General features: G+C 40.0%; 1 protein-coding gene across 1 annotated transcript; it reads right to left on the bottom strand.

The window, feature by feature from the left end:
- Positions 1-39,257: 39,257 nt before the first annotated feature.
- On the bottom strand, positions 39,258-115,349 carry cep120 (centrosomal protein 120). The gene is made up of 21 exons (XM_080188950.1): positions 115,151-115,349; positions 110,724-110,880; positions 110,057-110,171; positions 108,575-108,716; positions 104,661-104,821; positions 103,885-104,082; positions 102,374-102,598; positions 98,824-99,046; positions 98,296-98,403; positions 94,554-94,728; positions 80,172-80,321; positions 78,851-79,033; positions 74,834-74,930; positions 70,568-70,729; positions 70,096-70,185; positions 65,217-65,309; positions 58,449-58,610; positions 56,050-56,172; positions 52,300-52,398; positions 47,508-47,653; positions 39,258-44,246 (listed from the first exon to the last, which is right to left on the bottom strand). Exons 1-21 carry the CDS (start codon positions 115,200-115,202, stop codon positions 44,009-44,011), a joined length of 3,099 nt encoding a protein of 1,032 aa, XP_080045076.1. The 5' UTR covers positions 115,203-115,349; the 3' UTR covers positions 39,258-44,008.
- Positions 115,350-144,179: the final 28,830 nt, after the last annotated feature.

The following is a 144,179-nucleotide window of genomic DNA, read 5'->3' as shown; positions in this document are numbered from 1 at the left end:
GACAAATTTCAATACGTAAGCAAATTGATGGATCTGAGTATCAGCCTTTATTTCCCCAACGTGATCACTTTGTTGTGAAACTATGTTGTTAGCTGTGATAACTGGTGGTACCCTCACTTAAAGTATAAACTTCCCTTGTCCTTCAAGGCAGAAGCAGCTGAAATCAAGGTAAAAATAAAAATAATTTTGAAGGGAAAGAATATTTCAAATCTTGTTTGGGGCTGGAAATGTCATATCCTCTAAGTGAACAAGCATGAGAACATGCCTCCGCTATTTAAACGTTAATCACAATGAAGGAAAGCGAGTGCATTGTGCAGTGCTGCAGGCTTTGATGAAGATGAAGAATCAAAACAGCAGAATCCAATGCGATAAAAGTACAATATAGGTTATCTTCTGCCATCCTAAAGTTTACAATCATTTTAAAGTGGTTTTGTAGAGTCTGACGTATGTTGTACTTAACAAAATAACTGAAACAAATAAATCAAACCATTTGGTCTGAATTCTCTCCAGGTCTGTGGATATTGAGACACATGTGTATATATTAGCAACAAGGCTTCCTTTGACAAATTGTTTAAAAACTAATCATTTAATTGCATATGCTTGGTCAGTATGAGGGAAGTAAAATATATGTACCTGAAACACTTTATCTTACTGGGCCATGGGATTCTTTTTTTGTTGGGGAGTAAGAGAGATTGTGGAAAGCCTATAATGTCTGCTGTAATGGAATTTAGCCATACAACAGAGTTTGAGAATCAAATGATTTACACCAATATTCCTCCTAGTTCCAGGGCCTATGTTAGTCTGTAAAACTAAATCTTTGTTCTGTTTATCAGAAGTAATTCCTCTGTTTGTCCTGCAAAAGATTTCTTATGTTCAGATGTAGGGAGGGCTTTAGTCTGCAGTTTATCTTGTAAACCAAATGGGACTGGAGGGATTAGATACATTAACTGTCAATGATCACCTCTATTACTGTAAACAGCCATTAAGTACCAGATATATTTGCAAGATAAAAAAACAATAATTTAAAATGCCTGGTTAGGGTTATAATACATAGCATGACAAAATGTTTTAATTAGGTAAATCACATTTATCTGAAATCTTGATATAAACGGTTGTATAGAGTAACATTGACACACTTAGATAGTGAGCTATGTACAATGGCCAGATGATACAGCAAAGTGGTTGTGTTTAAAACGTTTGGAAAAAATTACTCACATTAAGAACATTGTTAAATCCATAAGAAGGAGATTACCGTCTGCAACTAATGTGTTTTGTTGGGCTGTATTCAAGTCTTTTGTCTTGTGAAATATTGTTGGGATAGAAGAAACTACATTAACAAGCATGGCCATAATAGGAATGAAAACAAAGGAGATAAAGTATTGTTAGTCTAACTAAGTCATTGTCCCTCCACATGTTGAATAAACCTGTCTAGCCTGCCGTACATGCTTTAAAAGTAAAGCTATGCAACTTTTTAAGCACATGCAGTTCTTGAAAAACATCGAACAAAGAAAGATAGCCCACTTTAAAAGTATAAGATTTTTATTAGTTTTTGTTGGCTGTCCTACATAGATTACAAAATCTCTAAAGCAATAACTGTCTCAATTGCATCTAACTCTTTGCACTTTTGTGTCCTTTTCCTACATTTACTAGCACTGACTAATGTACGGCTACACATAAAGCTCCTAATTTAGTTATTAGCTGTATCTCAGGTCACAAAACTAAAACAAAGTCCAGGAGAAGAGAATACCTTTACAATGGAGGAGGTTTTCCACTGCGTTGTTGTTTGGTATTCAGGAAGTACCTGTGCAGCTATTAAAAATGATATTTCTTTTTAAAAGTGGGTTAAAAGAGATAAAGTGAATCAGTGACAAGTTCTTGCAGAGATGCATCGTTCCAGCACTGAAATTCCAGCCAACCGCGGCTTTGTGCAGTCGTTTGACAGTGCTGTGATTTGTCAGCTGATACAGAACATGCCATGGAATAGAACGGCTGCCAGGAGTGAATATTCTGGGTCTGTGGTCCAGCAGTCTCTCAGACTGTTTACATTGAGCTCCAGGTCAGTTAATGAAATTTATAGCTCGAGAGCTTGGTTTAAATGTGCTGATGCTTTCTGTATGTGTGTGGCTTTGAGGGAGTTGCGTTCTTTTTTCTTTTGAGCGTTTTTTTTGAACAATGAACAAAGTTGCCTGCAGGATCTAACAACTGTTTTTATTACTATTGCTTCAATCATTATTGCAGTTAAAAGCTGTAGCAAGCCATTTTAACAAGATACTATCAACTGCAAGTAACTGGAACCAAACCAGGCAGAGCAATTTACTAATTATGCTTTGTAAATCCATCAGTAAGTATATCATTATCATGTTTAACATATACCTGACCAAGATATTAAATCTGCTACTCTCTCAATATCTAACCTCTACAAAATCTTATACTGGATACGTTCCAACACAAGGATGAAATGCATCATTTAATTGTCTATTTTATACCTCTTAGATTCATTATGATTTTGACTTAGAACTTATACCTCTATTTTATGATCAAACAAATGAATCACCCATGTTCATGCATCATGGTGTTTTATAATAATTGTATCTCTTTCTTTCCCAATGGGAGAGATTTATGTTTTCCTGGATGCCCACAGTCTTTTAGTAGCTCTCTTAAATAGCTGCTCTCTGCAGATAACCCACACAGTGAGTGTCCTGCAAACACTTATTTATATGAAATATCTCAGGTAAGTTTGGCCCCATTCTGATCTGATGGCCACAGAAACATTTTCAATCATGGACAATGATCAGAACCTAAAACATTAACCACGTTTCGCATCTCCCTAGCACAAGGCAACACTATTTTCCCTACCTTTATACTGCCTGAATATGGTATCACGATGATGGAGAAAAAGCCTAAATTACCTACAGACGTATTGGACTTTTAATAAGATAAATGGACATGCAAGCAAAAAATGGCTAACAATGTAAATTCTCAGAATGTAAATGCTGTCATTGTATTTCTCTGGTGTGGGTGATACTAAGAAAGAGACCATGGGAAATCACACCCTTTGTCTCAGGCAGACATTTGAAAGGAAGAAGCCACACAAACATGAACTACCATCTCCTGTGGAGATAATAGAAGTTGGTTATCATCTCAGTAGGAATTATATCCTGTAAGTTTAGTCCTGGACTGGTTTGTGGATTTTTTCCCTTCAGTAATACATAAGAGACTGGGATGAAAGCCAGCTGCAAAACTTGGTCAGTGTCGACTAGTGCTGGGGGTGTCGAAGTGTGTGACACAGAATCAAAAAGACAGCAGAAAAGCCCCTGCTGTAGCAAATAAAAATACAAACCTCACTCCCTGATTGCTGAAGTAAGCTAAGTCAAAAAAGCTACAGCTGTAAAACAAGCAGGACAACTTCTCTACAGAACCCTGGAATCTCAAAACGAACTGCTCAGCCACTGAAGCCAGTGTGACTGGAATCACAAATCTCAAAAGGCCTCAACGTTTCACCATCTACTCCTTGTGGACAAGTCAAAGACTGATTGGAATTTTTAAAATCTTATTTCTGGACTCAATTTGATTTGATTTATTATTGTCACATATGTTAGTATATAATGAAAAGTATTGTTTTTTGCACACAATCCATATTATACATAGAGAAGGGAAGGAGAGAGTGCAGAATGTATTGTTACAGTCATAGCTAGAATGTGGAGAAAGTTCAACTTATTGCGAGTTTGGATCATTCAAAAGTCTGATGGCAGAAGAAAAGAAACCGTCCTTGTGTTGGTTGGTATATGTCCTCAAACTTCTGTCTCTTTTTCCCGACAGAAGAAGATGGAAGAGAGTACGTCCGGAGTGCACAAGGTCCATAATTATGCTGGCTGCTTTTCCGAGGAAGCATAGACTGGGTCAATGGATGGGAGGCTGGTTTGAATAATGGACTGGGCTTCTCTCACAACCCTTTGTGGTTCCTTGCAGTCTTGGGCAGCGCAGAGCCATACCAAGCTGTGATACAATTGGAAAGAATCGTTTCTATGATGCATCTGTAAAGTTGGTGAGAGTCATAGCTGACATGCCAAATTTCCTTAGTCTCCTGGCACACATATAATTCTCTAAATTTGCACCCCTTTATTGTGGAGTCCCTGAGATGTAGACAAAAGTCGTAGGTAGAAGGAGGATTGGAATGAGGTGCTCACTGAGTGTTAAAATGGGCAGCGCGGGCCTGTTTTTTGTTCTTTGTCCTGGGAAAGTAGAGATGTTGATGGGCTTTCTTAACAATAGTGTCAGTATGGGAGGACCAGGACAGGTTGGTGATCTGGACACGTAAAAACTTGAAGCTCTCGACCATTTCTATTTCATCCCCATTGATGTAGACAGAGGTATGTTCTCCACTACACTTCCTTGAGAGACAGATTATTGTCATTGCACCAGTTCATCAGATTCTCTATCTCTTTCCTGTACTCCATCTCGTCATTGTTTGATTCTCACTTTTATCAATAAGTATTTTTGAACTATCATCACTATTGTTCTGTTGGAAAGACAGCAACTAATTTGTGTACAGCAAGCTCCCACAAATATCAATGTGATAAATGACTAGGTGAGGTCTTGCGATGCAGTGGGTAGCATCTCTACCTCTGAGCCAATTTTTGTTCCACCTGGGATGGTTTTAGCACCTGCCTCCTTGTATTATCTATGGTGGAGATCACAGCATTGTGGGTCAATCTTCTCATTTCTAATCTGTGTGAATGTACACACATGTGTCATTACATTCCCTGTCTTCAGTGGCTAATAAATTCACTCCTTCACTCAGGAAAGCCTGGTTAAATTGACTGTTTTTTCTATTGGGGCTGGGAAAAGGTATCCACAAGGGAAGTGATCCTTCTTGAAGTAATCAGGTTGTGACCAACTGATGGGGGTTGAATAAAAAAGGGAGCCGGTTCATCCTTCTTCACATGGGGGTGTAACAATTTGGGGGTGTCACGTCCAGAATTTAACAAATTGGGTCTCATGCTGAGACCATTCCTGATGGATGAAGGATAACAAATTGGGGAACCTTGCCTGGGGACGGGTTGCAAAAACAGCTAACTCAGCACCAAGAAAAAAAAGAAAGAAAAATATGCTTGTATTTATATAGAGTCATTCACCATCCCAGGCACCCAAGGCACTTCTTATAAATAAGTACTTTTGAACTGTCATCACTGTTGTTCTATTGGAAATATAGCAATTAATTTGTATACAGTGAGTCACACAAATATCAATGTGATAAATGGCTAGATGATTCTTATGGTGCAGTGGGTAGCATTTTTACCTCTGGGCCAATTCCTATTCCACCTAGGATGGTTTTGGGACCTGCCTTCTTGTATTATCTGTGGTGGAGATGACAGCATTGTGGGTCAGATTGGGTGAAGAAGTGGCTAGATAGTCTGTTTTAAGGGTGCCAGTTGAGGGATAAATATTGATTGGATCAAAGGGAGAAGTCTGCACTCCTTCAAATAACGTCTTGAGATATTTTATGCCCATCTGAGAGAGCTGAAGGGATTGAGTTTTGATATCTCATCTGAAAGATGATATGAAAATAATTGGTTGCACACTGCAAAGAAAATAAAGAAGCACATTCAAAGTGAGAGCACAATTAATCTGGTACAGGTTAATTTGGACAAATATTAATTTGGATATTCAGCGTTGGTTGTGTCAGGCCTTCTGCTTGACTATGTCAAAGCCAGTAATGGGACTTCTCTAGCAGCTGGTCTGTTATTTGAGAATATGACTTGGCATCTACCAGATCGCTCAAGACCCTAAAAGGATATGGTTGTTTATTGTGTTGAATGCACTTTGGATGGATTCACAGTTTTAATTTTAAAACTAATACTGGTAGAACAATTGTTTATGAGTTCTAATGGAAAGAAAATTTAAATGTTAAATTTGCTTGCAGAACAGCTCAAGTTTCACTCGTGAGCAAAACAAGAAATACTAGTGCAAATACAACACATTGTGTATTACTGAAAAAAGAGACATGCTGTTGAAGTTTTTCATCTTGCATTTAACAGGACAGCTTCATAAGAATACCAAATCCCAAAGGGAACAAAAATTGATGCTGCGTGGGAAGAGGGTGCTAATTGTTTGGCAAGTAGATCCCAATTGGTGGAAGCATTGCCCTGAAAAACGCATTGACAACAGTTAACTGCCAAGCTTCTGTTAAAATTTAATCAAGTCAACTCTCATTGGCCAGGACATGGCCAGGGGAATGAATCAGGGAATGGTTGTCGCCAAGCTATTAGTTAGTTTAAAAAGTCACAATACCTGGCCATGTTCTGTTTGTAAAGGACAGGGCCCGTGTGTAGATTTTTGTAACTTCTATAATGCGCAAGTGAGCTACACTGTGAGCTCTACCAATAATCTTAAGTGGCAGTTAGTAAACAATTCTGATTGGGCTAAGAATTACACTAAGTGTTGTCCAATCATAGAATCATATCTAATGTCAACCACTATGTTTTGAGTTTTTAATGCACAGGTTGGTTGAGTATGGTCAATGCACTAGTCACTGGGACTAAACGTTTAGCATCACACTGACACTGAAATATATTTTTCCACACTACTCATTCGTGTGGCTGGTAGAACATCTTATATGGCTTGACGGCTGCATTCTGTTAGAGGAGGAAACCACTTGTATTGCTACTGAATAGTAGCAGCTTGAAGCAACTAGCTTTACCTGTTTCTCATACCTTTTGAGAACCTTAACCTTCCAGGGTAGAGTGGGCACCGAGAATGGTGGTGTTAGGCCTATTCATTAATTTGCACAACATACAGCAAGCAATGATCTGATCAGGGCAACCATAATCCCATAGGATAGCTTTGATGTATCCAGTTTTGGCATCAAGCTTGCACAGTGAGCAAATGGTTTGGGTCCGATTTATGAAACTGCCGACAAGGCCAGTATATAGCATGTGGAACTGCAGGAATCCCAATGCATAAATTAATAAAAGTCGGCTTGCAGTAGCCAGTAGTAAAGAACTCATTGACCATTCAGCCACCATTGTGTGAATCTGTATTAATCAAACTTATGAATTCTTCAACTTGTGCGGTTGAGTTTAATTTTAATGACCCCGTGTATACCCAAATAGATGATGTTGCAATGGGATCCCCCTGGGCCCAGCTTCTCATTAACATCTTTGTCACTTTCCAGGAGAAACACATTTTTAATGGGATGGTCCAAATCATCCAACTCTGGCATATTTCTGATATGCAAATGATACATTTGCTTTATTTAAATCTGCAACTGCATGAAAGAATTTTCTTAAACATCTTAATAGGCTGCATCCTGTGCTCATTTTCATTTTTAAAATGAAGCAGCCAGTTGAGCTCCCTTTCCTTGATATGCTAGATGAGAAATCTGTCAATGAGTTCTCAATGACTGGCCACAGTCACAGATCATTATACATGCTGAGATTTGATTCCACATGATATGAGAATGGCCTTATTAGCAATCTTGTAAATAGGGTCCAAGACAGTTGTTCACTATGCAAGCATGATACTGAGATCAGTCATATTGAAGCCATTCTGTGGAATAACAATAACCCTGATCAGATCAGTGTTGAGTGTATTTCGCACAAACTCATGAATGGGTCCAAGGCCATCAATTTCAGTCCTGAAAAGTGCCTCAGTCGACCTCAGATTATGCTGGAAGGGTAAGATGTCTCAAAAATTTAATCAACAGGTAAAGCTAGCTGTTTCACGCTACAACAATGCAGTAGCAACAGGAGTGGCATTTTACACTAACAGCATGCTACTATCAGGCCAAATAAACATTCTGTGCATCACAAATGAGTGAAGTGTTATTGAATTTCAGTGTTGGGTGGAAACGAGGTATGTAGGCACTACATCCCAACAACTACTGGATCTTACCAAACAGCACGTCCCTTCAGTTGTTCACAACAGGTAAAGTACTGACATACACAAAAAAAGCCAGAGTGGGGGAAAATTCAGAACATAGTGTCCAACATTAGATTTGATTCCGCAATTGGATAATACTTACAAAAACAATCCAAATTGTGCTAAGAATTACTCTGACAACCTATTTAAGAATATTGGTCAGACTTGCTCTATGCTCACTTATGCATGCGAGAACTACATATATTCACAGTTGTATCCCTTGGAAACAGAACATATTCACACATTTCATCATTCCTAACTAAACAAAAACTGGTGGCGGGTGGGGGGGTGGCGGTGACAGGATACTGACTCCCTATTTCATCCCCCTGTACAATGCATTGATCAGAGTTGATTTTCCTGGTTTGAATTTAAACAAAAACTTCACAGTTAACTGTTCCCTGGTGCATTCTCCTTGGCAATGTCTCCACCAGAGTCGACTTTTCAAACAATCAATAACCTCTTCTCATGAAGTATCAATTGTTGTTTCCTTTGAGATTTTGTATTCTTGCATTTCTGTTCTGATGAATGCAAGATGAAAAGTTTCAACAGCAATATTAAAGTTCTGTAGCAGGAAGTGGCCTTACAGAAAATGAGCTTCCAATTCATCAGAGCCAAGTTCAAATCAGAGCTTCAATTCACATTTAAATTTGCCGCCTAGCATGAAAGCTTTTGCTACTGTATACGCAGACCATTAAATTGGAATGCCTCATTAAGATATAGCACTTTTAGGAACAGAAAGAAAATCTTCCTAGAGAAAAAAATTCTCTTCTAAGTCTATCTTCTGGTGATTTATGGAAGTGTCTGATCATTTTAGATGTGGAAGGTGAAGAACCACCATGAAGTAGTTAATTGCTGGAATCATCCCACTTTTCCTCAGAGGTAAGAAATATGGAGTGTGAAAGGAACAGCTGTTTGGCTATATTGTTAAACTAAAATTACTTATTTGAAACTTGCCAGTTTATTGAATGCTATACAAGGGATGGTTAAGAGATGTTATAGTATGAGTATAAATGTTCAATATGTCAGATAAGAGCTCCTGTTTCCATATTGAAGGCAAGCTTTAATGCTCGATTTTGCAATTGGTTTTCTTAGTTAAGAAATTCACTAAAGTTCTGAACAGTGATATCAATGCAATCATAACATAACATAGCTCAAAACAACAGGCAATCTTTAAAGGGGAGTTATTTCAGAATGTTCTAACAAGTGAGAAAAGTAGAGGAACCAAAGCCAGGACTTCTTGGATAAGAAGAGAGAAAAAGGATATAATGTCGCAAAGGAAGGTGTGTGACACATGTCAGTGAATTCTTCAACTGAGGATCAGGTCGATTATAATAATTAGACAAGGAAGTGAAGAGGAAAATAAGACTGGCCAAGAAAGAATTTTAGAAAAAATGGCAGTCAGTGTAAAAGGGAAGTCAAAAGTCTTCTCCTGACATGTAAATAGTAAGTGGGGAGTGAGACACGGGCTAGATCCAAGAGAGTCAAAGAGGATGATATAAGCTTAGAGGTACAGGGCAAGGCAGTGAAGGGCAGATGGCAGAGATAATGGATGAAAATTAGTAGAAAGCATGTACTGGAATAGCTGGCTACACTTAGAATACATAAGTCATCTAGCCAGCTGCCCAGGAGTCTTGCACCTCAGATTGTGAAAGAAAGAGCATGGAGATAGAGAAAAGGCTTGCTATAAATATTCAAACATCTCTGGATAAGGAAGAGGATTGGAAAGTGGCAAATGTGACACCCTTATTCAAGAAAGGGAGGAAACAGAAAGCAAGAAACTAAAGACCTTACAGGTAGCCTTACATCTGTCTTTGGAAAATGTTGGAATCTATCATTATGGGAATAGTAGTACAATATTTGGGAAATCAAAATACAAGCAACTAGAGTCAACATGGTTTTATGAAAAGGAAATCATGCTTGACAAATTCATTAGAGTTCTTTGAGGATGTAACAAGCAGAATAGATAAAGGGAAACCAGCCGTTATGGATTTTTGGATTTTCAAAATACATTCAATAAGCTACCACATAAAAGGTAACTACAAAAGATCATGGTGTTGGGAATAATACATTAGTACAGATGGAGAATTGGCTAACTAACAGGAAACAGAGAATCAGGATAAATGGATCATTCTCCAATTGACAAACTGTAATTTGTGGAGCGTCATAGCGATTAGTGCTGATTCCTCAAGTGTTTACAATATATATTAATGACTTGGAGAGGTGGCTAGCAGTAGGATTTCTATCTCACACTCAGGAAGAAGTCTGACCTCAGACTTACTGGCTGAGCTGATTGGCAGCAGCTCTGCAGTTCCAGCAGTGTCACTGGACAAAGTGGCCAAGCAATCCCACCAGTTTAATGCTGGATCTCACAGGAAGGCCCAGCTGTGCTGGGGAAAGATGATAGGGGTCTTGATAGACAGGCTGGGAGAAGTGGGTTAGGATTCCCCTGTCTGGAAAGCGGGCTAGTGATTGAGGTGCATCTACCTTCTCCTGCTGGAGGCCTGAGTAAAAGGGTCAGATAATGCATGTGCATATTTTCATGGACTGTGCTCCCCAATAGAAAATGTAGGCGGTTCTCTTGATTATCACTACAAAATTAAAAAATCACTTTACCTTTAACAACGTTGGGAATTTTTTTTTTGTAAATACTATGGAATTCTAAGTGTATTTGTAATTCTAATGAATATATATTAAGATTCTTATCTTCAACTCCCTCTCATACAGAGGGCAGGATTTTCCAGCTGCACTCACCCCAAGACTGGAAGATCCCACCCAAGTCAACAGACCTTTGCATAGTCCATGTCCCTCTCACTGTGGTTCCTGTGGGGTTGGGATAGGAAAATCCTGCCCACAGTTTTCATTTTGCTTCCCAAAAGGAAGAGGTTTTGGGTCAATGCCATAGTGTTAAAAGAGTGAGAATTCCAACAGATCAACTTGTTTGTTTGCTGTTCCTAAGTGCTTCAGGAGGAATTAATAAACATGATATCAATTGCCATGAGCACAACTTAAGAAATTAGCCATCAAACTGAAAATTATTGCTGGACATGCCTAAAACCTGCAATTACTTGTGATTTTGTGATTTAAATTTTTCAAGACTTTTTGGCCACCATAAAGTTGAGCTAAAAAAAGTATGAACTCTAGAAATTTTATTAGAAGAATTGTTAAATAAGAAGCAGTCATATCTTGTATACTTCTGGTCAGCTGGCTAAGGAGCACCCATGAATTTGGACTGGGGACAGATATTTTGGTTATCTAACATTACTAATGTTGCACTACACTGAAACATTTAAAAATAGAGGAAAATGAAAAACAATGTGGCCAAAGCATGGCTGAAAGAATGAGTTTATAGTGGCACAGTGATGGAAACAGGTGTTATAACCAGGTCAAGAAGGATAAAAATGACTCCTCTGTTATACCACTCCATGTCTGACTGCAACAGTGTTCTTTTTGTGAATTTAGAGAGGATGTGCTTTGCCAATACGGCACGAGTCCCATAACAAATGTTTTAAGATCCTAAAGAATTAAACCTAGGTTTTCCGAGTTTAAACAAAAAACAAGATTAGTTTATTGACACTACTTCCCAAATTTAAAAAAAATTAAGTAAATTGCAACCACGATTCATACATCACACATATTCCCTGGGCACATACGTGCACACCCACCCACACACTTTCAAAGAAGATGGTAAACAAAGAAATGTAGTTAACTGTCCTTTAGTATCAAAGAGTCCTACAATGCAGAAAAGGCCCTTCGGCCCATCAAGTCTGCACTGACAATAACCACCACTAAAGTTACGCTAATCCCATTTTCCAGCACTTGTCCCTTGAATGTTATGATATTTTAAGTGCAGATCTTTTATGCTCCCTGGGGGAGATTTGTATATCTGTTCCTTTTTTCATTCCAGTTGGGTGCAATTTAATTTGTCATTGGGACTGGCTGGCAGTCCTCCATTGTCTTAACAGAATTACACTATGTTTCTTTTTAATCCAGCCAGAAAAAGCATTAGAAATTGTATCATTCTTTTTAAAAAAAGCACTTCCTCGTAATACTTCCACACCATGTTGGGTGAAATATGATTCGTTCTCATTTCATTGCAAGGAAAAAGAATAAATAATAACAAAAATAAACAAAACTGATCCACATATATTCATCTGCATCCTCATATCTTCCTTTTCACTATGTTGATTATGTTCTGTTGAGGCCTGAATTTTGGTCCTATGCTGGTTTTAAACTCTGGCCACAGCATCAGTGATTATATTATTTTTCCTATGATGTGGATAATTTTTTGACTAATAGATTTGGAGGAACAAACTCTAAAGAAATAATCTTGCATTTTTGGTTGTGAATTTTTCCAGAAATGTTAAGGGATTGTGATCTATATAAACTGTGGTCTCTATGTAGACATTTCTGACATATATCGCAAAGTGTTTGAGAACAAGTAATAATTCTAAGATTCCTTTTTCTATAGTGGAATAATGTTTCTGGTAAATGAGTTCAATTTCTTGGAATAATACCCCTTTGGACTCTTTATACCTGATTCATTCTCCTAGAGTAGGACAACTCCCACCCCAAGGTCATTAGCATCGATGGTTATTTTACATGTTTTGCAAAATCAGAAACTGCCAACACCAGTTCATTTGGCAGCTCCTGTCTTTACAAAACATGCTTTTCAAACACTGTTTGACATCTTTCTGTCCACACCACCTTTTCTTTTTCCTACAATAAGTCTGTTAGTGAGCAGCTATAGCACTGAAGTTAAGGACAAATTTGTGGTAGAAACCACACACCCCGAGAAATCTCATTATTTCCCATTTTGTTGCAGAGATGGGAAGGTTCGTTATTGCCTGTACCTGTGCAGGTCTGGACAGTACTTGCCCTTGACCCATCACTTGCCAGTAGGAGATGGGGGCCTTTCACGCGCCTCAGGAGTTCTGGGTCCCTGTTCCCTTCCCACCTGGATGGAATACAAGTTGAATATTGTGGCTGGTTGGCAGTCCTCCATTGTCTTAATAGGATCACAGCTTATTGTTTTAAAACAATCCAGACAGAAAAGGAAGATATAGGAGTTGTATATTTCCTTCAAAATAAAATATCCTCGTAACAAGGGCATCTGTGGGGCCTGATTGAACTATCTCTCTGACCAATAAGATTTAAGAATTGGGGAGTATACGCTGGAAGGATGGAGAATGAAAGTTAATGAAAGGGGGTGAATTCAATCTCATAGCAAATACAGAAAGGAACAAAAAGAAAGATTGGGTGAAGAGAGAGAGAACAAAGAAATAGATTGAAAAAATAAGACATACTCAAGTTTAAAATAACATTTTTGAAACCTCAAAAAAATTAGATTCCTGAAGGAATGAGATTACACACTTATGATAGTTAATCTTCAATGCCAGAAGAGGTTTATTGGTTACTAATTGTGATAATGTCCATGAGGTGCATGGGAAAAATCACTAATTGATCTCTTTGTGGGTTTCATTGAGAATAAGTTCCCCTGGTAACAGGCAGTAGTCTGCCCCAGCTGAAACTTATTACCTGAGCTTTTTATAAAGCAGGCCCAGGACTGAGCCTGCTGAATTGTAGTCCCTGGCAGGGACTAGTGTGTATATACACCATGGTACTCATTTTACTTTGCATTCTGTAATAAACTATCACTGGAATTCTACTACCCTGCCCGCCATTGAATCAGAGTGGGTGAGGGACAGACAACAGAAACGTCCATTAATCTTGGGCAGGATTTTCTGATCTTGGATCAAGTGAGGCCGTAAAATCCCACTCTGTTCCTTTCCAGTCGGGCTTCCTGCATCATTACGTTAATACTTAACATATTTTTAAAACATTTTTTAGACTTATAATTATAAGAATTGACATTTTGTGGCAAGTTTAATAGAAAATTAATGTGCAAATACATCACTTTACTAAAAGAAATGGAAAGGCTAAGGGCAAGCTGCTATTTTCATTAAGCTAAAAGCAAAGCTATGCAACTCAGACAGCAACTTGAACATTTACATTTAACCACGTATCTGCCCTTCGCCTAAGGTTGCTGTATCATTTACTCATACATACAAAAAGTCTTAGTTTACTATCACTTTGGCATCAAATTCTGATGCATAATTATTCACAGGGCTTTGAAACCATTTTTATTCCAATGATAAAACTCAATTTTTTCAGCACTCTATATTGGCTGTGAATTTATTTAGGAGTACACAACACAACACAGCAGAACAATAAGCACCAGCTAGATTCAATTAGCATGAATGCTTATAAACAGCCATATGATTTGGCTATCTTAAAGAGCCATTCCAATCAATAGAAATGTCTTCCTCGTTTACACTGTAAATGAGTTACCATGTGAACTACATGTCATTGAATAACTAATACAATGGAAAAAATTTTGATTTGAAAGACATTGGGCAAGATTTTAATGCAAAGAAAACCTATTCACTTATACAGAATCAAAATTGAACCTATTAATTCAGTTTGCACCCCTAAAATTCCTTTGAATTCACCAAGAGGCAAAATGATCTTTCAACGTGAAAATTAAAAACGGTTAAACTAGCAGAAAAGCAGATTTGCCACACGCAATATATTTGCCAATAAAATATCACCAACCCAATAAATTCCATCCTTGTAAAACAGTCTTCAGAATAATAAACAGTCCCTTCATTTTATTTTTACCCTGAATGCCAAGGTTCAGAGCCATTTCTGCTTGCAGAGCCTTCATATCTGGTAAGCAAACATCTGTAAAAATATTTCTAAAGAAAACAGTTCAGATATGGCATCTCAGGGAAATTAAAGCTATTTAATATAAATCCAAAAGCAATTCTTCATTCCAAACACAGTTATTGTACCATGAAACCATTTAATTGGCAAAACATGATAAATAAACTTATAAAATGAAATTTTCTATCTGTATGCTTAAATCCTAGGTGAAAGAAAGGATCAGGGTTGAAAGACTGTAATTCCCCGTGGTGATTTGTGTTTTTAATATCTCAACTCTGTTTAGTCTTAATATCCAAATGCAGTTTTTATTTAAAATAGCAAATATTACAGATATGGAGGATACTTAATCAGGTCAGGATACAAAAACTAAACAACTCACGTACACAATCATGCCAAAAAATTACAGACTCTATGTAGAGCGGACACACCTCAATATTTAATTTTAAAGTTAATAAAAGGTTTTGTGCGTTTTATTTGAATTTACATAAATGTATGTACAACAGGCGGCACAGTGGTTAGCACTGCTGCCTCACAGTGCCAGGGGCTCAGGTTCAATTCCCAGATTGGGTCATCGTCTATGCAGAGTACTCGTATTTTCCCACAGTCCAAAAGATGTGCTGATTAGGTGCGCTGGCCTTGCTAAATTCAGTGTACCCGAACAGGCACTGGAGTGGTGCCTAGGGGATTTTCACAGTAACTTCATTGCAGTGTTAATGTAAGCCTACTTGTGACACGAATAAATAAATTTTAAAAAGAACATAAATGGCATAAAATATGTTATTTAAAAGACAGAAAATAAAGTAGAATCACTGAGGACATCTGGTCGAGACAAACTATCTGCTGTCAGTACTGGGATGCCTTTAACTATGGTACTGTAGTGCTCATGCTTCTCAGCCCAAGAGCACATTTTCTTTCATAAATCATGGAGTAACAAGAATGAGCTGTGCCAACAGACTCTACAGCCAAATGAACACATTAAACCACTAAGAAAAAGGGAAGGAAATGTCTTGAAAATTAGAAATACCTAAAATATTTTAGGTAAAACTGCAATAATATATTTTAAAAAGACAAAGATCAGCCAGAAGGAGATTAAAAAAAAGTGAAAAATCCTTTTGTAGCCAAAGAGAAACAGGTGAAGAGAGACTAAGAGGCAGCCGATTGGTAATAATAGTGAAAGAAATTGGAAAACAATCTTTGAGAAGAAAGAAGCTAGAATTTCCAGTTTTGAGCAGGATAAGCCAGTGCTTGAAGGTCAATAAACAATGAAAACATTTCAATAATGTAAATAATGAACTTTGAGTAACCCCTTCTTTAAATTGTATTAATTTCATTTTTGCCAAAAAAATCTTGTTAACATTACACATTATTTCCAGCAGATATCTGTACTACAGACAAATCATACCTGTATTACTGAAAATATTTCTGGAGCCATTATCATTTACTGATTTGGCAGCATTTGATTTCGACTCTGGATAGATGATGAGAGGAAAGGAATAAAGAAAACCTGGATTTTGTGTTGAGAATAACACCGAAGCTAACAAACAACATTTACATTATTAAAGAGTAAATCAAACAGCAATGTATATGCATGTGCATTTAAACCCAGAAATCTGGAAATTGCTACCCAATTTTGCCTCCCCTTCCATAGGTTGCACTATAACAGAACCTCACCAATAGGCCCAGAAGTGAAATCAACGTCTGGGCAAAAGGTGTCTATACCTAATCAGCATTTACCCAATATACAGCAAAAGTTAGGCTGTTGCATTTGGGTGTAAATGAATTTTAAAAGGCATAGTCAAACACAGTCACTGCCGAGCAGCTGCTTTGGCTCTAAAAATGTAATTTTGTAAGTGTGCAGCCCCATCTCTTCAGTTTTGGAGATTTTAATTAGTGGTAGAGATTTAAAAAATAAAGGTTATAATAATCATTAACTTTTTCTGATAGAGGCAAAATACTGCAGATGTTGGAACCTGAAATAAAAGCAGAAAATGCTGGAGAAACTCAGCAGGTCTGAGAGCATCTGTGGAGAGAGAATAGAGATTCTCCCATCCCGACCCGCTAATGTTTTGGTAGGTCAGGCGGGAGAATTGCACGTGCACCAATTTGCACATGTGTTCCCTGCATGCACTCATCTCCAAGCGATGGATATCCAGCGCAATTGGGATCATACAGGAAATCAGTGGGAACCACAGATAAATTATTTTAATGTTATTTGAATGTGATTATCAGGCCCGAGACTGAATTCTCCAGGCCCAATACCATCTCTTACCCCACCAGTAAAATTTCACTAGCAGGGTTCAGAGTAGCTCTCCACTTTCAGGGAACTAGCGAGAGACTGTCCTGGAGTGAAGGGGGGGCAATCAGAGGCCTCCAGGGGCTTGGGTGGTGGAGGTGTGGTGTCCCTGGGCATGGGTGCCCTGGCAGTGCCAGCTTATGCTCCCTGGGACATCTTGGCACTGGGCATGGGCAGTGCGAAGGGGGCAGGGCCTAGGGGACCCGCTGCCACACTGCATGGGGATTGGTTGGGACTGGAGAGAGGCCAGCAATCAGGACAGGCTGGAGGGTGGTGGTCTGCTATGGCGGGGGGTGGGGGGGGGGGGGGGGGGGATGGCTGCTTGAGATTGGAGCGCTCTTGTAGGTGAGGGTTGGGTCAGGGCTGGCGCGGAAATGTTTGTGGGGGCCACAGTTAGGCCACTGGGGGAGGGGTCAGCATTACGGAGGTCACGGGCTGGCCAGTGATCAAGCTGGCCAGCAAACTGCAGGCTGACAGATTGGGACCACTGCGCATGTATCGAGGCCATTCAGACTCTAGAATGAATAGGACCCCCCTCTTCATCAAGCTTTTAATGATATTTACGATTGTGACCTCCACATTGCAGAGTCTGAGCTCCCACTGAAAAACAATTGTGATTTACACCAGTTTTCCCGCAAATTCAGCGCTTAGAACCTTTCTGGGAGAACTGCCCCAACAATTTTCACTTTTCCAATTGTATCATGCAATACCACAGGAAATCAACTAGTGTATACTGAAGTAAGAACAGCAGAGCAGAAAATATTGCTGCTGCACAGTTAATTCCCGATGGGTCAAACAGAGAGAGAGAGAGAGAGAGAGAGAGGGAGAGAGAGGGAGAGACAGCGTGTGTGTGTTGGAGTATTGCTGGCATGAAGTAGAATGATCTGCATTTACTCCATTTTTATTATTAACTGCAATTTAAGGGTAGACGCTCTAGTTCATGGAGAATAATAGTACTGTCTTGGATTAAAATCAAATTGCCTCCTTTTGTCATTATGTTAAACTGCAAATTATACTGCTATTTGCTTGTACCAGATTTAAGGCTACGAGAAAGAAATTTATATAGCTCCTTCCACAATCTCAGAAGGTTTCAATGTACTTCACAATCAATTAAACCCTCTTAAAATAGTCAGTCTTGCAATGCAGCCACATTGCACCCTGGGTGCCTCAAAGCAAAATGGCAACATAATTACTTTTTGCTGGTGTTGGTTGATGAATAAATGCTGAACTAAATACTTGGATAACCCTTGTTCTGCTTTAGATTGTGCACTAGGCTCTGTTACATTCATGCGAGGAAGGAGACAGAGGGCAGGACTTCCCTCTCCCAATGCAGGGCCAATACAAGTCAGGGCTGAAGTGGAGGGCGGAGGCTTTAGAAGTGGCAGGGAAACCAGATTCCAGAATTCCAGCATCATTTCTATCAGCAACAGTTTTGAGTAGTGTGGTGTCACCAGGTGGGTCCTAAGCCCAAATCCAGCCATCTAACATTGTTCACTCAAGTGCAAGAAGAAAGCACTTCAGCCACTAAATTTTCATAGAGTTAAGCCAGCTTTTGAACAGAATAGCCAGTGGTTCACACGAGCTCAGGAGCTGCCATAAAACATGGCAGAATCCTGGTATGAATAAGGAATGGTATGATAGGCAAATTTGAAATGTGTCATCAACTTTATGTGTCAAATTAAATGACACATTTATGATAAGTTACGTATGATTTTAAAAGAGTGATTGATGAAAGTGCTTTGGGACCATTAAATGGAACAATATTGTGAAATGGAAAAGTTTTACGTGGATTAGAATACATTGTCAATTGTCCCCTGTGCATTCATGGTAGTTTCAACATTTTGACAGATTTTTCTTGGCTTCAAAGGACTTCAAATATATTCAGCTGTGGCGGTTTTGTTGACACAGTTGTTCAATGGAATCTCAGTGGATGTTTGGCTGAGTTCCAAAGCCACTAATGAATTTAGTTCAGTAGGGATTAATGACACAGATGTCAAGGAGACTTTAAGCTTTGTATTGATTGATCCATGAGATTGAAGAGGATTATGTTTTTTAAAGTAAGTTTTCAGATTCTATTTGTTTATTTTGACACATTTATGAGCTTCTCAAAGACTTCTCACTCATAAGGTCTATGTAAAATGGACACAGGAGGGGTATAGAGGATGCAGGAGAGAAGAGGTTGATGGTTAGGGCCCCCATATTCATCTCCAGAACTGAGGTGATGTCCCAGCAAACAGAAGCAGGGTTTTTAATCTGGTCACAAAGAACAGTACAGCACAGGTACAGGCCCTTTGGCCCACCAAACCTGCATCAACACATAATGCCCTTCTAAACTAAAGACCTTTTACCTCTGTGTGGTCCATATCCCTCTGTCCTCTGATTATTCATATCTGCCAAGATGCCTGTTAAATGTTGCTATTATATCTGCTTCTATCACCTCCTCTGGTAGCACACTCCAGGCACTTACCACACTAAATGTAATAAAACTTGTCTCTAACACCTCCTTTAAACTTCCCCCTTCTAACTTAAATCTATGTCCCCTAGTAATTAAGATTTCTGCCCTGGGAAAAAGACTCCGACTATCCATTCTATCCATGCCTCTCATAACTCTGCAAACTTCTATCGGGACGCCACTAAGTCTTTGACATTCATGTGAAAACAAACCAAATTTGTCCACTCTTTCCCCATAGGTAATATCATCCAAACCAGGCAACATCCTGGTAAACCTTTTCTGTATCCTCTCCAAAGCCTCCATATCCTTCTGATAGTGTGGCAACCAGAACTGTACGCAATATTCCAAATGTGGCCTAACCAAAGTTCTATACAGCTGCAACATTACTTGCCAATTTTTATATTCTATGCCCTGACAGATGAAGGCAAGCATGCCATGCACATTTTTTACTGTCTTATCCCCTTGAATTGTCATTTTCAAGGAATGGCGGACCTGTATGCCTACATCTTTCTGTAGGTTAATGCTTTTTAAGGGTTCTGTCATTTACTGCATTGGACCTTCCAAAATGCATCACCAAAATTCCACCAGCCATTTCTCTGCCAAGTCTCCAGCCTATCTATACCCTGCTGTATCCTCTGTCAATCCTCCACAGTATCTACAGCTCTCTCAATCTTTGTGTCATCTTCAAACTTACTAACCAGACCAGCTACTTGTTCCTCCAAGTCATTGTATATATTACAAACAACAGGGATCCCAGCACTGATCCCTACAGAACACCACTGATCACAGATCTCCAGTCAGAAAAACACCCCACGGATACTCTGTCTTCTATCACCAATGATGTGGAGATGCCGGCGTTGGACTGAGATAACCACAGTAAGAAGTCTCACAACACCAGGTTAGAGTCCAACTCTTCACTCACCTGACGAAGGCGCAAACCCTGAAAGCTTGTGGGTTTACTATCAAATAAACTGGTTGGATTTTAATCTGGTGTTGCGACTTCTTACTGTGTTCTATCACCAAGCCAACTCTGTATCCATCTTACCAGCTCACCATGGATCCGATGTGACTTCACCTTTTGTATCACCGTGCCATGAGGATCATTATCAAAGGCCTTACCAAAGTCTATATAGGCAACATCCACCATTCCACACTCATCAATCATCTTTGTCACTTCCACAAAGAATACTCTCAGTTTGAGAGACACTGCCTTCCCTGCACAAGACCATGCTGCCTATCACTAATAAATCCATATCTTTGCAAATGTGGGTAAATTCTGTCCCTAAGAATCCTCTCCAATGATTTCCCTACCACCTCAGCATTCACTCACCTCAGGCCTGCTACTGGTTGCAAGAGCCTGATTCCAGCTTGTCCCTGACACTCCACCATGAAAATAACATGGACATGCACTGCTGGTCATGAGACCGGATCATAACATCAGGAGATGCCCTCAACTCCTGCCTCAAAGAGTCTCTTTTTAAATACTCCAACTGAAAGTTAGAGCATTCACTTGTGCAGCACTAGATTATGTCTTCCTTAAATGTTCAAATTAATGAGGGTGTAAAAAGAGCAGATCGGAAGCTGTTCCCATTCATGAAAACACTTTGGACAAAGGTCAACAGTTAAAGGTGATTGGCAAAAGACCATAAAACATGCTGGAAAACATTTTATACAGCATGTGGTTAAAATCTGGAATGCAATGCACAAGGGTGCGGTGGAGGCAGATTCAATAGTAGCCTTCAAAAGGGAATTGGATAATTATTTGAAGAAAAAAATCATTTCAGAGCTACACGACAGAGGTAGGGGAGTGGGCCTAGCTGAGTTAGTCTGATGGATGTGATGGTCAGTTGACTTCCTTCTATGTTGTAACTATTCTATGTGCTTAGCTGTTATACTGAGTTTTGCGTGACAAAGCTCATAATGACATTGACTAATATGGAGATCTGGAGCCAATTGGAAGAAAAACTGCCCAAATGCTCCATTTCTCAGGGTTTCATCACTGAGTCAGGGTGATTCTGACTGCACCTTAAAAGACTGTCCAATTTAGGTTTGCGTGAGTCAGTCTGACGTGGGTCCAATTTCCTATCACTAAATATTGCCAATAGTAACCCACCCTGGATCATGACTGGTTGGTCAGGAGACAAATGGCAGTTGTAGATATCCAGAAAGTATCTGGAACTGCATTTTAAGGAAACTGAGTAACAGAATTCACCACTAACTGTGCCAATATATTGCAAAAATTCTTCCAACTACATCATAGGTTCAACCCATACCTATGAAATTCTGATTCTATTGATATTCAGCAATATGAAAATCAACTAATAGCTTGCAATATCCTGAAATAATTAGCAGCTTAATGTTTTTTCCTTCCATTTTATTGATCTTTGTGACTTTTTTATATATAACTATACCATTTCTTTTAGTTTTAATTATTTTGCTCATTTTCAGTTGAACTATAGCTGCGTTAGCTTAACATGGATATCTTATTATTAGCAACTTATTTCAGGTTTTGTTTGGAATTTTATGCACTCTGCATTTACTGCACTTTTTCTCAAGATTGTATTTATTACTTTAATTTTGTTTTTGAGGTTTTATCGAATTATTGACATGCATTGTTTAATTAATACAATGGCTCAATTGCACAGATATGGTCAGTATTCCAGTACACTTGTCTAAGGGCATACATGAGTAAGGAACAAGAAAAACTTGTCTAGCCATCTTTCCAATAAATAAACTCTCTTCAAATTTACTGAAATCACTGGAGAATGGTGAATAACTGAATAAAAACATCTACAAGATATTTGTGCATATTTTTCTTTGGTTACTTACCAAAGCAAACACCATTCTTTCCAAGCCATGTCACAAGAGGTTACTTCCAAGTCAATGCATTTTAATGGAAAGAGAAAAATTTAATTTAATTGGGGAATGGACTCAGGAGACTGAATTATCTACTCTGTTCCTAAAAATAAATGATGGCTTCTGCAACCATGCTTTTCAATTTCTTAAACATCGACATTAATCTTAATGGAAAAATAAATTGTATTTCGTTAACTCATCCTTATAGCTTGCAACACTAATTTAACATTATATGGCTCATCTGACTTCTCTCTGAAGGCATAGTTCCCAAAATTGCAAATGATATTCTAAACATTGTCTTAAAATAAACTGTTCCAATTTAGGTCCTTTATAATACCTTTATAATACATATCAATAGTTGTGCTTTGTCAACCAACTTGATTTGAGTTCTTAAAGTTGTCAAGTGTTGAGAAGTTGTTGTGTAGATGGAATTGCAAAAGGCATTTGCTAACGTACTATAAAATAGACATTTGTGCAAATTTAAAGTCCAAGGGATTAAAGCAGTAATAGTTTTGTGGACATGAAATTGACATGAGAGAGTCAGAAGAAAAGTCATAATTGACTCAGAATGTTAACACTATTTCTCTCTCCACAGATGCTGCCAGAGTTAGAGTACTTCATAGAATCATAGAAACCCTACAGTGCAGAAAGAGGCCAGTTGGCTTATTGAGTCTGCACCAACCACAATCCCACCCAGGCCCTACCCCTACATATTTACCCACTAATCCCTCTAACCTACACATCTCAGGACACTGAAGGGCAATTTTTTTAACATGGCCAATCAATCTAACCTGCACATCTTTGGACTGTGGGAGGAAATCAGAGCATCCACAAGAAACCCAAGCAGACACGAGGAGAATGTGCAAACTCCACACAGACAGTGACCCAAACCAGGAATTGAACTAGGTTCCTGGAGCTGCGAAGCAGCAATGCTAATCGCTATGCTACCGTGCCACCCTATTTTCCAGCACTCTTTTTATTTCAGATTTCCAACATCCATAGTATTTCAGCTTTAGTTAAATCTTTCCTTAACCATGAAATGAAGTGCTAAGTAGAGTCCAGGAGAAATATATCACAAAAAAAGCAAGCAATGTATCCCACTATGACACATCATGGATGAATAAAGAAGGCAAAATTGAAAATGACGGGAAAGGTATCCTCACTGTGCAAAGCCAAGGACAGAAGGACAAAAGGGAATGAGAAACAGCGAAGCTTAAAATCTTAATCAAGATTTCTTTTTACATTGTAAAATATTTCACAGCTACACAATAAGAGAAATTAAAAATCAGGATAAAGATTAGGTCAGCAAGAGATGGACATGATATACTCATCGGTAGTGAAAGCAAAATAGCAGAAATATCAAATACTTTCCCTTTGTGATCAGTAGAGAGACTCATGTACTGGACATGACAACAGAAGAAATGAAAATGATATGGTGATATTTAAGATAGAAAGGAAGAAGGTAATTGATAAACTCATCAAACTTGAAGGCTAAACCCCTTGGTATTAATGGATCCACTCTTTTTAAAAGTCATGGAATTTATCAAATGGAGTATAATGTAGGAAAGTACGAAGTTGTCCAATTTGAAAAATAGAAAAGCAGAATATTTAAGTGGAGAAAGACTATAGAATGCTCTGGTACAGAGGGATCTAGGTGTCTTTGTGCATAAATTGCAAAAAGTTAACATGTAGATACAGCAATTAATTGGGAAGGCAAATGGAATTTTGGCCTTCATTGTAAGGGAGCTTCAGTATAAAAGCATGGAAGACTTGCAGGGCACTGGGGAGACCAAGCTAGAGTATTATGTAAAGTTTTTGTCTGCTTATTTAAAGAGGATTGGGTTTGCATTGAGGCAGTCACAGAAAGTTCATTAAGTTGATTCCTGGGATGAATTGGTTGTCTTATGAGGAAAGATTGAGCAGGTTAAAAACAAAACAGAAATCAAAGAGTAGGAGGTAAAACTAATCAGATTGTACCAATCTCACATACCTAGTCTCATGTGAGGCTGTAGAATAAATAATACGTCCTGCACTCATCTTGGCAGATGGCCTAAAGTCATTGGCCTTTGTGCAGCACTGAGACCAGGTTTAAATGATAACCCCACAGCTACAAATCTTCTCTCTGAATACTATTCAGACTTTCTTGGTTTGCTGGGATGGTCTCTTCCTTCCATCTGGTTTCTTGGGCCTCAGTAAGACTTGGTGCATCCAAATCATCCTTCAGCTATTCTGTACATTGCCATGTCCTTCAAAGTTTGAATGTGTGCTGCCTTTGTGGATGGATTAAGTTCACAGTGTGCTGGCAACTCTCTAAATATAGTATCGCTTCAAGGCTAAGTGGAGAACTTTTTTGCCTCCCAGCAACTTATTGGTCGGCTGTGATAGAATGAGAGATTTTATCACACCTCCTCCCACTTCTGGTCCCTGACACAGCACCTCAGGTCTTTCCTGGAAACTCAGCCCATCTACTTTTAAATTTAGCTACTAGCATTAAAGGATGAAAGAAACTGGAATATAACTTTAGTATGCCAACAAAGGGGCATACGGCTCAACTGAGGAACCTAATAGATGCAAGGAATTATGAAAAGCTAAATGCCAGATTAATTCACAAAATGAGGCAAACAAGAATCTTTAGATGAAGTCAACTAACAGATATTAATCTGTAGCCATTTTACCCTCTGTTGTGGAGCTTCAGAAAATTATCAAAACAAGAACAAATATCAATGAGATCTCCTTATTGCAGAGGGGTTGGCCAAGTGGGGGAAGAAAAAAGAAATTGCATGGTTTATCTCACTGGCAGCACATCAGCGACACATGTAAAATATCATAGATAAGGTGAACACAAGCAAAACTTCTGTATGCAAAGACTGCTGTCACATTCACTTATGTGAACTTGTAGGGAGTTTACTTGTTTATCTCATTATATTATTTGACTGCAGTTTATTTGTCAAAACATGGGGAAAATACTTAATAAGTTTTCAGAACCATACTGCTATTTCAAGAATTCCTGATAACTAAAATTATTGTGCACAGTTTGTAAACATTCAAGGGAGAAACATCTAATGTAGCCAACATCCCATTCTTTTGCCAGTTAATTGAATTACTTTTTCAAGCACCAATCCTATGTAATGCAGCCCACAAACAAGTGCTTAAACTTAATTGAACATGAAGCTTTTTGGACATCCAAAGAAACTACAAGTGTCATATAAATACAAGTTCAATCTTTCGTTTATTACCCATCTCTATTAATCTTTTTATGGTTAGAACATGGGATATTTGACCCAAACCTGCTCCGCCTTTCAAGTAGATCATGGTTGATCATCTACTTCAATGTTAGCTTCTAGAATTGCTCCTCATTTCAGTCCTAAATGGCCTACCAACGCCTCTACTTTTTCAGAGGACGAAAGAAATTTGGCATGTCAGTTACGACTCTCACCAACTTTTACAGATGCATCATAGAAAGCATTCTTTCTGATCTTTATTACACTTGGTATGGCTCCTGCTCTACCCAAGACTGCAAGGAACTACATGAATATAGTCATGAATGTAGCCCAATCCATCACGCAAACCAACCTCCCATCTATTGATTCTGTCTAAAATTCCCGCTGCTTCAGCAAAGCAGCCAGTGTAATTAAGGACTCCTTCGGGAGAAAGATACAAAGGTCTGAGGTCACTTACCAGTCGACTCAAGAACAGCTTCTACCCTCCTGCTGTCAGACTTTTAAATGGACTTATCTTGCATTAAGTTGATCTTTCTCTACACCCTAGCAATGACTGTAACACTACATTCTGCCCTCTCTCTTTTGTTCTCTATGAATGTATGTTTTGTCTGTATAGTGCAAGAAACAATACTTTTCACTATGTTAATACATGTGACAATAATAAATCAAATCAAATCAAATCAAACTCTTGTTCTGAGACTGCATCCTCTGGTTCTAGACCCCGAACACTGAGCCAAGTAGATCATTCTTCCTGCACCTACCCTGTTGAGCCCTGGAAGAATTTTGTGTGCTTCAATGAGATCTCCACTTAGTCTTATAAACTCAAGAGAATAGAGGCCAAGTCTCCTCAATCTCTCCTCACGGGACAATCCCATCATCCCAGGGATCAGTCCGATGAATTTTTGTTGCATTCCTTTGAAGGCAAGAATATCCTTCCTCAGGAAAGGAGATCAAAACTGTACACAATACTCAAGGTGCAGTTTCATCAAGGCTTTATACAATTTCAGCAAGACTTCTTTACTCATACTCAAATTCTCTTGCAATAAATGCCAACATACCACATGTCCTCCTATTTGCTTTCTGTACTTGCATGTTCGCTTTCAGTGACTTAAAGATAATAACACCACAATGCCCTTTGGACGCCAACACTTCTCAATCCCTCACCGTTTAAGAAAAACTTCACATTAATTTCTCCTACCAAAGTGGATAACTTCACATGTTTTTGTGTATGAAATTCCATCTGCCATATTCTTGCTCACTCTTACAACCCAAATCCGTTTGAAACCTTTTTTGTACCCTCAGCACGGTGGCACAATGGTTAGCACTGCTGCCTCACAGCGCCAGAAACCCAGGTTTGATTTCTGACTCAGATCACTGTCTGTGTGGAGTTTGCATGTTCTCCCCATGTATGTGTGGGTTTCTTCCCCATGCTCTGGTTTCTTCCCACAGTCCAAAGATGTACAGATTAGGTGAATTGGCTATGCCAAATTCTTCCTCAGTTACCTGAACAGGCACTGGAATGTGACGACTATGGGATTTTCATAGTAGCTTCATTGCAGTGTTAATAAAAGACTACTTGTGGCTAATAAGTAAACTAAACAAACTACTCCTCACTAATATTCCCACCTAGATTGGGGTTATTAGAAAATCTGGAACTGTTATATTTTGTCCCCATACGCAAGGATATTTTGGCCTTGGAGGGAGTGCAGAGGAGGTTTACTAGGCTGATGCCGGAGTTGAGGGGGTTGAGCTATGAGGAGAGGCTGAATAAACTAGGCTTGTACTCGTTAGAGTTTAGAAGAATGAGGGGAGATCTCATTGAGACGTATAAGATGATGAATGGGATGGATAGGATAGAGGTGGAGAGACTCTTCCCGCTCAGAAAGGATAGTAGGACTAGGGGGCACAGCCTCAAGATAAAGGGGGGGCGGTTTAGAACGGAGTTGAGGAGGAACTTCTTCACTCAAAGGGTGGTGAATCTCTGGAATTCTCTGCCCGTTGAAGTGGTGGAGGCTGCCTCGCTAAATATTTTTAAGACGCGGGTTGATGGGTTTTTGATAAGCGAGGGGACTAAGGGTTATGGGGAGAGGGTGGGAAAGTGGAACTGAGCCACGACAGATCAGCCATGATCTTATTGAATGGCGGGGCAGGCTCGAAGGGTTAGTTGGCCTACTCCTGCTCCTATTTCTTATGTTCTTACGTTCTTATGTTCAAATCATTGACATATATTGTGAAAAGATGGGCCCAAGTTCTGATCCTTGTGGTACCTCACCAACCTGAAAATGGCCCATTTGTTCCTACTCTTGGTTTTCAATCCATAAATCAATTCTCAGTCCATGCTAGTATATTACCCCTAATTCCATGTGCTCTAATTTTACTAAATAACCTCCCATGTTGGACCTTATCAAAAGCCTTTTGAAAATCCAAATATAATAAATCTTGCCATTCACATTCCTGCAAAACCTCAAAAATGGCGAAACTGCAAATGACAAATGTCCTTTACAATCAAAGCGAATTAAATAGACCTCAGCCATCCTAAAATTTTACATATATAAAAGGTCAAAGGTAATAAATATTATGTTTTTCATAAATTTGAAGAGAAGTTTACTGGAGGAATGTAATAAAACGATAAAACAAGAACAATCTAAAATTTGTCGCACTCAGAGTGGAGACAGGACAAGGAATATCTTTTCTTTATTTCAGCATTTTCTAAAAATGGCCTCTCTTTTTTAATTTTTAAAATTGTGGGTAATTGAATGCTTGAAGCCGCACTGGGTAAAGTGGTATACATAAATGTTTACACAGGTCAGCAAATTTGTGAAAGAGTAAGTCATGGGACTTTACTGTACACTGCACCCACTATTTTGCCCTCATCAAGTCTATAGTTACATCTCAAAAAATTTCCCAACTAGTTTGTCAAACATAATTCCACTTTCATAACTCCATACTGACTCTGCCGAATCCTACCATTACTTTGAGTATTTGCCAATGACACAAAGGTTGGAGGTGTTGTGGATATTGTGAAGGGATGTCAGAAGTTGCAACGAGACATAGATAGGATGCAAGACTGAGTGGAGAAGTGGCAGATGGAGTTTAACCCAAATAAGTGTGTGGTGATTCATTTTGGCAGGTCAAATAGGACAACAGAATATAATATTAAGGGTAAGACGCTTGGCAGTGTGGAAGATCAGAAGGATCTTGGGGTCCAAACTCATAGGACGCTCAAATCAGCTTTGCAGGTTGAGGATGCGGTTAAGAAGGCGTATGGTGTACTGGCTTCATCAATCGAGGAATTGAGTTTAGGAGTCAGGGGATAATGCTGCAGCTGTATAAGACCCTGGTCAGACCCCACTTTGAGTACTGTGCTCAGTTCTGGTCGCCTCATTACAGGAAGGATGTGGAAGCCATAGAAAGGGTGCAGTGGAGATGAACAAGGATGTTGCCTGGATTAGGTGGCATGCCTTATGAGGCTAGGTTGAGAGAGCTCGGTCTTTTCTCCTTGGAGAGACGAAGGAGAAGAGGTGACCTGATAGAGGTGTACAAGATGTTGAGAGGTATTGATTGAGGCTTTTTCCCAGGACTGAAATGGCTGCCACAAGAGGACACAGGTTTAGGGTACTGGGGAGTAGGTACAGAGGAGATGTCAGGAGTAAGTTTTTCACTCAGAGGGTGGTAGGTGCGTGGAATTGGCTGCCAGGAGTGATGATGGAGGCGGATTCAATAGGGTCTTTTAAGAGACTTTTAGATAAGTACATAGGACTTAGTAAGATAGAGGGTTATAGGTAAGTCTAGTAGGCAGGGACATGTTCGGTGCAACTTGTGGGCCAAACAGCCTGTTTCTGCTGTAGTTTTTCTATATTCTATGTTCTATCCAGTTATCACATTCTTTCTAATAGCTCCTAGCATTTTTCCATCTACTGATGAAAAGTTAACTGGTTCGTGGTTCCCCATTTCCTCGCTTCCTCTTTTGTTAAAGAGTGGGTTTATACTTGCTACTTTCCTATCTGCAGGAATCATTCTAGAATTTATGGAATTTTGGAAGATGACCAGCATCTATTATCTCTACAGGGACCTCTTTCAACACTCTGCAATGTAGATTACCAGGGCTAGGGGATTTATCAGTTTTCAGTCCTATTAATTTCTTTAGTACTACATTTTTATGAACACAACTTTCTTTCAATTCCTCATTCTCGCCAGTCCCTTTGTTCTCGAGGATTCCTTTTTTAAAAAAATCTTCCTCCGCGAAGACAGAAACAAAGTATTTGTTTAGTTTCTGTCATTTCCTGTAATAAATTCTCCTGTCTCTGCCTGTAATGGGCCCACATTTGTCTTTTTAAATCTTTTCCTTTTATACACATGCAGCAGCTTTTAACAGTCTATTAAAAAAATCCTTTGTTACTAGCTTACTTTCACATTTCACTTCTTTTATTTATCAATTCCTTAGGCCTCTTTTGTGGAATACTAAGATGCTCTCAATCCGCAGGTGTTTTTTTTTGGCAACTTTATAAGTCCCTTCCTTCTTAAAATAGTCCATTGTCGAGTTGGTTCCTTAACATACTGTTCTAGAAAACCATCTCGCATACATTGCGGAAATTCACCCTCCACAGCATTCGTGCTAATTAGGTATACCCAATCTTTATGTAGATTGATGTCCCCATGATTACTCATTATCCATCAAATGCACCTCAAATTTCCTGATTAATTTCATGCCATACGTTCACAGTACTTCTTTGTGGCCTATAAAGAATTGACAAGTGTTTGCTGCCTGTTGCTGTTCCTTAGCTCCACCCAAACTAATTCCACACCTTGATCTTCCAATTCAGGATCCTCTCTCACAATCTTTTATTAACACTGCCACCCCACTTCCTGTTCTTTTTTGCCTTTCAGCCCAAGTCACCCCTGCAGCCACATTTCTGTAATGGCAATTAGATCATACCCATTTACTTCTATTTGTGTGATCAATTCATCTACCTTGTTGCAAATGCTATGTGCATTCAGATAAGTGCATTCAATTCTGTCTTCTAATTATTTTCCCAACATCTAGCCATATCTGCTGGCATACTCTTAAATGTATACGCTTCCTGCTGCACTCTGATTATATTTTTTTCTTATTGATACATGGCATTCTTGCTTTGCCCTCTCTCTAATGTATCACATTGTCCCTCATTTCCATTATTTAGTTTTAAAACCCCTCCATAGCCCTAGATACACAACTTGCTAGAACATTGGTCCCAGCAGAGTTCAGGTAAAGATGATCCCAATGCAGCTCTCATTTACCCTTCACAGGTGTCAGTGCCCCATGAATCTAAACCTATTTCTCCCACACCAGTCTCTGAGCTATGTATTATCTCTCTAATCTTACATGCCATACTTCAATTTGCTCTTCACTCAGGTAGGGATTATTACCTTTGAGGTTCTGTTTTATTAATTTGGCCCCAGCTATTCATATTAGCTAAGCAGATACTCTTTCCTAGTACTACCTTTGTCATTGGTACCTAAATGAATGATGAAATTGGATTCTTTCCTTCCCAGTGCAAGTTTCCCTCCAACCTAAATCATACATCCAGAACCTTGGCACCAGGCAGACAACACAGCCTTCAAGACTTTTGCTCTTAACTGCAAACAACCATGTCTAACCCCCCGCCTATACTGCAACCTATACTGCGAGGGGGATTGAATATAAAAGTAGGGAGGTCTTGCTGCAGCTGTATAGGGCATTGGTGAGGCCGCAGCTGGAGTACTGTGTGCAGTTTTGGGCGCCGCACCTGCGCAAGGATATTTTGGCCCTGGAGGGAGTGCAGAGGAGGTTTACTAGGCTGATACCGGAGTTGAGGGGATTGAGCTATGAGGAGAGGCTGAATAAACTAGGCTTGTACTCGTTAGAGTTTAGAAGAATGAGGGGAGATCTCATTGAGATGTATAAGATGATGAATGGGATGGATAGGATAGAGGTGGAGAGACTCTTCCCGCTCAAAAAAGACAGTAGGACTAGGGGGCACAGCCTCAAGATAAAGGGGAGGCGGTTTAGAACAGAGTTGAGGAGGAACTTCTTCACTCAAAGGGTGGTGAATCTCTGGAATTCTCTGCCCGTTGAAGTGGTGGAGGCTGCCTCGCTAAATATTTTTAAGAAGCGGGTTGATGGGTTTTTGATGAGCGAGGGGATTAAGGGTTATGGAGAGAAGGCGGGAAAGTGGAACTGAGCCACGACAGATCAGCCATGATCTTACTGAATGGTGGGGCAGGCTCGAAGGGCTAGATGGCCTACTCCTGCTCCTATTTCTTATGTTCTTATGTTCTTAACCCCTCCCTGCCCCCCATCACTACATTCCTATTAACTGCCCACTGGAATGGCTTCCTATACCATAATGCAATAGTCAGTTCATACATCTTTCCTGCAGCACCCACTTTCATCCATACAAGTACATCAAACCATTGGATAACTGCAATGGCAGAAATTATTCTTGATCCTGATGCCTGCCTCACTCACAGGTACACTCTCTTGTCTTTGACCATAGCCCAAATCAGAAGATCCGATCCTGAGGGAAATAATCACCTCTTGGAACAAATATCACCAAATAACTTTCCACCTTCCTGATATGTTGCATTGCCTGCAGTTCAATCTCCAGCTTGATGACTTATAGAATCCCGACAGTGCAGAAGAGACCATTCAGCCGACAGGGTGTGCACTAGAGTATCTCACCTAGGCCCTCTGCCCTGCCCCATACCTATAAACCCACACATTGACCATGACTAATCCATCTAACCTATACATCTTGGAACATTAAGGCACAGTTTAACCATGGCCAATCCACCTAACCTGCAAACCTTTGGACTGTGGGAGGAAAGCAGAGCACCCAGCTGAAACATTCACCCACCCAAGACCAGAATTGAACACAGTAATCTGGTGCTTTGAGGCGATAGTGCTAACCACTGTGACACCCACAGACTCCAAGACAAAGCTCCTCAAGCAGCAGACACCAACTGCAGCTATATTTGGCATGGACCCCACTGGAGTGCGAAAGCAGCTTTGTGTTGCAGCTGCAACACATTATCTGCTCAGCCATCTTTATTACATTATTATTTCCTTAATTAAACTTTTAACTAATGTATCTAGTCTTGTTTGTGCTTATATTGTTATTTCAATAAATTTTACTTACCCCTTTTGAACATAATAACTTAGATAATAAAAAATATGAAATAATCACCTTCCTGCTTCCCTGTGAGATCATATCTTGATCATTTCCAAATTTGGGTTCTGAATCCACAAACTGGAAAGGCCAAGCTCCTCACTGTCCAAGGTCTTGCTGCATTTCATGGCTCCTCTTTCCTGAAATCTTGCTACTTTTTACGGCTCCTCAACGATACAGCAGCAAGGCCAAGTGTAAGGCTATTTGCTGAATAGCACATAAGCCATTGCAAAGCTTCATGGAATCAGAAACTGCAAATACAACAACAAGTGCATGTTTTAAAAAAACACAAAATTTTCTGTTTCGTGAACATTTCATAAAAAATGACATTTAAAAATTAGACTATAAATCAAAAACTCTCAGTATTTTCAATGCTGGGAGCAATATATTTTAAAAACCTAACAAGTGAATTCTATAACTGTGATAAAGGGCCCAATTTTATCATTGCATTCCACCCATTTTCAGACGCGAAAACTTGGTAAAGTCGGGTGTGAGGTAATTAGCGCAATCTGCACCTGCATCTGCGCAGATGCCCACTTTATCAAGGCCTGAAAATGGCCACAATCCAAACCATGCCCGAAATGGGCGCAGTGAGTTAAATGTATTTACATGCAGTTAAATTGAATTAATGGGCTGCCCGCCCAACTTTACCAGCATTTCTCCCTTTACCATCGTGTTTGCACATCCAGATTCGGTGCGAAACAGACAGGCTCGACAAAGGTCTGTTTTGGACCCCAGCTTCCAATGGCTCTCAGACTCAGATCGGGGGGCGGGGGCGGGATAAAGAGAGGCAGGCCAGAACATTCTCTGGAGGGGGATGGGGTGGGGGGGGTGGTGGTGGGCAGGCCAGATCATTCTCTGGTGGGAGGAGGGAGAGAGGCCAGATCATTCTGGGGTGGTAGGGAAGAGCAGGAGGGTTAGATCATTCTCTGGTGAGGGAGTTGTGGGGGGAGGGAGACCAGATCGTACTCTGATTGGTGTGTTGGTTGGGGGAGGGGGGGCGGTGGTGGAGGGGGTAGGAAGGAAGGCCTGATCATTCTTTGGTTGGGGGGGGCTGGAGGGGGGATGGGTGGAGTAGAAAGGAGGAGGGAGGCCAAATCATTGTTTCGTAGGGAGGAGGAAAGCCAGGTTGCTCTCTGCTGAGGAGGCAGGGGGGTCCATTGCTTCTCTGCGGTCAATCGGTGGGGGGGTGGAAAGAAGGGGCGTTCTGCCAATCTCCAGGCGATCGGTTGAGGGAGGGGGGAGGGGGCAAAGCGTCGCAATCAGTCTGGATAGCAGGGGGTTGAGTGGATAAGGGGGACAGTTATGTTGTGGGGGTGGGGCGATGTCTGAGAGGGCCAGGTTGTGTCTGTGGGGCCATCACTCTAGCTTTTTGCTCCCGGGCCGCTTCATCTGCTTTTTGCAGATGTCATGATGTGGGTATGCCGGCGTTGGACTGGCGTAAACACAGTAAAAAGTCTGACAACACCAGGTTTTAGTCCAACCTATTTATTTGATAATATACTCGCAAGCTTTCGGGTTAGCCCCTTCGTCAGGTGAATGGAGAGTTCTGGCCTCAGACAGAGCATATAAAGCACAGTGTGTGCTTTAAATAAATAGGTTGGACTAAAACCTGGTGTTGTCAGACTTTTTACTGTGTTTTGCAGATGTGACAGGGATACATTTTTCATTTTTTTTTCCACTGCTCATGTGCAGTTCAAAACTCAGATCAGAGCTGCAGCATTTTGGGCACGATAAGCCCACCTACAGCACAATTCAGACTCGCAATTTTTTTTTCAGACTAAGTGCGTATGGGGGCACCTGAAAGCAGGTTTCCAAGTCAGATCTGAATTGTGCCCAGATTCAGCACTTCGACTGAAAATGATAAAATTGGGCTCAAAGTCAGCACCATCAAACAGATTTAAAAGATAAAACCTTGGCATCAACAGAACTTTATATAAAGCAGTGGCAATCACCTTGCTGGAAAGCAGACGTGCTCCATTCTCTGCTATCTTCTTGCCCTTAACCAACTAACATTAATGGTGTTGTAAAGTTGCATTTGTGAAATGTGTTTTTGGGAAAATCATGCCTGTAACATAGCTGTGGATTAAAACGAACTAAGACTTCAGACTTTTGCAAAGTAGCTTAGACATCCATGATCTCCCAGATAGAGCTGAAAAATTACCATGGACCACACAGAGAGGCAACCCCTCTGTTTGTTTAACTCTATGTTGACCATGACATATAACATTTTAACAGAATGATGTCTTCCATGTATGCCCTCAAAATCACATCAGTTGATTTTCAAGATGCTTCAGCTCTTGTTGGTACGTAGTCTCAGAAATTAAAGGTACAGCAGCACCAGTATCAAGCTCATCGGTTCACTTAATTTTGGAATCACCCAGAGTCTATGTGATTCACCCTTTATGATAAGATGCTCAATGGGATCTCTTCACCATATTTCTGGATATTCTCTTCTTCACAGTCAAAATGATTCTCTTCCACGTTGCAACTTCTTTTTGTAGAATGCAATTTGTTCTTTTCCTTAAAAGGTACCCAGATTCTTCTGAATATTCTTCTCAGGGGAAGCTGGTCTAGCCTAACATGCTTTCATAATGTGACCCATTTTGCCACACTTCTTGCACTGACTATTGTTGCTCCAGTATTCACTCACTGAATGGCCAGTTTTGGCTCACCTGTGACATGCTTGCAGCTGTTGGCTTCTTATAGGCAGTTCCCAACTTGTAGAGCTTGATTCTGGCACCAAATCGTGAAGCCCCTTTAACAGCCAGTTCCATCAACTCTGATTTCTAATGATGTCTTCAAAATCAAGACTTACAAGCATTGATGAAGCAATCTTTTTGGATAACCTCATTTTGGAGACCACCAACTAGATGGTCTCAAAGAGTATCTTATAATGACTCAGCAAACTTTCAATTTTGTGCCAGCTTTTTTCACATTGCCACAAACTGAGCAAAGCTTTTGCCTTCCACTTGATCCCTTTGATGAAACCTGAACTGCTCTGCGATGATCAATGGTTTTGGAGAGAAATGCTTTTCAAGGATCTTTATCAAGTCATCATAAATTTTTGTTCCTAGCTTTGCTGGATGAACCAAGCTCCCAAGAAAATTGAAGATTCTATTTCCTATTGTACTGAGATCTGGTGTGAGCAATTTGCTTGTAAAAGTACTGAAAACGCTCTACATAGGAACTCCATGAGTCAGGTTCTTCATTGAAAGAACCTAATTGATCCTATTGCATGCACTAGCAACATGAGACTTCTCAGTATTTTTTTTTAAACTGCCTTCCAACTATACCCTTTTTTACCCTGGAAACTGTTGATTTTCAAGCAGCCCCAGCTGTACATCAGAGCATCGCTTCTTTTCAAATAAGACAGCTTCGGCCTTGAATCTCACCCTTTTCTGGTCGGAAAAAGCCCCTCTTTTTAAACCACACAGAACTTCCACTCCATGGTAATCTCCTGCTCTGCCACTACACACTGCAACACATGAACTTGCAGCTTAGAGGAATACAACAAATTTTTCAGTAGGAAACACAATTTTTTTACTTTCTTTTTCATACTTGTTCTCCCTTCATTGGCACTTCAATCTTTAATCCCTCTTGTTGATTTCCCCCAACTTTCTAATATTCAAAGTGCGAGAATCCAATTTCTTTTTTTACTTTGGATCTTCTCATGTTTTTGATGAAACAAAATCCAGACTCATCACCAATTTTCATTTTGTAATGTCCTATGATGGGGTTTTGAACAGAAAGAAAAAAGGTACTTTGCATATGTAGATTCAAAATAGCAACAAGGTTTTTTGTAGCTGTTGACAGTACAAAGTAGAAAATGTGACTAACGCAAAAGTCTATTAAACACCCCAATGATATTACCATCAAATCATGTGACCAGCTCTTAAAGCAATCATTCAACAACTTAAATATATAACATAAATAGTTATCAGAATCACAACATATATATTGATAAGGGCCATTCAACTGCATCTGACACATCTAATGGAGGAAGAAAACATCTCCACCTACTTTACCTCAAAACATCACTTACTAGCTCTCCTTGAATGAAGTAAATCTTGTGTCTTTACCACAGTCCCAAGTGTTGATTGCTCTTTATGCAAAGTTTCTCTTGATATCTGACCTAAATATTCCTTTTACCAGTTTTAATTGTTGCTTTAAATTCTAGTACTCGGTCATACCTTTGGAGTAACAGGTCGGGTTCGCCACATATGCAGTTTAGTTTCTTGTACGTGCAATCCTTGGACTTGTGACATAACTTGTAAGTCAAACATAATGAGTTGAAATTCGTTTTCCCGTAGGAAAAATGGCATAAATAGGCAATTGGTACATAAACCAACGGTCAACACGGTGGCAGTGTTTAGTATTGCTGCCCCACTGTGCCAGGGACCCACGTTTGGTTCCCGGCTCGGGTCACTGCCTGTGGAGTTTGCATAGGTTTCCTTCAGGTGCTCTGGTTTCCTCCCACAGTTCAAAAGACATGCTGGTTAGGTGCATTGGCTATGTTAAACAAAAAAAATTCTCCCTCTAAATAGGCGCCAAAGTGTGGTGACTAGGGGATTTTCACAGTAACTTTATCAGTGTTAATGTAAGCCTGCTTGTTTCTTGATTTTATTTGACACTATTCCTATAGTGAAAAGTATCATTTCTTGAACGCTATACAAAGCATACCGTTTATAGAGGAGAGTGCGCAGAATGTAGTGTTACAGTCATAGCTAGGATGTAGAGAAAGATCAACTTAGTGTGGGATAGGTCCATTCAAAAGTCTGATGACAGCAGGAAGCTGTTCTCATGTCAGTTAGTACGTGACCTCAGACTTTTCTATCTTTCTCCCGATGGAAGTAGATAGAAGAAAGAATGTCCTTAAGTATGCTGGCTGATTTTCTGAGGCAGCAGGAACTGCAGAGTCAATGGATGGGAAGCTGGTGTGCGTGATGGATTGAGGTACATTGGGTTTTTGTAGTTTCTTGCAGTCTTGGAAAGAGCAGGAGCCTTACCAAGCTATGAGACAACCAGAAAGAACGCTTTCTACGGTGCATCTGTAAAAGTTGGTGAGAGTCATAGCTGACATGACAACTTTCTTTAGTCTTTTGAGAAAGTGGGCTTTCTTAATTATAGTGTCAGCATGGGGTTGTTGGTGATCTGAATACCTAAAAACTTGAAACTTTCGACCATTTCTACTTCATCCCCATTGATAACAGGGGTATGTTCTCCACTATGCTTCCTGAAGTTGATGACAATTTCCTTCATTTTGTAGACATTGAGAGATTATTGTCATCGCACAATATTCTCTCTTTCCTGTACTCTGTCTCGTCATTGAAAGATCCAACCCACTATTGTGGTGTCATCAGCAAACTTGAAAATTGAGTTGGAGGGGAATTTGACCACTAAAAAGTAAACTTTAAAACAAAGGCCGGAGATACTCATGTTAAATGCTCCCAACTCATGCCCTATCCAGTTGCTGAGGCGATGTCGACGCTCGTACACTTTAACACAAGTTCTTCAATGTGGCAGGTATAATGAAGTAAAAAGTCTGACAACACCAGGTTTTAGGCCAACCGATTTATTTGATAATACTCACAAGCTTTCGAGGTTTCCCTCTTCGTCAGGTGAATGGAGAGTTCTGGCCTCAGACAGAGCATATAAAGCACAGACAGTTTAGAGATTACTGATTAGAATGCAAATCCTTACACCTAACCTGCTGTTCAAGACCTGAAGTGGCTGACTGTGATTGTCAGCCACTTCAGGTCTTGAACAGCAGGTTAGGTGTAAGGATTTGCATTCTAATCAGTAATCTCTAAACTGTCTGTGCTTTATATGCTCTGTCTGAGGCCAGAACTCTCCATTCACCTGACGAAGAGGGAAACCTCGAAAGCTTGTGAGTATTATCAAATAAATCGGTTGGACTAAAACCTGGTGTTGTCAGACTTTTTACTGTGTTTACGCCAGTCCAACGCCAGCATACCCACATCAGGTATAATGAAACCATCGATCACTGTCAATTGCTTGTTTAATCTTGAACTTCTGGGAGTCTGACCACATATTAAATACAATGTAAGTGTATAAATGCATTAAAATAATGACATGTCAAAAAAAAACCAAGCAAAACACTTTTTTCAACCTAATAAAGACAATTCGACCTGTCAAATCATACAGATGGATAGTGCAGAATCTAAATGTACATGTATGAAGGTATTGGCATCGTAAAGTTGAAACTGATATTGGAAAGTTGAATTTATAAATGTCATAAGTTCTTTTCATCATTATATGAAAGTTGTGAAGTGGAGGACTGCTTGCACATCAATAAAAGTTTCCTTTCAGGACCCTCATTTCAAGGCATAAAACTCCAGCTGCCTTAGGTTTTTTTCATAACTCAATCTTTCAATGCTAAGGATCAATCAGGGATCTACTGTCACCTGAAAATTATTATTCTAGGATGTGGTTTTCAAATATACTTTATTCATCCTTGACTTGCCAACAGATTCTTCACTCCAGCGTAGATACTGTCAACTGTTATCTGGTATGCCCTGAATTTGTGGTTAAGGATTAAAAGATTATGAATCAATTATTGCAAAGATACTGCTAAATCAGAGTATATTTGATAGTTTAATTGATGTTTTGCAAAATAAAATTTTATTCAAACCACTCATTTATAAAACAAATTCAAAGAAAACACAAAACTTGCACTGAAGATTTGTAATTGAAGTTTTGATCCATAATGTTAAATAGTGTCAAGTTTCAAGGACAATGGTACACACAAAATCATGAATAACAGGGAAATCCTGAAAGGTGCAATCTACTTTTTTTTGAAGAAGCAGCTCCCTCTGTTGTTTAGTTACAGAATTTCAAATCCATCATTTATTCCAAGGAAATTTCTCAAATAGGTTCATTTCTTGTGAAGCATACTGATTACTTACATATTCTGTCAATGTGCACTTTCCTTTTCAATGCAAGAAATCTTAGTTAACATTTTGTATCACAAATGCTTTCATATATGGAATGGGAGGGGCACACAGGTATAAATTTTAAACTTCCCGTGCACTACTTCCTATCTGTCTGCGATTCACTACTGCTGTTCTAAGATTAAGGTCAGAACGTAATTGAACTCCTTGAAGCTTGCTCTGCCACGCAATAAGATCATGGCCTCAAGCCCAATTTCCCACCGGTTCTCCAGAACTTTTGACCCCCCCCACCGCCACCGTCCAAGATTCTTTCCAATTCAGCCTTAAATACATTCAATGACACAGCCTCCACAACTGTCTGGGGTTCAGCAGTCTGAAAATTCATATCTTTTGAAAGGAACTCCTCCTAATTTCCATCTTAAATGAGTGAACAATTATTCTGAGACTCTGCCCCCCATTTTACAATACCTTTTGCAGTGAACATCCACGTCCGTAGTGCCAATCCCCACAGATTCATATATTTCAATAAGTTCAACTTTACTTTTGAAACATGAATCGTCCCAACATTTCCTCATAAGGCAATCCTTTCATCACTGGAATCAATGTAATGAACCTTCTCTAAACTTCAACCAACGTAAGTATTTTCTATCTTAAATAAGGGCATCACAATTGTAGGCAGCACTCCAGTTGTAGTCTCACCAACACCCTGTACGGTTGTGGCAAGATCTTTCTACCTTTATATGCTACTCTCCCTCACAATAAAAGCCAGGATTCCTTTTGTCTTCCTAATTACCGTTAACATTTTGTATTTAATGTACAAGGATACACAGATCCCTCTGTACAGTCTCTGTAATCTCTTTAAATATTTTGCTTTTCTATTCTTACCATTTGCCGCATTATACTCCATCTGCCAAATGTTTGCCTTATTCACTTAACCTATGTATATCCTTTTTCAGACTCTATCCTTCTAACAAATCATTTTTGCAGCTATACTTGTATCATTAGCAAATGGGAAGCTGATTCAAATGTGTCTGGGCAGAGACATCTGGATGTCTACGTTCATGAATTGCAGAAAGTAGGTATGCAGATACAGCATGAAATTAAAAAGGCAAATGGAATGTTAACTTTTATTGCAAAAGAACTGGAATGTAAAGTATTGTTGCAATTGTATAGGGTGTTGGTGAGACCACATCTGGAGTAGTGTGTCCAGTTTTGGTCTCCTTATTTGAGGAAGGATGTGGTGGCATTGGAGGTAGTTCAGGAGGTTCACCAGATTGATTCTGGGGATGAAAGGATTGACACATGAGGTGAGATTAAACAATTCTTGCTGGAGTTAAGAAGAATAGGAGGGGATCTGATTGAGATATATAAAATAATCAAAAGAGAGTGATAAAGTAAACATAGACCAAATGTTTTCCCTTGTGACAATCTAGAACAAGAGGGTCACAGGTATAGATTGAGAGGCAGTAGATTTAAATTGTGATGAGAAATGACTTCTTGCAGAGGGTGGTAGTAAATTTGTGAAACTTGCTCCCTATAGGATGTTGGAGTCTGAATTATTAAATGGTTTCAAGAAGGAGATGGATATATTTCTAATAAAAACAGGTTAAAGGGAAATGGGGAAGTAGTAGGGAAGTGGATTGGAGACCAGTAAGAAATCAGCCATGATCTGATTGAAGGGTTGAATTGCCCACTTCTCCTAATTCCTATGTTCCTTCTATTATGCTTGGTCTCTTCATGCAAGTCATTTGTACATTTTGTAAATAATTGAAGTTGCAACATTGATCCTAGTGGCACTCCACTAGTCACCGTTTCCCAGCCGAAAACTGACCCCTCTGGTCCAACATTTTGTTTTCTATTAGTTAGCCAATCCTCTCATCATTCTAGTATGTTACCTGCCACACCATGAGCTCTTGTGCAGTAACTTTAATGCAGCATCCTACCAAATGCAATTTGGAAATTCAAATGGTTCTGCTTTAACCTCTCTGCTTGTTACATCCAAAAGTAACTAATAAATCTATCCAATTTCTCTTTCACAAACCATGTTCTCTCTGCTTGATTTTATTATGAATGTCCTGCTAATACTTTCATAATAATGGATTCTAGCATTTTCCACAGGACAAATGTTTGGCAAACTGATCTATATTTGCCTGCTTTAAATTTTTCCTTTGTTTTGAACAGAGGGTTGTTAAATTTGCAATTTTCCAATTCACTGGCACCTTGCCAGAACTCTTGCTGTTAACACCCTTTCTTGGGCATATGTAATCTTAATTGGAATATATATTGTCAAATCAACAAACTGATAACAAGCAACTTTCTTTTGGTTAACACAAAAACATAAATAGTAGAAGACGACCATATGGTCCATGAGCCACTCCTTCAATAAAATCATGGTTGACCTTGGGCTTCAATTCCATTTTCTACCCATTCCCTATATCCCTTGATTCCATGGGACTCCAAAATCTGTACTGCAGCCTTAAATATATTCAATGAAAGAGTACCCATAGCCATCGTGGGTAGAAACTTTCAAGATTCACAACCCTCAAGTGAAGGGCTTTCTCATCTCAGTTTTCAATGATCGGTCCCTTATTATAAAATTGTGCCCCTGTATTCTAGGTTTCCCAAATGGAGGGAAGGATTTCTCAGAATCACTTCTCATTCTCCTAAACTTCTAAAATGGACAATAGGGAATGAGAGAACATGAGAGAATAAATTATCACTTGACTGTTGTTTACAATGCATAGGCTCAAGGTTGAGGGGAATCGAAATAATGACCAGAATACTTGTGTGTATAAATTTTAAGACATTGTCTAACATTTGGCCTGTATAACAGTACAGTTCACACTTCAGATATTTTTCAAAAAATATGCTTCAAGATCTTCTAACTGCTGCGGGGGGTCAGGGCAAGGTTTACAGTGAGTAGTTGGTATTGCTGTAAATGTTTATCAATATATGCAATTTATATTTTCCAATACTGAAATTGCTAGCAGGAATTTAATATAAAAGAACTTTCTCATCTAGTCACTAAAACTCCAATGTGACATAAATTTTGATAAGTCTTTTCAAATTGTGATTTTCCGTCACCATGTTCATTTTTTAATCAGTTGGGCAAATCATTATAAAATTATATTGGCCAATTTAAAGAAGTAAATGATCAAAAGCATTCTATTAAGACCTTCGCAGTGAAATAGTTAACATAATACCCCTAATGGTGCATTCTCTGTTGTCAAATGCTAAGTATAGTGAGCATGAAGCAATGCCTTTGACAGCTGGATTTTTGATTTGACTTTGATTTGCTATCTCTAGTGTGGTCGATACCAATTCCAAAAGTATTAATTTGACAATTTTCTAGTTAGTTTAACTGCAACATGTACACTATTTTCACATATGACATGAATGTATTTAAATAGTCAAGTATTTCCTTTCACATTGGAAGTAAATCTTATTTTAAAGGATTCTGTGCTTCAAGTCACAAAGATGAAAAATAAACTAAAACCTAAAATAGATGAGTACATGAATCATATAATGTACATGGCATAAAGGATTGTTTGATATAACTGATAAGGCAGCAAGTGTTCCAAGTTTCTGTCAAATGATGTAAAAAAGACTATTCAGTGATTGAATTTTTGTTGCCTTCAAATCATTTCAGTGTTCCTTGTGCTTATAGCTCAATTCATAGAATCCCTACAGTGCAGAAAGAGACCAGTCGGCCCATCGAGCCTGCACTGACAACGATCCCATCCATGGAAATCGATGCAGATAGAGGGAAAATGTACAAACTCCACACAGTCACCCAAACCTAGAATTGAACCCAGGTCCCTGGCAGTGTGAGGCAGTAGTGCTAACCACTGTACCACACTGATTGATGATAGAATAAAATTATTTGCTCCTTAGAGTTGCAATACTTGAATCCCTGGTTGTGAATTTATTGCTGTATACAAGGGAGGAATCTGCTGTTTGTCATCTATGACATTATTTCAAAAATGATTGTTTTTTCCCATTTAGTTACTTTTTAAAGTAAAGTAAGGCACTTTTATCTTTTCTGTTCTCGGCAGCCCATTTTCCTACATTATTTTGTAAGCTCATCAGCCTAGTGGTGTCTTCAAAGAAAACAGTGCATAAAATTTGTGCTTAATGAATTTGAATGAAGTTTACTCTCCAAAAATAGCTACTTACAGACTAATTTAAAAACTGCATCTGTCAAAGTTACTGCATAAATAAAACAAAATTTCTAATTCATTCTAAGACAAGATTTTCCAAAAACACCTGAAGAGTTATACAAAAGTCAAATTGTGAATTCAGATCAGTATCAAAAGTTTAAATGATATATTCACAACATGTATACTAACTTTCTATTAATGAAGGATCATCAGTTAAAAAAAAAGGGGTAGATTAGAAATGGTGGTTGTCCCGTTTTTCACTATTTTCTTGAAGTGTCATTCTCATCTCTGACCACCTCGCTTTGTCATAGTTTCACGTATTTGTCTGTCAAGCTCACTGATAATCCGATCCTCATGAGTGTATACTCCTGTCCTTAGCAAAGTATCCCTCTCCTCTATGAGCCGAGCAAGATAATTGTCCAAGGCCTCATCTGGATGTTGAGTGTGATCACCACTTTCCTTCCTACTGGCAGGAGCCCGCTGATCTGAAGATTCCTTTTTATCTTCTTGCAGCTTTAACCTGTAAAAGACAAACAGAGAACTTTGAAAACACATGACAAAAATGAACTAAACTTAGCTCCAATTAGTATTTCCTGTGAAGCAAACAAAACTTAGGTGCTTCCATAAAATATGAAATAGTCAGGAATGTGAAATAGAATGATGGGTACAATGATGCAACATAGGTTAAAATCATATCATACAACATTATGCAGCGATGCGATATGGAACAATTCCTGTTCTTCAGTCAGTTCTTGATCATTGCCTCAGCACTGAAAGAATTATTAGCTGCATTCCCAAATAACAAGGTGGGAAGCAGCCATCACCTGTGAGTCATATTTTTTAGAGCTTGGAGGTTGTACCTTCACTGCTATATAGAGTCATAGAGGTTTACAGCATGGAAACAGGCCCTTCAGCCCAACTTGTCCATGCATGCCAGCCTCTTTTTTTTAAACCCCTAAGCTCGTCCCAATTCCCCGCATTTGGCCCATATTCCTTTATAGACATCTTACTCATTTAACTGTCTAAATGCTTTTTAAAAAACAAAATTGTACCCGCTTCTATTACTATCTCTAGCAGCTTGTGCCAGACACTCACCACCCTGTGTGTGAAAAAATTGCCTGGAACCGTTTGTATCTCTCCCTTCTCACCTTAAACCTACGCCCTCTACTTTTAGACTCCCCTATTTTGGGGAAGGATATTGACAATGTGGCTGATCTATGCCCCTCATTATTTTATAGAATTCAATAAAATCACTCTTCAGCCTTCTTCACTCCAAAGAAAAAGTTCCCAGTCTATCCAGCCTCACCTTATAATTCAAACCATCAAGTTCTGGTAGCATCCTAGTAAATTGCTTCTGCACTCTTTCTAGTTTAATAATATCCTTTCTGTAATATGATGACCAGAACTGTACACAGTATTCCAAGTATGGCCATACCAATGTCTCATACAACTTCAACAAGACATCCCAACTCCTGGATTCAATGTTCTGAGCAATGAAACCAAGCATACTGAATGTCTTCTTCACCACTCTGTCCACCTGTGATTCCACTTTTAAGGAGCTATGAACCTGCACCCCTAGATCTCTTTGTTCTGTAACTCTCAACGCCCTACCATTAAGTGAATAAGTCTTGGCCTGATTCAATCTACGAAAATGCATCACCTCACATTTATCCAAATTAAACTCCATCTGCCATTCGTCAGCCCACTGGCCCAATTGATCAAGATCCCATTGCAATCCTAGGTAACCTTCTCCACAGTCCACTATGTCACCAATCTTGGCATCATCTGCAAATTTAATAACCATACCTCCTATATTCTTATCCAAATCATTAATACAAATAACAAATAACAGTGGACCCAGCACTGATCCATAAGGCACACCGCTGATCACAGGTCTCCAGTTTGAAAAACAACCCCCCTCTGGCTTCTGGCAGGAAGCCAATTTTGTATCCATTTAGCTACCTCACCCTGGATCCCGTAAGATTTAACCTTATGCAACAACCAACCATGCGGTACATCTTGTCAAAGGCCTTGCTAAAGTCCACATAGACATCACCAACTGCACTGCCCTCATCTACCTTCTTGGTTATCCCTTCAAAAAACTCAATCAAATTTGTGAGACATGATTTTCCATTCAAAGCCATTCTGACTATCTCTAATCAGTCCTTGCGTCTCTAAATGCCTATAGATCCTGTCTCTCAAAATACTTTCCAACAGCTTACCCAACACAGATATGAGGCTTACCGGCCTGTAGTTCCCAGGCTTTTCCCTTTTCCTGTTTGCCACTCTCTAATCTTCAGGCACCCTGCCTGTGGCTATTGATGATTCAAATGTCTCTGCTAGGGGACTCGCAATTTCCTCCCTAGCCTCCCACAATGTCCTGGGATACACTTCATCAGATCCTGGGAATTAATCTAGCTTGATGTGCTTTAAGATTTCCAGCACCTCTTTCTCTGTAATATGTACACTCCTCAAGACATCATTATTGATTTCCTCAAGTTCCCTAACATCCATGTTTTTCTCAACGGTAAATACTGATGAGAAATGTTCATTTAGGATCTCACTGCTCTCTTGTGAATCCACACATAGATGACTTTGTTGATCCTTAAGCGACTCTACTCTTTCTCCAGTTACTCTTTTGGCCTTTATGCATTTGCAGAAGCTTTTTGGATTCTCCTTTGCCTTATCTGCCAACAAATTGAGATGAAAAGCAAATCTTCTTCGTTCAAGTGATATAGGAGTAGTTTGAAATCCACACTGTCAAATGTTTTTGCGCATCTTGCTCAACACTGTGCATGATAACAGCCAATATTTAAACTGGCTACTTATATGTGCAATTTCTACATGAAAATTCAAGTCACTATTAACTAGATTATACCCCTAAGGTGTTCTTTTAAAGAAGTTTAGCAATACATCAATGTCCAACCCTGAGCTGGAATGTTTCCTGTAGTTTACAAAGTATTTATAATTCAAACAAATAAAACTACAGCAGTTACATAATCAATATAGACAGGCAATTATCTCCCAAACACACTGTCTAAAAAGCAGTGGAAATATGGTTCAAGATTTAAGGAGAAATAATGCATCATTTGGCCTCTAAGTGTCACAGACATATCCAAGGAAACAGTATGCACTGCACAAGCTTTACCTTCAGCTAACCCTGCTCTGAATAAATATCTAGTTCAAAATGAGCTTTTTGAAGCAGTTATGGCTTTCATGCAAATTAGTATAAGATATTAACAGGCACAAGGCAATTAAATGCATAAATTTAATTATTATTTTGAGAAAAATGTAAATTTTAATGGTATTATGCTAACGCCCTGATTTTGTATATTCCAGCTTTTCATTTAAGAAAAGGCTAGGATCTCCTCATTGATGAATGAGGATTAGCATTTTCTTTTACATTACAGCGCAGTACAGGCCCGTTGGCCCTTGATGATTACTGGTCTCTCTTTGGCAGTTCACAGTTGCTGAGATTTTAATTTGTACGTTCCCCCTCTTATTCTGATCTGTGACTGTTTAACCTAAGCTGCCAACAAAGCTTTAGGCAACAAAAACATGTGCACACATATAAGATACTCATTATGAACTAGATGCATGAATATACTATCATTTCATTTTCTGAACAATTCAGCACAAAACTTGTCCTCAGTGCATGTTCATGAATATGATTCTCTTTTCTTATCATGCACCTGCATTGGATGCTTTAGATGTTTATCTTAACTTAAAAATAACACAAAACTCTAATTAAATCCTGCTAAGTATTTCTACACTTTGATACCTGTTCAATTCATTCCTAATCTTCTCTAATTCTTGTCGTTCTGTTTTAACTACTTCTTTCTCCTCAGCTGCCAGGTATCGCAGTCTCATATGTTCCAGTTCTTGTTGTTGCTTCTTCAGCCGTGCCATTGCATTTTCTTGCTCCCGCTAAAAAATGCATTAAAAAAATTTTCAGTCAATTAATTATTTTGCAGGTTCTGTTATGCATGAATAATTCCTGAATGATCAACTGGGGTCTAAATTTATTCAACTAGTTTTTTTTTATTGATAAGCAGAACTTTGCACTTATTACTGACTCACCATTGAAATAGACTGGAGCTCCTGCATTGGATTTAACATTCAATTTATTATTCTAATTTGTATTTTATGATTCAAACACTATTAGTCACAAATAATTCTTCACGATGACCAGTTAATTGGATGAAGAATTGGTTTGTCTTGTTCATCCAGATCCCTTAGGCCTAGTAGAGGATGTTGCAATTTTGCTTAGTCACATGATAGAAACTTTCATTGTAAAAACTCATTCAGCAAAATCTGGCCAACAATATTCCTGAAGCAAATTATATTTATTACGATATGAATAGAAGTCTATTTGTACTTCAGACATAAGTGAGTCAGTTCCAAAGTTATTCCACAATTAAAAGTATCTGTTTGGTAAACTGCTGAAAATCTCTGAGGGAATCCTATAGTAATCATGATACACAAGTCCAGCTACTGAATCCAACTAGGCTTTCCTTCAGCAATGAAAATCCTTCACCAAGGCCTGCAAAATACATGATTTTTTTTCCTATGGTGTGCCAAACACATGAATTACAAAATATTGCTTTATGACTTTTAAAGGTGCACTATTTGCTTTATTTGTATTTCTGCTCAAGTATGTGGGTGCGTGAGCACGAGCGCACGTGTCAAGTGAGTGATGTTGCATTGGACTTTCGTGAAGAAACCTCTGTATTTACGTCCACAATAGCTTGCTGCTATTATTAAAATTGACCACATGTATGAGTTAAGAAACATACATGTTTTTCACAAAAACAGAGATTACGGACAGTAAGGGTAGGGAATTAGGGTTTTAGATGGTACACACTGCCACCACTGTGCATCAATGGTGGAGGGAGTGAATCTTTGTGGAAGGGGAACAATCAAGTGGGGTGTTTTGCCCTGGATGGTATCAAGCTTCTTGAGTGTTATTGGAGCTGCACTCACCCAGGCATGTGAAGAGCATCCCAGCACACTCCTGACTTGACTCTTGTAGATGGTAGACAAGATTTGGGGAATGAGTTGATGAGTTACTTGTTACAAGAATTCCCAGCCTCGGATTTGCTCTTTATGCCACATTCTTTATACAGCTAGTCCAGTGGTCAATGGTAATCCCTCAGACGGTGGTGGGAGATTCAATAATGATAATGTCATTGAATATCAAGGATGCTGATTAGATTCTTGGAGGGGCTCATTATCAGGCACTTGCATGACACAAATGTCACTTGCCATGTCAGCCCAAGCCGAGATGTTTTTCACCTCATACTGCAATTGAACATGGACTCCGTCAATATTTCAGGTGTCACACAAGATACTAAACATTATGCAATCCATCTGTGAACAGCCCCACTTGGGAATTTATGATGGAAGGACAGTTATTGATGAAGCAGCTGAAGTTGTTTCGGCCTAGGGAACTACCCTGAGGAAGTCCTGCAGTTATGATCTGGAAGTGAGATAATTGATCTCCAACCATCAAAACCATCTTCCTTTGTGTCAGGTATAAATCCAACTAGCTCTTCAATACTCAAGTAGCATTGAAGTCAAGAAATCAATGCACAGCTAAATATCAATGTCACGTAGTTACCAACTAAACAAATGTTGGATGGTGTAACAGGTCGAAACCTTCAAAATATCCAGCAAGCTGTTGATGACAATAATGACTATGACGATGCAGCAAGACCAAGCCACTGCCATCGTACATACAGTAATTTACTATTGAGAAAAATCGCAAAATGTTAAAATGATTGGAAGTCAACAAAATATCAACTGCTTCAAGCGTGGCACAACTTCATAACATCCTACGTTTAGCAAAGGTAGAGGTTAGAAGTAAATGTGACGAATAAAAAATATCGATTTCAACCAAAAAACAACACTCTGAACATGCACCAGATTGCACACTCCTTCAAGACCACACATGATCTCAGTGGGAACAGCCAAGATGTTTGAAACAATAGACAAGGTCAAAAATAAAGATTTATTCATTCCAAACATGTGGTAGAAATGGTATGTAATTGATGTTAGAAGATATCTGCTTCGTGATGGAAACTAGCCATTGAAATGTTCCATCACCAGGCTTTGAAGTTATTGAATGCATTTACTTAAGTAATATTAACATTTAAAGTAGAGAACTGTCACAAGATGAAAGCAATTTTTTTCCTCACAGGTACCACTACTGAGGTCTCTATCAAGCAAATAAACATCTTTACTTGGAAAACTTGCACATAAATCTGAAGGAGTATTAGGAAACAGGCAGTCATTAGACTAAACACTGGCCACTGCATCTAATTGCTAACATGCAGAAAAAACCTTTGGCAGAACCGAAAAATCTAATAGTTTTCTGAAAATCCAAGTTGTCAAAAGGATAAGACAGCCTAACTGACTTCAAGACAATGATTTTACATAAAACTGAACCTTAAAGTACTTGATAGTGTCACTTACAACAGATCTTTAGCCAAACTTCTCAGAAATTAATCAATTAAATTGTTGACAGCAGAAAAATCTGAAGCAATGAAGAGGTGTGGGTGTTCATAAGAACAGACAAGGCATTCCAGCTACTAGGAATGAATATTGTTACTTTTCAGAAATTGTCATTAGCAAACATTTTTTAAAATGCACTCCAGGAAGAACAATATTAACATAAAGAATTAACATAAATTGCTTAACCTGTATAAAATATAACTTGTCGTCCAAATTGTTTTTTTCAGGCTTGCCGTTAGAACAAGTATGCCTTCACATTGATGACCTGGTACAAAGGAAACCTCAAAAATAACCATATTCAATCTCAAGTATGCTGCAGCTGGATATTGTCATTAACATTTTATTAGGGGGTTTTGATATTTCCTTCTGCATGCAATAGTTTATGGAAATATTTTGACAGAAGACCACAAAGATTTGGGAGCTAAGACACTGGCTGAGATTTTGGACCTACCATGATTCAGTAAGAACGTAATGGTTTGTAGGGAGACAAAAAGGCTAATTATGTTTTGACATTGTTTTTCTAAAAAAACAAAATAGGATTTATAGAACTCAGAGCTCAAGCCAAGTGGGATTCCTGCAGCTGAATAAATCCTCTTATTCAAAGAGAATGAGACAAATGCAAAGTTTGTGGGTCTTTATCCAAAAGATGTCAAACAATTGCCCACGTAGTGTATGCTAATTTCTGTCTGCAGTATTACCATGGTCAGTTGATTCTTTATGAACAAGATGATGATAATGTTGAGAGAGACACTTCAGAAACATGCTCTGCAGAGCCCTCTCATGGTCACTGTACAGTAACAAGTGAAATATCAAAATTGAATGGGAAATGCTGTCACAACTATTTGGGGAACCAAACATGTGCCACGTTAGATTTTCAAATCAGTAGATGTAAACTGAAGTCCTACCTGCCACCGTCTTAACATATGACCTTGAAATTATGCTGTCATGCCTGAGCATTTTTGTCCCTACCTCTCCTAAAGACACAATCATCACTGATCCTTTAAAACTTTGTTCAAGTTAACTGCACATGCAAGAGGCTTGCCTCTTCAAAGTTGATGCCCACTCAGCCAAAAGAGAAGTTAAACAGCTGAACCAATGTAACCATCTTATCATAGAATTCCCACAATGTAGAAGGAGGCCATTTGGCCCATTGAGCCTGCTAACCAGCTACACAGTGTAAATCCACTGACCCCATGAGAGCAGGATATCTTCAGTTGAAAAGGAAAAGTTTTTATAAGATCCATCATGTACTGCAATGTTCAAATATCTTCTTGTTCTTATCAATATGTCGTAATATCCACAAATTAGTTCTTGAATATTTTGGCAGCTATAGGTTCTTAACATTTGCTAAGGAAACAAACTACAATCTCACAAAACATTGTTGCCCAAAAAAACCCTTGCTCCCTTGGGAAATAGCTTAACATCCATGATTTTCATTAAAAACAAATTAACACTACTTTTCTAAAATTTATTAATATAAATTTTTTTTTTAACTATTTCCGTCTGCAGAATACTCACTGCTACCATAAACATCCAGAATACTTCAAGTGAAGGCAAAACCCTTAAGGCCACCTACATTAATGACTTCCTACAGCAGTAATTCAAAATTAAACCTTATACAATGTGCACTTCATAATTATATACAGTAGACATTTACAGTGTAATTGTTAGGTGCAGATCTATTGGGAGCTGAAAAACAGATTGTTTATTTTGTTTGACAGTGCAAAACAATGCAAATATCATTAAAGAAAAGCAAGTTTCCTAACTATTAGTGTTTGCAGGCGCAGGAGTGGGAGAGTGTGGAACACAGCAGTTGCACAAAGGGTGCGAGTGGAAATAGACCAAGCCCACAATAGGGCACATACAAGAGAAATAGCTTGAGAAAGAGATTAGCACTGCATCAATAAGAATGATGTTGATGCTAAAGCAATTGAAACAATTTTGGTGGCAACTTTCCCAATTCAAAGGAACCATTTTTGCTTTGAAATATGGAACCTTGAAGTGATCAACCAAACCACAGCTTGCATCTGTCACCTTTGAAAGAACAAAGAGGACATTACCTGTTTTAATCGTGCTAATTCTTTCAAGGCTCGCCCCCACTGCTGTTTGTAATGCAACTTGGATTTCGTGGCCGATTCCAATTTCCTCTCAAATTCCACCTAATAAAAAAGGTCAACAGTTGAAATTGTAAAGCCAATGTTGTGAGAATACTAAAAAACTATGTCTGTCTTTAGGAAGGAAATCTTAATATTCCACATAAATATTTTGAGGGAATCAGAATTCTGACATAAATAGGGTGAATTTATTTTCTGATCTACTTTGGTATTGCGCCAACTTCAGAAGTAATTAACTTTTTGTTAACTTCAGAAATAAATATTTTAGGGAAGCAACTATAATAAATTCAGGTGCATTTAAACTGTTGATGTTCTGAGTAATCACTTATTTCAAGGGCTTATAAAGTTGTAAAACTGTTAGAAATCCACTAAAATGAGAGCTTCAACAGAAGATAGAAAAGCATTCTAAAATTTTGAATTTATCAAGGCTGGGATTCCTAGACATGATGTGGAGATGCTGGTGTTGGACTGGGGTAAACACAGTAAGTAATAAGTGAGGTGGGACAAATCAATGATTGGCAAATATGGTGATGATCCAAGCACCAGTTTTTTCTCTATTTTCATCTTTGGAGATATTTATGATTTAAAAGTGGGGAGAAATAAATGAAATCTTTGGAACAACTGTCATTTGCTGCACATGAAATATGGCTTGAACAAAACAGCCACTGAAGCCTAAAGGTGGCCAAATAGTTTCCTTAAAATCAAACTTACAAATCTATTGCTTAACGCACATCAAAGTATTTACAGGTACCATGTGTTACAAAGATGGAACATGACACTTATGTGGAAGTCATCAGAACCACAATTATCAGGAAGCAGTCCAAGACTAGTTCAAAGAACAATTCAATTCCTTCTACAAAATGCAAGGTTATAAAAATGTGCAGATAGAAAGCAATTCAGGAATCTCCTTTAAGGCTTGATAATAATTGCACTGTCTCAAAGCAAAAATAAATATAAAAGCAAAATGTAATGGTTTGAAGCTTAATATATCCTTCCAAATCTAGGGAATTTTAATTTCCTGGTCAAAATTTTGGAATTGACAGAAATTAACACATTTTCAATAAGTCTATACAGCGCATAATTGAAGGAGAGCATAAAGGGAAATACTTACAATTTACTCAGATTTCCCTCATTATTTCTCATAGGCAGTAGAGTCTGGTGTTCAGTCTTCAATTTTTATTACAGCAAGACTGGATTGCTGTTCCCTTGTTAGAGTAACATTGTGAATTGTGGCAATGTTTCCTTAAGCAGATCATCGAGCCTTAACTAATTAGCAAGTGAATTGGCTGGTGTAGCTAAATTAAATTTAAATCTCGAATATTGCTGAATACGAGAACATGTCAAAGCTTTTCGTCCTGCACTCATCAGTATGTTTTGCCAGAATACCAATATATGGGAAAAACATGTTATATTGTATGAGAACAGAGAGCTAACTGGTTGGCAAGTGGAGTCTGATTGGTGGAGGTTATGCCAGGGAGGATGCACCAGTTATGGTGACTGACAGTTAACTGCTACGGACTGTTTGAAATTTAAACCGAACAGCTTGATTGGTCAAGGCATTGCCACGTGGAATTAACCAGTTTTGGATATTTAAAATAATGTAATGTCAGCAAAGAACAGGGTCCTAAATATCAAAGTGCTTCCAGTGCAGGCAACTGTGCCAGACTGTAAGCCCGACTGACAATCTTGAATTGGCTGTCAGTGTATTTTTTTTAAAAGCACACGGAATCATTCAGCAAATGCTGTCCAATCACGGAATCATTTCCAATGTTGAACACTGTCTTTACATGGTTGTGTACGGTCTGTACTTTGCCCATTACAAATAGTGGAAGGGACAAGCTGTCTGGCATCTGTAGTCTTTAGGATGTACAGCCTACGTAATAAGCATCGCACTGGCACTGAACTTCATATAAATACATTACTCATTTATGTTATACACAGTATTCTTTTTTGGCTTGACAGCAGCATCCTGTTCGTGGCTTCACCAGTTGCTCCCATTCTTGAGATGCTTTACCCTTGCAGTTTAATTTGAGGTAGACTGGACACATTTCAGGGTCGAAAGTGATGGCCTTGGTCCCATTCATGAGGTTACATTATATACAGTGCAAAATGATCTAATCAGGGTAACCATTATCCCACAGGACAGTTTTGATGCAGATCTATTTCAGCATCAAGTCTGCATAGTAAGCAAATAGGTCATCCCCTGTTTAATCTTGGGCTCCATATATTTTCAAGTCAGAACATAACATGTGTCCAGAATGATACTGAACTTTTGTTGACTTTGCATTGTTCTGAAGATGGCAAAAGTGTACAGCTTCTCATTATCAGAAAGACAGATCACATTAAGGAACAAAATAACAAACAGGAATAGAGAATTTCACATGAGCACAATCCCAAAAAGATTGAGTCAATTATAGCTATTGGCTGAAAGCAAAGGTTGTAGAGAAGAGGGGCCAAAAACACTGGTAAAAGAATCAATAATTAGTGCCCTAAAAAATTTGAGATTACAGAATCCCTACATTACAGGAGACAGCCATTCGGCCCATTGAGTCTGTAGTGACCACAATCCCACCCAGGCTCTATCCTCATAACCCCACACATTTACCCTGCTAAATCCCCAACACAAGAGTCAATGTAGCATGGCCAATCCACCTAACCCGTACATCTTTAGACAATGGGAGGAAACTGGCGGAAACCCACGTAGACCTGGAGGGAATGTGCAAACTCCACAAAGACAATGGCCCGAGGCCAGAATTGAACCCAAGTCCCTGGCACTGTGTTGCCCCCTGAAAAAAATAGGACGGATACAGGGCAGGTTGGGAAATTGACATTTCAATGCTATAAGTCCTTAAAATGATAGGAGCAGATGTGGTGGAATGGAAACTATCCAGGTATCTAAACAGTTAACCACAATTTTGTTTTAAGGGATATGATTTTTTTATGAAGGTGGATTTTTTTTTAAAGTCAAATACACCACATGTTTGAGTCACCTCAAATTTCACACAAGTGGCAGATGCAAAATATGTTTAATAAAGCAAATGCCATAACTTATTGAAATAATGTCAAAACGTATCTGATATGTTATGCAAGAGAAATACGTGATTAAATTTAAACAAAAATCTAACACACCAGAATCATTATTAAATTGCAGCTATTTGGAAGAAAATAGTTACATCAATTGGCTTACATAACAGCTTTGCAAATCCGATATCTGTGAATAACCTACTCCTGAAAAATATTGCAATAATTTCAAAGAAAAAAAGAGTTTTGTGGCTCGAGTTTCATGTTCTTATTGAAAATGAACAATTTGAAAATGGTCACTACCGATTGTACAGCTTCTACTTAAAGTAGTGTGAAATCAGTATCCTTACATTTACCACCCCCCAACCAAAATGTTGTTTCTTTTATTCCTAAGAATTTACATCAATTTGTCTGTAAATTATACTTTGAGATTAAATTTAATGACTAAGAATGAAAGCACAAAATGTCTAATCATTTGCTTGCACTTCAGTTATTTTTCTATCCACCATGTCTCACCAAAAACGGTGTTTTGCTGGAGCAATTTTGTTCAAAGGATTTGAAATTTAAGTTAATCAATCCCATTAAAAAAGAAAACATTGGTTTGCTTTACAGACTTCTCAACTTCAGCCTGTGAATAAAATGACAATACATTGTAGACATCTAATTGTATTCTACCTTTTCAAGAGTTAAAAGATTGATCTCTGACTGAAGTCGAATTTCAGGTTTGCTGCTCTGTTGCTCCTTGTACTGATGGAACTCTTTTTCAAGTTGTTTGTATTTCTGTTCTGCTTCATAGAGCTAGATAGAATTCATGAAAAGAAAAAAAAACTTAAGAAACTAAAGGAAGTAAGCTTATCCTTTAGACACTAAACAGATGCTCAAAATATTCATGTTCAAAAATAAATGGACTTTTAACACAACTAAAGTATATGCAGACTAACAGCAGGGCATCTGAAAACTGATCAAGCTCTGGTTTAAAAATGAATGAATAATTTCATTGTTTACATCCCGCTGACAATGCCAGCGAGGATACAAAGCAGCAACACAACCGCTACCTCTACTGCAGCAGATCATTATTTATCCATCTATTCAGTTAACACTTTGTCGGTTTACACAATATTACCATCATTTTTTTTAAACATTTATGCTGTACAATATCCAAGTACAACTTAATCAAACAGATTAGCTGATATACCGTGAATGCAGATTTCAAAACGTTACTCTTCTGCAAAAACGAAAAACTATTCTTCAGACAACAGTTCAAAAATAATTTAAGAAAAGCATGGTGACTTTATAATTTAATCAATTCCAGAAAAAGAACCTGCTTTTGAACTCTTGGCGGCAGTTAAAAATTAAGCTGCATTTAATGCAGTGCCAAGAGAGAAAAACTTGAGTTGCTGAAAGGACTCTCAAATTAAGCCACAATTGAAATAGATCTGAATATAATCCTAAACAATAGATCATATTAAAGTGTGTCATGGTTGGCATGCTACCCAAAATGTATGCAGCAGAATTCAATTTAATTGTTTAAAAAATATCTTTCTCACAACGGGTGGGCATTGCTGGCCTATTGTTGCCCATCCCTAATTGCCTTTGAGAAAGAAATGAACACAGTCCTGTCCTCATGGAGACAAAGCACCACCCTCACGTTGAGTCCATATGGTATAGGAACACATGCAATGGCATTAGGGAGGGAGTTCCAGGGTTCTGGCCCAGGCAACATGGTTCTAAGTCCAAAAGATGTGCAAGTTGGAGGGAAACCTACGCATTGTGGTGTTTCCATACGTCTGCTGCTCTTGGGGGATGTGCCAGGCCGTGAGGTTACAGGTGGTGGTTGAATACACTTGTGCTGCTATCAATAGCACACAGTGCCTGATGGATGTCCAGTTTTGAGTTGCTATATCGGTTTGAAATCTATCTTATTTCGTAAGGTGGTAGTTCCACAGAACATGATGGAGGGTACCCTAATGTGAAGGCTGGGCTTTGTCTGAGGATTGAGTTTTGTTCACTCCAGCCAACATTCTCTTGAACATATGCATCAGCAACAAGTGAATTTGTGAGGATGAGGTCAAGTATGCTTTTCCTTCTTGTTAGTTCCTTCACCACCTGCTAAGACCCAGTCTAACAGCTACATCCTTCAGGAATCAGGCAGCTGAGTCAGAAATAATGCTATCAAGTCGAGACCCAGAGTATACTCTTAGCCCATGCTACCTTCAGTACTGGATCATCAACTGCGGGAGGATGGCAGATGGTAATCGGAAGGCAATTCCTTGTCCAAGTTGGACTTGATGCCATGAGGTGTCATGGTGTCCACAGTCAATGTTTAGGACTCTCAGGGTAACCTCTTTTGACTGTATCCCACAATGGCCTCACTCCTGGTGTGTCTGCTCTGTTGGTGGAACAGGATATACCCAGGATGGCATGGTGTTGTCTGAAACATTATCTATAGGTATGATTTGATGAGCATGACAATGTCAGGCAGCTGTTTGACTGCACTGTGCACAGTTCTCCCAATTTTGGCACACCATCCTAACTTGGAAATGTATTGCTGTCTCTTCACTGTCAATGGTCAAAATCCTGGAAATTCCTTTCTAACAGCAATTTGGGTGTACCTGCACCATATGGATTTCCACCTGAGCAGGCAGACACACAGCCTCAGGCAGAAACTGAAAGCTGTAACCACACCAATGTTGTACTTTCTCAGTACTGCAATGAGCCAGGAGCCCAGGTTGTGTGCTCACATCATGGAATGGGAATTGAATCCAGACTCGTCTAACTGGCATGAGTGCTACCTCCAAGCCAAGTTGATAATGGACTGGCTGATAAGCAACTGAAACCTTTCAGGAAGAACCGGATAAACAAAGACAAAAGTAACAATGAATTCAATTTTAAAGTGCAAAATGTCAGAAAGTATATCTACCCTGGTACCAAAAATATCTGTAAGTATGATAAAATTCAAATTATATGGATGATTGACAAGATGGACAGACATAATAAAACAAGAATGAATTGATTACGAAGAATTACTATCCCCTTCAAAAGTAATTTTGTCTTCGATTAATCATTTTTCTTACCTGTTGCTGCAAGCGTAACTTATCTTGTTCTACCTGGTTCAACTTCAACTTTTCCAATTCCACCTGGCGGACAGAATCTTCAGTAGAGCGCCTTGTAGTCTCTTGCATTTCGCGCAAGCTCCGATCATGATCATCTTGTAACTCTTTCCTCAGCCTCTGGAGCTTGACACAGGACAAGTTCAAAATTCTTTTGATAACTCTCAGATAACCATAAGATGACCAACAAGGTAATCAAACATTTATGATACAGCAACTATTTTATTAATTCATTTACAAGATGTGGGCACTGCTGAAAGGCAACATTTATTGTCCGTATCAAATATCTTTTAAACGATGGTGCTAACTGCCTTCTTGAACCACTGCAGTCCTTGTAATGAAAGTACTTTCCACAGCACTGTTAGGCAGGGAGTGATAGGACTTTGTCACAAATACTTTTCCAAGTCAGCATGATGCATGATTTGGTTGGGAACAAGAAAGTGGCGTTGTTCCCATGTGCCTGCTGTTCTCATCTTTTGAAGGAAAGATGATGATCATGGTTTCAAGGTGCTGTTGAAGACAATTCAACAAGTTGCTACAATGCATCTTGCGAATGGTACACTCCAGCCATGACGCATCGGCGCTGAAGCAAGTAAAAGTTTAAGTTGGATGGGGTGATCAAGTTGGACACTTTGTACTAGACAGTGCCAAGCTTGAGCATTGTTGTATCTGCAATAATTCAAGCAAGTGGACATCATTTCATCACAATCCTGACTTGTGCTCTGGATATGGTCGGAGGATCTTAGGGATTCAGGAGATAAGTAATTTGCCACAGAATATTCTGATCTGCTTTTGTTTGCATAGCATTTGTGGCTAGGCCAGTTCAGTTTCTGATCAATAGTGACCCCTCACATGTTGATAGTGGGGGAATCTGACAATGGTAATGCTCTTCAATGTTAATGGCACTTCATTAGTACTTTGTTGGGGATGGCCATTGCCTGGCACTGTGATGCACATGTTGTTTGTCATGGATCATCACAAGTCCAATTCTTGCCAAGGTATTGCTGTGTGTGACTGCTTCATTATCTACATAGTTGTGAAAGGAACTGAATGCATAAAATAATCAGTGAACATCTCCACTTCTGACCTTATTATGAAGGGGAGGTCATTAAAGAAGCAGCTGAAGTTGGTTGGGCTAAGAACATCGGCCTGAGGAAGATCTGCAGTGATGTCCTGAAGCTGAGGGGATCGACCTCCAACAACAATAACTGTCTTCCTTTGTACAAGATGCATGTCCGACCAGTGGAAGTTTCCTCCTGACTCCAACTTATTTCAATTTTATTAGGGTTACTTGATGTCACCCTCACCTCTGGAATTCGGGTCTTTGATCCATGTTTGGACCAAGGTTTAACCTGTACTGAAGCCAAAAGGTGCTGTAAAGGAACTGAGCATTAACGAGCAGGTTATTGGTCAGCTGGTGCTGTTTGACAGCACAGTCAATGATCCTTTCGATCACTTTGAAGATGATGGTGAGTAGGTTGATGGGTGATAATTGACTGGTGGGCAGTATATAAAGCTGGGCAAGTATCTACATGTTCATGCATCACCCAGCTGGTTAGGTAATTTGGCTCCACAAACTACAAAGGGATTCAACCTCCAATTGCTGATTGTAAATGTTGTAAATTTATTGGTTAGTACACCCTTTTTCCCCTCCCCAAATAAGACAATGTTACGTAGGAGAAATAGTTTTGAATTGCTCTAAATAGGGCCTCAGAACAGAAAAACAAATAGATTGAATGGTGAAAAAATTAAGAACTAATACTCATTAAACCACAAAGGCTCAACAGAACAAAACATTCCTGGTTAGTTTGTGATTTGCTTGCCTGATGTATTCGAGAATAATGAAGAAAAAAATTCATCAAGTGACTCGGCAATTTTTGTGTCTGCTGATGGGAGGTTAGGAATGCAAATACACCACACTGCATTTAAATATTAGCCTAAAAAAAACAGACAGAATTATGTATCGGACTATTAATGCAGGGAACCAAAAGCTTGGTCAAAGGTTGGTTTTAAGTGTAGGTGGTGTAGTGGTATTGTCACTTGACTGGTAATGCAAAGTCTCAGGATAACACTGTGACGTTCGAATTCCACCACAGCAGAAAACGTAATTTAAATCTGATAAAAATCTCGAATTACAAGTCTAATGAATGACCATGAAACCATTGTTGATTCTTGTAAAAAACCATCTGGTTCACTAATGGCCTTTAGAATCTCTAGACCCACAACAATGTGGCTGATTCTTCACTGCTTTCTGAGATGATGCAGCAAGGGAAATTAGGGATGGGCAACAAATGCTGGATTTGCCAGCAGCACCCATATTGTATGAAAGAATGAAAAGAAAAGGGAGGTGTAGGGAAGAAATTCCAGATCTCAGGTCCTGTGTATGTCAATGGCAAAATAAAATTGGGCTGTGCAAGAAACCAAAATTGGAGAGCAGAGAAGGTGAAGGGTTGCAGAGCTGAATGATTAAGGTATAGGGAATTCATGCGAGGATTTGACAACATGGGTGAAAGTTTAAAATCGAGCCATATAGATTAGTCAGGTTTGCTCAATACATTTGACAATGAAGGCTTACTTTGACTGTAATTTTGCGGATTCTAGGTGCAAATTATAAATGGTAATAAATCAAATTTGATTCTTAATTCATAAAAATTGGAGTGCATATTACATTTTAAAAATTACAGCAATCTGAGCTGGTTATTACAAGACAGTTCACCAAGATAAATGTCAGCATCAGTAACTCTTAGACATAGACACCAGATTGGTTCTTGCCAAGTTCAAGGTCTGGTGGTCTGAGATTAAGCCAGTCTGTTCACAGCTTTAGTGTCACATTTCATACCGAGGTGAATTTCCAACCACATATTCACACATGCTCTAAGAGCTTTCTCATCCTGCTTAACCTTGCTCGACGTTACCAGTCTTAGCTTATCTGCTGTTGAAATCCTCATCAATACCTTTGTGGCCTCCAGACATGACCATTCCCATTCATTCTTTGCTGGTCTCCCATATTCTACACTGTTTTAACTCACAGCAAGTCCTTTTGCCCATCACCCCAATGCTTGCTCACCTTATTGGTTTCAGGTCAAGCCACGTCTTGATTTTAAAATTCTCATCCTTGTTGCCAAATCCCTCCACAGCCTTGCCCCTCCCTATCTCTGCAATCTCCTCCAACCCCATAACTCTCCAAGATATCCAAAACTTTTTTTTTATTATTCATTTGTGGAACATGGGCATTGCTGGCTGGCCAGCATTTACTGCCTATCCTTAGTTGCCCTCACGATGGTGGTGGTGAGTTGCCTTCTTGAAATGCTGCAGTCCACATGCTGTGGGTTGATCCAATAGGAAGGGAATTACAGGATTTTGATAAACACTGAAAAGGGATAGCGATGTATTTCCAAGATACGGTAGTGAGTGGTTTGATGAGGAACTTGAAGATGGTGGTATTTCCAAAAAGGGTGTTGCAGGGACCATTCTCTCATTCCTCCCCTCCCTCCCAGAGTCAGAGTAGAGTTCTCCTTGTCCTCATTTTTCACCCTACCAATTTCCACATTCGAAGGATCGTCCTCCAACATTCCTGCCAACTCCAGCAAGATGCCACTACTCTACACATCTTCCTCCTCACCCCACCATCAGCCTTCTGCAGGGACCATTCCCTCTGGGACACCCTGGTCCACTCCTCCACCACACTTAACACCTCAGCCCATCCTTGGCACCTTCTCATGCAATCGCAGAAGGTGCAAAACCTGCGCCTTTATTTCCTCCCTGCTCAATGTCCCAGGTTGTTAACACCCCTTTCAGGTGAACGAGTGCTTCACATGCACCTCCTTCAATCTGGTCTATTGCATTCACTGCTCCCAATGCAGTCTACTCTACAATCGGAGAGACCAAACTTAGACTACGTGACCACTTTGCTGAACACCTTTGGTTGCATCGCAAGCAGGTCCCTGACCTTCCTGTTGCTTGCCACTTCAACACCCTTACCAGTCCACATGCCCATCCTTAGCCTTTTGCAATGTTTCAGTGAACCCCAAAAGCAAACTGGAGGAACAGCACCTCATCTTCTGATTGGCACTTTATAGCCTTCTGGACTGAATTCTGAGTTCAACAACTTCAGAGCATGAACTCCACCTTCACCTCAATTTCATTTATTTTATTTCATCCTAGTCATCCATTTTATCACCCTTTTTTCTCCTGTCCATTTTTCCATTCCAGCTCTCCTTCTTGCCCCTAACTCCCCCACCACTTTTCAGTGCAACTACCACATTCCTCTGTTCTGCCATTCACACATTCCAATCACTTAATGGATACTCTTAGCATCTTCTGTATCCTCATTTACATTCCCTTTTTCCCATTCCACTACCCTCATAGTATAAAATGTCTGCTGATTCTCTCTTAGTGCTGACGAAGGGTCATCCAGATTCAAAGCGTTGGCTCTATTCTCTCCCCACAGATGCTGTCAGACCTGCAGAGATTTTCCAGCATTTTCTGATTTTGTTGGTGCTACAGAAGTAGCAATTTCAAAGTGGAGAGTTAACTCCACAGGCAGTAAAATCAGAGAGAAAAAAATGTATAACAGTATAATACTGAGAAGAAAGGAGAGACAGTTAACATCAGAACTGCAGCAAGTTGCAGCTATAGTCTCTGAAGAGAAGCAACTATTTTTCCACCTTCACTGAACCAGAAGACGATTTCCCAGACATGGGGACCTTAACCTGGGTTGTGGTAATTATTTGCTGGATTTAGCTCACAGAGTTACTTAATATTGGATAATGTTTGGGAAAAGAGGTGTCTCAAGAGTGCAGGTAAAACATAGGTAGTGGAAACCAAGACATAGTTTCATGTAAAATTGTGTGTGCACAGCCATCGGTATCTTTAAGTGTTGCAGTGTATTACAGTTCTTGTTCTCACGTGTTTTTTTAAAGCTAATAAATATTCTTTATTAACTGTCCATGCCACGACTGTACTGTTTACTCACTGGATTGCACATCTTTCCTAGATAATACCAAAAAACACATACACCACTAAGAACTGGTGTTACCCTTCTGGGTTTTGGGATACCCTCACACATTTAACACCAGAGTGGTTCGTAACAATATCTTAGTGATTTACTAAATAACTGCATCCTGAGAATTACGCTCCAAGGAAAAGCAATATTATTCTGAATGACCTCTATTTTACGGCAGACCTGCTCAACTTAATCAATTTTAACTATATGCAACGTTAAATTGAAATTTTCAAGGTGTTGCAAAATGTTCTGAGTAGAATTTAAAGAGGAGAGGAGTTCGCAGTATCCCACTTACATTTGTGTGGAAATCAATTGCATTAAAAACATTTACAGGTCACTATAATATAAGCAAAATACTGTGGATGGTGGCATCTGAAACAAAAATAGAAAATGCTGGAAAAGCTCAGCATGTCTGACAGCATCTATGGAGAGAGAATAATGTTTCAAGTCTGGGTGACCCTTTGTCAGAGTTGGTCATTATTGGGTAACTTGCTGTGCGCAAACTGACATCCACTTCTGCCAAATAACAAAAATTGACTTTAAAAATAATTCAATGGCCGTGAAGCATTTTGGGACATTGAGAACATGAAAGATGTTTAAATAAGAGTAGATGGTAATGTGGCAGAAATATCACTGGACTAGTAATCCGGAGTCCCAAGGCAATGCTCAGAGAACCTGAGTTCAAATACCATCACAGCAGATGGTCAAACTTGAATTCAATAAAAATTTGGAATTAAAAGACTAACCATGAAATCATTATGTTGACTGTTGTAAAAACCAATGTTCTTCAGGGAAAGAAATCTGCCTGGTCTGGCCTACATGTGACTCTAGGCCCACAGCGTTGTGGTTGACTCTTAAATGGTCCCTGAACTAAAGCAATTAAGGATGAACAATAAACAGAGGCTTTGCCTGCAATGCCCAGATCCCATCAATGAATAAAACAAAAACGTAGCCATGCGGCACCAATATATGCAAGCCCGCAGCACCAACATCTTCACACCACTGACCAGAAGTTTGACTGAATTAATCATTGCAAGGAATTAAAAGGCTGAGACAAGGTGATTCAGCTCCTCACCCCTGAAAGCCACTCCACCAGTCAACAGGCTCAAATTAAAATTGTGATGGAATACTCAACTGTCTGTGTGGCCCAGGCATAACTACTCAAAAAGTTCATCATCCAGGACCGGGCAACTCATTTGATGCCCCATTACCAAAATCAACATCCATCTCTTTCACCACCTGTGGCTGCAACATAGCCTATCTGCAATATATGATGCCATACCTCACCAAGTTCACTTGGCCAGCATCTCTCAATCCCATGCTCTCCACTACGTAGAAGAGCAAAATCATACATTAATGCATAACTCAAAGACGCTCTCCAAGTCATGCACCATCCTGATATGGACATAGATGCTATTTCTCCATTGTTGCATCAGCATCCTTGAATTCTCTACCTAACATCAGCAAGGACAACAGTGATTCAAAAAGGTCCATCACCACCACCTACAGGAGAACAGGAGATGTACAGTAAAAGCTACCTTAACTGAGTGCCTTATTGCCAAGAGCAAAACTTAATTTAAGGCATCAAATTTAGCTGTGACGTTACACTGCATTGAAAGTAAAATGGTCATCCAATATTTATTAAGCATACAGAAAGGTGTCAACTAAAACCAAGATTATATTATTTTGCACCTTCAACATTATAAAAATAAATTTAAAACACTTACCTCCATTTCACCATTAGCAAGTTGCCGCTCTCTTTTTTCCAAATCTACCAATGTTTTTTGTAGTCGTTCCTCAAGTACAGCATATTCAAGAACCTATGAACGAGGGAATAAAATTAAAATGAAGAGCCTTTCCAGTACAGGATAGATGATTTCTAAATTACACAAATGTAATTTTGTAAGACATTGCTGGACAAATGGTTCTCCACTTCTGCATACTCTCTTGAGAAAGAGGAGTCTCACTTAACTTTTTTTTAAGCAATATACCTACTCATAATGCAAACAAATCAAAGGTGAGTGACTGTGTTGAGATCTGTTACAAGAGATCCTAATAATTGTTGATCCTAATAATTGGCATTTTTAGCTTTTTCATCACCTGAACTTGTAACCTGCTTACTACCTTTTCGACAAGGTGTTTTAAATGACAATAATTATGTATTTATGGAGCCCTTCTGTAACACTGGATAGAAATGTCAGTTGTCAAAAATATTTAAAAAGATCCATGATACTGTCCAAGCATTTTATAAAGAGGTGTAAAGCTTATTTAAAAATAATCAATGTTTAAGTGCTCCCTGTCCAAGATGTCAAAAGATTTACAATTTCCTGGCAAAGCTGAGCTCTCCTGAAGGTCCACATCAGTGTCAATAATGCCTTTAATTAACAACGAGCCATGATTGGATCAACACCAGCATAAACCTAAATATTGTAAACATGTCTTTAAAAATGTTACCTAGCCTCAAGTGCTTTTCCAAAGTATTTTGATTTACTTTCTGATTTGAACATTTGCAGTTTTCATTTCTATTTACGAGACAAGCCGAAATTACTCGTTAAAATAACTGCTAACGCAGGTCATATAACTGATCAAATAGAGACAAAATCTAAGGCAGCTTTGCTTCAACTGACCAAATCCCAATATTAAATAAGTTTAAGCTGTTTAGTAGGTTATCGCCATGTTTCCAGAGAACTGAACATGGATGCCACTGATTTAAATGAAAACAAAATGGATTATTTTAAGTATGTTGCTGATAAACCGCACTAAATTTAAAGCATCAAATCTTCTTTTATAATGACAAACATTATTGTGCCTTTCCTCTTGGTCAGGTTCTTATGAATAGCAGCCAGCATTTCTTCTGCATTGGAATCATGGAAGCACAGTTCAATTTGAGTGTGGAGGAAAATCGGATTATTGGGTTTAGTGCTGAAGCACCTGGGTCAATCCAACATTACTATCAGTCCACTGAAGTATAAAATTTCTCTCACACTGATGCGAGATACCAAAGCAATAGCTGCAAACTAGCACTCGTATGCATAACTGGACTTCAACTGCTCACAAATCTTTTCCGCTTAAAACATTTAGGGATTAATGAATTTGAACTTATTTGTCCTTGTTTCTGAATGTAATTAGTATCTTTTCTATGAGGTTAGACTCGCAATTCTGACTTATTCCTCAATATGTACTCACACTTACTGACTGCAGTTACATAGAACACTACAGCACAAACAGGCCCTCCGGCCCACAAGTTGTGCCGATCATATCCATACCTAACCAGGCCATCGAACTATCTGTAACTCCCAATCCCATGAAATCCCATGTACTCATCCATAAGTCTCTTAAAAGACCCCAGCGAGTTCACCTCTACCACCACCGACGGCAGCTGATTCCACTTACTCACCACCCTCTGAGTAAAAAAAAACTTACCCCAACATGCTGTTTCCCATACTTGCTTCCCTTAAACCTGCGCGCTCTTGTAGCGACCATTTCAGCCCTGGGAAACAGCTTCCGAGAATCCACCCTATCTATTCCTCTCAACATTTTATAAACCTCTATCAGGTCACCTCTCAACCTTCGTCTCTCCAAGAAGAGACCTAGCTCCCTCAACCTATCTTCATAAGGCATGCCTCCCCAATGCAGGCAACATCCTTGTAAATCTCCTCTGCACCCTCTCAACAGCTTCCACATCCTTCCTGCAGTGAGGCGACCAGGACTGCGCAAGGTACTCCAAGTAGTTTGTTCATTTCTCAAAACAGTGCAGCACTTGACAATTTTTCTTCACTATTTGGTCAAATGTCTTTCTGTTGTCAACAAATTTCAAGACTGTGAGCGGGATTTTCCGGCCACACATGTCCCGAGACCAGAAACTCCCCACCTGAGATCAATGGACCCCCTAAATTTCTTCTCTGCACGTTCCCGTGGTGGGTGGGACCAGAAAATCTTGCCCTATGATTCAATTATGAAAGTCCAAATCAATTATATAGACTACGAACATAAGTAGAACCAGCACCTATTCCCGCGAGACACTACTTCCAACTCATCTTGAGCATATATCACTTCCTCTAGTTTTATCATTATCAATGTTAATTGATAGAGCAGCTTTATCATTGTAAAGTATTCCAAGTCACTTCACAGGATCATTGGTACAGTACCACATAAGAAGAATTGAGAGTAGATCAACAGAAGCTTACTAATGGGACAAAATTTTTAAAGATGAATCTTAAAGGACGAAAGAGAAGGAGAAGTACCAAAACATTTTGGGAGGGAATTCAAGACTTAGCACCGTGGTAGCTGAGGTGCAGTCATCATGGTAGAGTGATAATAATCAAGGATGCATCTGAGAATGAGAGTCACACAGATATTTGAGGGCTGTAGCAGGTAACAGAGTGAGGGAGACATAAGAATTTGAAAACTGATAAGAATTTTTAAAAATTATGTTGAAGAACCGATAGCAATGAAGGTTAGCAAGTGCAGGGACATAGCTGAATGAAACTTGGTGCAAATTAGAACATTGCCAGTAGAGTTCTGGATAAGCTGCAGTTTAAAGGGTGGGACGAGGGGCTGAATAGACAAGTACTGGAATAGGTAAACCTAAAGTGAAGACTCGGCTGAGGTTTTAAACAGTAGATAAGGGGAGCTAGGTGTGAAGTCAGCCAATGTAGGGAGATGAAGTGAAGTGGTCTTAATGACTCGAAGGCCATGTGGCAGGAAATTGACCAAGGTTGCCAACAATCTGGTTCAGCTTCAGACAGCAGTGAAAGAGAAGAATGGAGTTGGTGTCGAAGGGATCGAGTTAGTAGCAGAGATTAAAGGCAATGATTTTGAAGACCTTCCCAACGTTTTACTGGAAGGTATTTGTCCTCATCCAGTATTTGACGATGGACAAGTAGTCTGATATTTAGAGACGGTGGAAGGATCAACAGAAGTGGTGCTAAGATGGAGCTCGGTGTCACCAGCAATCATGAGGGAACTGACTGTGCTTTCCAATGATGGCGCCGGGCCAGGATGTAGATGAAAAACAGGAAAGAGCCCAAGAATAAATTGAGGGATGGCAGAAGTAACAGTGCCAGAGTAGGAACAGAAGCCATTGCAGTTGATTTTCTGGCTACAATCATGACAATGGAGAGGCACTGCAGAAATATTAGGCTGCAGATAGGCGAGAAGGATGAGGAGCGACAGTTTACCATTATCACAGCCACACAGGATGTGATTTATGAATTTGATAAGAAACATAACCAGAGGGTTCCAAAAACATGTGAGTTCTGGGAAAGATGGCACAGATTTGGGAAACAATATTGTATTTCAAGACTTTAGAGAAAGAGGAGATTGGAGATAAGTGGCAGTTTGCAAGGATTGAGGGGTCAAAGATTGTTTTTTTTAAAACAAAACAGGCGATGATGGCAGATTTGCAAGTAAGATTCAATCTATGCGGCAACCCATCCAATGTACTATATGTCTACATTTTTTGGCAACTTAATAGACTGCTCGTTGAAAGTTGTCTGTACGTAGTGGGTTTATTTCCTTTATCCAAATAATCACTTCTTAAGAAAAATCAATTCTGTTAAGCACAACTTGCCTTCAATAAATCTGCGCTGGCAGTTCTTGACAAACTCCTCCATTTTTAAAACTCTCACTAAATTTAGCTTGAATTATAGAGTAATTAATCTAATCTTAAACTGACATCTATAAATGGCAGACTTGTTCCATGGCCCCTTTTTGAACAAAGGTGCTATATTAACTACTTTTCAGTTCCATTGTGCAACTGGCATGTTAAAAAATGATGGAAAATTATAGCCAGAACATGCTAATACCTCTCTGGTTTCTTTAAATAGCCCCAGGTACATGCAATCAGAAACTAACTGAAGTTGTTACCTTCACAGAAACAAATTTGTTTCGACAATTATTTCTGTGAACTGTTCCATATCCTTCTCTAAACTTACATTCTCACTTCCACGACATCATAATTTATAAATAGCACTGAGTAATATTTAATATCTGTTCCACATATTTATCCTGTACAATTTGTCCCTTCTTTCAATCCTGAACAACTGATAAAAAGTGAAAATAAAAAGGATGAGATAAATTAGGTAATGTGTTTTTTTTGTGGTGCTTATTGAAGGAGCAACATTAGTCAATGCAGGAAGGTTGCTCAGGAGACTGAAAAAGAATAGAGAATTCCGTCATTATATAATGCAAACAGGTAGGCCTTACTTCACATCTTTGAAAATTGGATTGTGTATGAGCCTGGGAATAGAAATGTTCTGGTCAGGAATAGGCAGCAGATTTGCAGAGCAGTTTTATGGTTTGTAATAATTGAGTGAAAGAAATGGAAAGGTGGGCAAAAAAGATTGTTGGGGTTGGGGGTTTGAGGAAAACTTTACAAAGTCTTATAATTGTCATCTGCCACTGAGCAAGCAAATCACCATGCATAATGTATTATACTTCAATTATTTGTAGCACAAGAGAGTAAACATGCATTATGCTATTTAAATTAATGAGCACACAGCTTATTGCAGGGAAAGCAATTATTGACCCAGGAATCAGCCTTAAGTTGTTGAAAACATTTATGGTTACTTGACATCATATAACTTCTCTCTCCTATCCCCTTACCTTTTTCTTCACAAGCGCTTCCCTCTCTCTGTCTCTCTTCTTCCACTCCTCGGCAAGGGCCTGCATGTGAGCCAGCTCTTTTTGCTTCAACTATGGCAAGAAACAAATAATATATTGGTCTTCACACACAAACCACAATGAAAAATGCATCCACATGGGACACAATTTAATCAAACAAATAATACAGGAGATTTGTCTTGGAGCCTTCTAAGAGAGCAACAAAATAGAAGAAAATGGGAAAATACTAAACTCCCCTTGAGTTACATAATATTTAAATTGCAACTAAAAAATACACACGCTGAAGTATGTTGAAGTTGCTTTCGATGCTGTACTATTAAGTAGACTCCAATTATGCTCATGGTCCAAATATGCTTTTCCATTTTATCACTATTTGTTGAGAGATCTTAGTTTGGTAACATGCTGTTCTTCAAATCTACACTTGTTTCTCATTACTGAAAAAAGTGGAATTTACCTGGTCTTGAAACAAATCTTCTTGCACTTCTTTCCACATTTCCAGCTCCAATGCAGCTTTATATTCCATTGTCTCTCGAGGCTTAGGATCAGGACCTGACTCTAAAACCTGAACTGGCTTAACTGAAAGATCAGCCTGTTGTTGGTGCCCAATATTTGAATTCTAAAAAGTAAAAGCAGATATTTACCATTTAGAAATTTATTTACATTTGCGCCCTAAGCAAGTACTGGTGAACATAAGATGCAGGGGTAGGAGCCTGTTCAACCATTTAATAAGAGCAAGGGTCTGAAACCTGCGGCTCTGGGACACCTCATTTGCAGCTCCAAGCCTTTTCCAGTTGAATCCATTTAACATGAAAAGAAATTCAAGGAAAATAAGAACCTTGTCTTTATTGGGAGGATGAAATGCTAATAACTGCCTGTACTTCGAGTTTTCAAACAATTAGTTTAATTAAAAACATCATCATGTTCCAAAGAAGCCAGTTCATGTGGTATAGCTACACCACGGTTATAAATAATTCCTTTGATTTCAAGAACAGACTTTATTGGTTCCAATCATTATTGTTTCTTCTTTTTTAAAATATTTTTACTTGAGTTTTTTCATCTTTTATAAGCAAACAATGCTCTTAAAACTGGTACAGAACAGCAAAATCATCTCTATATACACAAAGGAGGAAACCAACACCATTGGGCCATCTAACTCAGAGCTTCCAGACAAAAGTAAAGAAAATGAGCAACAGGATGGGGAGAAAAAAAGACAAATGCTACAAGATGCAAAAGAGACACACACCCTCGCATGCACTCTGTTCAGAACAGTGCTGCACACTCTACTGAAAACCTTGTCAGAGTAATCTGATGTTACGGAAAGTGTTTGTTTGAGATAGGGGCCCCATACTTTCTGGAACGAGTCTGATTTGGATCATAGTATGCAAGTTCGCAATTCCATTGGAATCGACTTCATAATAATTTTGTGCCAATTCTGAACAGAAGGTGCTTCATCGTTAATCTAAAAGCATAAACTATTTTTCAAATGCTGCTAATGTTAGAATATTTTACAACCTTTTCTTATTGATGTAAATTATCCATTTATCTGGAAACCCCAGGAACAACAAACAAAAAACAACTCCAAGGTCATTTCAAATATTTTTTCTAGCTCTTTAATTATGTCCAACCAATAGTTTTTAATGTGGACACAAGACAGTGGATACAGTCCCCTATTACCAATTTATATTTTTGGCACAGGGGAATATGCCAGGGTCCATCTTGTTCTTAAGCTTGGTGAGATATACAAACATAATAGTTTCTAACATAATAAGTGATAAATTATCCTGAATGTGCTATTAGAAACCATTTTATCACAAGAACAGCACAGCAAATTAATTCCTATTAATCCTTAAAGTTTGTTTTAAAGATGACTTTACTGACAAAATTAGTTACAATACTAAAAACAACAAGTCAGAGTTAAAAATATAGCATAATTACAGCAAAGTAGGTCATCAATAGTTCTAGCACAGCAGAGCTTGCTCTCTGAAAGAGCAATTCACGTTGTGCCATCTCCCTGCCTTTTCCCAGTAGCTCTTATTTTTCAGTAAACAGATCAAGAACCACTGAAGCTGCAATGCTACCAACTGGTACCCTTGAATCACTGCCAGGAACGCAGCTTCCATTCCGGCCTCAGGTCACTGTCTGTGTGGCGTTTTCACGTTCTGCCTCCGCATACATGGCTTTTCACCAGGTGCTCTGGTTTCCTCCCACAGTCCAAAGATATGCAGGTTAGGAAGGTAGGCTATGCTAAATTGCTCCTTTATTATCAAAAATGTGTAGGCTCCGTAGTCTATCCATGGTAAATGAGTGGGGTTACTGGGATAGGGTGAGGTGAGATGAGCCTGGGTTAGATGCTCCTTCGGAAAGTCGGTGGAGACTCAAAGGACAAAGTGGCCTCCTCCCACATTGTAGGGATTCTATGGTTCTGATAAGAACAAATTTCCCCCTGTCCAGTAACCTCATGATTTTGTACACTTCAATTAAACTTTCAACCTTCTCCAAGTGGAACAGTGTCAATCCAATCCAACTTGCCAATTTCACGACCTAACCAAAGTGCCTCATCCCTGGAACTATTCTTGTGCATCTTTTCTGCACGCTTCTTAATGTTTCAAATCCTTGCTTGACTGTAGTGCCCAGAACTAGACATTACTCTAGATGAAGTCAAACCAATTTTACCATAATTTCCTTGGATTTATACTCTAGCTTCATCTTGATAAAAGCCCAGGATGCTATATCATTTATTGCTTTCTCAGTCTGTCCTGCCACCTTCTGCTTTATGCACATACACACCCAAGTCTTTCTGCTCCTGCACTCCAGTTAGAGTGAAGTCCCTATTTTCATTCAACCCTTCTCTATTGACAGAAATTTAAATGTTTTATTCATTATATATTCAAAGTCTGCATTGTACTAAATTCGTGAGATAATGTCAAATTTCTGTTTTGCGGCTCGAAATATTTTCTTTATTGGCAATTAAGAAAAACCTCCTTAAAAAGATTGCCAACTCCAAAATTTGAGCAAGGGTGATCTCTACCTTAAATCCATTTATTTCTCGTAGGCTTTATTAACAAATTATCAGGATCTGAAAGCTCCAATCATCACAAACTGTCAGAGAAGAGTGTCCCAGATTTTTGCTACTCTGTCTACAAAAGAAAGTGCTTCCTGATTTCCTTCCTAAAATGATCTAGTTCTATCTTAGGAATAGGCCCATTATTTGCTGAAACCCAATCAGCTAAAAATTTTAAAACATCAACTGCTGGAAGAACTTGGCAGTATATGTGGACGGAAATGAGTTAATGTTTTGAGTCCAATATATTCTTCTTCAGACCTTCGATTGAGTTCCAAACTGTTAACCCTGTTTTTCTCTTCACAGTTGCTGCCAAGCCTGCGGAGTTCTTCCAGCACTTTGTTTCTTTTTCAGATCTTCAGCAACTGCAGTTTTTTACTTTTATTTTAGTGGCTAAAGATTTTGTTCTATCTGGCGTATTAAATCTTTACATTTTTAAGCCTTCATCAGTCTATCCCATTATCTTTGAATCAAGGGTATACCAGCCAAGCCAATGCAACCTGTCCTCGTGATTTAACTCTCTCAAATACAGATATTATTCTGCAAACTCTAATGCTGCATCCATTCCAGAGTCAAAATATCCATCGAGCTGTTGCGTTGAAAAATGGAGTACGCTAGACAGAGCCTGACCAAGGTACTATGCAATCAAGGTATATTTTCCTTCCGTTTGTAATCCAGCCCCTTTAAAATAAGGGTTAAAATTCTTTGATTCATTTTTAGTTCTGGTAGTGCAAGTTCGATACATGCTGCCTATCTCCTAAAAGTTTCCTTGCCTCCTCTTTTCAGCTGGTTTTGCAAAAATTTTAATATAGGAATACAAGAGTCGACTGCAAAGGAAGTGATTCATGTGCTTTACAGCAGCAGACTAAGTATAGTGATAGTTAAAATTAATAAACAATGGGATAGTCGCTCCCAGTTTGAAAAGCAATATGGCCTTGATTTGGGTCAGCTGCAGGACATGATCTAATAAAGCACTAAATAAATATTAGTTATTTCCTTCTTTAGTCAAAATATATGAGACACAAGAACTTACTTTTTTTTTTAAGTTGAAAAAAATACACATCAGTCCCGTTTGGTAATTTATGAAACTACACAGCGGTTCAGATGGAACTGGCTATTACAGGAAAGTGTGTTTTCAAATACTGAGATATAGATTCCAGCACACATTTGAATATATGAGGTAATCTGGTATGTATGTACATCACATTGCAATAATGTCAAAGGGTTCTTTAATGTATTTAGTTGCTATATTTGAGACAGACTTGTTTGCTGTGTTTCTTTGGCCAGCTAGGACGATCCCGTTAACATCTTTCTCTCTTCAGTTCCTTTCAAATATCCTTTGTGTATGCAGCAATTTACATCAATGTTTAGAGATCAGACACTGCACATTTCATGGATATTTTTGAATTAACAGTAACACAATGACAGTCACCACATCCAATTTGTTCTGTGTAGTTTGCAACTTATATTTCAGTTAAGGCTTCAAGTTATATTTTAATTCAAGCCCTAATCAAACATTTTTCATTTTTTATTCAAAGGTGATCACATTCATGCTGCAGTATTTTATGAAAACGTAGGTCAAAACTTATAACACATCTATTTCTCAATTAGCATTAAAAAATCCAGGCTTGAATTTATGCAAGGATATCACATGATTACCTGAGATGAATCGGACACAGTGACATGTTGAGTTTTTACAAAATTATAATCCTCCAGAGTCATGGAGTAGTACAGTTCAGCAATTTTATTGTTTGACCTATTAAAACAATGGAACAGTTTTAAGTAAGCAACCAAAATAAATTCAGTATACGCATGTGTCAAGTGCCACAATTAATAAGGCATGCTGGTTAGCTCAGCTAGATAACTAGTCTGTGAAGCAAATTAACACCAACAGCACAGGGTTCGACCCCCATTTTGGTTGAGGTAGACTCAGGGCCTGCTTCCTCACCCTAGCTCTACCAGAAAATCATGGCACTTTGCCATGGTTTGGCAAATAGTAGTCAAGGACTTGTCTTCAGGCAAAGAAATTGAGCAGAAAAAGATCATTAAATGACTAAGTGATTCCTGTCAATGAGGGACAAAGTACTCCTCTTACATGCAAAAGCCTAATCTATCATTATGATTTCAGTGTATTATTCCCAAAGTTTACACATGGCATCAACTCCCTCTTTATATTGTAATTAAACCTTTAATCCAATGAAAATATTGGAATGCATTAACGCTCCTCTTTGTCAGCAATATTCAGATTTCAACTACTATTTCCCTATTGATTTCTTTCTTACGCTCTCTTTCAAGAGTAATCAAGGAGAAGCATGTTTCTATTTATTCCTCATACAAGATGTATACGTAAAAAGATTTCCCAACACAACCATCTTGATCCCAACGGATGAATGTCTAGTTACTGAATTATACATGAAGCAAATGTCATTGTTCAGGTAGTTTGTACCTGTAAGTGTCCTTTGGAAAGGACAAAGGTATTGACAACACTAATGCCATATTGCATAGCATAAAGATAAATATCAGTTTTTTTTAAACCTCCCTCATGTTGCCATCTAATCAGACCATTTCCACTTCACTGAAGATCTTGGCCTTGCACAGGGAAGCAGAAGTTATTCTGCAAGTCTTTTGTGTATCAAAAGGTTTGTGATCAAGTTCACAAATTGTATGCACGCCTTTTGCATACAAGAAAGAAAATATATTGATATCAGCTACAGTAACAAGTTCATTCTGGATTCCCAAAATACACATACCTTCCTTCAAAGTTTTTAATCAAACTAACAGATACAATTGAATTTGTAACATAATCATCATCAACCCCATTTTAGAATCAAATGATAAAGTGTCACAGCAGAAATTACTATGTAAACTAAGAGTTTGTGTGGAGTAGGGGGTAAAACGTCATCTAGGATATTTAATTGACGTTTAATGACAAGCAGAGAGTAGGATCATTTCCAGGTTGGCAAATTGTAACTAGTGACTTGCCAAAGGAATTAGTATTGGGGCCTCAACTATTTACAATTTAGATCAATGACTAGAATTAGAAAACACATTTTAAAAGGGGTCTTCTACTTAAGTTTGAGTTGAAGAGAAAAGATTTCTCTCTTAAAGAGGTCTTTATTTAGTATGTGGAATTCTCTTCCCCAGTGAGCAATGGAGGCAGTGTTAGGGTCAGGATTATTTTTAAGGTGGAGTTAGATTCTTGATTGATATGGGAGGTAAAGCAAGTTAGCAAAGTTGAATTGCAGCCACAGTTAGATCAGCTATTATCTTAGCAAATGGTGAAGGGGCCTAGTGGCCTATTCCTCCTCCTAATTTGTATGTTTACAAATAGATAACATCTATTTGTAAACATACAAAATACAGAATAGTTAAAATTTTAACCCTCTTGAAGCAGAAGTCCCATCCAAAGGGATTATTTTTACGGAAGGCAAAGCAAATTTTCATTTGTGTAAAATAATACATCCCAACTTGTCCTCCAAAAACACTTAATTCTCTCAATCCCAGCCTTTGCAAGCAGAGAATCAAATAACATGCAAATTTATCCAAATTCAATAATCAGGTTGAATTATTTTTTTCAAACACTGCTGACACATACAAGAAGCAGAATGGAATTAGTATTTGTTTTTGGTTGAGTCAATGTACGCTTGAAATCTGAAATAAATGCTCAATATATTCAGGTCTGGAAGCATCTGGAGACAGAAACAGAGTTAATGTGACCTGAAACATTAATTCTGTTTTATTTTGAATGAGGCTATGGTTCAGACATTGTGACAAAAGTCAAGTAGGAAAGATTACATGATCAGTGAGACACAAATCCAGGTCCCTCAGAAAGGCCTCTGAAAGCTAGCCTTGTGCATTTAGTCCAACGAACAGCTGAATATTTATGGTTAGCACATAACGAGAATATGTGAGCAGGAATTTGAAGTTTCTCTCACTTTGATCCATTCACCCATTCCACTAATATCTTAATACAGCAGATGACTCATAATGGGATAGGATATTTCACTGATTATAACAGCCCTCCCTGCCATCTCATCAGCCAAGTAATCATGCTTCATACAGGCTGTTTGACCACATAGGTCATCCATGCCTGGCCTGTTGTCCAACAGTGCTCTTTAAGGAAGTAGGAATTTAGGCCTATTTCTTGTTTTTCAGACAGGATTATGAAGGCTCAAGTCTTCTCCTTTCTCCTTCCTGGTATAAAATAAGCTAACTTAGTGCCATGATTATGCATTTCCTTTGCTATCACACCTGATCCTTTTTCAGTAAGGAGTGTCACAACACCAGGTTAAAGTCCAACAGGTTTATTTGGTATCACGGGCTTGCGGAATGCTGCTCCTTCATGAGTGCCCACCCCAGTCCAATGCCGGAATCTCCACATCATGGATCCTTTTTCTGACAAGTCAGCAAGCTCCAATCAGCACTGAGGATATTTGTAGATAGCTGCAGCTACATCATTGGGAAACATGCCTTTGTGCAAAGCTAATAGAAACAGAAAAAAAAGGGCTTTGGAACCCTCAACATCAGAACCAAATGGGAGTAGAGACTGCACTTTTGGCAGCAGGACTGGTTTGGTGTTCCAATGAATGCCCATTACATGAAAGGAATTCTTGCACGATACTTTTGAGATTTTCCAGAATTGGCTTGAATTTTACTGCATTGGTATGGCAAAGAACTATAACTTGGCAAGTAGTAAGTAGTTCCTTGACATTTGACAGTATGAAACGTACAGAAAGTGAGTGTACAAAGTGAAATAAAATAACACCTATGGGTTTTGTATCTGTACGTAAGTTGTGTCAGAACTGGTAAACCCAGTTTATCAATCTACAGGAACACAACTTACGATGATTAAACATAATATCTCAATGAGTTAAATTAATTACTTACAGGGCACATGACTCTGATACCTTGACCTCTGAAAAGTTTTGAGCTTGTGAAGATACATTATAAGAAATCATCAAAATGAAAAGGCTGAAACATTCGTTAAGCAAGTGCATAAGGATAAGATAATAGAATTTATTCAATTCGTTTTTGCAATGCTTTTTAGAGTTGACTATTCCCTGTGTGACACGCTGTCTTTATTGTACGATTTCGGTCCAATTTTGGAGCTTAACTCAAGATTATGAATGATACTTTTGTTAAAAGTACATAAACCATTTGCACTGTGCACTTCTTAAAACATTATGATGCATTTAAATTATGTCTCCTGGGAAGCCAAAGAAGTAATAGTCCAGAAATATGACAAAATTAAAAAAGACAAAAAAGTGCACAAACTACATGCTATACTCAGGCAACAGAAGTTCAAAAACATTTACTGGAAGACAAATAATAATGCATCTAGATGCAAAAAAAAATGAAGATTTAAAAAAATGAAATAATACACTATTTGAGACAAGTTCTGGTAGCTAATAGGAAAGCAAGAAAATGGTCTTGTGTCATTTAGTGATGTGGCACAAAACCCAATGTATATATCCTGCAAGAAAGCCATGATTAGGCTGGAGAATCTTAGCAGTTAAAAAAACCCACATTACAATGATTATCCATGAAAGACAAGCCCAGGAAGCAAATAACATTTAACTCAAAACTTAAGATGCAATAGTACATGCATACAGGATTTGGGAGTGGGGCACAATGAGTTGGGTTACTCATTTTGAAAATTTTAATAACCATACTTGCCCTTGTGCTGCTACAACTGGAATCCTCTCACTATAGGTCTGACGCCAACACTGATCGCCTGATGGGCCCAAAAAGCGAGATTTTTCTGCTGTCAGAACATTTGACAATTTCAATCTTGCTACTCCCAAAAGCAAGTCTTTAGTCATTTTATCTTTGTGCCAGACTTCAACCAACAAAGGTAACCTAAAAACATAAATAAATCTTAGTATATTGCAGCTATAAAATGCAACATTTGACTGTTGCATTTTATTCCATTTGTTTTCTTACTTCCTTTAAAGCCAAGTTGAGAAGTTAACATTACCAAGTTAGAATCTAAAATTAATTTGTCTCAAGATAACAAAAATAAACTTCAAGCTCGCAACTAAGTCACATAGGCAACAAAAAAATCAGGTTAATTTCTTGATTTTTGCTGGGCTAATCAATCTTGAACTGTGTTTGCAGAAGTGGCCTCAGCAATCATGTTTAAAAAAAAGTCCAGGATTCTCTTTCCTGATTGCTACTCAATCAATTCTCTTAGGAACAGAAAAAGACAGGACAGGCTAAAAAGACTGAAAAAGATAGGCAAGATTCTTTGTCTTATAAATAAAAGGTATTAAAAATACAAGTAAGCAAGTTATGGTGAACTTGTATATATCACTTTTTAGGCCCTGCTGGAGTAATGTGTCCAATTCTGGGCAGCACAATTTATGAAGAATGTCAAGGCCTTCATGAGGATGAGGTGCTTTAGTTAAGTAGAAAGAGTGAAAAAAACAGGAGTTATTTTACTTAGAGCATAGAAGGTCAAGTGGAAACTTAATTGAGATGTTGAGAATCATGGCAGTTTTTATGGAGCAAATAACAAGAAACTCTTTCCAGTGACATCAGGGTCAACAAACTGAGGATACAGATTTCAGGTAACTGGCAAAATAACCAAAAGGTGGAGAAATGTTAAGCAGTTACTTTTCAAGATTTGAAAGAAACTTCCTAAAAAAGAATCAATAATTATATTCTAAAGTGGAGTGGATTAATATTAAGGGGAAATATTTCCACAGCTATGGGGATTTGGGCTAATTGAATAGCTCTTTGAAAAAGTCAGCACATGAAAAGCCTCCTTCTACACTATCATTCCAGGATTCCAACAAATCTACTTCTGCAAATAATATTTTTCAAGGCCCAAGTTGTTGAATTTTTCTGCTTTGTTAACCTGAACTTCTTTAAAGCAGTTTAAAGATGCATCAGGGAACTCAAAATAAATATTTCAAGGCTATTTAGGAGGGCCTAATTCACAGTTGTCGTTATGCAGGTAGAATTAAACAACGCAATATAGTATGAATAATATTACCTGAAAAAAGTATCTTGTAGTTGTTGAGGTAGTGCTGCAAAATCAAATGCGCAATATGATTGAGGAAAGATCACTTCCATGTTTCTCTTAACTTCCACTGGAGGATTCGTCATGATTGGGGCTGCAGTACCAAAAAATGGGTAGGAGTACCTGATCAGCAAATTAAAGCAGAAAAGTGCTCAACTTAGTTCGGATATCATGTTATCTTCACCAGAAAATAAAGAGTCTTGCATTAGAAATTTCTCAATTGAACTCAAGCATGTTTAGTATAAAAACAAGAAATGTTGGAAAAATTCAACAGGTAAGGAATTCTGTCTCTACAAGTTGGTATTTCAGCTCAATGGCCTTCAGTCATAACACAAACCACTAGAAATGTAGCCGGTTTTAAGCAAATACAGAGACAGAGGAACAGGGATAACAAAAACCAACGTGTGGCAGAATGGAGAAGTAGAAATGAAATAGCAAAAAGGGTCCATGCCACAAGGCAAAAGAGGAGTTCATATGCTAAGAGATCCACCTTGTGCACCTCATTAAACCACTCCTCCTCCAGGTACAAGAAACCTCGGCAGTTCGTTCACCAAGAGCACTTCTTAAGGCGTTTAAGCACCGAGGCCGGTCTTCAAACCTTGCATGTGACGTAGGCAGGGTGCAGTGAACTGATGCTTATCTCTTTCATTTAGAGCGCTGAGGCACAGGTTCACTTCCTTCTTCGGGTAGTAAGGGAGTAGACTGGGCTACGTCCGCCATATCCATTTCTGCATCAATAACTGAAGACGGAGAGCAAGATCCAGTGGGTCCTGGATGTCTTTCCAAGGCTCCCAACATGCTGAATATTATTTGTTGCTGAATGGTCTGAGGATTTAAGCCTTTCAAATAGTCTAGATGTTGTCTCAGGATGGCAGCCCCATGGATGCTAGATGCAAACAGTCCTGTCACGTCAACTTTGCCGTGGAACCCCATGGGACCATGCTCATGATCCTTCAACAATACTTCATCGCCTGCCTCTAAGTGTCTCTCACAGTTGGTGTTGGGAGTTCGAATCTGGGCTTTTTGATGCCTTTCCACCCCATCTCCTCGGAGATTCAGAAAGATCAGGCCCAACCTGGTGCAGACGCAGTGGCGGGGGGGGGGGGGGGGGTCTTGTTTCTTTAAACCTGCTTTCAAGGTCTGGATCGCTATTTTCTGCAAGGCCATTAGACAATGATTGACTTTTTAATACTGCTGGACAGAGACTCACACAGCAACATACAGAGAAACATCCACTCTGATCTCCAAAAAAGAAACTTATCTCCTGGCAAATTCCACTTAACAATTTCAGAGAGGGGTAAAGAGAGACACTGCTCTCTCTCAACTCCAAAAGCAGCATCTGAGCTTAAATTTCTGTCTAAGCCCAGCTTTGCCCGTCACGTGATTATACCTGCCAAGCATCCCAATCAAGCCCTACTCCGCAAAATCCCAAAGGAAAACAGCAGAATAGCATTAGTTCTGATTAAGACAAACATTCTAGCCATTTGAAGCAATTATGCAGTTGCAGCAACAATACAGGATTCCAGTAGATAGAGTAGCTTAGAGTGCATAAGACTGCGACAACAGATCCTGCACAAACATGGCTCAAATACATTTCTTAAAAATATTGTAGAGGGAAATCTATCTGAAGTCATTCAGAAGCAGTAAAGTATACAAGAAGTAATTAAAGCTGTTTTTAAGGCTTATGTTCACATTAGAGCTGAACTGGAAGATTTGAAACGCAAAATTCAAGCTCAGTATCTACCTCTGAAAATGCATGATGAACTGAAGTCTTCAATGAACCATGCTGTTTGAGATCTGAACAAACATTTCACAGGTGACAAAAAGATATCAGGAATAAATCATAATCCTCAATTCCACAGGTGGCAAATCAAAGCAGCAGTTAGAAAATCTCAACCAGATGCACAGCCAGGAAAAAAAGCAGACAAAAAAACTACACAAAAGAAGTTGTGACCCTGAAAGATTCCCAGGAAAAAATCAACATGTAACAATGGAAAAACATGAGGAGCGACAAAGGACATTCAACGTTATCGCAGGAAAAGCTGTGTGGAACCAATCAGTTCCAATGACATGATTCACTGAAACCCAGAGTCAATTGGCAAGGCCTACAAGAAAATTAACAATTGAAAAGAATGGATTGTCCTTCAAGATCAAAAGGGATGCGTAACCATTCAGCAACGGGCAGGAATGAAGACTGCCCTAAACAGCAAAATGCAAAGACACCAGAAGAAACTTGGAGAGCTACTGAATTAAAGGAAAACTCAACATGGAAGCAAGTGAGCTTCACAAAGTAAACATCCAAAGATATGCGGGTTAGGTGCATTGGTCATGCTAAACTGTCCCTTAGTGTCCCAGGATGTGTGGCTTAGAGGGATTAGCGGGGTAAATGTGGGTTTTGGGGATAGGAGCTGGTTGGGATTGTTGTTGGTGCAGATTCGGTGGGCCAAATGGCCTCCTTCTGCACCATCGGGTTTCTGTGAAATCTATAAAACCTATTGACAGACCTTCAAACCTTAAAAGAATCCCTCAGATCAAATTACAAAGAGATGCAAAATGAATCTAACATAACCATCAACAAACTTAAGAGCTGGTTGGCACAGCAGATTCAGCAATATTCCATGTGTCAGAAGGGAGGCAGAAAAAACCAGATTAAAGAGCTGAAGAAGCAGATGTATGCAAACGAGGCAGCACTGAGAAGAAAAGCTGCAGAACTTTCAAACCTGCGAGCAGATCATGAAGCTACAAGGAACAGAATTACAAAAGTTAAACAAGACAAAACTGCTGGAGAACAACCTGGTCAACAGTGAAATGAAAGATCAAAGTTCTGTTGCAGATGGGGAAAGGAAAAACAGAAATAAAATCAAAAACTGTAAATCCAACTCTGAAGTATAAGTCACTAGTCGAAGAAGCAGCACTGGATGTCGGAGATGTTCTGTGACCTCTTCAGCTTAATGAAGAGATTCATAAGCTTGCAAAAAGATTAGAGAATAAAGCAACAAATATTTGGCTGAAATTGTGACTCAAGTGATAGTCAAGTTTCCATTTGTGAAATGATCAGCAAGAACTTGGCAGGCACCACGAAAAAAGAAATGTTGAGCCCACTCCAGGAAAGAACGAACAAAGTGCATATTTGCCTTGGATGCAACTGGACAAATCCAGTGTCTGAAAAAAAAAGCAGATGAGTTGTTAAAGAGAAACACAACTCGCAGGAACACAAAACATGAAGTATCAGAAACACTGAATATTACTATTTTCCAAACGTGAAAGATCGAGGTACAGAAGAAGTGCCAAGCCTCAAGACCACCCAAATGCATAAAGTCAGAGACGGGATAGCAAGTAAAGACTACACAATAATACAACATTTGAAGGCAGGGCAAGTTTTCAATTGTGGAGAAAGGGGATGTTTATTATGTGCCTGCATGCCATTGTAATGCCAAGATGTTCAGCAGAGCAAGAGTTAAAGTGGAAGTGGAGAACAGCACCACCCATTGTAGGATGTACAGTCACATGTAAATGACTCAAAGAGCATGCTCTGGAAGCCAATCTCGAATATCTGCGATCTATTTATAGATCTATTTATCCCAGATCTATTTATCAACAATAAGCAATTCAAGATCTCATCGAGACATCTAAAAACCCATATTACAGCACAGCTGCCACATGGAAGGGGTGTGCACATGTGGAGCTGGGGATTCAGCTCCTCTCTGTGACTGGATGCTGAACTTACGAAACCCACAGACTGCAATCAGCAGGATATGGAACATCACGTCCTCCATGATCATCCTCAACACCAGTATCCCATGAGGCTGTGTCTACAGTCCCTTTCTATACTCAAACTACTATGATGTGTAGCCAAATTCCTCTCCAACTCGACAGTGAACTGTGTGATGACAGTAATCTCTCCCCCAATATCAACAAAACAAAGGAAATAGTCATCGACTTCAGAAAGCATAGTGGACAACATGCCCCCGTCTGCATCAGTGGGGATGAAGCAGAAACGGTGGAACGCTTCACCTTTTTAGGTGTCCAGATTATCTATAGCCTGTCCTGGTTCTTCCATGACAACATTATAGTTAAGAAAGCCCACGAACATCACTACTTTCTCTGAAGTAGAAGGAAATTTGGCACATGAGCTACAACTCTCAGCAACTTTTACATATGCACCATCGAAGGCATTCTTTCTCATTGTATCAGAGCTTGGTATGGCTCCTGCTCTGTCCAAGACCACAAGAAATTACAATGGGTCGTGAACGAGGCCCAATCCATCACTCAAGCCTCCCATCACTGACACTGTCTATTCTTTCTACTGCCAAGGAAAAGCAGCCAGCATAATCAAGGATCCCACGCACCCCAAACATGCTCTCTTCCACCTTCTTCAGTCAGGAAAAAGATACAAAAGTCTGAGGAGATAAATCAACTGACTCAAGATCATCTTCACAGTTGCCATCAGACTTTTGAATGGACCTACCTCGCATTAAATTGATTTTTTGCCACACCCTAGCTATGACTGTAACACTACATTCTGCACCCTTTCCTTTCCTTGTATATGTGTGATATGCTGTGTCTGTATAGTGTGCAAGAAACAATACTTTTCACTGTACACTAATACATGTGACAATAATAAATCAAACCATGCTTTTCATTGCTTCTTTTGCCGGGTTTTTTTTATTCATTCGTGGGACATGGGTGTCACTGGCTGGCCAGCATTTATTGCCCATCCCTAGTTGCCCTTGCAGGGTAGTTGAGAATCAACCACATTGCTGTGGCTCTAGAGTCACAGGTAGGCCAGACCAGGTAAGGACAGCAGATTTCCTTTACTGAACAACATTAGCAAACCAGATGGGTTTTTCCCCCACAATCGACAATGGTTTCATGATCATGAGTAGATTTTTAATCCCCAGATTTTTTTTTGAATTCAAATTCCACCATCTGCTATGGCAGGATTCCAACTCGGGTCCCCAGAACAGTTTCTGAATTAATTGTCTAGTGATAATACAAGGCCATAGCCTCCCCATTGAATTAACTTCAATTTCTCTCCTTCTCAATCCTTCTACTAGTCAGAACCACTTCTCCCTACCAACTCTGTCGAGACCCTTCATGACTTTGAATACCTCAATCAAATCTCCTCTCAACTTTCTCTCCTCCAAGGAAAACATTACCAATTTCTTCAATCTATCCTGTAACTCAAGTTCCCCATTCCTGGATTTCTCGTGATTTTTTTCCTGCACTGTTTGCTGGAGCAGACGAGTGAAGGAACAGAGAGAGAGCTATGATTTTACCTGTTAAAAACCTGTTTAAAATAAGTTTAAAGCACTTTGTTCTTTGTAGAACTGTTTAAAGCATTTATTTATTGTATTTACTGCTTTAAGAATTCTGAGGGAGTGGTTTAGAAGGGAGTTGTGGGCCAGACAGCTTTAAATCAGCGCCAGGTTTGAAAGGAGGCCTGGTGTAGACAGCGGGCAGCGGAGTGAGAGGGAAGCAGAGTGAGCTATTAGGGCTTAATATCAAAAAGGGCTTGAGTGAAAAAAGGCCAGGTGAGTTCGTTTGAAAAAACAAGGGAAAAAAAAATTTTTTTTAAAAACTACTACAGTGAATAATGGAGGGGCATGTGACGTGTGGTTTCTGTACGATGTGGGAACTGGTGGACCCCAGGGTCCATCTCAGTGACCATGTCTGCAGTAAGTGCAGGTTGCTGGAGGAACTTCAGCTCAAGGTAGATGAGCTGGCCTCTGAGCTACAGACTCTGAGGCTCATCAGGGGGAGAGAGGGTGCCATTGTCAATGGGGTGCAAGTGACATCCACCCCCCCCTAGACTGGCTAACTCTAAGGGTCAGGGACAAGAGGGGGCTGCTGGGAGGAGGAAGGGGGGTGAGGAGCGGAGGAAGGAGAGTGGGGAGAGGAGGAAGGAGGGTGGGGAGCGGAGGCCTCAGCCTCTTAATTTGCATAACAGGTTTGAGGTTCTTGCTTCCAGTCTGGAAGAGAACAAGGCAGGTGAGGTTGGTGAGCAAACTGCACACGGTACAGTGATGCAGCAGGACATAGGCAAAGAGAAGGGGAAAAGGAACGTAGTAGTGATTGGGGATAGTGGGGTGAAGGGTATTGACACTGTCCTTTGTCACAGTGACAAAGTGCACAGAAGGGTGTGTTGTCTGCCTGGTGCTCGGGTCCGGGATGTCGCAGCTGGGGTGCAGAGGAACCTGGAGTGGGGGGGTGAGAATCCGGTCGTTGTGGTACATGTGGGTGCCGGCGACGTAAGCAAAATGCGGACTGAGGATCTGGGGAGGGAGTATGAAAAGCTGGGAATGGAATTAAAAAGTAGAACCGACAAGGTGGTCATCTCTGGGCTACTGCCTGAACCGAGTGCAGACGGGCGTAAGGTTGACAGGATTAAGGACGTGAATGGGTGGCTCAGGGATTGGTGTGGGAGGAATGGGTTTGAATTTATGGGGCATTGGCACCAGTATTGGGATAGGTGGGACCTGTTCGGGCGGGACGGGGTTGTTACGAGGTCTAAAGTTAAGGACCGGGTACAGGTAAGGGAAGAGGCCGAGGATGTCCCAATAATTGAGGGAGTAGGGGGTGTGAGTATGGTTGGTGGCGTTACGGCAAATAGGGTCCAAGTGAAGGCTGGGATGAAAGTGCTTTATCTGAATGCACGAAGCATTCAGAATAAAGTGGATGAGCTGGTGGCGCAGATCGACACAAATGGATACGATCTGGTGACCATTACAGAGACGTGGCTGCAAGGTGACAGGGACTGGGAGCTGAATGTACAGGGCTATCAAGTGTTTAGGAAGGACAGGCAGGAGGGAAAAGGGGGGGGCGTAGCTCTGCTGATTAAGGATAGCATCAAGGTGGTAGCAAGGGATGATATTGGAGACAAGGAGCAGAACGTGGAATCGTTGTGGGTGGAGATTAGGAACAGCAAAGGGAGGAAGACGCTGGTGGGTGTCGTCTATAGGCCCCCCAATAATGATCTGAAGGTGGGGCGGGCTGTTTCGCACAAATAAGTGCGGCGTGCAGGAATGGGACAGCCGTAGTTATGGGGGATTTCAATCTGCATATTGATTGCTCGAACCATGCTGGACGCGGTGGGCTCGAGGAGGAGTTCTTGGAATGCTGCCGGGATAGTTTCCTGGAACAGTGCGTGTTGGAACCGACGAGGGAGCGAGCTATCTTGGATCTCGTGCTATGTAATGAGGCGGGTAGAATTAGGGACCTTGCGGTGAAGGATCCTCTTGGGGAGAGTGATCATTGTATGGTGGAGTTTCTGGTGCAGATGGAGGAGGAGAAAGTGGGTTCCCAGACACGCGTACTTTGTTTGAATAGAGGGGAGTACGGTAGGATGAGAGAAGAATTGGTGAATGTTGACTGGGGGAGCGCGTTGGAGGGAGGGTCTGCTGAGGAGCAGTGGAGGATCTTTAAGGAGATCTTTCTTGGTGTTCAGCAGAAATTTATTCCGATGGTCAAAAAGGACCGTGGGAGGAGAGGTAATAAGGGGTGGATAGCGAAGGAGGTGAAGGAAAGTGTTAAATTAAAAGCGGAGGAATTTAGAGTAGCTAAGAGTAGTGGGCAAGAAGAGGATTGGGAGAGGTTTAAATGTCAACAAAGATTGACAAAGAAGTTGATAAAGAAGGGTGGGAGAAACTATGAAGCTGGGCTAGCGCTTAATATAAAAAAGGATAGCAAGAGTTTTTATAAATATATAAAAAGGAAGAGGCTGGCTAGGGTGAACGTTAAGAACATAAGAAATAGGAGCAGGAGTAGGCCATCTAGCCCTTCGAGCCTGCCCTGCCATTCAATAAGATCATGGCTGATCTGTCGCTGCTCAGTTCCACTTTCCCGCCCTCTCCCCATAACCCTTAATCCCCTCTCTTATCAAAAACCCATCAACCCGCGTCTTAAAAATATTTAGCGAGGCAGCCTCCACCACTTCAACAGGCAGAGAATTCCAGAGATTCACCACCCTTTGAGTGAAGAAGTTCCTCCTCAACTTCGTTCTAAACCGCCCCCCTTTTATCTTGAGGCAGTTCCCCGTAGTCCTACTGTCTTTTTTGAGCGGGAAGAGTCTCTCCACCTCTATCCTATCCATCCCATTCATCATCTTATACGTCTCAATGAGATCTCCCCTCATTCTTCTAAACTCTAACGAGTACAAGCCTAGTTTATTCAGCCTCTCCTCATTGCTCAACCCCCTCAACTCCGGTATCAGCCTAGTAAACCTCCTCTGCACTCCCTCCAAGGCCAAAATATCTTTGCGCAGGTGCGGCGCCCAAAACTGCACACAGTACTCCAGCTGCGGCCTCACCAATGCCCTATACAGCTGCAGCAAGACCTCCCTACTTTTATATTCAATCCCCCTCGCTATGAAGGCCAGCATCCCATTTGCCTTCCTGACCACCTACTGCACCTGCAAGCTGGGTTTTTGCGACTCATGCACAAGGACCCCGAGGTCCCTCTGCACCGTCGCCTGCTGCACTTTTTCGCCCCATAAGTAATAGTCCTTCCTACCATTCTTCCTACCAAAGTGGACCACCTCACACTTGCCAACATTAAATTCCATTTGCCATTTCCTGGCCCATTCGCCCAGCCTATCTAGATCCTTCTGCAGACTCTCCACACCCTCCGCACGATTTGCCATTCCCCCAATCTTGGTGTCATCCGCAAATTTCGACACCCTACACTCGGTTCCCTCCTCCAGATCATCTATATAAATGGTAAAAAGCTGAGGCCCCAGCACCGACCCCTGGGGCACTCCACTAGTCACCATCCGCCAATCCGAATAGCACCCGTTGACCCCCACTCTCTGCCTCCTATTTGACAACCAATCCTCTATCCACGCTAACACCCTACCCCCAACTCCATGTCCCTCGACCTTCAGCAAGAACCTCTTGTGAGGTGCTTTGTCAAACGCCTTCTGAAAATCCAGAAAGACCACATCCACCGGCTCTCCTCTATCCACCGCCCTAGACACATCCTCATAGAACTCCAGTAAATTTGTCAGACACGACTTCCCTTTAATGAAACCATGCTGCGTCTGCTCTATCAAGCAATTCCCTTCAAGATGCCTCGCAATTTCCTCCTTAATGACGGATTCTAACATTTTACCTACCACAGACGTTAAACTAACCGGCCTATAATTCCCCGCCTTTTGCCTGGCACCCTTCTTAAACAACGGCGTAACATTAGCCGTTTTCCAATCGTCCGGCACTTCCCCGGAATCCAGCGACGTCTGGAAAATAACCACCAAGGCATCCACTATCACCTCCGCCATTTCTTTCAGGATCCTCGGATGCATTCCATCCGGTCCTGGGGACTTGTCCACAATCAGCCCCTCCAGTCTGTCGAGCACCGCCTCTCTAGTAACAGTAATGTCATTAAGACCCTCCAGTCCTACCACCTTTCCATCGCTAACACCCGGCAAATTATTCACGTCCTCCTCCGTGAAGACAGAAACAAAAAAGTTATTCAATACCTTAGCCATATCCCCATCCCCTACCACTAGGTCCCCTTTAGAGGATGAGAAAGGGGACCTAGTGGTAGGGGATGGGGATATGGCTAAGGTATTGAATAACTTTTTTGTTTCTGTCTTCACGGAGGAGGACGTGAATAATTTGCCGGGTGTTAGCGATGGAAAGGTGGTAGGACTGGAGGGTCTTAATGACATTACTGTTACTAGAGAGGCGGTGCTCGACAGACTGGAGGGGCTGATTGTGGACAAGTCCCCAGGACCGGATGGAATGCATCCGAGGATCCTGAAAGAAATGGCGGAGGTGATAGTGGATGCCTTGGTGGTTATTTTCCAGACGTCGCTGGATTCCGGGGAAGTGCCGGAAGATTGGAAAACGGCTAATGTTACGCCGTTGTTTAAGAAGGGTGCCAGGCAAAAGGCGGGGAATTATAGGCCGGTTAGTTTAACTTCTGTGGTAGGTAAAATGTTAGAATCCGTCATTAAGGAGGAAATTGCGAGGCATCTTGAAGGGAATTGCTTGATAGAGCAGACGCAGCACGGTTTCATTAAAGGGAAGTCGTGTCTGACAAATTTACTGGAGTTCTATGAGGATGTGTCTAGGGCGGTGGATAGAGGAGAGCCGGTGGATGTGGTCTTTCTGGATTTTCAGAAGGCGTTTGACAAAGCACCTCACAAGAGGTTCTTGCTGAAGGTCGAGGGACATGGAGTTGGGGGTAGGGTGTTAGCGTGGATAGAGGATTGGTTGTCAAATAGGAGGCAGAGAGTGGGGGTCAACGGGTGCTATTCGGATTGGCGGATGGTGACTAGTGGAGTGCCCCAGGGGTCGGTGCTGGGGCCTCAGCTTTTTACCATTTATATAGATGATCTGGAGGTGGGAACCGAGTGTAGGGTGTCGAAATTTGCTGATGACACCAAGATGGGGGAACGGCAAATCGTGCGGAGGGTGTGGAGAGTCTGCAGAAGGATCTAGATAGGCTGGGCGAATGGGCCAGGAAATGGCAAATGGAATTTAATGTTGGCAAGTGTGAGGTGGTCCACTTTGGTAGGAAGAATGGTAGGAAGGATTATTACTTACGTGGCGAAAAACTGCAGCAGGCGACGGTGCAGAGGGACCTCGGGGTCCTTGTGCATGAGTCGCAAAAACCCAGCTTACAGGTGCAGCAGGTGGTCAGGAAGGCAAATGGGATGCTGGCCTTCATAGCGAGGGGGATTGAATATAAAAGTAGGGAGGTCTTGCTGCAGCTGTATAGGGCATTGGTGAGGCCGCAGCTGGAGTACTGTGTGCAGTTTTGGGCGCTGCACCTGCGCAAAGATATTTTGGCCTTGGAGGGAGTGCAGAGGAGGTTTACTAGGCTGATACCGGAGTTGAGGGGGTTGAGCTATGAGGAGAGGCTGAATAAACTAGGCTTGTACTCGTTAGAGTTTAGAAGAATGAGGGGAGATCTCATTGAGACGTATAAGATGATGAATGGGATGGATAGGATAGCGGCGGAGAGACTCTTCCCGCTCAACAAAAGACAGTAGGACTAGGGGGCACAGCCTCAAGATAAAGGGGGGGCGGTTTAGAACGGAGTTGAGGAGGAACTTCTTCACTCAAAGGGTGGTGAATCTCTGGAATTCTCTGCCCGTTGAAGTGGTGGAGGCTGCCTCGCTAAATATTTTTAAGACGCGGGTTGATGGGTTTTTGATAAGAGAGGGGATTAAGGTTTATGGGGAGAGGGCGGGAAAGTGGAACTGAGCCACAACAGATCAGCCATGATCTTATTGAATGGCGGGGCAGGCTCGAAGGGCTAGATGGCCTACTCCTGCTCCTATTTCTTATGTTCTTAATGCCTTTACATCTTTCTGGGACGGGATGCAATATTCAAATTAAGGCCAAACTCGTGTTTCATGCGCGTTTAACATAGCCTCCTTGCTCTTCTATTCTATGCCCCTATAATAAAACCTAGGATACTGTATGCATTATCAACAGTGCTCTCAACCTGCCCTGGTACCTTCAGTAACTTAAACACACATTCACCCACGTCCGGTGCTCTTGTATTCCGTTTAGAGTTGTATCTTTAACTTTATATTGTCTCTCCATATTCTCCCACTAAAATGAATCACATCATGCGTCTCAGAAACATTGGAATCACACAGCACAAGAGTGGAGTATTCAGCCCTTCAGCCTATGCTGGATCTTTGAAAGAGTGACCCAACGAGTTTGACTCTCCAAGTCTTTTTATCTACATTGAATTTCATGTGCTACTTGTCTGTCTATTCCATAAACTTGTATGTCCTTTTGAAGTTCCAAGCCATCTAGCTAACAGCTTATGGTGCTTTGAAGTTACGTATCATGAGCAAATTTTGAAACTATGTCCTCTACATCAAGGCCTCAGTCATATGTGCATCAGGAAAAGCAAGGATCCTGACACTGACATCTGGGAAACTCCACTATAAAACTTCCTCCAATACGAAAACAACTGTTCACCAATACTCTGCTTTCTGTCACTTAACCAATTTTTATATCCATGCAACCACTGTCCCTTTTACTCCATGGGTTTTAACTTTGCTCACAAGTCCTTTTTCTGGCATTTCATGAAATGCCTTTTGGAAATCCACACACATCACATCAACAGCATTACCCTCATCTACTCTCTCTCTATTGCCACATCAATTAAATACTGCTGATTTTCCTTATAAAAAAAACATGTCAAGTGACTGTTACCTTTTTATGAGAAATAGTTAATCTTGCCCTGAAATATAATTTCTAAAAACTTTCCAAAGTTAAACTTACTGGCTTGAAGCCATGGCTTACCCGTACATACGTTTTAATCAAGGGTGTAACATTTGCAATTCACTCGTCCTCTGACACCTTCCTTGTATCTGCAGAAGATTGAAAAATTATGGCCAGTCCCTCTACAGTTTCCATCCTCACTTTCCGCAGTACCATCTCATCTCGTCATGGTGACTTATCAACTTTCAACATAGCCACCCTCTCTATTCCCTCCTATGTCATTTTTTAGCCCATCCACAGTGTCAACTCACTCCTTTTTCACTATGATCCAGGAAGAATTCTTTTCCTTGGTAGATCAATTGTAAATCATTGCAAGTCTACTTTTCTACCCTTCAGCCAATTTCCTATTAATATACAGGATTTACCCCAAATCCCCACAGCTTTGATCTTAACTTAGAACACTTTGTATAGAATCTTATATTTAGACTTTCAGAAGGTATTTAGCAAAAGATGTTTTGGTTTATATTCCAGTTGACATGTAATTTCGCCAAAAGTGTCAAGGCGGTTGTCAGGTAGTCGTTCTTTCTTTACCGTTTCAATTTGAATGCAATTAAAACCTAGGCCCCTCAGGTAACCGATTATACACTGACCAAGTGCTACTTGCCTCAGTCCCCAAGTTATACTTTAAGATACAAGGAAGCATTCTCTGCCGTGGCAAGGTACTTTTAAAGTTTCACTTTACATTCCAATTCAGGTTGGCAATGATTATTTGCTGGTTTGATGGCAATAACTTTTTATTACATTGAAAAAGTTTTGAATTTTTCTTACGTTACATCCAGAGGTCAACTTCTGCAACAAACTATTAACTTGCATTTACGACAGAAAGCATGACAAATAGAGAGTCTTGTAAGTTAACATTTTCGCTCAGTAATCCACAATCACATCTCAGATAATTTACTTTGTCACAGCTGGTGAATACGCTAACAACACTATCTCATTGTTGCACAAAGCAAACTCGTAATTAAGGTTCACCCATCACTTTCTACTTTCTTGATAGCATTGGTAAGAATTCATTTAATGATGCTCAAAAATATTTCTAATTGAAGTTATTGCCAAATTACAACAGTGACTAACTAGTACCAACAGTTAAGTGTACATTTTAACAAATAATTATTGGTGGCCATGTGCATAACAAACACATGACTGCCCATGGTTAATTGGTATATATGATAATTCACCTCCCTGTGCTATTAATCTAACAGAGATTCTCACTTCAAGAAGAATTATACATAGACAACATTATTACTAGTTTAATATCAGTCAGAAGCTCTGAAGCATTTGCACCTAAAATCTTCAATGCACACCAATTACAGGAGCAACTTGCCAAAATTTCTGAAGAATATTCCTTCCAATTCCATCCATACTAAAGATTAAAATCACCATGAACAAAAGACAAGAAATGATATTCCAGTTAATTATCAACATGCATTTTTTTCTCCTAATTACTTCTGCTGCGCAACACTCCAAATTTTAGTTGACAGACAAATCATATCCAAACTCAAATATACCGTTCTGTTAGAATTGCGAACTGTGATTCAAGGTATTCCTGCAGGTTTCAACGTATCGTTGGCCCCACACTTCTGCCATCAGTTGGCTAAAACATCCATCCTTATGACACATTGGCATAGGCAGGTAAAAAACAACTGATTACTCAATTGGATGATGCTTGACTGTTTCAATATTTTTATATCTCAGACAGTGATAAAAAAAAGCAATCTTTTTTAATGTCTGGATGATTTCCATCCTCCCGCCCCATAATGCACATTGACTGCAGCCCCTCAGAAGGTTGAGTGTCCATGATTGTTGTTGCAACCCAGATTTGGATCATTATGGTTGTTTCACATGATTCTTCCACGTCTCCAACTCCCAGTCCCTTTTGGACACCTTCTATTCTTTAGAATGTGGAGGGGCAAATGGATTTCATATGTCTATGTTAAGACCCATGTACAGAAGCCTATATACCAATGGTGGAATGAGCAAGGTGGATATTAAAAGTGATTTGTGTTAAAGGTTCAAATAAACAATTAAGCGTGACCTTAATTGCCATGATTGGTGTTTTTGCACTTTACAGAACATAAATATTGAGTGCAAAAGTAGAGACATTTACCGTACTATGCAGTTTATGGCAAAATTGACATCCAATTGTCTAATGCTTCTTATGTCCAGGGCAAAGCAGAAATGATGTGCTGATGCTGGAATGGAAATCTTTGGTGCTGATGCAGAATCAGATAACTTTGAAACTGGAGCGGGATCAGATTGCAATTCCATTGCAGAAACTGGCACTATTGGAAATCAAAAAATAACTGTGACATTTCAATGTTTTCACTTAATAGAGTGAAAGTTGTCTGTAACATGCAATGCAATACCTCAGTTACCTTAAAAACTTCTGCCAAAGCATCATCGCCAAATAAAACACTCAAGTCAGGCACAGCATTACCAGCATAAAACTTACTGTATACTAAAGCACAAATTAAAAGTTTATGAAGTTCTTTGTAGAATCAATGGCACGTTGACTAGGCTGCAATAAAACAGGGTGCAAAGTCAAAGCTGTAATGTTAACTTACAGTGCTGGTTTCAGAAAACAAGAGTTTGATCATCATGGATATTATGCTGCTTTCACAATGAATATATTCAAAATTGTTTTGTACTGACAAGCGCCATTATATGGAAAGCTCAAAGTTCCTTTCAGAATATTTACAATTAATTTTACAACTAATTTTCAACAAATTGTCCATTATTCTTTTATTCGTGAAATTCTGCTCATCACAACAGATCTCCAACTACTGATCTGTTCAAACACACTCTCACCTCCATCTCTGATACACAAGTTCCCAATAAAACCATCACACACTCTCATTGCAGCCCACATCTCATTAAACTAAAGGCATAAATTTGAAGGGATATTTTTCACAACTGAGTTAGCCATTGACCAACAATTCTGGCTGGATCACTTAAAACATTGTTGGGTCCCAGGTTCACCTGCCAAAACAGTTCACGATATAGGCTTTTTCCCAGGGCTGAAATGGCTGCCACAAGAGGACACAGATTAAAGGTGCTGGGGAGTAGGCACAGACGAGATGTCAGGGTAAATTTTCCACTCAGAGGATGGTGGATGAGTGGAATCGTCTGCCATTGGTGGTGGTGGAGGCAAATTCGAAATGGTCTTTTGAGAGACTTCAGGATGAGTACATGGGACTTAATAGGATTAAGGGTTATAAGGCAAGCCTAGTAGGTAGAGATATGATCAGCGCAACTTGTGGGCCAAAGGGCCTGTCTATGCTGCAGTTTTTCTATGATTCCAGGCTCATCCTGGAACACAAACGTTTCTTTTCCTTTTTTGTAAAGCATCTTCTTAAACCTCTTTCCTCTCACTCCAAATGAGGCAGTGAACCTCTTGATTCATGAAACTTAACTACTCATCAATTGCCTCTGCCGCATCCCTCCCTTTGACCAGCCCAACAGGTCAAATTTCCTCTGAAGATCACCCTGCCTGGTCCCAAGCTTACATCTTTCTCTAATAATCACAGGAAGGACACAGAGGTTGCAAAGAGATACAAGCAGATTAAGTTAGCCGGCAACAAGATGGCAGATGGATTATAGTGTAGAGAAGAGTGAAATTATTCATTTTGGATCAGGGGGTTGTCCTATGAATGGAAGGCTCAGAAAATTGGGTCCATTTTCTCTGGAGTTCAGAAGAATGCAAGGCGATCTCACTGAAATGTACTAGGTTCTGAGGGGGTTTGATCAGGTAGACACAGATTGTTTCCACTGGCTGAGCAATCTACAAGGACAGGATTAGGGGCCTAGCATTGAGGACAAAGATGAGGGGAATCACTTCACTCAATGGGTTGTGAATCTTTGGAACTCTGCCCCAGAAGCTTACAGATTCACCATCAATGAATACAGTTAAGGCTAGGGTAGAGAGATTTCTGGTCTCTCAGCAATCAATGTATAGGGGAAGTGGCCAGAGAAGTCGAACTGAAGCCCAAGATAGGCTGTGATCATATTGAATGACAAAACAGACTCAAAGGGCCGCATGATCTAGACCTGCCTCTAATTCGTGTGTTCTTCTAAAATATTTTGCTTGACATATACTACATTTGAACATCCTGAGAATAATGGACAAGACAGTCCATTAGATATCCATGAAAAAAAATCGATCAATTTAGAAAAAATTAATCTAGAGACTTACCTTCCTAATTTAACAAAGCTACTCTTATAATGCACCAGGAATATTCAGAGTAATTTGAGATCTCATTACATATTTGGTAAGCAAATAAGACTGGAAACAGCAATCACATATTCTGTTAAGAAAATGTACTATACTGTATCGTATTGTTCCCGCAAAAGAGTTCCCCCTAGGTGAAGGGGGTAATCAATGAGCAGACCTGCCTACACTCAGAAACCTATTCTCTACTTCACTGTCAAGAAATATATTTGCAGCAATGCTATCATATATATTTAGACAAAAAAAAAGAAAATTTGAGTCACAAAGCTGATGTAGATGCAGTAATTATCAATGAAAACATTGAACTTGACAACTAGGAATGAAGGAGAATTACTGTACATTAAGGGTTGAAAATTAGGACTAAAAAGAAAGCCTCATATCACATTTAGGTGTCATTGAACACTTAAGAATTGCTTCTTTTAGCCTACGTTATGCACAACTGCACCATTCCCAGCTGAGAGGGAGGTATCCCACTCTGTTCCAATGCCTCTACCAAGGGAGCTGTCAGCATGAGCAATTATTTACCTCCCTTTTCAAAAGAAAGGCTGCGCTGTCAGCTGTAGGCAGTTTCAAAGATTAGTAATTCATCATAGATACAAAACTGCTATCACCATTTTCAACCTCTCATCATTACTGAAAACACAACACATGTTCAGGTACAGTCGCACTCAAAGTTCGATGTTCACACATCCACCCAAAAGAGGTGGATCAGATGCAAGAGCCCTAACTGATTTTTCTCACCCCTAGTCCATAACAAATCATAATACCCACTGTGTGCCACTACAGTTGAGATTAAATTGCTGAGAAATTTGATCTAGTTTGTGCAATCTATAACACTCAATTTTAATTACATGCCAGACTTAACATTTGACAGGAAAACGAAACAAATGAGTCACAATTCTATCAGAAGTACCAATAAATCTAATGTAATAAACTGCATTCTCTCAAGACTAATATATTATGACTTAGGCCCAGATTTTGTGATCAGCGCTAAGATGACATCACTTATCCTTGACCTGGTCCACAAAGATCTCGTTTCAGTGTGACATGGAATTAAGTTTTCCAGATATTGCCTGAGGGGATCTACAAGTGTCCAGCAACAGTAACCTCATGAAGCAGGCTAAGCAGCCAATCACTTTGAACTATTTTTACAGGACCAAAGGAGGAAGTAAAACACACTGATTATTCTTCATCTTTAATTAAAGATACAACACTTGCTGAAGTACAGAAAGCAAAATGCACGAGTGTAAGGTAGAAATTGAAATATCAAACTTATAAAGACTATCTTTTTTTAAAAGTTATTTTGAACTATAATGGATGAATTTGATACTCCACAAATATGAATTAGTTTTTCAGGGCAAGGAGGCCATTCATTCATAATTACGACTAAACACTAACTAAAACACCAATTCAACAGCATGAACATTTTCAAGGGTTTTTTTTGAAATGAGAGGTCTACAGCATAAAAGACTAAAGTTCGCTGATTTCTATTTGATTTCTCCAGGGAGAAATAACAACTGGGTGAGCACTGACAATATCTCATTCATTGTTACCACAAAATCTCAGCCACTGTCTTAACAAGGCTTGAAATAAATAATCAGAGAACTGAGGTGAATCTCACCTTGGGAAGGTTTTACTGGTTGCGATGAATGTGCCTTGGAATACAATGCTGATTCAGCTTGTTGTTTAAAGTGTTGCTTGTCTATTTCTTCACCAGAATCAGGCATCACTTCAAAGAAAAAAAAGATCATCGATTCAATTGCCCTTTAAGTCACACTAGCAATTCCTGAAAAGCTGCAACTAACTCTTTACAACACCAGGGTAGACCAAGTTACCAAATTTAATGATTTAACATGAACAACTTTGGAATCAAAATCAGAAATTCTACATTTTGAGATGACGCCAAATTGGAAGAGGGAAAATCAATACTGAGGACAACTGCAACAAGTTACAGAAAGTCATTAATAAACTTGCAGAATTAGCAAACTAAGTTCAACACAAATAAACGTGAAGTATTTAATTTCAGCAGCAAGAATAGGGAGGTGACTTATTTGTTCAAAGGTACAAGTCTAGATGGGGTAGAGGAACAAAGGAGATCTTACAATTACAAATACACCAATCACCAGAAGATATGCCTAGCTTCACTCACCACTTTGGATCTTTTTATTGTCTTCTTCCTGCAGACTGTTAACCTCATTTTCTGTTGCCTGATGTCGGCTGGGAGGGGAATCACTGTGTTCAGGAGATATGCTTTCAGTATTAACAGTCCTGGGCCTTTGTTCAGGAAGGGAAGGCTTAACCGTTTGAGGAGAAACAATCCTCTGCATCACTGGAGACTTGGGTTCAGGTTCCGTTTTAACTGGACTAGATGGCTTGAAACAAATTTGTTTGGTCAGCCTCAGCAAAGTCAAATTCCAAATCAAGTAGATTCATAACCATAATTAACAAATCTCAGAAGACATAAAAATAATGATCCAAAGTTTAGGATGTATATATTTAACTTATTGGTTAACAATTCAGATTACAGTACCTCTGAGGAGTTGCAATTATCAATTAGTACATCAAAGTCAAACACTTCTAAACCTTAACACAATTACCAACTGTTGTCATCATCAAATACCGACTCTGCATTCAATTTCTGACAATGAACTATATTTTGGATCACTCCAGTGTTATGATCATTGACCAGATCCCAGAATGCAGAGGGAGATCCTGTTAGGGACCAATAATATTTTGTTTAAAGTTCGGAAATCAAGACATTTACAAAGTGAATAAAGCCACAAGATTTTACTGGTTTGGAACAGAAAAAAAATCTATTATACAAGTGTACAAAGAGAGTACTGATCACATGCTCTAACATTCAAAGTATAAGCAGTCATGGGTGAACTGTGGTCAGACACATCACACAATAGATGACAGACGCAACCAGAATAGGTTCCATGAATATCTCAACAGCCTAGCCAGGTGTTTGCCACATTGACAGCCAAACAATCTCACTGAAACTTGGTCTTGCCCATGAGGGTTTCCAATCACATTTGTAGATCACACCTTGGAATTAGTCATTGTGTCATCAAGGTTCACAGTACAAAAAGAGGCCCATCATGTGCCTATCTATTCTAATCCCTTTTTCTAGTACTTGGTTGTAGCCTTGTATGCTAGGTGGTTCAATTCCTAATCAAAACGCTTCTTAAATGCTGAGAGGGCTTACACCTCTGCCATCCTTTCAAGCAGAGAGTTCCAGAGTCCCTCCACCATTTGGGGAAAAAGGTTTTCCTCAAACCGCCTCTAAATCTCCTGCTCCTTAACTTAAATTTATTCCCCCTGGTTGTTGACCTCTCTGCCAAGGGGAAATGGTTCTTCCTACCTACCTTATGTCCTTTATAATATTGTACACCTCAATCTGGTTCCCCAGCTCCCCTCAGCTTTCTCTGCTCCAAGGAAAGCAACCCCAGTCAAATCAACCTCTCTTCATAGCTGAAATGCTCCAGCCCAGGCAACATCCTGGTGAATCTCATTTGCAATCACACCCTCTTTCCCAAAGTTGTTCCCATTTGGACACCAACAACAACACGTCTCATGGGGTTTCAATCTCGCCTTCCAAGATTTGTTTGCCCAGAATCTGAGTATATTCAAGCTTCACCTTGCAAGCTCAATTTCAGATCTTCAGCTGTGCCAAGCAGAACACCACTGCTTCAAAGGAGTATCAATGCCCCAGTGGCTAGCTGCGAAAGTCACCAATCTTCGGCTACCTTCTCCGACCTTTAAAGCTTCCATCAAGCCCACTTGACTTCAAGTCTGCTCACTGAAGCACTTCCTTTAACTCACAGCTGATTTCGCTGTTCCTTTATTTTTGTTTAACTTAGCCGGACCTATTTCTGGTCCTTGTTTTTTTGTCCCACTCCTGTGTTCTCTCCCCGTCCCACCCGTGTTCTCTCCACGCACCACTCTTGTTTTCTGTTCTCTAGGACACCCATTTGGAAATGACGTTCCAGTTCAGATCACCTGACTTATTTTTTCTACCGCTTGCTATTCCTTGCTGTTGTGTAGGTAAACAGGACCGGTTCTCAGCCTGAAGGTTAAATTAGAAAAGCGTATGTGTGGCCACTGCCCAGCCAACGCAATAGCCCTGGAGCTCCTTGGGAGTTAGTGATAACTAACCTTACACTAAGGCAAGTAGCTGGATTGCATCACATTAGCAAAACTAAATATTTAGGAAATGTGATAAGTAATTTAGGACTAATCGTTTTATAATGGTACTCATTGAGCTGCAATGGCAGTCAAGACCAGCGCAGACTTCCAAGGAAACAGGGTTTGAGGATATAAAATACTCAGACCAGAATGTGCAAGTGTACTGCAGTCTCTATATTAAAGTTGCATGATGTATTTTAATACTTAACTCTTATCCTCACATTTATGCACTTAAAATGAAAACTACACGTGCAAATTTTGCATGCCTTCATTATGCATTCCTACTAGTGGTGGCACTTCCGTAGCTCCATTGCTCAGGATCAGATCAGAAACTCCAAGGTATATTATGAAGTCAATCTAGACTCTAATAACGAGGTGTTTAGCTCCAGTTATGATTTGACTGAGCCACCAGGAAGCTTTTGTTAAAACAAACATTTAAGAACACAGTTAGCACACAACAAAGAATTAGCATAACTTTTACCCATTAAAAGATTTTAACATGACAAAGCGCAATTCCTAACAGCTATCGCTCTCACTGGTTCCAATTTAAGCAATATCCCATTGATAAAAATCTAATTAGCATCAAAAACCGATATACTCGTGTGGATTTCCAGCCTTTTAACACCTCTGGGCAGACCTGTCTTCTGACTCTCATACTTTTTTTTTCCAGAGAAGGAGATATCCTCAAAACAGCAAAACTTCAGAGAAATAAACCTTCTTGTCATCCGCTAGTGATGATAGAGCTCCCCCTCCCCCCCACACACAAAGATCTTGCTCAGCAGAGTTCCCTCTATAAATCTCTGGCTGAGCATCTTGAACTCCGAGTCTCTGACAGATCCCATCTCTGGACTTCGGACAAAGGGCTCGCTCTCCCTGCAACTTCCAAGCAGCAAGTGACTTCATTTTGCTGTGTAAGCCTAGCTCCACCCAGTCAAATAACCATATCCGTCAATCAGCCTAATCAAGTCCCACTCTGAAAAACCCCAGGGGAGAAAACTAAAATAACCACAATATTCGTCCAGATTAAAACAAACACTGCAGCAATTAATAATCAATTATGCTGATGCAGTAACAACAGGGACTGCAGTGTACAGACCAAACAACACTGATAAATGGAATTGCTAAAACCGATCTTCAAGAAACATAATGCAATACATTTTTTTCAAGGCACAGTATAATGACACCATAAATAGGAAGGCAGAATTACATTGTTTCCAAAGGCAATTTTCCCCATAAATGCAGAAATAGAAATGAATAATAGGAAACTTGAAAGAATGGTTCCAAGACTTTTGATCTACTAAGTTAGTGTTCTTATGGGTAACAATTTTGTACATCAAGCTCTCACTTTTGAAAAAGATAATTACAAAATAATCTCAGATTATGCCACACAATTATTCATCAAGAAAGAATCACTGCTATCACTATACTTTACAGTAAGATAAAACTTGAATGAAAACAAGCACAATAGATAAATTTCAAATTAAGCCAAAACAAAAACAAACAATAAATACCTGAGAATGTATTCCATCTTTTCTAAGAGTTACTGACACTCCTACAGTAGGGCACAACTCCAGTGGCAGAGGAGGCACTTTTTGCTTTGCTTTGTTAGGTGCCACCAAACGAAATGCTCCTTCAACTCCCACAGGATGCTGACTTATTTCTTGGTCTCCTTTTACTAATCCTGCAAATGAGATCTCTGCAGTGCCCAGTGACCTGTCTCCACAGCACAAATGAATCTGAAATTTAAAAGACAAAGTTCAATGGATGGTGAATCTTGGATCTAAGTGCAATCAGAGGCATTACTAGACATCACATATTTAAAAACTTCAGATTATACCTATCTGGATGAAAGGGTTAATAATCACACAAGTTTAAAAATCACATAAGCTGCAAGCTGCTAGACTTAGTCACACAGATAAGGCTATGAGAAAACCACAGGTCTTGATTAATGCAGACTCAGATAAATATCAAAGGCCATACAAGTATACACAGGACCTCCACTAAATCATGTGCAGCTGCAGCTTTTAGAGTCTGTTACAACAAGAGACAATGGACAGGAGAGTTGATAAACCATGAGTTAGAAAGATAACTTCATAACTGTAAAAATATGTGCTTGGTGTTGTTATCGTTAGATCGACAAGCATAAGTTGCAATTGGACAACTTTAGCCTTATGCTATGCATGATTTAAACCTTATCAATAGTTGAGTGGATATAGATATAATTTCAGTGTAAATGTAAACTTTGACTGATATATGTTAATTTCTTGCGACTGGATTAGAAAAGACCAATCTAAAAAATGGTGCTTTCAGGTAATAGGATTGTTTAGTACATGCTGAAGGCTCAGATAAGTAGACTGACATCAGGCATACTGAATGCAATGGAAATGTAAATAATTTACTTGACAATATTTTTAACTCTGGACATGAAATTAATTTACCCAAAAAGGATTAATGAACATACAAAGTTAAATACATTGTGCAAGACCCCCTAAGAAATCACAATTGTGAAGTTATCAATTCTTTCTAGATTGTTTTGTTTACTCAACTTTGTCTTTTACTTGTGACTAACTGCAAATACACCCTGTTAGCTTTTTCCCTTGGAAGGTGATTCGTAATACACTGCCGACAATGGACTGATCCATAATGACACATCCCCACAGAGACAATGGATCATGATGTGGAGATGCCGGCGTTTAACTGGGATAAGCACAGTAAGAAGTCTCACAATACCAGGCTAAAGTCCAACAGGTTTCTTTGGTAGCACGAGCTTTCAGAGTGCTACCTCTTCATCAGGTGATAAGACAATGGATCAGTCTGCATTGGGGTGGGAGATGATGTACTCTGAAGTTGCCATCTTGCCGCTCCCTTGCACTACTTCAAATGACACATGTATCCTGTTCTTTCTTTTGTTTTAGACAAGTGCAAAAGAGCATTACCACTTTACTGCCCTCCTCCTACTTTCTGGGCATATGCAACAATTGTAACCGCATCTTATGAATGGAAAATAATATTTATATAATACCTGCAGACTTGGCTGTGAAGATAGGAATAACCGGAGAATATCAAGTCGACTACGAATCCTCACTGAAGCTCGCTCAGGTGCAAAATTTGGGTTCATCAGGTCACTGAAAGGATCATTTGTGACATCATTTCCCAGCAACGTGTAGTAAAAGAAAAATTCAAGTCTCTCTTCCGGAAGTTTAATTACACTAGGAATCAACTGGGAAAAGTGCAAAGTCACACTCCATACCATCAAGACATTTTTTATGTGCTAATATCCACATTAACAGAAAAATTACAAATAAGCCTTTGGTGAAACATTTACTAACTGAAGGGCCAGAATATTAACTGTAAAAATTATATATAAGCAGCAATCCCTTCAAATATATCCATCATTGAAAAGTGCAATTTTAATAAGCATTTACGGTTCTACTGAGAGCTTTCACAAGGACTTTGTTTCAGTTTGCTAAGTTAGGGCAATGTTTAATTCATACACTTTATTGAATTGTCACCTAACTCTTTATAAAAAGAAGCTGCTGGGAACACAGAAGAAACTCGCTCAATTCACATTCAGGTTTGCACTCTAGCTTTCTGGTTGTCTTTGAACAGAATTTGTCTTGCTTCAAAAAATACTTCAAGTGCAAAGCAATGAAAGATGTAATTAAACTTATTCTGAAGACTTTAATGTGAAGACATTTATTTATATTCTATATCATGCAGGACGAAGCACATGTTTCAACAGTATGGCAACATGATTAACATTGCAACTTCTAACTTGGGACTACTACTTTCACCAACCTGTTCTAACTGTGCTGCAAACGCAATGGTCACAGAAAGCATAAAGAAGTCAGTGCAGTATTCTGCCGGCCCTATCTGATAATAGCTTTCTTCCTCATTCAGAATTGCTGTCAGAGTCTTTGGGTTCAGGTTCAGAACAGGACATGATGGAGTTTCTATCACTATAAAATATGAAAATAGTTTAGAAAGCATTTCAATCTACAATATTAAGGTGCTGACTCTATTCAAAATAGGTTTTGAAGGTCAGTCCTCATATAGTAAGAAATAGATCCTCTACAAATACTATCACATTATTCACTTCACATCTAAAATACTTTAAGTAATTGAATTCTGAATCTGAAAGCAAATACAAGATATAAAAAAAGGAAATGCACCCACAACGTCACATGTCTCTTCTACACAAATTGACTAATCAGCTTTGCACTCCCAGCACTTTTAGAGACATAATGATCCAATGTATAACAAACTATGTTTTTCTCTACAGCATTTGTAGTGGCTAAGCAACAGAAAGAGTGTTAAAACAGCAACACCATCAAAATATTAGCCTGAGGTGGGAATGTAGAATTCAAACTGAACATGGAAATGTCTTTTGGGATGCAAGTGGAAAGAAGAGTGTAACTTTTCTGAATAAAATTTTCTAAATTAGGATTTGCAAGAAAAATCAGGGCTAATTTTATATATACAGAATCAGTTAATAGGGTAATTGCAGTGTTCATTATTTTAGGCAAGAAAATCACTGGAAGTAAACAAGCAACATAAACAAATGAGTTCTGGTCTTTTGAAACAGGAACATGTCGATGAAGTTAACTTCGTGGCTGGCTTTCCAGAACTTAGCTTTTTTACTAAAAGACAGATTTAATCATGTTTTATTGACAATACCAAGATGAAAGATAATCATAGAATCATATAAGTTACAAATAAATTTGATACGTAAACCCTTCTCAGCCTTTTGTCCAGTTCAACAAAATCAAATCAAGAATTAGTTTATTCTCTCTCTATTAGTTGCCAGCAAAAATTCAGATTTATGCATAGAAGTATGAAAGATATAATTATGGGCCTAATGAGGCCAAAAAAGCAAAAAAGGTTCGTGGATCCAGCAGTGAAATAAACGAAGTGGAGTGAAGGAGGACACGCCCCCTTTTATGGCATCAGTTGCCATAAAGCAGGTGAGTACAAAGGCAACACTGAAAGGGAGACTGAGTTTGGCAGCTGCCTGCCTACTGTTTTACGGGAACTGATCTGGAGATGGACAGGCGAACTGTCATCTTTTATGTGCCTCTCCATTGTAAACATGCTTGCAGGGGACCCTAAAACCCAAGTGAAATCATTGAACCCTACAAGTGCAGAAAGAGGCCATTTGGCCCAACGAGTCTGCACCAACAACATTCCCACCTAGACCCTACCCCGATAACCCTACATATTTACCCTGTAACTTCTCAAATCTATGCATCCCAGGACATGAAGGGGCAACTTAGCATGGTCAATGTGCCCAACGAACACATCTTTGGACTGTGGGAGGAAACCCTCGCAGAAATGTGGAAAATGTTGAGTTATTTTTAAGGTGATCAATGCATTTGAGAAGTATAGTACATCAGCTTTTGTGCCATGTCCTTGAAGTCTTCCAAGTATGATAAAAATTATCATTGGAATACTACATTATACCTGTTCTAACTAGTGTTTTTTGAGATAGTTGATGTGGAGCTCCAAACTCTGCTATCCAGTCAAACCAACAGTGCACACAAATTCAGTGACATAAATGATTGAAATTGAAATTCCCATCAATCTCTCTTTCAATAACCCAAAACAAAATTAAATAATAAGTATAACATGATTTTGTACAAAACCCTTCCTCCTCCACATAAATTTTAAAGCTTCAACCTCTAAACTCAAACTGCTACATCGACAGCCGACATATATACAAATAAAATTCCAGATTAACACCAGAGCCACTGAATTTGAATAAGGCTTGTAAGATTAGTATCTAAATCCACTTAATATGGACAGCTGCTGTGGGTAAATCATTTCAGACTAGTGACATCAATACTCTTTTCCTGACTGATAAAATAAAGCATTCATTCATGCCCAGAAAAAATCGACAAGCGAAAAATCCAAAAAAAAATCAAACCACTCTGCTAAGACAATGGTATTTGTTTTGACTGTGATAAACAGAGAAACATATTCCTCAAGAATCCCAAAAGCCTTGCATCCTGGCCAACCAATAGCACGTTTCCAATGTAAAGAACGCAGGTAACCTCCCTTGCAAACAGTTGCTTCATAAAGAAATGCAGTGAGTTCCTTGCAACAAAGTTGTTACTTGAATATTCAGAACAGATTAAAAGCATCATATTTTGATAAATGTGGAAGATGTAAAAAGAAAGCAGAAAGTGAGAAAAATAAATGGGGAGCTGAGCTGGTTTGTATTTGAACAAAACTAAAAGTATCTTTCTGGTTTACGCATACCACAGTGAAGGCGATCTATATGCAAACATTTATATTAAATGTCAAACAAGGTTTTGAACAATGAATAAGTCTTGTGGAGATAAGCTACATTCTTAAAATACTACCCTTTCTTCCTGAAAAGGACACATTAAAATGATTGCATCTGATAAGTTTATTTCTCAAAGGTGAGTGGCGATAGGAAGAGCAACAGCAGCAACAATAAAGTGGAAGACAAAACTCTTAAGCAGAGAGTGAGTGGCAGTATGTATTTGGCTAAAACAAAACAGAAATATGACTGTTTGAGCTTGAGGAGTTTGGACTCCAGATTTTGGAACTTAAGCAGCAGTTCGCAACATCAATTGTATCAGAATTGTTGCTAGTATTAAATAACACCTCTATATTCAGCTACCAGGGATTGCAGTCCAATATTTCATATCAATTTAAAACACCTACACAGAATGCCAAAATGACACTCCAAAACAGAAATCCAAATGTGGATTTACCACTTATGATCCCAGCTGATATGAAGACAGGGCAAGTCAGATTCCAGAGTGATACAGCTTAATTTCTTTGTAAACCATGGGGTAAATTTCCTGACAAATTCACAGGAGTCTGCTGATAAACTTTTAAAATAAAGTATTTGTTAAAGCAAGAAAAAGGAATCATATTACAACAGATAAAAAGATTGGAAAGATCTCAAAATAAATACAAGATGCTGATTCAACCTCCCAATATTCCATGACCCAGCAATAACTTTACACAGAGAAACCAGGGAAGTGTTACCATTAGCTTGACACAGGCACACATGCACATGGTTGGGTGAATTCTTACACCCAAAAATGACTACAGTTTGATCTAGGTTTCAGTAGCAACGCCACCATACTGGTCACGGTAAAGTTCGATAACTGACTATTCGGTTAACTATTGTCCATGAGCCTTATAGTTTTTCTCAAAGCTGATAAACCCTGTCTCCCCTCTCTGACAGACAATGATTGAACTGCCCCTCAGCTCCTGACTGTCTGTTTCAACTGACCACTGTTGCTAGGCTTTTTAACTTGGCTTTTGAATATCTCAACTTGTAGTCTCCTCAACTCACCTTTTAAAACTCAGGGCTATAATTAGATACTTAATAAACCCATATAAATTTGTGTAACGTACGGAGGAATGGTTTCTAAGGACCATGCCTTACAACACAAATCTAAATGAAACTTAAACTATTCCACTTTACATTACACAAATATACAAAAATTCAACTTGAAAAATATGCACTTATTATCACACACTCAAACAGGATTACAAACTGAAATTACTTATTGGACAGAATTACATTCTATGATTAGACCAAAGGTGTGTTGAAAGCTGTGCAACTCTTACGGATGATTTTGCTATTTATAGTCTTAGCACAACGTTTGTTGACCGAAATAGGGACAACAAAGTTCAGGAAAATAAAATTATGTACTCCGAAATACACTTACTTTTTCCATCTCTTGGTGGTGCCTCTTTGGCTTTAAAACCTTCCACCTGCGGTTTAATATCAGTCTCCAACACAATGGCAATCTTGATTTCAGGTTTACTTTTTGTGTATTTGCTGCTAAGCAAGGGATACCATTTGGGTGTCTGAAGTAAAATTTTCAAATTAATCACAATTCACAAACAGAAAAGCAAGCATTTCCTGTTTAACAAGTCGTACAGCTGGCAAATGTCCTAAGTTCTACATTTTCATTGAATACCTCCTTATCTGAAGTAAATCTCACCATTTATACCAACGTCACTTGTAGAAAAGCAAAAGCCCTAATTAAATAACAATAGATGCTTCAAAAATAACCAAGGATCAGCTATCTGAAGAATTACAGTCAGCAACTTAAATAAAAACGTCAAAACGCAAAACAGTAGCTTGCCATTACAGTTGCTTTCATCTCCACATATGCAAAAGTAGGCAATGAAAGATGAAGACACAATCTATTAAATAGCAGCAACTAACACTAGTCCATTACATGTAAAAGGAAAATTTTTACTTCATTTTCAGCTAACTCAAGTTACAATCATTTGACCATTTAACGTTACCAATTTTTTGTCTGTTCTTAAGATACTGAAGGAGTAGCAAAAGGTTGAATTGCTTTTAGTGAAAATAGAATTACTTGCTCGATTCCATTTTTGCCTTTTACAGAATGATACAACTCTGTGCTAGCTCATTCAAAGAGCTATCCAATTAGTCCCGCCTTCTGGCACTTGGTCCACAGCTCTGCAATTTAACCCTTTCAAGTATTTATCAATTTCTTTTTGAAAACTACATCCACCACTCTTTCAGACCGTACATTTTAGGTTATAACAACACAGCACAAAATAAATTCTTCTAATTTCCCCTCTGGTCCTCTTGTTGATTACTTAAATCTGTGGCCACTGGGTTACCACACCACCCACAGGAGAAACAATTTCTTCCTGTTTGCACTATCAACACTCCATATAATTCTGAACACCTTCATTAAATCTCCTCTTAATTTTCTGTGCTTCAGTGACAACTCCAGCTTCTCCAGACTATAATAATTGATTTTCTTTTCCAAATTTCTGTAACCAATCAATTTTTGGTGACTTGTTTGTGCAATTATATTAATCCCTAGAATGAATGTCTGATATTTTGCTTCCTGATTATTGTCAAACACTATTCCAGATCTGAAATTGTGATTTGGTGCTTGAACTGAGACATGGTCATAACATGTCAAGGCAAGCATCACTGATTGAGAAAAACTCTAGATTATAATTTCAACTCTTTATTCACAAAGAAAATATACTCTTCTGCCTCTTGTACAATATATTTGCTTTATCCGCACGGCTTATTTGGAGGGAAACATCAATGTTAAAATGCCAGATGACAAAGTCCACATGATGTAAAAAGTTTAGCACACTTTGAATCATTTTTTTCTACTTCTTAAATGTTGACAGAACACAAGCCAACACACCTGTTTCATCTCTTGAACAGACCTCAAATCCAAAATTATATAACCCACAGACTCCTTTGCTGATGACAGAGAATCAATTGCATAACAATATAGCTTGATGGGCGTGCGTTGTAACCTACAAAGAAAACATACTGTTATATTAGTTAAACTTCTTGGTTTAAGTTAAAATAAAGAAGGTACATTCAGTACATTTATATTTTTATCAGTGCACATAAAACCATCTAAACTATCAAATGTGCCTGAAATTCATAAAAGCTCAGCGATCAGAGTGAGTTGTTAAGGCAGAAAAGTTGTAGAAACCCAATGATACACAGGTGGCACAGTGGTTAGCACTGCTGCCTCACAGTGCCAGGGACCCTGGCTCAATTCCAGCTTTGGGTGACTGTGTGGGGAATTTGTACCTACTCCCTGTGTCTGCGTGGGTTTCCTCTGGTGCTCCAGTTTCCTCCCACATTCCAAAGATACGCAGGTTAGGTGGACTGGCAATGGTAAATTGCCCCTCAGTGTCAGGGGGATTAGCAGAATGGGGTTACAGGAAAAGGACTGAGTGGAATTGTTGTCTGTGCAGGCTTGATGGACTCCTTCTGCACTATTGGGATTCTTTAACTTCCATTTTTATCTGCTTTTCTAAACATCCATAACCAAAATAATTTCATTCCAACCATACCTGTGCTGATACAATGATCTTCTGTCAAGTTCCCAGGCAAGTTCTGTAACAAATTCAGGCTGACTTTTGTGGTCAACTGGGTCTGTGGCCAGCAATTCTCCATCAAACCGCGCTTCTACCACAATTTTGTGCCGATGACGTTTTGGAAAATGTCGCCCTAAAGCAGACAGTGAAGACCAATGTTTAAATATTCTCAGATTTATAATTCACTCAAGAGACCAGATGCAACACTGTTCAACCTTTTGAGCAGAGAACTCAGTGGATAATTAACAATATGATTCAATCTCTTTAGAGGCAAGATTGCTATGATTGAACACCATGTCCAATTTATTGTCAGTTTTAGGTGCTATTTATAAACAGGTTTAAACTGCCTTCCCATATTTACTGAGGAACTAGATTACACTGCCCAAATTCATCTCTCAATAGGTTTTGACTGACAGCAGAATAAAGAGGTTTATCTAATAAGTGATTCAAACCCAGCTCCCAGATGAAAAACTCTATCTAATTCATTGCAAATATCCAGCCCTATCATAGCATTAGTAAGTTATATGACATAGATGCCGCACAAGATATTTATAATGGTGAATCTTCGAAGCCACTTCTTTTTGCTACTTAAAGTTGAAATGTTTTCTTAAAAATCTGAGAACTCAATGGAAGTTACTGTAACTAAATTAACAGGATCACTGAAACATGACAAATATTGGATTATCATTAGATTCCACAATGCTGCTGGAATCTGTAATTCTGCACATCAGCAGTCAATGACTTTTTCAGCAGTCACTGGTTTTAAGTGAATAAAAATAGTCTCAGTTGGGAGAGGAGCGCAGCGAAGACTCAGTGAAAAAGAGCATCCTGCAATATTTTGCAGGACAATCATCAGTTAATTTCTGGATTTATATTGACTTGGCTAATCTCAACAATTTAAGTAGTAGCGGAGGAAATTGATCACAATGTCAGCGTAAAAAAGTGTTTTCAAACAACATTGTTTGGGTAGTATGTTTGTAATAACACATTCATGACCATAAAAGCTGTCTTGTAACTATGATGATGCAGAATTTTATTTGATAAACTTTTGTTTCAAAACAAAAAAGCAGCAGGGCGTGGAAAGCAGCAAAGTTTCCCACTTCTGATTGCTATCCAATGATGACTGCAGTGTGTACATGGACATCTGATGACAAAAATAGACTGGACTGTAATGTGCTATCAACGCTTGTTTAGACTCAAGAGGACAGCATGCTACGGTGCAGAGGGACCTGGGGGTCCTTGTGCATGAATTGCAAAAACCCAGTCTGCAGATGCAGCAGGTGATCAAGAAGGCGATTGGAATGTTGGCCTTCATAGTGAGGGGGATAGAATATAAAAGCAGGGAGGTCTTGCTGCAACTATACAGGGTACTGGTGAGGCCGCAGCTGGAGTACTGTGTGCAGTGTAGGTCGCCGCACTTGCGGAAGGACATATTGGCCGTGGAGGGAGTGCAGAGAAGGGTCACGAGGCTGATACCGGAGATGAGGGGGTTAGCCTATGAAGAGAGAGACTAAATAAACTGGGTCTGTACTCACTGGAGTTTAGAAGGCTGAGGGGGGGGGTCTTACAGAGACATGTAAGATAATGAAGAGGCTAGATAGGGTAGACGTAGAGAGATTCTTCCTGCTTAGACAGGATAGCAGGACTAGAGGGCACCGCCTCAAGATAAAGCGGGGGGGGGCGGGGGGGGGGAGAGAGAGAGTTTAGATCAGAGCCGAGGACGAACTTCTTCACTCACAGGGTGGTGAATCTCTGGAATTCTCTGCCCATTGCAGTGGTGGAGGCTACCTCGCTGAATATATTTAAGTAGCTAGGTTTCTGATAGACAGGGGAATTAAGGGTTAAGGGGAGAAAGCGGGAAAGTGGAACTGATCCACTTCAGATCAGTCATGATCTTATTGAATGGCGGGGCAGGCTTGAAGGGCTAGATGGCCTACTCCTGCTCCTTTTTCTTATGTTCTTATCAGCTACTTTTGCTGAGTATTGAAAGATTGCCATTGTTATGGACATTTATTTGGCACCAAAACTGGGGTCGAGGTACTTGATGTATTTTTGTTCACATGAGGTGGGTGTCACTTGCTAGGCCAAAAGTGATTGCCATTCTCTCAAGAGGGTGAGGCAGCTTTGGAACTCTTCCTTAAAAGGCAGTAGAAACAGGATTGTTTTAAGGCAAAGGAACAAAAAAAAATTGTTGATAAGCAAATGGATGAAAGGTTATTGAGGACAGGCAGGTACCTGGAGCTCAGGTCACAGCCATGATCTTACTGAATGGCACCAGAGGCCTGAGTGACCTAATTCAGCTCCTAATTTGTACGTCTGTATTCCCTAATTTCCCTCAAGGTTGTGATTAGCTACCTTCTTGGACAGCTGCAGTCCAGGTGGTGTCGATACACCAGATCCAGGAGAATGTTCCAGGTTCTTGTGATCCCAAAACTGAAGGACCAGAGATAGAGTTCCAAGACTGGGTGACTTCGGAGCGGAGCATGTAGATGGTGATGTTCCCATGGATATGCTACCCTTGTCCTTCCGGTTGCTAATGGTCACGGGTTGGAAGGCACTGCTTCAAGTGGCAACACAGTGGCACAGTAGTTAGCACTACTACCTCACAGCACTAAGGACCCAGTTCAATTCCCAGCTTGGGTCACCGTTCGTGTGGAGTTTGCATATTCCCCCAGTTACTGCACAAGTTTTCTCTAGGTGCTGTGGTTTCCTCCCACAGATCAAAAGACGTGCTCTGCCAAAGGTTCAGCCAGACTCGAAACGTTAGCTCTATTCTGTCTCTGCAGATGCTGCCAGATCTACTGAGATTTTCCAGCATTTTCTGTTTTTGTTTCAGATTCCAGCAATCAGCTATGTTTGGGTTCCTTAAGGCCACAATTAGTCAAATACTGCCTTGCTATCAAGGACGATCACTCATTTCATGTCTTGACTTCAGCTCTTTTGTCTATGTTTGGACCAAAGGTTTAGAGCCGAATGGCTCAAATAAATCCCAAATTGAGAAGTGACAAACAGCTTTTTGCAGGAAAAGTCAACTTGCCAGCATTGACAGTACCACCTTCCATCACCTTTCCAATGATTTGAGATTAGATTTAAGGGGCAGTAATTAAACAGTTGGATTTGGGCCTGCTTGTGTGTACAGAACATAGCTAGGCAATTTTCCACATTGTCAGGTAAATGTCAGTGCTGCAGCTGTACTGGAACAGCTTGGCTCGAGGCTACATTCTGAGTGCAAGGATATTTCAGCACCTGCAATCTTTGCAATAAGTATCGCGGGCCTTCAGCCGTTTCTTGATATCACAAGGATTGAAACAAATTGGCTGAAGACTGTACGTGAAGTTGAGAAGCTCAGGAGGCGACCGAGATGCATCATCGACTCGGCACCTCTGGCTAAAATGGTTGCAAATGCTTCAGTCTTGCCTTTTGCACTCAGATGCCGGGCTCCCCAAACAATGAGGGTGAAAATGTTTGTGGAGCTGCAACTTCCAGTTAGTTGTTTAAAAGTTGTTTAAAAACATCACAACTAGATGTAACAGGACTGTAGGGCTTTGATCTGATCCTTTGGTTGTGGGACTGCTTAACTCTGTCAAGGGCAAAGAACTCCCAAAGTTGAAACAAATACATGAAGTGGCTAATCAAAGTAATAGTATCTTTCTTAAAAAACAGAGTTTATATCGTCTGCAAGAGACTATGTCAGTGATTACCTAAAAGCTATCTCAAATGAAAGTAAATGATTTGTGCTACACGAGTGTCACCTTAAAGTTTATCAGTTTACCATGTCATGAACATTCAATTTTGCAATATCAAACTTACATCGCAATAATCAGCAATGCTTCAAAGACAAATCCAGCAAAGCTATCTGAAAAGATTCAATTTCCTTCAGTCAGACCTTCTGCAACTCTGCCCACAAATCCACTTCAAGCTTTGCAAAAGAGGCATTCAACATGCTCCATTTCCTTCAGCTTTAACTTTCCTTTGCATCGCCTCAACACCCAGCACCAAAAGTAAAATACATAACAGATAACATAACCTTCTACAGTTTCAATAGGCAACACTCAGCGCATAACTAAAATCCCTGCTCAAACAGCCCACTTGATGATGAGAAACATACAACACTCAAATCTTTACTGTTAACTGTAATTGGTAAGGATGCGGAGAAGGGTGGAGGGTCTTCCGGGGTTGGCAGAGGTCCTGGGGATAGTGGGCCTCCCGGGAATGAGTCTCCCCCAGAATTGGAGTCCCAGAGATGAGAATCCCAGGGACGGCGAGGCCGGTCCCGGGAGGACGGCGAGGCCGGTCCCGGGAGGACGGCGAGGCCGGTCCCGGGAGGACGGCGAGGCCGGTCCCGGGAGGACGGCGAGGCCGGTCCCGGGGACGGGGGTCCCTGAGCTGCGGGTCGCAATTACCTTCCAGGACGGAAACCACAATGAGCAGCTGCTGCTCTGCCCGGGACACCATGTTCGCGACTCCGTGAGTATCTCAGGCCCGGCTCCGTTCTCTCCGCCTCCTCCTCCCGCTCCTCAGTCCTGCTCTTTGAACTCGGTCTCCCCGCTTCTCCATCATTTTTACCGCCGCCCGCTTCAAACACAACAACTTCCGGTCCCAACGGCCGCCGCCATCAAACCGGAAACTGCAGCGCACTCACCGCGACCCCTACAGGCTGTCCGAGGCACACAGTCACAAGTCTCACAGCATCAGGTTAAAGTCCAACAGGTAGCACAAGCCACGAGCTTTCGGAGCACTGTCCCTTCATCAGGTAAGTGGGAGTTCAGTTCACAAACAGAACATATCCTCATTGTTCCTTGGGAGCACAGCAGAGAGGCAGCAATTGGTGAGAGGAGAGCTTGAGGGTAAGCTACTGTTTTTTTTTAACTAACTTCTTTAGTTTTTTTAAAATTTTAAACCAGAAACCAGAAGAAGTCGCAGGGAGGCGTGGGTAGTAGTTTTTTAACCTCTCGACCCCCATAAATTGGAACAGTGCTATTGATAAAAGTTACAGGGAGATAGTTACTCCTAAAAGTGATACATGGGTGACTGCTAGAAGGGGTAAGAAGTAGTTAGAGCAGCAATCCCCTGAGGTTGTTCCTCTCCAAAATAAGTACTCTGTTTTGGATGCTGTTGGGGAGGAAGACTCAACCGGGGTAAGCCATGCGGTACAGGTCTCAGGAGTAGAGCCTGTCCTTGATGTTCAGGTGGAAAAGGGGAAGAAAAGAACAGGATTCGTGATCGGGGATTCCACAGTTAAGGGGACAGATAGGAGAGTCTGTGGGAACGAGCAAGACTCGTGGTTGGTATGTTGCTATGTTACCTCCCAGGTGCCAGGGTCCATGATGTCTCTGATCGAGTGTACGAGATCCTTAAGGGGGAGGGGAACCAGCCCCAAGTTGTGGTTCATGTAGGCACCCATGACATAGGTAGGAAAAGGGACGGGGATGTAAGGCAGAAATTCAGGGAGTCATGGTGGAAGCTTAGGAGTAAAACAGACAGAGTTGTTATCTCTGGTTTGTTACCTGTGCCGCGGGATAGCATGGAGAAGAATAGAGAGAGAGAACATTTGAACTTGTGGCTAAAGGGATGGTGCAGGAGGGAGGGTTTCAGATACTTGGACAATTGGGGCTCATTCTGGGGTAGGTGAGATCTCTATAAAAGGGATGGTCTGCACCTGAACCAGAGGGGTACTAATATCTTGGGGGAAAAATTTGCCAAAGCTATTCGGGGGGGTTTAAACTGATTCAGAGCGGGGATGGGAACCTGAATTGTAGCTCCAATGTACAGGAGGATGAGAATAGAGAGGCCATGGATAAGGTTTCTAGGTCGCAGCAGTGTATTGGCAGGCGGGAGGGTGGTTTGAAGTGTGTATACTTTAATGTGAGGAGCAATAAGGTGGACAAACTTGCAGCCTGGATTGGTGCCTGGGACTTTGATGTTGTGGCCATTTCAGAGACATGGATAGAGCAGGGACAGGAATGGTTGTTGCAGGTTCCAGGGTTCAGATGTTTAAGTCAGAGCAGAGAAGGTGGTAGAAGAGGGGGAGGCGTGGCATTGTTAGTCAAGGACTGTATTACGGTGGCAGAAAGGACGTTTGATGTGGACCTGCCTATTGAGGTAGTATGGGCTGAGATTAGAAACAGGAAAGGAGCAGTCACCCTGCTGGGAGTTTCTTATAGGCCTCCAAAAAGTTCCAGAGATGTAGAGGAAAGGATTGCAAAGATGATCCTGGATAGGTGCGAAAATAATAGGGTAGTTGTTATGGGGGACTTTAACTTTATAAATATCGATTGGAAAAGCTACAGTTCAAGCACGTTAGAGGGGTCAGTTTTTGTCCAATGTGTGCAGGAAGGTTTTTTGACACAGTATGTAGATAGGCCAACAAGAGGTGAGGCTACATTGGATTTGGTACTGGGTAATGAACCAGACCAGGTGTTAGACTTGGAGGTAGGTGAGCACTTTGGTGATAGTGACCACAATTCGGTTACGTTTACCTTTGTGATGGAAAGGGATAGGTATATACCGAAGGGCAGAAATTATAGCTGGGGGAAAGGTAATTATGAGGCTATTAGGCGAGATTTAGGATGCATAGGTTGGAGTAGGAAACTGCAGGGACTGGGAACAACTGAAATGTGGAGCTTATTCAAGGAGCAGCTACTGCAAGTCCTTAATAAATATGTACCTGTCAGGCAGCGAGGAAGTGGTCGAGTGAGGGAACCGTGGTGTACTAAGGAAGCTGAATCTCTGGTGAAGAGGAAGAAGGAGGCTTATGTAAAGATGAGACAAGGAGGCTTATGTAAAGATGAGACATGAAGGCTCAGTTAGGGCATTGGAGAGTTACAAATTAGCCAGGAAGGAGCTAAAGAAAGAGTTAAGAAGAGCTAGAAGAGGACATGAGAAGACTTTGGCCGATAGGATCAAGGAAAACTCTAAAGCTTTCTATAGGTATGTCAAGAATAAAAGATTGGTTAGGGCAAGATTAGGGCCAGTCAGAGACAGTAGTGAGAAGTTGTGCGTGGAGCCTGAAGAGATAGGAGAGGCACTAAATGAATATTTTTCATCAGTATTCACGCAGGAAAAAGTCAATGTAGTCGAGGACAATACTGAGATACAGGCTTTTAGACTAGACGGGATTGAGGTACATAAGGAGGAGATGTTAGCAATTCGTGAGGGTATGAAAATAGGTAAGTCCCCTGGGCCTGATGGGATTTACCCTAGGATTCTTTGGGAGGCTAGGGAGGAGATTGCAGAGCCTTTGGCTTTGATCTTTATGTCATCATTGGCTACAGGTATAGTGGCAGAAGACTAGAGGATAGCAAATGTTGTCCCCTTGTTCAAGAAGGGGAGTAGAGACCATCCTGGGAATTATAGACCAGTGAGCCTTACTTCTGTTGTGGGCAAAGTTTTGGAAAGAACTCTAAGGGATAGGATTTATAATCATCTAGAGAGAAATAAATTGATTAGGGATAATCAACACGGTTTTGTGAAGGGTAGGTTGTGCTTCACAAACCTTTTTGAGTTTTTTTGAAAAGGTGACCAAAGAGGGGGATAAGGGTAAGGCAGTTGATGTGGTGTATATGGATTTTAGCAAAGTGTTTGATAAGGTTCCCCATGGTAGGCTACTGCAGAAAATGCAGATGCATGGGATTGAGGGTGATTTAGCAGTTTGGATCAGGAATTGGCTAGGTGATAGAAGATAGAGGGTGGTGGTTGATGGGAAATATTCAACCTGGAGTTCAGTTACAAGTGGTGTACCTCAGGGATCTGTTTTGGGGCTACTGCTGTTTGTCATTTATAAAAATGACAAACAGCAGTGGCCCCAAAACAGTGGCCCCTAGATGAGGATATAGAAGGATGGGTTAGTAAATTTGCTGACGACGCCAAAGTTGGAGGAGTTGTAGACAGTGAGGATGAATGTTACAGTTTGCAGAGGGACATAGATAAGCTGCAGAGCTGGGCTGAGAGGTGGCAAATGGAGTTTAATGTGGAAAAGTGTGAGGTGATTCACTATGGAAAGAATAACAGGAGTACAGAATATAGGGCTAATGGAAGGACTCTTGGTAGTGTCAACGAGCAGAGAGATCTCAGTGTACATGTGCATAGATCCCTGAAAGTTGGCACCCAGGTTGATAAGGTTGTTAAGAAGGCGTATTGTGTGTTAGCGTTTATTGGTAGAGGGATTGAATTTCGGAGCCGTGAGGTCATGTTGCAACTGTACAAAACTCTGGTGCGTCCGCACTTGGAGTATTGCATACAGTTCTGGTCACCGCATTATAAGGAAGATGTGGAGGCATTGGAAAGGGTGCAGAGGAGGTTTACCAGGATGTTGCCTGGTATGGTGGGAAGGTCTTATAAGGAAAGGCTGAGGGACTTGAGGTTATTTTCGTTAGAGAGAAGAAGGTTAAGAGGTGACCCAATTGAGGCATACAGGACGATCAGAGGGTTAAATAGGGTGGGTAGTGAGAGCCTTTTTCCTCAGATGGAGATGGCTAACACAAGGGGACATAGCTTTAAACTAAGGGGTGGTAATTATAGGGCGGATGTCAGAGGTAGGTTCTTTACTCAGAGGGTAGTAAGGGCGTGGAATGCCCTGCCTGCAGCAGTTCTGGACTCACCAACTTTAAGGGCGTTCAAATGGTCAGTGGATAGACATATGGATAACATTGGAATAGTTTAGGTTAGAGGGTCATTAGATTGGTTCCACTAGTCGGCGCAACATTGAGGGCCGAAGGGCCTGTACTGCGTTGTAATGTTCTATGTTCTATATACAGAACAAATTCAATTTACAAGATAATTGGGATGCAAGTTTTTACTAGTAATTAAATCTTAAAGTACAGACAATGTGGGTTGAGAGAGGGTTTAGCACAGGTTAAAGAGATGGGTATTGTCTCCAGCTAGGACAGTTCGTGAGATTTTTCAAGTGCAGGCAAGTCATGGGGGTTACAGATAGTGTGACATGAACCCAAGAACCCGGTTTGAGACTGTCCTCGTATGCGAAACTTGGCTATCAGTTTCTGCTCAGTGATTCTGCATTGTCATATACCGTGAAGGCCATCTTAGAGAATGCTTATCCGAAGGTCAGAGGCTGAATGCCCGTGACTGCTGAAATGTTCCCCAAAAGGAAGAGAACATTCCTGCCTGGTGATTGTCGAGCAGTGTTCATTCATCCATTGTTGCAGCGCCTGCATGGTCTCCCCAGTGTATCGTGCCTCGGGACATCCTTTCCTGTAGCATATCAGGTAGATGACATTGGCTGAGTTGCAAGAGTGTGTACTGTGTACCTGGTGGATGTACACAATCGCACAATCTCAAACAGACCATTGTCCACAACAAATGACCCAGCCTTCAGGAGAAGAGTGACCATGACACCACACAACTCTGCCACAGCAACCCCTACAAGATGTGCCAGATCACTGATACGGATGCCACCTAGAGAAAATTATTACATTAAAAAGTTATAAACATTCAGTTTACTGTCACAGAAAGCTTTCCATCTGAAGTCAAAATCACAGTTGTTCCCAGCATATCACCCGACGAGTAATTTTGTTCACAGAGTGTTAAGCATCACCATGAAATAGACAGAACACTGCCTTAGCGATATCAAGCAGTTTAAATGATTGAATCTACAATTGCCCTTCAGGTGACCTGCCTGTCCCGAATTCCCCAACACAAAACCAGCAGCCATCCATTATTGCCCAAATGTAATAATCTAATTATAACTAATGTACAAATGCAAATTAGGTTAATTACAAAATAGACTTTCCCCTGTAATTCACTGGGGTTAACTTCCATCAATATGAAACTTAATGTAATTATAAAACTATTAGTAAGACATATCAATAAATAATGTTAATTGTTGTAATTTACATTCTGTTGATCCGACCAATCCCGTTGATAAGAAAAAGAATAATTTAGGATTAAGGCTTTTTTTTATGAACATTAAATATGTATCCTGTAATTGGTTTATATTTTTATTACAAATTTGAATGTTTATACATGAAATTATTTATCACACATAGATATTTATTAGTTTCCATTTGATTAGATTTGCCTTTCGCAGAGCTACATGCTTGTACTTGATGATTCAATTTGCAGCCTTGGCCTTCCAGCATTGTTTGCCACTTAAAGCAAGCTTCAATTGCTTGGATTGCATTTTCATTGTATTTACTTTTTCCTTGGGAGCACTTTGAAGGTTGCGTAGTTATCTGAGGTGTGCCAGATGTGAAATTCTTGGGGATTACATGACCCATTGATCATAGCTCTTTTGCAAAACATCTATTTGCTTCCTGGTGCTATCTCTTTACATAACCATTATTTTTGTTATGCTGTTCTTGCATTTAAAGTGGCATAAACTACAGCAAGACCTTGGACTATTGTGAGGCTGAGACTCACTGATTTGATTTTCCTTGGAGTGATAATAGCAAAAAAGAACTTGGAGCTATTGCCACAAATAGACTGCAAAAAAAAAGATGTGATTGCCTGTCAAAAAAGCACCAGTTCTCTTTAAGAGCCATTGGGGGCCTCCTATAAATGCAGTTGGTTGATGCATCGAACTGTGCCAACCTATTTTCCCCAGATGTCTGTTCCAGACCATAGTTATTACCACTTTGGCAATGGGTGCTATAATAAGGTATCCTTGAGAAAGATACTGAAGAAAGGAGACAATCTGCTATATGCTACAGAGCTTGGTGTTCTTTTGTATATCTATCAATCTCTTTAGTACTTGAGATGCTCAGTGAGGACTCATGGTGCTGGTTTCACTCAGTTCTCTCTGCTTAAAGTATTCCATTGCTCTGATAAGTATATTTCCCAATGGAGATATATAGAACATAGAACGTACAGTACAGGCCCTTTGGCCCTCAGTGTTGTGCCGAGCTATGTCCAAACCCAAAATCAAGCTATCCCACTCCCTTTAATTCTGGTGTGCTCCATGTGCCTATCCAATACCTGCTTGAAAGTTCCTAAAGTGTCCGACTCTACTATCAGAGCAGGCAGTTGATTCCACACCCCAGCCAGTCTCTGAGTGAAGAATCTACCTCGGATATCCCTCCTATATCTCCCACCATGAACCTAATAGTTATGCCCCCTACTAACAGCTATATCCACCAGAGGAAATAGTCTCCACACATCCACTCTATCTATCCCCTCTTCATCTTATAAACCTCTATTATGTCGCCTCTCATCCTCGTCAATTTAAGAATAGAGGATGAGGAAATCATAGAACCCTACAGTGCAGAAGGAGGTCCTTCGGCCCATCGAGTCTGCACCAAACACAATCCCACCCAGGCCCTACCCCTACATCCCTACATATTATACCCAATAATCTCTCTAACCTATGCATCCCTGGATACTAAGAGGCAAATTCTTAGCATGGCCAATCAACCTAACCCGCACATCTTTGGACTGTGGGAGGAAATCAGAGTACCCAGAGGAAACCCACGCAGACACGAGGAGAATGTGCAAACTCCACACAGATAGTGACCCGAGCCGGGAATTGAACCCAAGACCCTGGAGCTGTGAAGCAGCAGTGCTAACCACCATGCTATCAAGCCATCCCGGAAGCAGATGCAGAAAAGCTAGATTGGAGGCATTTAGAATGAGGCTTCACAAAGGTGTTTCTTCTGTATCTATTCATAATCACTCACCTTGGGGCAACCAAACCAGAAGATCTTACTTAGATTTATCTGACTGTCAGTATCCTCCCTCTCTAACCAACTGGAAATTATTGGGGAAATATGTCAATTACTGTTTGAAGACCCGCAGCCCATTTCTCCAAAGGGAGCAGTATGAGCTGAAAACATTAAGATTACTACTGTTGTGAACCTACTAGCATTTGCTCCCTTCCAAGTACCGTTATGTGAATTTTGCCACATTGCAATAATAATGTATATTTATTTATCTTTAATTTTCCAAAAAAAATTCACAGGAACATTATCTAGCAAAATTTAATACTGAGTCACATAAGGATTATATTAAATCATGGCAACTCCCCAGTATCTATGAAGAAGGCTACTGATGCTTTTTGCGTAATGACTGCGTGATTCAAATTTTCTCCAAGAATGGCAATGACTAAGGACCATTCAATTCTACCAAGTGGCTGGGTCTCACAGTCGAAGGAGAAATTTGCATAATTGTTCTGACTGGGTGAGAAGAAACAAACTGGCTCCCATTTACCCAGCCTTTTTGGTTCATCTCAACAAAGATTTTTAAATTTTTTTCCCCTTAGTACCTTTTCTAATAAGTATATTTATTTTTTAATGAAGAGACAATCAAACCAGGTTTTTTTGAGTCAATGAAAGAGCAAATTTATTGGACACGAAACCTGAGGAAAAAACAACAAAAGATGTTATCACACACACACACACGTATCAGAAGGGAGAAAAATTCAAGTCCAAATAAAAGTTTCAGGAATATGCGATTGCATTTTTCCTTGTCCTTGAGGCATAGACTGTTGAACATTGCAGCCATTTGAAATGTTAACTAGACCCTCCAAAATTCTGGAGCAGATTGCAAACAGAAAACTGAACTTTAATACAATTTGCTGCCTTTTAATTCCATGATCTGTCTCCCAAAAATCAATGGGTTTCTCCTGAGGTTCTTTCCAATGGAAATACAGTGGGCAAAATTCTCTCAGTCTGCCTGCAGCGGGTTTGGTGGCAGATGGCAGCAGGGAGTCCAGCAAGAGCCATGAAAATTACTTTTCTTTGTGTCTGGCTTACAAGTTCTTAAAAACCTCCTGCCTATGCATTCCAAGAAAGGGATTTGATTAACATGTCTTGCAGTCCTTCAGCTAAAATTCTCCAAGAGCATATGCCCTGCCATCACTGCCAGCGAGAACAGACAATTTGGTGCTTAGCTAAATTACCGTTCATTGCAGTGGGACCGAAGGATCCCAGCCTCAGGCAAGGTTAAAGAATTCCAACCTTCATCTCAGAAACTTCTGACCCGTTTCACGAAATAGAATCCAAAATGAAATGGAGGTATTTCATTCTCCACAGGGATTTTGTAGCCTCTTGGTGTATCCTCGCAAGCTAACAGTTTCCCATTGCAATGACAGAATTACAGTTGATTGAAATCAATACTTTGCATTTTTAATGCCCTTCTTTCAACAGTCCCTTTTTGAAGTGGACAATGACAATGCACCCTCACTCCTTGCCACGCCCCTCCCACCCTCAGATGTGAAAATCATGCAACTCGTCAGAGCAGGTCTGCGATGCAATCCATGTACAAACTTTCCAGAGAAGTGTTCAACTTACAATGCCAGACAGGTGGTAGCCATCTTTGGTCAGTGTCCTTTTGTGTATTTTCTTCTGAAACACGTCTTCTTGAAACAGCTCGATATGTTTTTGGTTCACTGGTGAAGTTACTCAGTAGGAATTTCTTGTCATCTTTACATCCTAAATGACATCCTTTCAATTTTCTGAAAATGAAATTCTAAAAATTAAAGTAATGTCTATGTAGTCTGTAATACCACTCACCTATTCTGCATGTTATATACCTGTTATATACCTGAAATCCAGGAAACAACCATGATGCTTTCATTATTGCAACAATTTACCTCACCAACATCCACACTGCAGATCCAAGTGTTTTGATTTGTGATCAGGATTATTAAATGGTTGACAAGTCCAGTAAAACTTTCATAGAGGGATACAATAGCTACAGTGAGGCCTGTGTCATGACAAGAAGTGTCATACAGCTTCTGTAGGAATTCTCCTATGTCATTTTAGTTTCCTGAAAAAACATCAAGAAGAGTTCTGCACAATATCTTGGTGAGCCTCAAGGATTATTGTGGCCTGCTACATTCAGCATAATATTGTAATTTTTTTTCTCTGCTTCTGGAGGCTGAAAGCCTAGTTGATATGTAAATTAAAATAATAGAAGATTTATAGTATAGGAGGAGGCTACTCAACATCAGATCCATGCCAGCTCTCTGCAGGAATAACTCAGTCAATGTCAATCTCTTTCCCTGTATCTCTGCTTTTCTTAAATCAAGTGCTTCTTCAATTTCCTTTTGTAAATCATGATCAAATCTGTCTCCACCAGGCAACTAATTCCAGAACTACTCGCTGCATAAAAAAGATTTTCCTGATGTTGTCATTAACTCTTTGCCAATCACCTCAAATCAGTGTTGTTTTTCATTCTATTCTGTCTGGACCCCTCATGATTTTGAACACCTCTATCAAATCTCCTCTCACCCTTCTCTTAGGAAAATAACTCCAGCTTCTTCAATCAATCCAAACAACTGAAGTCTCCCATCCCTGGAGCCATTCTCATAATATTTTTTCTGCACCCTCTGAAACCTGCACATCCTTCCAAAAGTGCAGTACCTAGAATTGAACACAATACTTCCACTGAGGCCAAGCCAGAGTTCATCAAAGCTCACCATTATGTTCTTGCTTTTGAATTCTATGCATCTATTTATAAAGTCCAGGATCCCATATGTTTTTGAATGACTTTTTCAATCTGCCCTGCCTCCTCATTGTTTGATAGAATCACAGAATAGCTGCAGCACAGAAGGTGGCCATTTGACACCAGCTGTTCTGGCCCTCTAATGAACAGTTCACCCAATGATAACCCCTGCCTTTTCCCAGTGACCTTGTAAGTTTTCTCTTTTCAGATAAAAGCCAATTCCCTTTTTAAAGCCTCAATTGAACCTACATCCTCGACACTCAGTTTCCGATTCCAACCACTTGCTGCGTAAAGAAGATTTTCTTCATGTCGCCATTGTCTCTTTTGCTAATTGCCTTAAATCTGTGCTCTCTGGTTCTCAATCCTTCCATCATAGTCATAGAATCATAGAGGTTTACAGCATGGAAACAGGAGCTTCGGCCCAATTTGTTCATGCCACTTTTTTTTAAACCCCTAAGCTAATCCCAATTGCTTGCATTTGGCCCATATCCCTCTGTACCCATCTTATCCATGCAACTATCTAAATGCTTTTTAAAAGACAAAATTGTACCCGCCTCTACTACTACCCCTGGCAGCTTGTTCCAGACACTAACCACCCTCTGTGAAAAAATTGCCCCTCTGGATACTTTTGTATCTCTCCTCACCGTAAACCTATGCCCTCTAGTTTTAGACTCCCCTACCTTTGGGAAAAGATATTGACTAACTAGCTGATCTGTGCCCCTTATTATTTTATAGACTGCCATAAGATCACCCCTCAGCCTCCTACGCTCCAGAGAGAAAAGTCCCAGTCTGTCCAGCCTCTCCTTATAACTCAATCCATCAAGTCCCGGTAGCATCCTAGTAAATCTTTTCTGCACTCTTTCTAGTTTAATAATATCCTTTCTATAATGGGATGACTAGAACTGCACACAGTATTCCAAGTGTGGCCTTACCCATGTCTTGTACAACTTCAACAAGACATTCCAACTCCTGTGTTCAATGTTCTGACCAATGAAACCAAGCATGTCGAATGCCTTCTTCACCACTGTCCATCTGTGACTCCACTTTTAACAAACATGTACCCCCTAGATCTCTTTGTTCTGCAACTCTCCCCAGTGCCCTACCATTAACTGAGTAAGTCCTGCCCTGGTTAATCTATCAAAATGCATCACCTCACATTTGCCTAAATTTAACTACACCTGCCATTCGTCAGCCCACTTGCCCAATTGATCAAGATTCCGTTGCAATTGGAGATAACTTCCTTCACTGTCACCTATGTCACCAATCTTGGTGTCATCTGCAAACTTACTAACCATGCGTCCTATACTCTCATCCAAATCATTAATATAAATGACAAATAACAATGGCCTCAACACTGATCCCTACGGCACACCGCTGGTCACAGGCCTCCAGTTTGAAAAACAACCCTCTACAACCACACAGAAGCCAATTTTGTATCCATTAATGACAACAATTACTTCCTATCTATTTTGTCCCCATAATGTCATGATTTTGAATACATCTATCAAATTTCCACTCAATCTTCTCTTCTCCACTAGACAATTGGAGTTGGTGAACAATCCCAATCTCTCCAACCTTTCTAAATAAGGGAAGTTCCTCATCCCTGGAACCAGTATCTAAAATCTTTTCTGGCTCTCTAATATCTTCAAACCTTCCTCAAGTCTGGTGCCCATAACTGAATGCAAACCTCCAGTTGAGGCCAAACCTGTGTTCTAACCAGGTTTAATACAACTTCCTTGCTTCTCAACTCTTTGCCCATATTGATAAAGCTCAGGATGCTGGATACTTTATCAACAGATCTTGCAACCTGTCCTGACGCCTATATTGATTCATACACATATCCAGGCCTCTCTGCTCCCGCATCCACTTGAGAACTTTATCCTGTATTTTGTTTTGTGTCATTTGCAAATTTTGAAATTGGCTTTGTATGCCCCAGTCTCGGTTACGAATATATATCAGGAAAAACAGTGGTCTTAATACCAACTTTTGAGGAAGCCTGCTGTATTATCTTCCTCCAGTCCAAAAAACAACTTCACTACGGTTCTCTGTTTCCTGCTATTCAGCAAAATTTGTATCTGTGCTGCTACTTTCTGTTTTATTTCACCAGCTATAAATTTGCTGGCAATTATACTTTGTGGTATTTTATCAAATACCTTTACAAGAAGTCCATATACACTTCATCAATTGCATTACCCTCAACAACCATCTCTGTTACCCCATCAAAAAACTCACTCACGTTCATTAACCATAATATGCCTTTAACAAATGTATCCTTACTCTGATTTTATATTTCAGAGCTATGCCAAAATGACACGCCTTGTAACAAGAAATTATTCACTGAGCTTTAAAACACCTTTTCCATACTCATAGCTTGAGCTTCCAGCAACTTCTGCAGTTCGTTCATTTTTTCCTGAGTTTCATACATGCTTAACTGATCAAGCATAGTGAGCACAAATAGTAAAATGACTCACATGAAAAGAACAATTGGACACCGCATTTTTCTCCTTTGTAAAAATGAACTAGTAGACCTTTTTTCCCTTTTCCTTTTCTGCACAGAGTGCGAGCTGAGGTGATAAAAATGGAATTCAGCTTGGCAGCTGCATAGCTGGCTGTTCTCGCACATTGTACAGCACTCTGTACAAAACGAAAATGGAGGATTGTCCATGCCATCACACTGGCGAGATGGGGCTGGAAAAGGTCAGCAACATCAGGAATCCCAAGATCTTGGGCGCCTTTTTAAAGGTCACCCCAATCTCTGATTTAAAAAAACTGGAAGCAATGATGCACATGGAGTCCTTCCACCCCCACAATGCAACAGCTCCCCACTCTAATCCCCCTTGGAAAGGCATTTCCCACCCCAGGGATAAGGGGAATCCCCTGGGATAAGGGGAAAATCCCAACAAAGCTCAGAGAGAGCTCTCCCAGCAATGCCCATGATACTCCTTGGCACTACTAGGGGTCAGTTCCAGGAGTCAGCGCCAGGGCAGTGCCAAGGTTTTGGGAGCAGTGTCAAAGGACTTTCCACCCCTATCCCTTTCCCCACTGTGGGCTATACTTATCTGTAACTGGTTCACATTTTTGGAAAGCAGCTGTACACCGAGAATTCCTAATGTGGAAGGATGATACAGTGGGGAAGGTCATGAATCATATCTAAATTTACGGAAATTAAGTCCCCAACCTTACTGGGTGGGAACCTTGTTACATCAGTGATGGGGGGAGGGTGGGGAAAATCAGAAAACAAGATCTCACTGACAAGATTCTCGTTTTCAATTCTCACAGGAGTTTGTGCCCTCAGCACAGCAGGCGCAAAATGCCCACTGCCTTATTTTAAATTAAACCACCCTGAACAATTGAGTCAAGTTCAGCATGTCTGATTTCTCTAAGTGCAGAAGTAACCTTTGTGATACAAAGGTCTTTGACTACACTGGGGTCTACAGACTTCACAGGGTAGTTCTGCATGATCACCTTAATGGGGCAGATGATCAACAGCACTGTCAGTTGCCAGAAATGGAAATGCATCCTCTTAGTCACTGTCCTTGAAATATCCTGGTCTCTTCGCTAGCAAGTCTCTCGTGTTCAATTTTTTGTTGCTATCCAACAAACAAGTGTCGGTAACGGGCAGTCACCTGAACTGCTTTGGACCTGATAGGGATAATTTGAGTTTGTGGTCGAGATTTGGTCATTTTTTTGTGAACCTCATCCCCAACTTCATATTGTGGTTCCTTTGCGTTATTTGCAAGTTGAAGAATGCTTATGCTTTCCCTTGTCACTATGTGATTTCTTCTGCCTTGGTTCTGACATTCTTGTTGAATGGTGGTGACAGCTTAAGAATGGCCAGTGGCATATGAATATTAAAGTTTATTTGGTATCTTTCCGGTCAGAAAGTGCAGGGTGGATTGATAAGTGCAAAGTAGAATATGAATGGATCATTCAAATGTTTTGCACTGACATACGAGCTCTCAGACTGTCCTTTATCACCCTGCTGAATTGTTTAACGCCAACATTCAATTGCAGGTTGTGTCACAATGACAGATGGTGATGAATTTTGTAGCCTGCCAGTGACTCCATGAACTGACTGGAAATAAACATTAATTCAAGGTCATGAAAGTCTCCAACATGCATCGTTTTGTAAACAGTTTTTCCAGAATGTCAATGATCATAGTGGTCGTTATGGAATTTGCCATAGCGATTTCCAACCATTTGCTCTGTAGGTCATGAACAAAAAATGTTGATTTGTATGAGCTACTTGGGTTTGTTTAAAAATATTACTTGATGTTGTTGCCATGGTTTTGTTGGCCATGTGGTCGAATGTAGAGGTGTGGAACACAGTTCAACAGATTTTTCATTGAGTGCACCAGCTGCACTGTTTGTAATGAATTATTTTATACAGCAATCCATTGCAGGCCACCAGACTGCTTCACAGGATCATTGTTTCTCTTAACAATGATCTCAGACATACTTCATGAGCAAGATGCAATTCTCATTTGTGTAGCACTTTCAGAATAACTGCTCAAGTTTTGCATGCAATACAGTTATCTGCCAACTCCACAAGTTTGACTCATATTTGGCACAAAGGAGGATGGCTGTGGTTGTTGGAGGTCAATCATCACAGCTCCAGGACATCACTGCAGGAATTCCTCAGGGTAGTGTCTTCTACTGAATCATCTTCAGCTACTTCATTATTGATCTTCCTTCCACCATAAGGCCAGAAGTGAGGGTGTTCATTGACAATTGCACAATGTTTAGCATCATTCACGATTCTTTAAATACTGAAGTAGTCCATGTCCAAATGCAACAAAACCAAACAAGTTCTTTTAAAGCTACAGCAGTAGCTTCTAAAGAGGCTCCATGATCTCTGTCCATTTAGGAATGCATCTGCGATTAAAAAAAGAGTAGCAATGCTGAGGGATGATGGCAACTCTTTCACATTAGACAGAATCAGAAGCGCATGAATGGCTTGGATGTTGTGGGCAGACTTTACTCCAGCTGCTGTCACTTTGTACCAACAAAAATCAATCTCAGATGCCACAAAGGTTCATGTGTCTTTGTTGAGTGTCACAGTGTGTTGTGCGAGTAGAATGAGCACTGTTGATAACGACTGTTCTTATTCTGTTTTGACCCTTCAATGGACAACAACGTCATTGCTGTAAGGTTTTGGATTCTGTTAGGTATTTCTTCATAAAGTCTTTGTAGTCTTAAGTACCTTAACTACAATAACTATATACAGGGCAAAGGATTCAAGCTAGGAGCTGTCTCCAGACTTGCTTGTGAACACAGCTCTGAATAATAATAGACTAACCCCTAGGAGCAGGTTATGTGTTCTTTTACATCGTTGTGTGCATGGTACTTTACGAATCCCATAGTCAACCTACATGTGCCTGACCATCAACATCTAACAAGACTGACAAAACATGATTTTTTGATATGTGCGAAGTGCTGAAGTTAGTCCATAGGGGCATTTTTCAGAACGCAAACACACCTTTGTGAGTAACAAAAGTTGTGAGATATTGGCTTTGCTCTGCACCTTGTATCTGAAGATAGCTCCATTGCATTTACAACTTCATGAGGACTGTGAAATCATGAAATGATGCCGATAGTTCTTGGACTGTAAGAAGTTGTTAATTGTCTGGAATAATAATTTCATTGACTGTCTTAAGGTCGACATATAGTCTAAGTTTGCCATCTCACAATGGCCAGATTTGATATCGATGGTGATGAGTCAATTCGCTCAATAATATCATCTGTTTCTGGTCATTTCAGCTCCTGGGACTCTCTGCCACACAAACAGCAGCTTTCTCAAATGTTATGACACTTTTGGAATTGATATGCCAATGCAAGGAGCATGACTGCATCTCTTAATCTCCCAAATATGGTAAATAAGGAAGTATATCGCTATTTATAGTTTGTGTCATCAATCACATTAGTGTATGTTCCAATAGGATCTTCAAGTTGGAATCCAAACATATCAAAAAGTTTATCCTCTGTCTTAGATTTGCCTGGAAACAATCAGACCCAGAATTAACAAAATAAATGATGGGATGTAACCTACCTAGCAACAGGGGAGAATCTGAAGCAGCCAGCATTCAAAGGGGCTGATGAGATGGGTCCTTTCCCAATAATGAGATTAGCAGACATCTAGATAAGATCAGATGTAAATGGCCCTATCATCAAGAAGTAATTTACCAAAATGACTGGGAGATCAGGGGAGGCATACAGAGGCCAATCTTTAGAGTGTCAAGGAATTTAGGAGAGACAGATAACCCAATACATGATGAGCAAAATCAAAGAGAGCCAAGGGTATACTTGTCAACTCCTGCAGGAGTTGACAGGCCAGTTTAACATTTTATTGGAAGGCCATGGTAACCTCGAACAACAAACCAGCTAACAGCAGAGGTGCTTTGTAAAACCTTAGAGCTAAGTTAATGCAGAAACTTTTGTAAAGATGGTTTACCTATCTTCGCCAAATCTGGTAAAGACACTTCCCAGACTGGATCATCCTCCTGCTATTGTTTGGTAACTTTAAGCTGGATTTAACATAGATTTGTTTAAGGTGATTGTTGTTTAAGGAATGGGGAAGTTCACGTATTGAGAATATAGTTGGAATGAAGGGTAATTTCCAGATAAAACTATGTGTATGTCTATTACTCTGGTGCTTTTGTGTCTTATGGAGTTATGATACTATTCATGTGCATTTGTCTTTTCTTTCATTTAACAAATGGCATTTAGTAATTGGTTCACTATGACTGGGCTGCTTATTCTCACGAGTGGTTTCACGTGACTTCTCACACCATTTCAAAATCAATAATGTTCACCACCATGAACCAATTTCTCACTTTGAGACACCCTCGCAGATAATATCAATGTGGTTCGTAACACCCATAAGACTCCTGCCTTTAGCTACATAGAAAGTGAACCCATCTATGATGATACTTTTCTAGTGTACTGGAACTGTGATCCATCACACAGCAGGAATAATTGAGCCGTCAAAAGCTTGAAGAGTGTCTGTCACAAGCGGAAGTAAAAGTTGTGAAAAACACTGAATGTAGAGTTTGTCACTCACAGTTGATACTTTCAAACTGAGATCAATAAAAATCGACACTGAGATATCTTGTTTGAGCAACCTTTACAATGACCCAGTGCTTTGCCACTCATGATGATATATGTGTGCTACATTTCACAGTCAGAAAGAGTCTCCTTCATGTGTCAAAACAACAAAGTCTTTTTCTCTGACTTGCACACCTTTGGAAAGCCATTCCAATGGAAGCATGAGTTACATTTTTCCCTCCATCTGAAAATGGCTTGCGAGTGGTTGAGTACTTCCACAATATTGGTTTTGACAGCACCTGACTGTGATGAGGTAAGGATTAAATAGACTGCTGAGTTCTCTTTCTCTGTACCCTTGAACTAATTGGGCTAGCTGTATCTGAACCTTGCATCTGTGGTCACTTTCTGTGTCATCACTTCAAATCAAACATGGTTGATTCAGTTTGCACTGCCGAAGTTGTGACTTCTTTCAAAGTTCAAATCATCACCTTTCGTGAGGAGATGTTTTCTAATTCATGGAATTGAAGATTTTTCAATTAATTGGCTCTGAATTGATTGGGGTGCCAAATTTACATGAAAAAGCCAATGTCACAAAACAAAAATTGTTTCATGGGTTCACTGTTTCCTAGACACCCCTGGCAGACTGTGTATCATTCAACCATCACATTTTCCTTTGATCCAAATTAATTTTCAAGAGCACCTACCACTGTATTAAACATAAACATGATTTCAGTAAGCTACTCGAATATCCGCAGGTGCCCAAGACAACGAGTATTGCCTTCCTGTGGATTGCTGTAACATCTGGGCTGTCCATCCCTGTAATGAGCAAGTCGGTATTAGATCCCAGAGTGATTCTCAGGCGTGAATAATAGGAAGTAAAGTATTACTGGTGGATGTATTCAACAGATATTTTGTGTCTGTGTTCACAAGAGAAGACAAATAACATCAGAGAAATAATTGTAAATCAAGAGGTAAAAGGAAGGGAGGAACTTGAAACAAATACACCAGAGAAATAATACTAAGAAAATTGGCAAATGCCTTGATTGCCAGTCAGATTCATTATACTTTACCAATTATAGGTAATCCCAGACCAGCAAACAATAATAATATTTCTAGTATTCTAATTAATTATGAGACAATGAACCGTAACCTCCTCAGAGTGGCAATCAGTGTCGAATTACCAGTCCGTGGCCACTTACCGACACCAAATTTCTTCCATGCCTGTCTCATCTGACCTTCTGCCTCAAGCCAAATGAGTTCCAGAAAGGGCAGCTGTCTCCAAGGCCCAGCATTGAAGTGCACTGGCTGCTGTGAAGTAGGCAAATTTAAAGGTCCTATTGAAATTGACAGGGAGAAGGTAAGCACCGAAGGTAAGTGAATAGATTTTGGAGGTTGAAGGGGTCTGCATCGAGTGATTTTGGGGTAATTGGACATCATGGGACTGGGAAAGAGGGATTGGTCATCTGGGGTGGTGGGGAATTGGACATTGGGAGAGGTGGGATTGGACCTCGGAAGAGGTTGGATATTGTAGGAGGATGGACCTAGGCGGGTGGAGGGGTTGGACATCAACATGAGGGAGAGCCAGATATTGGCAGGTTGAGGGAGTTGGACATCAAGGGGTGGGTCAGACCTCGGGGGGGAGTGGTGAGAATGGCGACCAGACGTTGATGGGCTTGAATATTGGGAATTGGTGGAGTGAAGGGGTCAGACACTGGGAGGTTGCAGGTTGTTCTACATCGGGCGTGTTGGATCTCTGCGGGATATGGTCGGAAGTTGGAGTGTGGGGTAAGCTCAGGATTGAGGCTCAGTCAGATCATCGGGAGTGATGCTGGGCCTCCAGTGTAGAGGTTCTAGCCTGGTTCGGTGGAGAGAGTGGTGGATCAGATGCTGGTCGGAGGATTATGTTCTAGCCTCTGAGTGGGGGGATTGGATCAGGCTGGTCAGGGGTGAGAATCAGACCCAGACAGTCCACAATTGAGGGCTTAGTTCAATAATTGGATATTGTTCGGGGAAGGATCTTCTTATTGTGAATTTATTCCATGCATTAAATTGATTAATAACTTCCAAACCACACATTAACAATTCACTGTACAATTTCAGCAGTATATATCTTACAATCGATTTCAAACTTCGATTTATAAAGCATATATAGTTTCTAAGCTAAAGGCATTGCCGTTCACAATATGTGAAACGTGGAAAGCAGTGGGGTTATTTTGCTTAAACTTTTTTTTTTGCCTTGAAGAATTTATATTTGGAACTTGTGTACCAGTTCCTGGAACAACATACATTACTGTTTCTAACACTATCATCAATAAATTCGGGTCATTACTAAAGGGAAATGGAGACGTATCAATTACACAGCACAGCTTTTCTTTCACTTAGCTGAGCTTTTATTATTGTATTTCCATAATTTTTCAATACATGTTGGAGCATCAATCAAACAGCTTTTCCATTGTGCAAATTAAGGATTAAAATCAATATTGAGTCCTTATCCCTTTTGGTTGTTTCTCCAAATGTATAAATATATTGCTAACAAATCCTTTGGTTCTCAATATGCAACTGAGGGGCTCCATGGATGATCTGATCCTTCGCCTTTTCCAAATGCTATTCTTGTGTCGCACATTAGGAGGCACAAAGCAATAGCTCCAGCATAATTTTCTTTTTGACTTTCTTTTTGCAAAGGAAGTATAGGGAATATTGAACCTGCACTCCCCACTCCTTCGAATCATGTTCCAAGAAGTTTTACCATACTGCTTGTCTTTTAGACACATTTGTGCAAATCCTCCAAGAAGCACCTTGATTTCATTGGCAATGCTTGTTGCATGAACAGGGTTTATTTGTCCCTATCCCATCTCACCATTGGGTACTGTCAGATTTCCCTGTACTCCACCAAATTTCCTGGTTCTTTTAAGAATTGCCACGTGGAACGTAGAGATGGGTGCTGGGGAATGATGCAAAATTTCAGACACAGGTATTGGCCCTTGGTCGGAAGTCTCAACTAACCTTCCTGAATTTGCTGATGCTGATGTCATTGACAATGGTGAAATCTTGACAGTAGGAACCCCACCTGGAGCCTGCTCTCTGAAACCAGCTCTAATGAACCCTAGTCTAGAAAAATTGATCTGGGCTATGACGAACTCAGTGGAACAAGTGCAAGAAACACCAACTAAAGGGGAAAACCAGTTTTTTTTTTAATGTTTCCTCCCTTTATTTCCTATCTTTTCTCTGACTCTCTTGAAGGTGCCAATAGCAATTAGTTCAATAGTCAAATATTGCTCTTCAGCATTCGGCTCAAGCACTAGTTCTTCATAAGTGTAAGCCTTGGGGAGGCAATGGCCTAGTGGTATAATCATTAGACTATTAATCCAGAAACTCAGCTAATGTTCAGGCGATCAGGTTCAAATTCTGCCATGGCAGATGGTGAAATTTGAATTCAAGTAAAAATACGTGGAATTAAGAATCTAATGATAACTATGAAACCATCGTTGATTGTCTGAAAAACTTGCCCGGTTCACTAATGTTCTTTAGGGAACAAAATCTGCAGCTCTTACCTGGTCTGGCCTATGTGTGACTCCAGAATCACAGCAATGTTGTTGACTCTCAATTGCCCTCCAAGGGCAACTAGAGATGAGCATAAAGACTGGCCAGGCAGCAAAGCTCATATCGCACAAAAGAATTTAAAAAAAACAAAGAGTAGGTTTTCCAATCTCGCACAGAAGAACCAGAAAGACACATCTTTTCTCTCAACAATTCAAAGGTTTGTCTCATGCAATTTTACAAGGTTGGATCATTTCTGTAATATTTGTGAGTTCGTAGTCTAGATTCTGCAATTCTGTTGGTGTGTCTTGGTGTCAGTATTCCAAAATTCTTACATGCAACTACCAGTTTAAATATAACAAACATATCGCCCACATATCAGAAATATGCGAGGGGTAGGAGGTTCGGTGTCATTCCATCAAAGGCATGTTTCTCATGGAACCCAGCAAAGATGTTTATGAGATCTGGGCTGAGAGGGGTTCCCATGGTAACACCATTTATTTGTGGAGATGCCATGTTGGACTAGGGTGGACCAGATAAGAGGTCATATGATACCAGGTTATAGTCCAACAGATTTATTTGAAATCACAAGTTTTTGGAGTGCTGCTCCTTCATCAGGCAACTTCACCACTGATGAAGGAACAGGTCTCCAAAAGCTGTGATTTCAAATAAACCTTTTGGACTATAACCTGCTGTCATGTGACCTCTCATTTTGACCATCTGTGGCAGGGTTCTCTGGAGGCTAGGTATTGCCAAAGACTTTGGCCAGTACAAAGACTCATGGAAGTCACTGTCCCAGTTAAAGACGTATCCTTCCTAACCAATGACTGATGGGAGAATGAGAATTGGGCAGTCCAATGCCTTAGTACAAGAGAAGACTTTGAGCATTCAAATAACGCTGTGAAGTTCCAGTGCATCGGACAGATCAGTTATACATTTCTCAAGTTTATTTTCCTGTCTTCAGTTAGTTATGAACCAGTCATCTCCAGTACAAATAAATCACTGCTAACAATTCTCATATATTTGAGCCAATTGCATTTTACCCTCTGACATCATGGGATTTCATTGGTCTATAGAATCCGGATGCTTCTTCCCCCTGTAGCCTAGCAACCCCTGACACTTAAGTACAAATGTTAACGTTCCCACCAACTCTTGCTGACATCAATGGTTGAAAGCCTGACAACACCAGGTTTTAGTCCAACCGATTTATTTGATAATACTCACAAGCTTTCGAGGGGACTGCCTCTTCGTCAGGTGAATGGAGAGTTCTGGCCTCAGACAGAGCATATAAAGCACCGACAGTTTAGAGATTACTGATTAAAATGCGAATCCTTACACCTAACCTGCTGTTCAAGACCTGAAGTGGCTGACAATGTGAGTGGAAGGGATGAATGAACATCGCTCGACAATCACCAGGCAAGACTGTTCCCTTCCTGTTGGCGAACACTTCAGTGGTCACGGGCATTCAGCCTCTGACCTTCAGGTAAGCATTCTCCAAGGCGGCCTTCACGACACACAGCGCAGAGTCGCTGAACAGAGACTGATAGCCAAGTTCCGCACACATGAAGACGGTCTCAACAGGGATCTTGGGTTCATGTCGCACTATCTGTAACCCCCATGACTTGCCTGGGTTTGCAAAACCTCACTTACTGTACTGTCTGGAGACAATACACATCCCTGTGACCTGTGATCAGTGCTCCTTCCACTCACATTGTCAGCCACTTAAGGTCTTGAACAGCAGGTTAGGTGTAAGGATTCGCATTTTAATCAGTAATCTCTAAACTGTCGGTGCTTTATATGCTCTGTCTGAGGCCAGAACTCTCCATTCACCTGACGAAGAGGCAGTCCCCTCGAAAGCTTGTGAGTCTATTATCAAATAAATCGGTTGGACTAAAACCTGGTGTTGTCAGACTTTTTACTGTGTTTACGCCAGTCCAACGCCGGCATTCCCACATCATCAATGGTTGAAGCAGACAGATGTACATTTTTATGCCTGGAAAGACCTGCCTTACCTGAACTGTGTGAATAACCCTATTCATAAAGGGACTCTGAGAACACCTGCCTTATCTGGACAGAGTGAACAATCCTATTCATTAAGGGGCTCTGAGAACCTCACTGCTAGTGACTTTCACTGATAAGAAATTGCACATTCTTTAGTTTCATTGTTTAAAGAATGTGGTTCATCTCAATATGCCTATTATCCCATAAGGCTTAGCAGTAACCTTCTTTGACTAAAGTGTACAGATTTCTTTCACATACAGCTAAAATGCATTGTAAAAATCCATGTTTAAATCAGAAATGCTTATTCACGTCTCATACTTCGTTAAATCTCTTATTGTGTTCATATGTGTCTTAAGACTGTTCCCCTGATAGCGTGTAAGTTTGATCTGAGGTTATTTCACTTAAACTAAAAGTTTATTTATTAGTCACAAATAAGGCTTACATTAACACTGCAATGAAGTTACTGTGAAATTCCCCTAGTTGCTACACTCCGGCACCTGTTTGGGTCAATGCACCTAACCAACACAACTTTCAGTCTGTGGGAGGAAACCTGAGCACCCGGAGGAAACCCATGCAGTCACAGGGTGATTGTGCAATCTCCACACAGACAGTGACCCAAGCTGGGAATTGAACCCAGGTCCCTGACGCTGTGAGACAGCAGTGGTAACCACTGTGCCACCACGCTAGTATTCTAGTATTGCTGGTATTCTATTCGTGGCTTAAATCCCTAATTATTTGAAATTTCTCTAACCTACTATGAATTTCTCCAATACCAACTATTTGAGCGCACATGGTGTCAGTAAAACTGAACTCAACTGTACGAGTTGCTGAGTTCATAAATTCAGTGAATACTGATTCACACAAAGGTCTAGATCACCATGATATAGTGTTGCAACACAATTAGCTATGGTTTCCTTCAGCAGAACATTGGTGAATAGACTAGGGTGACACTAGTGTGCCTTTAAAAAATCTTTTTTAAAAATCATGTTCTCTGCAGCTGGTAAGCAGTTTTTTTTTCATTGCGATGCTGACTGCCTACTTCGCAGTCCTTTTATTGCTGCTTAAATGGTTGAAAAGGGTATTGTTTATTTTTGCTATGGGCTTCATGCGGTGTTTGGGATTTTACAACCTTTTGCATTGTTAGGGGGAAGAATGATCGACAGGTCAGGTGACAGGAGTTCTTCTATTTTCAGTTTTGGCTGCCGGCTGCTCTTTTAGTTTTGAAAGCATTTGGAGCTCAGATTGAAAAGCAGTATTTCTGTGTTTCTCTCTCCCTGGCACTGTAAATTCTGCTGGCTAGCCAAAAGCAGGTATTTTTGCCTTCTTGAGGTGAGAATTCTGTCTCTTGATGTGGTTTGCTGGAGAAAAGCTAGAGACCAGCAGTGGCATTATCTCAAAGTGGAGATCTGCTAGAAGTTACAAGGCTGGAAAGTCAGAGTTTCAATTCTCCAACCAAAGGACTAAGTTCTAGCATTAGATGGGCATCCTTGTTTAATGTGTTAAGCCCATGGCAAGGGTATGTTTTAAGGAGATTTGTTTGGTGGAAACAGTTCATATAGTTATTCAGGTTTATAAAATACCATGTCTTTTTTCTTGTTTGCAATTGGTAAAAGTTATTGTTGTATAACAATAGACTCTGCTTGATAAAAGCTCCCCAGTGAATCATTTGAATCATACCTGAAGTGAAACATCTCTTGACTACCTTAGCCAAATTCAAATTGCAAAACTTATGATCCAAATGGACATCATAAAACGCTTCGAAGTTTCACGACCTGCACGATAACACCAGTAATGTCAAATGAACATATGGACACAGCATTGCTATTGCTATGCAAGTCCTGTGTGGCCTTCACAAATGTAAAGGAATCCTTCACCATGTATCTGGAAAACCTGCTTAAAACTCATTGTGCTAATTACACTGACAACCAATGTAAGATTGTCAGTCGAGCTCATAGTGCAACACATTTACTTGGACTGGAAGCTATGCATGTTAATACACAGAACCCTATTCATTGTATTGTCACTGAACTGCTAATCCAGAGACCCAGGACAATAGCTGGGGATCTGGGTTTGGGTCCCACCATGGCAGATGGCAAACTTTGAACTCAATGAATCCCGAAATTGAAAGCCTAATAGTAACTATGAAGCTATTACCATAAAAAACTCCTCTGGTTCACTAATGTCCTTCAGTGAAGGAAATCTGCGATCTTTCCCTGTCCGGCCTACATGTGATTGACTCTTAAATTCCCTCTGAAATGAGGGCAACTGGGATTGGGCAATAAATGCAAGCTCAGACAGCAATGACTGCCACATCCTGTAAATTAATAAAAATAGATAGAAATAACATGGACACACATTGTGCCTGTTTCAGCTGTATATCTTGAAAGTTGAACCAGATAGCTGTATTTGTGGCATCATTTTAACTGAAATCCCCAATATTTACCCAAAGGGTGATTGGTCAATGTCCAATCCTCACGGCTGAAACCAATGCAAATAGAATTTTTTGATTTATTCAATCTGGATATCCCCTCCAAATGTATTTTTATCCTTATTTCCTTTCCATTCAGACTGCCCACAACATAATCTATTGTTCTTGACAGAGAAAGATCAATGACCTGAAAATAATTTTAACTCACCCACCTATACAAAACTGGGGGCGCTAGTGAGTCTGGGGGGTGGGGGGTGGTGCATTTGGAAAACCCTGGGAACTGATAAGCCGGATAATGTGGGAGGTTCAGAGTATGAATGATAACTTGTGTGGGGCTTTGTTTGGGTGCGTAAAATACAGTTATGAAGCTAGAAAGGGTTTTACTTCTTATCCTTTCATATAACTAATTGTGGAAAACCACCTGAAGTAGATGACTCAAATTGCTTTTTGGATGGTTCCCAGTTGTCCAGGGGAAGTTAGTGTTCCTGGACAATTGCTGCTTGAAGCCTTACCTCAGAGTTTTCTAGATGAATTCCACAGCATACCTTTGGCGTTTGCCCACAATCTGACATAAGGAAAGCCAGGAAGTTATGAACTTAAAAATCTGAAACAAGAGTCTTCATTGAGGATCAGAAGGAGCAAGAATACTTTTTTCCGGCATTACACACTTTTTAATGAACTGCCCCACTACAGTTATCAGTCTTCCCATCACTTAAATGGCATTTAAATATGGTGCCACGACCTTCAGATAATGGCAGGGTGGGCAAATTGTTGCCTGTCCTACCATGTGAATTGGAGACCGATGAGCCGATGCATACTCAAGGAGGTTCTAAGTGTATAATTAGGATGAGAACCCACCCCCAGAGGGAAATGTGTTGTTTATCCTGTCCGCTACTGCCCTTCATCTCCAGAACAGAGAGCTCCGCTCCTCAGCTCTGTGCCTTTCTCCACAGATGGATGGCAAAGCTGCTGAATATTTCCAGCATTTTCTGATATCCACCACTGGACCTACCTACCCTTAGCTCAGCTCTAACCTTGTGCTCCAGCTCCCTGCGCAACAGGCTCCAGCCTGTCAATCAGACTGCCTGTGGGTGGAAATCCTACTGGAAAAAAATTAAAAGGCATCCTGCAGTTTGTTAAAACTTCAAAGAAACTGCTTCCATATCAAAGAGTCCAAATGTTTAAATGTCAAGTCTTGCATCCATTCTTCATTTCTTTTAATGATGATACCACACTGGATGAGACCAAAGAACTCTGTGCTTTTACTTATGTATTCACCAGTCGCGCTCTAGGGAAATTTTAATTGCGCCGCCAACCCCCCCCAACCCCCACCCCTACCATCACCTCACAGCTAGAATGGAACATGACAGATACATTATCAGCCTGTTTGCCTCTTTGTACCATGTACTATATTCACAATACACCCTTTCCAATTGGCCAAGATCCCCTTTGGAGGCAGACACCAGCCTCATGCGTAGCAGTAAGGACTTCAATGCAACTTTTACAACAAAATAAAACAGAGATACTAGCAATATTCCAACCTACAAAGTAAAATCTCATAAGATTTGCTGCAAGATTCAGCAAGGTAATGAGCTCCATGCACTCAAGTCAATGACATCTGTGCGCTCTTGAACTATTTTTGAAGTTGGAAAGATTTTTTTACCTTTCTAAGGGAGGTCTTTTGGTGCCCATTGTGTTATGTTGGGCGCTTGTTGGACCATCTCCAACAAGATCCTTCTTTATTTACAGCTGCTATATATATTCACGTCTGCACAAGGCTGGAAGTTCTCTTCTCTCCTGATCTCTGTTACTCATTCCTGTTTTGTCACATCATCATTACATCATTAGAAGCATGTGCTTCTAATGTTAACTGTTTACTTCACAGTGGGTCGGATCTCTGCCTCTGAGCCAGAAGCTCCAGATTTAAGTTCCACCTCAGCACATGAAGACCAAGGTAGATACATTCATAACACAGCCAAACAGGTTGATTATCAGTCTGCAAATTCTTCAAACATACATCAAAGACAAGCAATAAGAGCGTGAGAGATTCTGGTTAGCCATGTGGTGGAAAGAAAGTTGTAATCCCAACCATCACAATCCATAGTCCCACCTCCAATAATTATGTAAAAGACACAACATGTCAGACTCCTTGAATGATCTGTAAAACATCATTACCACATTGTTTCTTTATGATGCAACCCACCATGAATAAACTATGTTAGAAATGCAAATCTTAGTAGGTAAAAAAATGTTGTGAAATGAAAAAGGACAGTAGAGTTATTTAAGACCCTGCAGTATTTCCTTAACCATAAATGCTAATTCTGTTAGTTTATTTTTATTTACCCACAGAATGTGGGCTTCACTGGCTAGGCCAGCATTTATTGCCCATCGTTAGTTGCCTTTCAGAAGGTGCTGATGAGCTGTCTTCTTGGACCGTTGTAGTGCCTGAGGTTTAAGTACACCAACAGTACTGTTAAGCAGGAATTCCAGATTTTGACCCAGTGAAAGTGAAGGAATGGTGATATATTTCCAAGTCAGAATGGCAAGTGACTTGGTGGCTGTTTTCCTAGGTATCTGCTGCTCTTGTCCTTCTAGATGGTAGTGGTCTGGGATTGCAAGGTGCTGCCTGAGGAACCTTGGTGAGTTCCTGTGGTGCATCTTGCAGATGGTACACACTGCTGTCATTGTTCGCTGGTGGTGAAGAGAGTGAACATGGGATGCCAATCAGGCTGGCTGCTTTGTCCAGATGGTGTCAAGCTTCTTGAGTATTGTTGGAGCTGCACTCATCCAGGCATGTGGATGAGCACTCCATTGCATTCCTGGTTTGTGCCTTGTACATGGTGGATAGCTTGTAGGGAGTCATGAGGTGAGTTATTCACCGCAGGGTTCCCAGCATTTGACCTGCTCTGGCAGCCGTAGTATTTATATGGATGTTGATAGTGGGGGATTCAGCAATGTACTGCAATTGGATGTCAAGAGGCGATGGTTAGATCCTTCTTGTTGGAGATGGTCATTGCCTGGCACTTGTGTGGCACAAATATTATTTGCCATTTGTCAGCCCAAGCCTGGGTATTGTTCAGGTTTTGCTGCAACTGGACATGGACTGCTTCAGTGTTTGAGAAATTGTGAATGGTATTGAACATTGTGCAATCATCAATGAACATCCCCACTTCTGACCTTATGATGGAAGGAAGGTCATTAATGAAGCAGCTGAAGATAGTTGAGTCCAGGACACTACCCTGAGGAGCTCCTGCGGCAATATCCTGGAGCTGAGATGATTGAATTCCAACCACACAACCATCTTCCTTTGTGCGGGATATGACTCCAACCAATGGAGCTTTTGCCCCCTGATACCCATTGATTCCAGTTTTACTAGGGCTTCTTGATGCCACATTCAGTCAAATGCTGCCTTGATGTCAAGAACAGTTAGTCTCACCTCACCTCTGGAATTTAGCTCTTTTGTCCATGTTTGAACCAATACTTCAATGAGGTCAGGAGCTGAGTGATGTTGGCAGAATCCAAACTGAGTATCAGTGAGAAGGTTATTGTTGAGTAAGTGCCACTTGATAGGACTGTTGATGACTCCTTCCATCACTTTACTGATAATCAAGAGTAAATTCATGGCCCAGTAATTGGCCGGGTTGAATTTGTCCTGTTCCTTGTGCACAGGACATACCTGGGCAATTTTCCACATTACCGCGTAGATACCAGTTGCAATTGTACTGGAACAGCTTGGCTAGGGGCACGCAAGTTCTGGAGCACAAATCTTCAGTATTATTTTTGGAATATTGTCTGGGTCCATAGCATTTGCAATATCCAAACCACAGCACTGCTTTGATTATTTCATAAACATTGAAGAAGAGAATGACTCGAACTGAATCAGTATCAATGGACTTGGAAGAAAAAGATTGCAGCCATTGGGAACAAAAGGACATAGTGACAGTAAACATGAGTCAGATCTAAAAAGAAACGATGAAGGAACCGGCAGTGTTGCTGAAAAAGGAATTGATGCTACAACGTCCAAC

This window comes from Carcharhinus amblyrhynchos, chromosome 5, assembly GCF_965287045.1.
Source record: "Carcharhinus amblyrhynchos chromosome 5, sCarAmb.v2.hapA, whole genome shotgun sequence".
NCBI lineage: Eukaryota > Metazoa > Chordata > Chondrichthyes > Carcharhiniformes > Carcharhinidae > Carcharhinus > Carcharhinus amblyrhynchos.
This window is presented reverse-complemented; position numbering and strand designations above follow the sequence as displayed.

Excerpts from the sequence above, each read along its gene's own strand:
- cep120 (XM_080188950.1), bottom strand. The coding sequence starts at position 115,202 with ATGGTGTCCCGGGCAGAGCAGCAGCTGCTCATTGTGGTTTCCGTCCTG. Across the intron at positions 104,083-104,660 it reads TTGCAGCACAGTTAGAACAG|TTGATTCCTAGTGTAATTAA; the intron begins GTTGGTGAAAGT and ends CACTTTTCCCAG. Across the intron at positions 52,399-56,049 it reads ATCTTTTAACTCTTGAAAAG|GTGGAATTTGAGAGGAAATT; the intron begins GTAGAATACAAT and ends CTTTTTTATTAG.